At 40.7% G+C, this 144179-nt stretch overlaps 1 protein-coding gene across 2 annotated transcripts; it reads right to left on the bottom strand.

Annotated features, from left to right (window-relative positions):
• Window positions 1–39307: 39307 nt before the first annotated feature.
• Window positions 39308–136380, bottom strand: UVRAG (UV radiation resistance associated). 2 transcript variants are annotated; one of them, XM_015639120.3, is made up of 15 exons: window positions 136123–136379; window positions 121724–121841; window positions 120240–120274; window positions 118331–118492; window positions 117421–117495; window positions 112772–112857; window positions 98040–98145; window positions 96035–96161; window positions 95036–95120; window positions 94473–94560; window positions 93856–93916; window positions 91682–91847; window positions 73444–73522; window positions 54054–54145; window positions 39308–40914 (listed from the first exon to the last, which is right to left on the bottom strand). In XM_015639120.3, exons 1-15 carry the CDS (start codon window positions 136201–136203, stop codon window positions 40212–40214), a joined length of 2064 nt encoding a protein of 687 aa, XP_015494606.1. In that variant the 5' UTR covers window positions 136204–136379; the 3' UTR covers window positions 39308–40211. The 2 variants fall into 2 exon arrangements, with proteins under 2 accessions (XP_015494606.1, XP_033374074.1); XM_033518183.1 differs by lacking the exon at window positions 118331–118492 and having other exon boundaries at window positions 40100–40914; window positions 136123–136380.
• Window positions 136381–144179: the final 7799 nt, after the last annotated feature.

The following is a 144179-nucleotide window of genomic DNA, read 5'->3' as shown; positions in this document are numbered from 1 at the left end:
ATTGGAAACAGTGTAAACTTTCCTGGATGAGATTACAGCCCAGCCAGAGCATGTGACACTGAGAGATCCGCCTTTTCATCCTCCTCTGGGTTGGGTTCATTCTAACTCCTCTCCTGCTGTGCCCAGCATCCAAAGCTCATGAGAAGCACTGTAGGGATGATTTGGGAGGAGTACACAGTGCACTTCCAGCCCAAAAGCCTGCAGGAAGCTGGTGGTGTTTAGGACTCACTGCAGCAATTGTCCTTACACAGAAACAAATTTACGTCAAATAAATGTTCAGATCCTAAACTCTAAATAAGGTTTAAAGGTGAGGTGAGACCAAAAAGCATTCAGAAAAATTTACAGCAGAATAATTGTACTAAGACACATGAACAGAAGTACACACTGCTTCTGTCTCGTGGTATCTCATTTGTGTTGGGTTGTCTTGGGTGCCTGGCAAGAGGGTGCCAGGCACTGGTCCTCTGGCTGCCCTTAGAGAGTAACTGGGTGGAAAGGGATAACTCTCTGTGCTGGGTTTAGGGCTTCTGAGTCTCCAGCTGGGATTTTCTTGGCAGAAAAAAACCCACTTTGCATAAATCCTTTCCTCTTGAAAGGTAAAGACTATGTGTCTGCAGCTTAATAACTTTTCTAGGTGTGGTGTAGGCTGCAGTAGGGTCTGGACTAATTTTTGATGACAGAAACATAGAAAAACCACACATCAGCTGAGACACAACTCTCAAGAAGGAAAAAGGACTTTTCTTCCAGAGAAGGAACCCTCCAAAAGAAAATGCCACCGATGGCAAAAGTAACTGGTAAAGTTACTTTCAGTTCATGGCATGTTTCAGGGGCAAGAACAGCAGCCTGTGAGGTTACATGTGGCATCCCAAGAACTCACTGGCTCTGGAGAGGAGCCATGGGGATGCTGAGCTTCTTGAGAAGCTCCTGCTGTGCCCTCACAGAGGCACAACTGTCCTACAGTGCGTGTTGACTGTGCCTGTTTTCCTCATGCCAGTGGTAGGGAATGCCTTAGGCACACAGGAATAGGACAGAGTTCCTAAACCACATCTGCTGCTAGCATAGCAAGCACATGTTATATTCCACAAAAGAATTTTGGCCTCCCCAGCTAGAAACTGACTTTATTACCCACCCCCTGCCCTCTCCTCCTGTAGAACAATCCTGGCTCTGTTCTCCCTGTGACTGCATGAAACTTTTCACCTTCTTTTCCTGCCTCACTGACTTAGGTGAAAGGCTCAACATGTCAGCCATGCACTGGAGTTGTCATGGCTTCTTGTAAGCACTTCATATATTGTGAGGAGTGACTCCCACAAAGGCTTAGGATCCATGACACCATTTTCCAGCACTGCCTTGTTGTTCCCAATTACCTTGACATGGCTGACACAGAAAAGAAGATCCATGTCTCCCATCCAGAGACTCACCAGAAACTTTTCCCCCCTGACACCCTTGTCTGTTGTTCTCCTCACAGATGAGTTACATCTTCCCCATCCACCTGCTTTACTGAACAGCAGGAAACTCATGCCTAAGGAGGAAATATGCATGTACACTGTTCTGATGGTAAGGGCAGGCAGCAGTGTGGGATGTGGCATGAATCACAGCAGTGGCTTGCTTGGAGGAAGGGGATACCCTGGAAATGGCAGCAGATGGTGGTTATTTGGAGAAGTTTTTCTTTTCTTTTTTAGATGTCTCTGTGCCTCCTATTATAATGGGATCCAGTAATTCATCCTCAGGATGGGCTGTGTGTCTGTTGTCTCTAGAGAACCATCACAGGGTTGGGTTAGTAATCCAGCACAGGGGGATTCTGAACTTCTCCTCCTCTTGCTTTTTCCACAGATGATTTCAGGGCAGCCAATGTACATCTACCACCTGAGCTACAAGGAGAATGTCCTGGTGTGTTCCGTCTCTAAGGAAAAGTATCATTGAACCCAGTGTTTCTAATTAAATAAAGTGGTAGGATAAAAAGATTGACAAGCAGGTGAAAAATGAAAATTGAGGAGATCTTCCAGATGCCTTGCAGTGGAAAAAAAATATCTCATGTGATGGCAGATCCCCCAATCATATAAATCACATTATGGATGGTCAGCTTTAAAATGTAGCTTCAGTACCTGTGTGTCCTTCTTTCTACTGTCAGCTTTCACCCTGAAGGACATTAAAAGCTTTGCTGAACTACTTTGCATCACTACAGTGATGGTGCCTCCACCTAATAAAGGAAGCATGACACTGCCTAGCACCAAGCAGTGCAACTATCCAGGTGTCTAGAGCAAGGAGCAGAAGTGTTTCATGCCTCCTTGAAATTATGCTTTGAGAACGCAATAAGCAGCATCAAGCTGGGGGATTGCATTTTACTGGGCAGCAAAGTGAGCAATGAATGCCAATTTCTGAATTCCAACCTCATCTCTTAATGGTAGAATCATAGACTATTAAAGGGTTAGAATGAACCTTAAACACCACCTACTCCCAAACTCCCCTGCAATGGGCAGGGACACCTTCCACTAGACCACGTTACTCAAGGCCTTGTCCAACCTGCCTTTGAACAATTACAGGGTTGGGGCAGCCAGAGCTTCTCTGGGCAACCTGTGTCAGGGCATCACCACCCTCACAGTAAATAATTTCTTCCTAACATCTAATCTGAATTTCCCCTATTAGACTTTGAACCCATATCCCCCTGTCCTATCACCACAGTTCGTGATGAACATCCTGGCTTCCTTCAGATACTGGAAGGTGCTATGAGGTTGCCCCACAACCAACTTCTCCACAAAAATGGAACACAAACTTCTCCAGGCTGAACAGCCCCAATTCTCTTAGCCTGTGTCCATAGAGGAGGTGCTCCAGTCCTCTCATCAACTTTAGGACTTCCTCTGGACTTGCTCCAGAAGTTTCACGTCCCTCTCTGTGTTACAGGCAGCAGAACTGTATGCAGTACTCTAGGTAAGATCTCACAAGAGCAGAGTAGAGGGGGAGAATCACCTCCCCCGGCTGTGCTTCTTTGGATTCAGCCTTTTGGCTTTCTGGGCTGGGAGCACTCACTGCCAGCTCATAGTGAGTTTTTCATCCACCATCACCCACAAGTTCCTCCCCACAGGGTTGCTCTCTATCACTTCTCTGCCCCACCTGTATGTGTGCCTGGGACTGACATGACCCAGCTGCAGAACCTTGTGCTTGGCTTTGTTGAACTTCAGGAGGATCACACAGACCCACCTCTCCAGCCTGTCTAGGTGACTCTGGGTGCCATCCTTTCCCTCCAGTGTGTGACTGCAGCACACAGCTCAGTGTAGTCAATGAAGATGCTGAGGGTGCCTAGGTCCCACTGTCCATGTTGCCAACACAGCTGTTGAACAGTATCATTCCCTGCACCGGTGACAAGGGTCCCCATTTGTCACTGGTCTCCATGTGGACAATGAGCCATTGATGACACTTCTGCGTGAAGTCATCCAGCCAGTCTTTATTCACTGAGTGGTTCATCCATCAAATCCATCTCTCCAATTTGGAGACAAGGTTGCTGTGTTGGACAGCATAAAACATTTTGTGGAAATTCAGGCAGATGACGTCAGTTGCTCTGCACCTATCCACAAATTCTGTAGCCCCATCAGAGAAGAGCACCATTTGTCACTTTGCATGGAAAAGGTAGAAAGGTCAGGATGAGGAAGAGCTGTATGTCTTCTTCCCTTCTGTGATTCCTCCTCATAAAAAGACCATTGACCCATTTCAAGGAACAAACTACGCATGCTTAATTGCCTTTTTCCTAATTAGCATAGGAGGCAGAGAGTGGGTGGTAACTGGGTTATGACTATGTATTTGTATTCAATACTTCTGTAAATAAAAAGTATTCACTTGTACTTGGGGCCATGCCTTTAAGGCTGCTAATAAACATACACTCTGTAACCCCAAAACAGTTAAAGAGTCTTTGTCCATCTCAGTTGGATATTGGTACTAGATCATATCCATATTTTCTTAAATCAGCCCCATCCCTGGAAGTGTTCATGTCCAGGTAGGATGGGGCATGAAGCAACCTGGTCTAGTGGAAGGTGTCTTTCCCATGGGAAGGGCATGGAACTGGATGATCTTTACGAGTGCACCTTCTAACCCAAACCATTCTGTGATTCTATACTCACCTTTATCACGTCAGCATGAGATGGGACTACACACCTAGCAGAGATTACCTGGAGAGAAGGACATGAAAGAGTCATGGAAGAAATGTTGTGGAAAATGGATAAATGGATTTTACTTTGGCTTGTAAAATCCAGAGAGAGTAGAAGAGGTTTGTGGCCCTTCTAAGCCCCTCCTTTTCAAGAAGAGTCCTAGTATTTGTGCTGGGTTAAAAATCTATGGCATGGGCAAGAGAACTAAAAAACTCCAAGAATATGAAACCACCTTGTCTGCTCCCAGTAGCAATGTAAACACGAAGCCATTACAGGACATAGAACCTTTCCACTGCTCAGCTCCACCACAGATGATATTTGTTCATATTTTGGGGGGACTATATGGGAAACAGAGATTTCCAGCCTACCAAGAACTGACCTGATGAAACTGGGAAGGTGTCCAAAAACATCTCATGCCAACAGAGGAGGAAAAGGAAGGTTGGGGAGATTTTGACATGCAAAGATGACTGAGCAAGGTCTTTACACTATTTGCTGGGTTATGTAGTTTAAGGGCAGCACAACAGGTTCATGGTTTCTCCCACCTGCCTAAGGCCTGGCATCCAACTTGGCAGCAGTGGATTTAATACCTCACAAAGGATTTGAGATAAAACCATGCAGGGTTTAACAGTTAATGAGACAGTTGTTAAATGTTTCTGGAATATCAGGTAATGAGAAACATACTGAGCAACAAGTAACAGAGACTCATCTACAGCAGCTGTTCTTACAGTCAAGATTAAATGTTTTCAAGAAACAGTTTGGGCATGATCCTGAATTTCAGCATGCATTCAGATTGGGAACTGGTGATGCTCTACTCTCCAGACAGGGAACATGGATCAAAATGAGCTGGCCCAGCCTGTCATTCCTTCAGTTGAGAAGGAGGAGCAGACAGCAGATATATGTTAAGTCCTCCAGACATGCAGCCTTTGAAAACTGGCAGAGAGGCGATTCAGCAATTGAAAATCTTTGTCAGTCTCCCTTCAGATACCAAGGAACCTCCAGGTGTGTTTGGATTTACATCCTTTACCATGGAAAAGGCAAATACACTCAGTAGACTGTAAAATCCCAATTTCTCCCTTTTCATTGTTGTCAGGCCCACCAAACTTCAGCTTTGTAGCTGAAAGTGCTAAATTAAAAAGATGACATCCACAGTGGCATCTGTATCATTTACATCAACCTGTAGTCCCTGAAGTCGGATCTTCAGTCTTGCCCAAAGATAATTGCATTCAATAACCTTGTAGTCCTTTAGACTGTACAGGGCCTTTAAACAAAATTGGATCCTTTCCTTTATATTTTCTTGTTTTCCACTTAAATAAAATATATTATAATGAGTTTCTGACCTCCTCTCAGCAAGTTTCTGCAGTGATGCCCTCTTCTGATGAGCCTCTGTTGCTCAGAATCAGGAGAAATCACATTGGGTACCACCATCTTGTCAAAACATTTGGGAATGTAATCCACTACTAACCCTTAATTTCAAGAACTACCCTTTATGTTTGTTCATGAAGTTAAAAATATAATCCCAAAGCCTACCCTGCTTTTCCAACAAGCACTTCAAAATGTGCTGGATTTCATATTTTAAGTGCAGAAGAGTCCCTGGAACACCTTCATCACCAAGGGACTGTTCCAGAGCCCCATAAGTGTGCAACCCCAAAGGACTAGGAAATTTTGGAGCTATAGGACTCCGCAGCTCCTGCTTTGAAAGGCTAAAAGGAGTCTGGCAAATGAGCTGCAGAGATTCTGGCAACATGTGGACACCCAAGGAATGTAGGGACTTTTGGGGAGAAGTTTAAGAATTGGGGCACCTCTGGCCTTGGCTCCACAGCAGTTGATTTGCCCAAGATGTGAGATCCTAGAAGATGAGAACTCTTCTTCCAACCCACCAGGTGAAAAATGAAGCAGGATGAGCAAGAGACATGCCAGTTTTCCATCAATCCCTTGATGAAAACCAACTATCTCCGTGGTTCATTTAGATTTTAACTGTGGGATCTGTGGAGGTATTGTCATGGTGGAAGGTATGGATAAAACTGAGGAAAAACTCACAATTAACAATCCCCTGTAAGCAGTGGGGGAAAAAAGAGAGGTTTTAAAGGGAAATAATTAGTGTTGGATCCAACCCAAGCAATTTATTTAAAATCCCACATATCATAGGGGCCTTAATCTGAAACATGTGCAGCTTCTTTTTTTTTTCTGTTGTTTTAACCAGACTGAAGCCTACAAGACAAAGATTTGAGACACTAATAACTGTGGCTGATATCTGCCTGGATTTGTTTCAGCTCTGTCTCTTAAAGCTAACCAGGAAAATGAAAAATAATTAACAACACTCAAAGTTCTCCATGCTAAGTGTGAAGTGCCATTGTTTCCTTCACATTCCTGGTGCTGATTCTGCAGGGCCCCAACTTAACAAAGCAATCAAACACATGTAACACTGACAGCCTGATTAGCAGCTTTGGCTCCAAGGAGATCAAGGCTAGTATTTCATCCAATAAATGGTGCTGGGCCATTAGCTGACAAACTCTATGGACATCTTGAACAGGTTCTTGCCTTGTTTTTGAGCATGACCATTTGTGACCTGATCTTTTGTATGGGATTCTGTGTTTTCAAAGCTGGCCATGATAATCCAGCCCTGAAACTTTAGATGAGCTTCCCAAATAGGTTGAAGGACAATAGTGGTTGATGCAGAGAGAGTTGTGTTGTTTTCTGCGAAGTTTCTCTTTGTGTCCATACGGGTAAACAAAAAAGCACCTGGGATTCTTTCCAGACATGAGAGCTCCCTTCTCCAGATGGTTTAATTTTTAGGATGCTCCTGGCACCATTCACATCTGGACAGTTGACACCTCCCAGGACAGCTCAGAAGGCAGCACAAGTCAACAACTCCAGAAGGCAGTTTGGAAGAAGCCACTTAGTTTTGGATAGCAAAGAAGGGATGACGATGTGGACACAACCCTCCCTCGCTGTTTGGCCTCATGAGATCAGCACAGGGCACATTTAATTTACTGGTATAGACCCAGTGACTAAATCCCTCTTTTAACCTTTCTGTTACCCAGTGGTAATGTATCATGTGGCAGATACATTTATAAACTTTCATCCATCTGGAAATCATTATCTCAAAATGAAGTTTATTTGAAGAAATGGTATTAAATGATTATATGTTATTTTTGCCTTGGCTAGAAAGTAAACTGTTGCACCATTGCAACAAAGAGCCTCTCTTTGGTCCGGATTTGTTTTAATTTTTTATCTAGACTATCAGCATCAGGGTATGCCAACTAATATGGCTACTCTGCTACAGTTGTCTGGTAATTGGACATTATTTATTAGGAGTTTGACTGTTTATTTAGGTTTATTTGTTACTGTTTCTCTTCTCCATCTTCTGTTAGGGCCTGTGTATTACCCATCTAAATTGTCCCTATTTACTTTTTACTTTTTGCAGTGAAGATTTGAAACACATATTAAAGTCCAGAAAAAGAACAAGACAGCTAAAAAATATCACAGATAAGTTGCCAAAATAGTGTAAGTTGTGTACTTGGAAAAATCTGGACTAGACAGTTCTGGGGCTGATTCTTCTCCCAGTGATAATTAAGTGAGGAAAAAGCCTGAGGGAGATGTAAGGTGAAGCAATGACCTTCAACAAATACATAGGTTTGCAGACCAGAGGTTGACTTCTACAATGGTACAATCTTACTGCAGATCTCCATTGCAAAGATTGATAATTCATGATTGAACAAGAGCTTTCATTTTGAATGGAAAAATAACAATTGGGTTTAAATATGATAACTAGTGGGAAGTCTGATAATTTCCAGCATTTGTGTTCAGTTCTGTCTCTTTTCCTTACACACACTGCCACTGCAGCATGTCCTTTCCAACCCATCTGCACCACCAAATCCTTTTGTGGGGACCTCTTTTCCTCTAATCTTGACAAATGCCATCCCATCGTACTGACATCCATCCTAAGCGAGTGTACATTTGATCAAATCTCTTCCTCCCCAAACAGATCTCCTCAGTGTCCCCCATCTGTGCAACATCCAATGTGAGCTGCTTCTCCTTGCTTTTATCAGGCCTTCCCTAATGCCAGGTTTTGCATCTGCTGCCCCTTTCAGGTTTCTTAGATGTGTGCTGGATTCATCAAGGCACATGAGCAAATGAAGTTCAGGAGAGAGGGGCTGGTGGGTCCTTCCACACCCATCTTGGATTGCATCTCAGGAAGATAAAAGGAAGAGCTTTTGGGCCCATAATGAAAGGGTCAAGTGAGTGTGAGGTCCAAGACATGAAAAAGTTGTGAAGTGATTGACCTTCCAGTAGTTAGAATTAGTTTTAAACCATAATATACTTGTTTTCTGTGTACCATTTTTCTCCACTACTAATCTGGACAGTATGGTTGTTTTGTATCAGAGCTTTTATTCCCCAGATTCTGGAAGATCCAGAAATATATATTTTTTTTTCCCCTTAATGCTACAAATTTCCCTGTGGGATGGTGTCACAGAGCAGATCCACTGGTGTGCTTCCCTCTGACCTGGGACCATGTCCCTCTGCTCTGTTTGCACCATGACAGGAACAGCAGACAAACTAGAAACATGTGATTTTATATCTCATGGCCACACTTCCACATGCTCCACAGTGATTCCTTAACTCTTTAATTAAATGCCTTTAACAAGAAGGATAAATGTCAGCCCCTACATTTTGTATACTTTCAAAGTTTCCAAGTCTATCATCAGCTGATTTTTTTCTTTTTATTTCTCTTCTTAAGGGCATATATTATAAAGGAATTCCATATCCTGGCAGGTTTAGAGGAATTTATTAATTACATCCTGCTCTTTGTTTATTAATGAGATTGGGTTCTCATTTTCCCCCGTTACAATTGTGGAGGGCTTTTGTTCCCCTTTAGCCCTACCACTCTTAACATTAGCTCATAAACATTTCCTTTCTTATGCCCAGACATTTTCAGTAAAAGTTGAATTGAACAGTGGTTCATCCCAAGTAGGGAACTGACTCATTGTGTTCACCACAGCTCTCAGCAAATCAGGAATGGATAACATACCTGCTGGGCCCAAGCCCAGAACAACTTGAGAGACAGAAAAAAGAAAGTCAAGACTGGATTTCTCCAGTATATTTGCCTAACTCCTGGCAGGATGTAGGCCAGAGCTGCCCCAGAGTTTCCAGGTGTTACCTCAATAACCATAAATAATAGTCATCATTAGCAATCAGCAATTATTATTAATAGCATAGAGTAACAAGAAATAATAAAAAATAATACTAATTATTTAATAATGTGTGGGAGGTGATTTTGAAAAAGATGGGGAATTATTTCCACAAAGACACATTCTAAATGCTTCCATTTTGTAAGAATTCAAGTAACCCATTTTCCATATGGCACTGCAAATTCTTCTAATGAAAATCCCAGCAGTACATGAGAAATGAGTTCTGTGATTAAAATAAATAAATAAATAAATAAGTATTAATGGAGATGTCAGAACAGGGTCAGTGTTGTTGGGATAATGGGCACTGAAGGAGCTCTTGTGTGAATGCTGCAGATGGAAAGGGACAGCATTGCCTTGGATCAGGAGTTTCTTAGGTAATCAGTAACCACAAAAGAGCAAACCTCTCTGTCCAGAAGCCTTCAGGAGAGGCAACCAGCCACAAACTGACAATGAAGCCATTCCTCAAGACATCAGCAACTCATTCAAACATAGCATAGTCACAGAATGCTTTCAGTTAGAATGGACCTTTTAAAATTCATCTAGACCAGGTTGCTCTAAGCCCCATTCTACCTGGTCTTGAACACTTCCAGGGATGGGCCAGCCACTGCTGCTGCTCTGGGGAACCTGTCCTACAGCCTCAACATCCTCACAGCCAAGAATTTCATTCCAATATCCCATTTAACCCTGCTTTCTGTCAGTGGGAAGCCTTTCCCCTTTGTCTTGTCCCTCCAGGCCCTTGTCCAAAGTCCCTCTCCAGCTCTCCTGGAGCCCCTTTAGGCACTGGAAGGGACTCGAAGGTCTCCCTGGAGCCTTCTCCTCTCCAGGTAAACACCCTCAGCTCTCCCAGCCGGTTTCCAGAGCAGAGGGGCTCCAGCTCTTGAAGCATTTCCATGGACTCCTCCAGATTTGCTCCAAAATTCCACATCCTTCTTAGTTTTGGATCCCCAGAGCTGGACACTTATGCCCTATGTTAGCTGCCATGGGGCAACAACATCCCTTAGCTTACAATACCACATGTTCCAAAGTGCTTTGCTGTGTATCTTCATAGGGCATGAAATCACGTGTGCCCTGACTTGGGCTCACCAGTGGGGTGGGATGGAGCTGTGCTTCCCTGCAGAAGGGTACAAACACCAAACTTGATGCAACTCTCCATTCTTCTCATCAACAGGGGGGCAATTTGGAAGTCAGAGCCAGAGGTCATGATGCATCATCTGCTTTAAAGTTGGCTCTGCACCCCTACAAGAAGAGCCGAGTAAATGTAATCATGCAGGATGTTGGGATGCTAGCAGAGAGCTGCCCTAGAGTTTTGGGGTCACAGAGTGAATAAATAACAACAGAGATCTCTCTCCATTGTAGACAACAGGTGAATCTGTCATCTGCCGTTGCCAGTTTTCCCTCTTGGTTCTTCTTGTCCTTATTGCTCTCTCCACATCTTGCTCATTGTGTTTCAGGCCCAGAAAACAAGCTCCTATACCAGGTTCCTCCACTGACAGATTCAACTGGCCCAAGAAAGCTCCTTGTGCAGCCCAAAACACACCCTCAGAGCGTCACAGGAATTTGGAGACTGTCCTGGACATCAGAGGACACGCAGCTCTTCCGTCTGTTTTCTTTTCTCCCTAGTCTGCAAGATTCCTCCTTTAGACTACCTCTTTGATTTATTGCACTTTTGCACTTATGAGCACCTGGAAAGCGTTTTTGTCTCATTAATTACAACTTGGAAGTTTCAGTGTTTCCCAGAAGAAAAATAAATCATTCAGGATGGGAAGAATATCCCACAAGCCCCCTCCCTTGTCTGGGTGCCCCCTTTCTTGTCTTCTACTTTCTTTTCCCTCCTACCGTTCCCTTCCCCCTATTCCAAGAAGGAAGAGGGGTGATAAATGTGCCACACAAGGTATGAACTTCCCAAATCAGGAGCAAGGTAATCCTGTCTCTCCAAACATTGCTTTGCCAAGCACCTAAATAAGGCTCTCTGCATTTATCACATTTCCTATTGCCAGAGATGAAGACTGTGGTCCCAGAAAGAGGACAACCATCTGGAGGGGTCTAATCTCTGCAGGCATCTGTGTCCACTTCTAAAATACTTGTCCCCAGAAGTTTGAAACACTTTCAGTAGTCAGTATTCAGCTGTGTTTCCTTTAAGGCCAAATGTGACACTTCCAACCCAATGGTCTCAAGTCTCTAACCATGCAGTGTAGCTTCTCTCACTCTCCCATGTTTCCTTTTACCTTTGTAATCATCCTTCTTTCAAGGAAACAACCTGCAGTAGCACTCACTGGACTTCCTGAACAGACAACATACCCCAGATCAAGCCTTTTCCCATTTTATCAGATATTGGGAGACAGTAACTAAATGTATGTACTCTTGTTTTTTATGGTCAGTCTCATGCACCTGCTCCACTTTTCCAAGAACATCAATTGTCAGGTTGGACAGGGCTTGAAGCAACCTGGTCTAGTGGAAGGTTCCCTGCCCATGGAAGGGGGTTGAGATGAGATGAGATTTAAGGTCCCTCTTCACCCAAGCTATGCTATGATTCTATGATTCCTTGCTGAAATCCTGCTTTGTAAGTTAAACTAGTAATAACTTCTGCCAGGATAACTGCTGATCTGCACTGGGGCCATTACTCCTTTGTTTAAAGCTAATCAGCAAAGACTCAATAATTAGGGTTTTATAGTATCCTCATCACGTGGACAAGTCATTCAGATTTCCTCCAGTGATGAGCACATCATGGACAAATTAGATACACTTGGCACTAAAGGAAGCGCTTCAGAGTCTATGAAATGTTTGTCTAATCAAGATCTGTTGTAAAAAATTGATTTTATTTAAAAGATAGCCTTAGTCCCCAGATTCAAACCTGGGTTAAGGTTTTCCACAATTCATTTCTCCTCCATTCAGTACAGGAAATACAGTGAGAGAACCCCCTGTCAGTTCATTTTACCATTTATTATATAAACTTCCCCACCAGAATTTAAGTTTACATGGCCATTCAGTCTGTCATCTACCTGCCCCCAACAGATTTCTCCACTTGTTGATTTTTCAAACACTTTTGACAGGAGACTGAAGGTCTCCAAAGAGATTATGTTCCTACTTCAATATTTAAATAATGATTCAGAGAAAGGAATGGTTTGAAGTTTAACAATTTCTTCTTAATTTTTATCCTATTAGCTGATTTCTACAGGGCAGGTGATGTACATAGCAGATTGTAGTAGGCAAAATGTACAAAAAGCCCAAGGGGATTTTAAAGGGGAAACAGAAAAATATATGGACAATCTTAAAAAGAATCAATTTAACAAGCCATTGGCTTTGAGACAGAAATCCATCACAATCAGACTCTGCTTCCTGTCATTCTTTGTTCTTCTCATTTCTGTCTGGATTTGAGTCCACTCAAACCCTGCTGGGAAGGCAATTCCCTCTAGTATTTCCAGGCTGTCTAGAAATATCTGAATTAAAAAGCATCATCAATTCTTCAGGAACACACATTTTCAGATGGTTTCTAATCATGTTTTGTACACTGTAGTCTTTAGATACAGTGTGTGCATCATAACCAGGAGGCAAACCATTCAAAATGGTACTCAGACAGCACAGAGGCCAGAGCACCCAGTGCCTAACTGATGGTGACTTGAACATCACCACATGTCCTCATGGTAAGAAGAAAAAAAAAAGGAAAAAATGAACATTTTCTTCCAGACTGGAGTTTTGAATTGCTCAGGGAGATCACCAAGAGTACATGCAGTATATAATTTCTCTCAACATAGACTCTGGCAGTACATTGAATTAATTACATCACCAAGTTTCTCTCCCGTAATTTAAAGGGCCATATCCATGTCCACTAATCATCAAAGCCATGATAGTCTTCCCTTTCCAAGCTCTAATTATAATGAAACGGAATGTTAAATTGAAGTTGGGCTTTCTATTAATAAAGGAGGAATTCCCTTTGCTATGTTTTCTGACCTATAGCTAGAAACACATAAACTCTACTCTCTCTGTGCAACTCTAAAGCATTGATGTTAGTGCAATGTAAGACACTGAGGATATCACAAATATTGTGATGGTGTTGTCATGTTGAAGTTCACAGTGGACAGTTAACAAACTGACCTGCTGGGATGTATCCCCAGAATATGAGTCTGCCTATCAAAGACTAGTCTGCACATGCCAGGGGTTGTTTCTTCAAAGTGGTTCCTTCAGGGGACTGTGAGGAAGGAGAGATGGAGATGCAAGAGGGGCAGACAATCCTCTCCACAGGATGCAATGACCCATTACTGCTCACTCTAAATTAAGCAATATAAGATGGCTGATGGGCGTCTCTGGCTCAAGAGGCTCTCCATAGGAAGAAAAAAGAAGGGGGCATAGGTTGGTTTGTGTACAGGAGGAGATTTACTTGAGAGTGAAAAATTAAAATCTCCCCCCACTGGTTTTTACTAAATATGGAATTTCAGGGGCTATTCCGGTCCCCCTGCACCCACTCTTCCTTGTGCAAACACTGCCCAGTGAAGGTGGCTCTGTTTCTACAAAGAGAAGGTGAAGAGTGCAGAGGAGCCCTACTGACAATTCTATACTCATTTCAGACACAAAAGAAACACTAATTCCAGCATCTCATAAAAACAAAGACACCTGTTTTTAATGATATTTCTGTCCAAGTGTGGGGGAGCTTTATGGGGATGTGTCCCACCGAGAAATAACCAAGAGCCCCCCAAGCATTGGACATCCGCTCTTCCAACGCTACAAACCTATGGCTTTGTCCAACTTATTTTAATGTTTGTAGAAATTAAGGGAGGAAAAAAGATCCAAAAGCCCATCTGGTTGTCCCTTTTCTCCTCTCAGGGAAGTTTCCCATTTCTGGAGTTTATTTCTATTCTCTAGGACCAGACTTCTTATTTTGCCTCTCATATATCACATTCAGCCTTCCAGACACCACACAGGACACTTCTGTGCAATTCCAGAGCAGCCAGCTTTGGGAGCTACCATGAAGTTCCCATAATTCTGAAATATGGTTCAGCTAGGCCTCCTGTCTCCTGGACAGCACCAAGGAGAGCATCAAGGAGAGCACCAAGCTGCAGCAGGACCCAGCAGCTCCACCACTGCCTCTGCTTGGTCCTCCCAGAGATGACCCCTCTCCTCCCTGGGTACCATGGCATCCCTGGGGAGCAGCTGAAGCCCTACTGAAAGACTCAGCACTATTGTGTATCTTACCATTTCTAACTGGAATGAACCACCGAGCTTCTTTCTTGGATCCTAGGACCACCATGATTGCATTTCAGCAGGCATTCCAAGTAGGACCATGACCCAAGCCAGAGATTCTCAGCTAGCTCAGATAGTTTTTCTTCTCCTCTCCAGCTTGGTGCCAGGAGGGGTCCAGTCTAGAACTTTTGTTTGAGTCCTGACCAGGATTAGAGTGTGGCCCTGAAAACTCAACTTTTCAATCTTGTTTACATAATTTCTAAGCACTTTCCCAGGACAGTGACTGTAAACATAGATATGTATACATTCTTTCTGATACACAACAACATCACCCACAACTTGGAGATAAATGTCTCTTTGAGAAGGGCTGAGCTTTGGACAAGCTTAGCTTGTTGACCATCCTCAATCTTCTCCCACACCCAGCAGTAGAAGTGTGTGTCTTCGAAAAAGAAAAGCCCCAGTTCAATACACTTTTTCTTTGGGCATGGGAAGCCTGCTGGGCAATGGAAACTTGCTGGGTGGGTGGTTACCTGTGGACTGGTCCTCAGGGAGTCTTCCTCACTCCCCAGATGGTGCTCAGAGGGTCCCAGTCACCTCTCAGATAGCCCTTGCTAAAACGCAAGGGGTTCTCCTTAGGGAAGTGGCAAAACCTGAGAGTGACTTAACTCCCACAGCTGCTGCTGCAGGAGATGCTTTTTCAGGGAGCTGCTGGCAGCTGTCCCTGTTCAGAGCACCAAATGTCGTGGCTTGGTCAGTGGTCTGGGGGCTGCAACCTTCCTAGAGAAGGGTCCTAGATGGACATCCTGGAGGCACAGGTTCATCTGCAGCCACTCTGCAGTTTCAGCTCTGAGCCCTGAAAAGGGCTGCTGAGTGAATGCAGCTCTTCAGGTGATGTGGAAGGAAAGAGACAGAGCCTCCATAGAGAATCCCTTGGGAGGTTTTATTCAGCTCCTTCCTCCAAGGAGTCCCATGATGAAAAGCCAGGGAGTCAGAGGAAAGAGGCATTTATATCAGCTGAGGGCTCAGGGGCAGAGCAAAGGGGAAGAACCAATGGGGTACATAGAATCTGCACAGGGTACACAAACCATGGTCTGCAAGACATGTTTCGGGGTGGGGGTGACTCCTTTTCACCTGTCATGACTGCAAAGACTACTAGCTTGGGTTTCTTCCCCAGGGGGAGAGTGGCAAGCTAGAGCCTAAGGGCTTTCTCTGCAGGAGAGAGGGGTCACATTGTTGGCCAACCCACCAGCCTCCACAAAATCCTGTTCTCAGTATTGTTAAGTATAAAGTCTTTCTTCAAGAAACTCACATGAGATTTTTGTCCTTGCTGAGGACATTCCAGTAAGTTCAGTAAAAAAGAAGAGAGAAAAGAGCAAAAATTGTTTTGTTTCATTTCCTAGCAAATTTTCAGCATTTCACAGTTTTGGAATACATTGAAACTTCTTCAGCTACATGAAGGATACAGATGAGCCTTGCCTGAGCTCGAGCAAGGTGCATCAGGATGCCTCCCTGCAACAAACACCATAGCACAAAATAAACATAGGTCACACCTGTAGTTTGTGTTTAGAAAGCCTCTCTCATTCCAAGCACCATGTCTATGGCTGCAGCCTATTTCCATCACAGAATAACTATTACATATTGCATTGATTCAAATGTATACCCAACAAAGAAGACACAACCTCATGTTGCAGCAGGGGAGGTTTAGATTGGAAATTAGGAAAAAATTCTTCCCTCAAAGGGCTGTTCAGCCCTGGCATAGGCTGTTCAGGGCAGGGGTGGAGTCAGCATCCCTGAAAGGGTTTTAAAAGCCATGTAGATGTGGCACCTTGGGATGTGGTTTAAGTGGTGAGTTTGGCAGTGCTGAGTTAATGGTTGGACTCTTTAAGGGCTTTTCCAACCTAAATGATTCCATGATTCTATGAATCTCAGCCTCCAGTGGAAAAGCCATGCACATTAGAAGGAAGCTTATGAAACAAAATACACCATGAACCAGGAAGAAATTTTCCCAAGCCACTTTTCTCCAATACAGCAGGGAGAGACACTTCAAACTTGCAGCAGGCTGGGCTAAAAAGCAAAGGCATTCAAAGGGCAGGGAGGGCTGCCAGGGGACATGAGAGGCAGGAGCATTTATATCATCTCCAAATGTCAAGAGACCCTCTCTCTGTCCTCCTGCATTAATTAAGCATTCTCTTCCCAGACACAACCCTTCACAAGAGCACTGGCTCTCCAGTAGGTCATTGCTTTGAGTGGTAGAGTTGTTCACATCAATCAGTTCTTGCTCAAGAGTCAGGAAATGCACAGCAGAGGAGGACAACTGACAAGAAAACTTTTCAATAGTATTTGTTTTGTGGGACTCACGGTTTGCATTTGTTCCCCCTTTCCCCTCAGTGAAAATAAATGTGTTGCAATGACTCTTGGAGATATGTGGGTCTCTGGCACTTTCCTCCTGAATTCTTTGTCTGAAAGAGCCTGACCCTTCTGGGGAGGAGGTTCATGCTGATGGTGCATGTAATAGGAGGGGAACATCTGCACCAGTATGTCCTCCTTGCATGCAAGAACCACCCACAAAGTGTCTTCTCCCATCACCTTCCCCAAGAGCTGGCTCCCAAAGTCCATTTGGTGTCATGGCTCCTTGCAAGCATCCCTTCGTTGTACAGGATTTGTCTCCAGCACTCATCTTACAAACATAAACTACTCACTCCAGTCATAAAAATCAAGTCACAGAATACTTGCAGCATGATGATCTGATAACAGAAGGGTTACAAACACTCCAAAAGCCAGTGTTTAAACCCAGGCAATATTCAGGAGTAGTAATAATAAAATACCCATGACTTTCATGTAGTGGATGAAAGATGGTCAGTGCTGTGGTTATCATTTTGCCAGAGCTAAGCCTCTTCAGCTGCATGAAGTGATCTATGGTTGCAAAGCAAGGGGAGAAGCTGGGGGACAGCTGAGATACCAAGGCATCTCCAGCCATATCAGGCATTTTTTTGGACCTCAAATGAATGACAAAACTCAACAGCTTCCAACTTAGACAGGAATTTTCTCAAAAACAATGCCAAAAGATTTTTCCCCCTGACATCTAGTGGCTGCTGAAAACAGAGATAATGTGGCAGGAGAAAAAAAGCTGTGCTATAACCAAGAAGATTAATTGCAAGTGCAATAATATACAGGCCTTCTGATGAAATATTTTACAGTATATTGCCCTCAAGAGAGTGGCTCTTTTTTACTGATTTGTTTTAACCTTCACATTACACAGATATGTAATAGATGTCTTCAGAGATGCCTTGGTGTTATTTGCCTCCTGACAGCAAATAATAAATTCTTTCTCAACTATATAACATTTCCAAGGAAACCCATGATGTGACTAGAAAAATATCAAGGACTAGAAAAATATCAAGGACAATTAAGTCAAACAGGGCACTCATAGCCCTGTGGGAATGAACTTGACCTGCTCCAGGACTCAGACAGCATGAGAAGACCTGGTTCAAACTGAGTAGCAACAGCCTTAGAGGTAGTAATTATTAAAGATCTCCTAGTTAAAGATCCTCTGGGGTCTCTCTATTATTTTAATAATGGTTCAAGTCAACTTTACTGCTTTCTGAGGAGTTTGGTATCACAAAAGCGGAAGGGCTCATCTCAAGGGAATGAAGTCAGGACATCTCAGCTGGGTACAATTTTGTTCAGCGGGGAGAAAGGGGGTGTTGATCACACATCTTTGGGAGTCCAGGTAAACTTAATGTCTCTCTTGTATGCTCTATTTTTAGTCTCACTGGATGGAGGGATATCATGGACAGAGGTTCCTGGGAGGTGGATGCCAGCATGGGGCTCCTATGGTTAAAACATGGTTAAGAAGGTTCAGGCAATCTGGGGAGATTTCCAACCATCTAAACCACCAGCCCAGATGGCTTGCTTTGTCCCTGTCCTTGGTTCCTCCTCTGTAATCCACTCTAATTAATAAGGCAGCCTTTTCCCTTCATTTTGGTTTTATCAGCTTTGCTGTGTGTCATCTGTGCCTGGCGTTTTGGCCAGAGTCTGGCTGAGACCCGACTCCTTGTCACACTCAAGAGAGAGTCCACTCAGAACAGGTGAAGTGAGAGAGATGACCAGATCCTTCTAATTGCATACTAACAGACCCACAGCATCCACTGGCATCAGAGGAAAGAGGCTGACTTCCCCTGGGCCCCAGGGGCACACACCAGAGGGTGTTGGTAGAATGCCCATAATGGCTCCTCAGCTGACGCTTTCCATCCCTGCTTTGTTACAGACAGAAAATCCATCTATCCTCACTCCACTGGTGTTGCAGTGTGGAAAAATGGATATTGTTTCTGCTACTACTCTGAAAGCATCTCATGAGGAAGCCACTGGGGTAGACACAGACAGTCACTGTATCCAAAACTCACACACACCATGGATAGCTCTGTGAAGAAAGATGGAAAGGGTCTCCTGCATAGTATTCCAGAGAGGTTTATTGCAAACCCCACCAAAGGGTTCCAGTGAAAGAAAGACCAAGACTTCCTGCAGTGTCTCAGGTTAAGTATGGGGTCAGGAGCCAATAGTCTAGGGGCACAGGGGTGGCAGAGGGGCAAAGCAAAGGTCACTGAACTATAGGAAATGAGATAAATCTCCCTAGTGTGGTGTAGCACCATGGGGAAGCCTTTTTGTCTCATCCTAAGCAATCAGGCTTCCTTGAAGGCTTCCCTCCAGAAATTCCCCTAACAGGCTCAAGGGCTTCCTCCAAAGGTATTTGCAGGGTGCTGATATCAGGGTCCCACCACACCTCTGAAGGTTTCTCCACACCAGCTCACCATGAACCTGCTCTTCCCCTCCCTTGCTGTCTTCTCATCCCACCCATACAGCAAAACCCCTCTTCAAATCCTTTAATAACCATCAAAGCACCTTAATATTAGGGTCTCACCCCATCTGACCCTGACTCCACAGCCAATTTCTCTCATTGCTGTTACTCTTGGAATGATGGCACAGAAGTCCCACATTAGCCCTTTCTGCCATGGGATCGTGCAGTAAATCTTGGCAGACAAATGGCTTTTAGCCAATTGAAGCCTTGTTCTGAACATTCACCTTCTCCATTCAGCCCCTCAGGGGACCCAAACCCCACATGGAGGAAAAAATTAATTTATAAAAATCCTAGCAAGTAAGAATCACACTGGGACTTTTGGATGCAGCAGACCAGCCCATGCTACATCATGAAGATGTCAGTTGTTACAGCAGCAGGTAACATTGAGGTAACATTGTGCTGAGGTCTCACCTGAATTCATGGTGATTGCTCCTACCTGTATCTTATCACAAGCAACTTTGGAGAAAATGGACCAAAGCAAAGTCCTGGTGTCCCAGAGGAACTGTGTGCCCAAAAGGGAGGCAGCAGCATCTGCAGTCATGTGTTTTTCCTCTTATCCATAAGGTCTCTGCAGCTTCTGGGCACGAGTCTGCTGGCTCTGCTGGCTCTTTATTCACATGTTGTAGATGGCCATGGGTGAAGATAAACCTTCTGAGGAAATCATAAAGGTGATCTTGTGACTCCAGGTTTAGACTTTTTCAAGAATATTGAGCACTTGGAGCTTTTCATACCCCAAAGAGAATGACACATCTACCATGGGTGTTGCACAGCAGACACCCCTTTACCAACACCACAAACTTGAAGGGCAGCTTGCACATACCTCTGATGCCTCTTTTTTTTTTTATCTCCCTCTTTCCAAGCCCTGTGGATCTGGAACAGATCCCTGTAAAACTACTCTGCTTGGAGAGCTGTTGTCAGATCATTTTCAAAAGTTCACAACACTTTGCAAATTGTTTTTGCTGGAGGTTGTACAATAACAGTGCCATTACTCAAAAAACCCATCCAAGAATATTATGTTAGACATAGGTCAGATCTCTTCACCCACAACAATACTTGATGGAAAAGAGGAAAATTGCTCAACATAAGCTGGAGATGACAATGAAAAATTTACCCTTAATTATGTATATTTTTATGGAGAAAGGTTATCTATCCATCCATCATCACATACTAGGACAGGAAAGAGCCTGTGACTATTTAGATATAAGTACTTTGCGTGTGTAGTTTAAGACAAAAAATGCTCTTAGAGAAGTTGTCTCTACTTCCCCTCCTCCTCTCCCTGTAGATTCCCATCACAAACACCGTGCAAATATGAAGCTAGTCACATGACCTATTTTAATTATCTGTATTGGGAAGTAATGACTAGAAGTGTCTGTTTTCTCTCAAGAAACAATAAAGGGAGTCTCAAGCAATTAGTCCAGATGTAAAAAACTCCATCACAGCGGACCAATCCCATTTATACATCTTGCTTTCTCCATCTCTAAAGCAGAGATAATAAACCTGCCTTTGTCTCAAATGCAGCTGAAGATCCTTGAGGGAAAAGACAGTTGTAATATAGGGATGTTATTAATGAAAAAATCACAATAAGGTTAACAACAAAGTCAGTAATGAATTCATATAGAAAACTTGCAGTGGGATTGCAAAAAGCAATTGCAAAAAGCAATTGTAAAAGGTTGCCCTCAGTTTGGAAGATCAAAGAATCAAAGATTTGGCTTGGAAGGGACCTTTAAAGGTCACCTAGTCCAACCCCCTTGCAATGAGCAGGGACACCTTCAACTAGATCATATCTACACTCTCCCCATAGCTCAAACTGGATCCTTTAAAAAGCGTTCTTTTTCTTTCAGCAATTTTCAAATGACACATTGAGGAAGAAAGGTGTTTTTCTTCTAAGTCACCCACTCAATATTTCACAAAATTTGTGTGACCACACCCAATGCAATTACTATATTTTTCAGCATTTTGGCAAGTTAAAGGCAACAAATACTGCAATCTATACAAAAATTAGAGTATTTCTCTTTTTTAATTCCTTTTTGACAATTTTTTCCCATTTATGTTCTCCCTTGCACCTCTGCTTGGACTCCTTAGCATCAATGAAATCCCTCACAGGAGAAGAGCAGCAGAGCCACCCCTATTGTGATTGTTTCTCCTGGGGCTCTTACACACAGAACACTGCTTCACCTCATCCTGTCTAACCCATGGCAAGAATTTGGGGCCTTGAGTCTGCACCAGACCAAGGCTGCCTGTTCCTGGACCTGCAGGATATGCACAGGGGTCTAAAAGGTGGCTGAGACTAGAAAAGCTGGAACCTGAGCGTAGACATCATTTTCTGAGCCTGAGAGAGTGTTCAGCCTGTCAGTGGCTGATCTGTTCCCAAAGGAAAGTTTCTTGAGAACATTTTTCTCTCAAGAACTGATTTTTGTAAGTAGATTTTTGGTTCCCAAAACAATATTGTACAGATGTCCTGAGTGTTTTCTCTTGTTCCACCAACGGGATGAGAGAGGTGTTGTTCCCTTTACCAATCATGCTAAACCTGCATCAAAACACCTTATAAAAGGGGCTTAAAAGCCCCAAAATAAAGGCTTCTGCCTTCTTGAGATGAAAAACCTCTGGCTGCTGTGACTGAATCTATGTTCCCATTTTGTGTCTACTAGTGACACCTGAGGCCTTGAACAGCTGGAAAAAGATCCAGCCCTTGGAAAACTACCAGGTTTGTCTGCTCAGGATGGAAGGGGTAAGAAGGAACCAGGGTTTAGACATGTCCCTGCATGTGCCTCAACCTCTGGGCTGGAGCCAGAACATCTGAAAATACATGTCTGTAAGTGCTTGTGCCCTGGAATGGGGTGAGGCATCCCTTCCCATGCCCTTCCTTGAAGAACTCACCAACAAGCAGGGCACAGGCAGCCTCCATGGAACACTGGTGATTGGGATGTTCCTGAAGACATCATGAGACCCCACAAAACTCATAATTACAACAGACTCATTCTATCATTAGGGCAGGAAAACACCAGTGCTTAGACATCTGTCTGCTTTGTGTCCACACTTTGCATCAGTTCCTGCCCACTTTTAGTGTGTCAAAGTCTCTGCAAGGGGCTCTGCAAATCTGCGGCCTTGGATCGAGTGTTTTGTCACCTCTCTGGGTCAGGTCAGAATCACAGCCTGGGTCTTCAGAGGAGTTCCTAAATTTTCACAAAGTTCCACACCATTAATTTCCTCTCAATCAGTTTTTCCCTCTCTGCTGATTAGTCCTTTCTGCCTTTAATACATTTCCAGGCTCTGCAGCCTCATAAAACTTCATGGGGGAACATTTCTGCATGGTTGGTGTGGGCAGGAAATTACTGTCATTTTTCACTTCTTCAGCCCAAGAAGGTGTTTACTGGGACTGTCTTCAGAGGACATTTGCACATTGGCCCTTCCAGCACCATCCCCAGAGAGGTGTTAGCACCAGCAGCCAATGCAGAAAAGAATCCAAGCTCTTTATTTTGACTGGCCTGGAAAGGAAATCTGGGCATTTCAGCAACACAGCTTCTCCAGTCAACCCCTCATCAGCATCTCAGCAGGGCAGCAAAGGCTGGAGAAAAACTTCCTGGCATCCACCAAAGGTTAGCAGCAACTCAAATGCTTCTGTTATGGACATAACACACCCTGCCCCACTACAGGTGATTGTGAGCACCCACATTCCTGGAATACCTCAGTTATAAATTCATATTGTGATATTGGCTTTCCACAAGTATTAAGATGAATGTTATATGTCATATGCTTTTACTATGTATTTTTCTTTTTCTCCTGCTAGTTTTAAGTGTAGGTCAAGAAGAGTTTTGGACATTAGAGCTAGGTTCTGTCTGTACAAAGCCAGATAACCTCCAGGAAACAGATAATGGGGCCCAGGCTGCTATCAACACTGACTGCCTGCAGAGAAAGGAACCCCAGCCCAAATAAAAATGTGATAAAGAGAAATAAAACCTCTATGGTGCATGCTCTAAAAAGGCAGACCCGGGGTGTAGCCGTGCAAAATACTTCTTGGAAAAGTTTGAATATGCATTAAATCCCCAGAGCAGGATGGGATAAAAGGAGTGTTCCAGAGATACCAGGTGTGCTCTTGGCAGCACACCAAGGCACCCCGCCATTACTCTTTGCTTTATTTTCTGTCTCTTATTGTCTTTATTAAACCTTTTAAAATTTAACAGGAGAGTGAACTTTGCTTTTCACACCTCCATGCTTTCACATCTCTCTGATGGTGCCCCTAAGAAGGATTCTTGGGAATATCTCTGTGTGAGGAGACTTAACAGAGAGGAGCTTTGTGTCAGAGCATGAATACAAATGCAGGACTTGCAAGTGTCCACCAGCCTTTGCCTTCTTGCTTCATTTTGATTATGAGCTGGCTGGAAATGAATCTAGGTGTGCCCAAGTGGGCAAAAAGGCCGAGGGCACCCGGCCTGTACCAGCAATGGTGTGGCAGCAGGACCAGAGCAGTGACCTTTCCAGGCACTGCTGAGGTACTTCCATTGCTGGGGGGCAGTTCTAGGCCCTCCCAACAAGAAGAACACCAAGGGTTTGGAGCATGTCCAGGAAAGGGAATGGAGCTAGGGAAGAAGCTGTACCAGGAGTGCTGAGGGAGCTGCTGGGGCTCAGACTGGAGAAAGGAGGCTCACTCTCCACAAACTGACAGGAGAGTGTAGCCAGGTGGAGGTTAGCCTCTTCTCCCAGGGAACAAGGGACAGAACAAGAGAAAAGAGCCTCCAGTTGTGCCAAGAGAGATTTAGGTTGGATATTGGTAAAATTCCTTTCCTGATAAGGTTGTCAGCCCTGGAAAGGGCTGCTCAGGGCAGTGGTAGAGTCCCCATCCCTGGCTCATCCCATCCTCATCCTATGGGGACATAGGTTAATGGTGGCCTTGGTAGTTTGTTGGGGATTAGCTGGGCTCAACAATCTTAGAGGGCTTTTACAACTTCAATAATTCTACGACTCACCATTTAAGAGGAATAATGAAAAGCAAAGACCAACATGTTGGAGGAAGACCTTCCTTGCTAATAGTACATAATTTTGTGGGACTTGTGTGTGGTAAGACAGGAGTTGGAAGATGCAGTTCTTGGGAAAAGCTACATGTTGATGTGTTGAACTGCTGGGAAAAGGTCCTTCGTCATTGGCTGTACAGTAGTTCCTAATGAAACATTCCTTTGTATTTTATTCAGGAGAGCCTTCAAACTTCTACCTGATGAACTGCACCCCTTCCCTGTGGCAGAAAGTTTGCAATGCTCAGTCATTCACACAAAATGATGGGGGCAGAACCTTGTCCTTCCTTGCCTGCAGAGTTGTGATCTAAGGTTTAGATGCCCATCCTGCATGGGATTGTTCAACCCAAGATGTAAGAACTCACATGTGCCCTGGTTGAACTTGGCCAAGTTCCTGTCAGCTCATTTCTCAGGCCTGCTCAGGCCCTCCTTCTGGGTGGCAGCCTTGATCTCCAGTCCATTGGCCACTTCCCTACTATCTTGGGTTGCAATGCAAGATGTAACCAAATGTAATCTATTACCATCTCTTGAAAGCAGGTGGGGCAGTGTTCTTTATCTCCTCCATGACCCATCCCTCATAACAGGGGGATATTGAGTCACGAATTCTAAAAGAATTAAGAATTTTAGAGAAGTTAAAGCTTTTAGCTAGAGATAGACTTTGCTGGAACTAATTAGAGTTAATGATTAGGTTAGAGGCAGGATTTGAGATAATGAATCCCGGATTAAGATAACAAATTGCTTGTCGTTGAATGTCTGTTTAGCTGTGGTTTAATGAGAAATGGAGAAACTGGTAAATAGGCCCAGGAAGAACACAGACCTTACATCTGGAAGCACATTTAAAAGTCATGAAGGGAGGAAATTTGAGTTCCCCCAAGTATCATTTGTAATGTCAGCCATTGTAAGGGTAGAAAGGTCAGAGTGTGGAAGAGTGATTTTCCTTCATCTTTTACAACCACTCCTCACTAAAAACAACCAACCCCTCAATTCAGAGAACCGACCACGCAGGCGTAACGACCTCCTAAATTCATTATCATGTATTTCAATAAGATGTGGGGAATGGGAGGTGTTAGCATTATGAATATGTACTAGTATTTTGGGTATTCAAGGCTTTTGTAAATAAATAGACACTGGAATCTTTTGTGAATTCACAGTACATATTAGGGAACTACCTCATGCACTTGCCCAGTGCCAATTAAACATACATTTTATAACTTTAAACTGTTAGAGAGTCTTTTATCCATCAACAGATTGATATTGATACTAGATTAATATCGATATTTAGTAAATCAGTATCTTCTGTTAATGGGCCAGCTGTTAAAACCAGGTGGGGCAGTGTTCTTTATCTCTTCCACAACCCATCCTCCCTCCAGGGGGATCTCTTCTGTTAATGGGTCATTGAGTCTCACAGCATGGCTGATAAAATGACATCATCCCATTGTGAGATGCTCCACCCAGGGGAAGGAGCCAAGCATTCCTACCTGGATATAATCTGAGACTCAGAACACCACAGGCAGCCTTTCTCCACTGCATTCCCAGAGGAGAGACCAGACCCATCTACACCTCCACTGGACCTTCAGAGGAAAACTGCACCTTCCTACAGGATCACTGCTTCAACAGAACCACATCTGTCACTCCAGGAGGACTGCAGCCACCATTTAATTGGACTGCTACCAACACCCTGACCAACAGGGTGTCAGGTTGTATTCTGACTTTGGGGTTGTTTGTTTTGTTGGTTTTCTTTTCTCTACTGCTGCAGTTTTTTATTTTAATTTCCTTAGTAAAGAACAGTTATTCCTATTCTCCTATCTTTGCCTGAGAGCACCTTGATTTCAAGATTATAATATTTTGGAGGGAAGGGGGGATAGTTTACATTTTTATTTATTTAAAGGAAGGTTTCTGCGTGTGTCTGTGTGAAACTAAGTCACACGAGGTTCTCACTCTGGCCTGAGAGAGCATAAGAAGGAATCCAAACAGTCCTTGGAGAAGGACAACAACCTTTTCAGGTGCTGTTTAGGATCCTTGTTGTTTACTTGCAAGAAACAGTCAAGGGGTGGTGTTCCACTTGTCCAATGATACTGATGTGTAAGTTTAATGACCAATGAGAATTTTACCTCTTGGACTTTCTCGGACCTGTCTATGAATGAAGATAAGGGATAATAAAATTTGTTCTTTTGTACAATCCACGAGAGAGTGAGTGTCATACTTCTCACCTTTCCTCATATAGTGTGACAGTTATCCTCTTTAATTCCTACATTCTTCCTGTGTGCACATGTACAGTGCTAACAATAAAGAGTAAAGGCTGCAAGTGCTCCATGCACAATCTTAATGGTCTAATCATCTCTGCAGCCTGACAGATTGATATTCTAGGAGACATGAGGATTTCTGATATTTAAACAGAAAATAGGAGAACAATCCCAAGGCTGTTTCAGTGTCTGAATTCAAGGGCAGCCTCCAAAGCCTCCAGGGCAAAAACCGTCATTCGTCGAGATACTTGAAAAGGATTTCATAAAGGAACTGAAATACAGAGAACATCTTTCTCCTCAGTAATTTACTGATTCATCACTTCTTTAGTTGTCCTAATCTTCTTCCACATTTAGACTCCAAGCTCTTTGGAGCAGAGGTTACTTTTACTACGTTCATCTGTGCCAAAGTCTTCAAAAAACTAAACTGGATATAACTGTTCCGTTTGAAGAAAGACATCCTAGGATCACAGAATGATTTGGTGGAAGGGACCTTGTTGGAGTCAGAGACACAGAAAATATTCCCTTATCTGTGCTGAGAGGTTCTGACACCAAAGAGAACACTGAGTTTAGCCTAAAACCATAGAGACAGCTTCTAAAGTTAATTAAGGAAACTAGCAATGTGAGTTAGATAGAAATGTATTAAATCACTGGGTAAAAAGGTTAGAGTTTCGAGTTTTAATTATAATAATATGAGAGATAAAAGATCCTCCTCCTCTTCATCCTCCTTGTCCTCCTCATCCTCCTTCTCGTCCCCCTCCACCTCCTTGTCTTCCTCCTCCTCTTCCTCATCCTCCTTGTCCTCATCCTCCTCCTCCTTGTCTTCCTCCTTCTCCTTCTCCTCCTCCTTGTCCTCCTCCTCTTCCTCATCCTCCTTGTCCTCATCCTCCTCCTCTTCCTCCTTGTCTTCCTCCTCCCATGTCATCCTCCTTGTCCTCCTCCTCATCCCCTTCATCCTCCTCCTTTTCCTCCTCATCCTCCTCATCCTCCTCCTCATCCTCCTCTTCATCCCACTCCACCTCCTCCTCCTCATCCTCTTCAGTGTCCTCTCCCTCCTTCTCATCCTCCTTCTCATCTAGCTCCTTCTAGACACTCCTGCCACAAAAACATGAGCCTGTAGGAGAAGCAATTGTGTCATTTGTCACAAGAAAAAGCTACCAAGAGCAGCAGGCAGGAGGATACAGCAAGGAATTGTTTCTAGGTTTGGTAGTTAAGAACTCATGGCTGATTCTCCATGCAGATCCCATGCTGTAGAAGGATATGTTACCAGGTTTGTTCTTGTGCTGCTCCTGCAAGTGATAATCCTACTTTTATAACATAGTCTTCTCACAGAAGCCATACAGGATGCTACAATTCCAGTGAAAAGCAAATTACTTGGGTTTAAGATGCATAAAATTTTAAAACCACAGAGGGAGGAAGGAACAGGAACCTTTTCCCAAGTTTTTTTATTGAATTCTTTGGGCATTAAGGATACACGTGACTTGGATGAACAAAAACATGGAGCTGGAAAGGAGATCAGGAGCCAGAGTAGATCAGCCTCAGATGCTGAGACAGGACAGGACATCTCTCAGGGATGTCATCATCTGTCTACAGCCTGGAGTCTGCTGGGCTGGAGAACAGCTTTCAGGGAAAGAAGCTGGGACAACGAAGACAAACCATGTTGTGGGTGGTGGTGGCAGGAGTGGAATCAGCAGGACCAGGGAAGTGATAACTTCTCTCCATTTGACACTTGGCAAACAGGGCACTGGGACCAGTTTGGGCTCCCCAGTACCAGGTAAATGGCAAGAGGATACAGCCAAGCCACCAAGCTGGTTGGAACTGAAGCTCAGGGCACAGAGGGAGAGGCTCAGGCAAAGATTTATTACTGTCTGCAACTCTGGGATGGTGTAGAGATGAGAGAGGGACAAGCTCTCATGGGAGATGCTCAGTGATGGGAAATGAGTTAAGAATCCAAGTGAGAAGAGAAGGAAATCCAATTAGGAAACATTTTCCTCATGAAACTACTCAAACAGTGGAACAGAGTTAGGAAATCTCCACCTTTGGAGAAATTTGAAACTCTCTTGACAAAAAACCCTGGGCAACCTCAGGTTCAAAGCTGGTCCTTCCATTCTTGTTTACTCAGATTCTATCATCATAAATTATTCCCTGGCCCTGGCAAAGGCTGGACAAGAAGCTGTGGCTGCTCCATGCCTGGAAGTGCTCAAGGCCAGATTAGACAGGGCTTGAAACAATTTGTTCTAGTGGAAGGGTCTCTGCCTATGGCATGGGGATAGAATGAGATAAGCTTTAAGGTCCCTTCCAACCCAAACCATTCTATGATTCCATGTCTTTGTTCTCACACTCTCCAGTATCAGGAATTACAGTCCCTTTGGATCGTCTTCTCTAATATTCCCTACTCCTACAGTTCTGATTTTTTTTCCTAAAATACACCAACTGCACATTTTCTGTGTGGCCATGCATTTCTTCTCATCATGTGGTGGTGGATGAGTAGAAATGAGACCTTTCCTGTTCTCCTTATATCTTGTTAATACTTTATAGGAGATGCATCTCTTTTTTATAACAATACCTCTGACTCTGGCATCACCTGTGCTGGGGAACCTCTCGGCTCCTCTCCTATGCCTCAACCCCACACAGAGCTACTTCACATTTCCTGTTTGGGACACAGCAATCAATCTTTTACCTTCATCTTATTAGAAAGCCAGCTTCAAATTCCAGCCGAGATCCATTGGATGAAGAGAGCTGCATCTGTTTTTATAAGGTATCAGCTCCATCAAGGGGAGAAGCTGGAAGCGAAAGAGCTGCTGTCCATGTGCCAGATGGGCATGGACCAGTCCAAGGTCGAATTCACACCTCATCATAACAGCTTATTAATCAGCAGGTCAAGAGCTCAAGTAGTAACCCCACCATGTTGCAACCCTCATATAGCCATGGAAAGATTGAATTATTTCCACTCCTGGAGATAACTGGGATATCTGAAATCTTATCTGCCTGTGGTGTTTGTTTATCAGGGTGATCACACAGTGATTGGGTAAAGTGCTGTGCAGATTTTTCTCCTGCTCATTAGAAAGAGAGACAAGAGGAAATTGTAAGTTGCAAAAACACACTCAAGAAATGTGCTGAGCCATAGGATGTGGATTAATCTGCTACAATTTAATGAGCTCCCCTTGAGAGCAACACCAAAACCCTATTCAGGAGCTATGCAGGGCAGGCGCCTCCACCTCCAATCCCAGCAGGAAGAGGTAAGATAGGACAAGGAAGTATAAGGCACCACTGGAGTGAGCTAAAAATATAGTTACACTTTGGCTCCAAAACCATTTTGGCATAACTTGCTAACTTGAATTTTATCTGTAAACGTTTTCAGCCTGATACCACAGGGAATCCTGATTTTTTTTGAGATTTACCAACAGGAAATCCCTGAGCTGGAGGTTTTAGCTGTAATGAACTTATTGTATATTCAAGCACTGAACGTCAATTTGGATTACAATGTCAAAAATAAACACTGAGAGAATGCAGCTGGACCCTGGGGTCATTTGTCAGGAACTCCAGAGTGAAATTGGCCAGATATAGACAAGCACAGGCTTGATTTGTATTTTTCCCTCTGCAAATATAACAGCTAAGACTGAACAAACCTAGTCTATCTTGGAGATGAGCCTCCTCATCCTCTCCCCACCTCCTTTCCTACTTTGCCCAGGATTTCCTTGGCTGAGGAGGCTTCATTAGAGGCTGCCTAAAGAGTTCTGGAGTGTTCAGATGTGTTGGGAGGCTAAATTCCTCTATTAGTACACATCTAAATCACAGTAATTTGTGTAATTCTGGGAGCCTAAAGTCCCAGCTGCAATCATGATTCCCATCCTCCCAGACACAGGTGAAGACAAAACCCCACCCCTTGTGCTAAAGGTACAAAAGAATTAATCCAGAGCATGGTATGCTAGAGGAGAGGTGGACAGGGACAAGAGGGATAACACGTCTTCCTTTCCAGGCACTTTGCCACAACGCTGCAGGAATTACCTGTTCAAAGGCTGCTGACAGCTTGTGGCTGGGATTTCATCCACACTCCTGCATCAACCTGGATTTACACAGAAACAGGGAGACTGGACTGGAAAACTGGGGAACTCCATTTCTTATGCTTCATCCTAAGCACTCAGAAGTGAGAGTTGATTCCCTTCTGCCACCCATTACTCACTGCACCCACACAGCAGCACCCACAGGGTAGTAAGCAGGGCAGCAAGCACAGGCTGACATCCACAGAGGGGTAACACCATCACACAGGGGTAGGAAAAGGTATCCTAACAAGGGGAAGCTCAGAGGAAGCTGAAATCTCATGTACAAGCCATGTGCCAGATTTTAAAATAATTTCAAGCTTGATGAGAAAAATCCAATGCAAATCATAGGATATCCTGAGCTGGATGGGGCCCACAAAGATCATCAGGTCCAACCAAGGGCCTGAGAGTGTTGTCCAAATACACACCATCTCTAAATAAATGGTTTTGTTTCTATTCAGTAGGTGCTAATGTTATTATTCCTGATGTTCTCCCTAATTAATGTCACATACCCTGAGGTTTCCACCTAAATTCCTCTCACAGAGACTCTACAACATTTTATAGTTTGCTGGATGGAGAAAATACTTTGAGAAAAGGAAGGTGAAGTTTGGTTCCTCCAACCAAAGGTTGTGGGACTGAAGTATTAGAAAAAAATTAAATAAAATAATCATAAATCTTTATCCATAACTCTACCCCATAATTCTCTAACCTGTTTATGGTGAATCTGGGGTCAAGATCAGATCTTTATTTGCTTCAAGGGAGCACTGAACTTCCTCTGCCTTGCACATGCACACATGCAATCATCTGGCAGACCATGGCCACACACCCCTATGAATTACTGGTTAGGAGTGCTATTTGCAGGGCACTTGCAGCCTCTTTTCTTCCCTGCAAACACTCAGCACCATGAGGAGCTGGTCATCTCCATCCTTTGTCCATTCTTCCTTCTGGCTTCCCATCACTGGAAACAGCTTAGGCTGGAAGCATTTGCCCATGCCAAGTAATTAAGAATCATTCTTGGAGAATTCATGTTCTTCCTTCTCTGTACAAGTGACTGTTTGCGTGATTCAGATTCCAGAGCCTCTAATTTGCTCTACTTTCACTAACTACAATAGCACCAAAATTAAAGTGAGGGATATTAAGTTAAACCAAAGCCACAAATATCTCATGGTGGTTTTGTCAGGGAAGAAGGGAGTTCACAGAATCATTTAGGTCAGAAAAGATCACTTAACATGATTGACTCCAACTACTCCCCCAGCGCTGCAAAACCCACCACTTAACCTTGTTCCCAAATGCCATATCCACACAGCTTTTAAATCTCTCCTGGGATGGGGACTACTGCCCTGGGCAGCCTGTTCTGGGGCTGGACAGGCTTACAATGAAAATGATGAAATGTTTTGTTTTGGCAGGTAGAGAAGGATCAATGGTGTCTGTTTTGTTTATCTTATGCTAAAAATCACAGCTGAGGCACAGGTTTCAATCAAGATGCTTAACCAAAGAGCATGAAAAATGTTCCTCTACTCCACTGCTCCCCAGCTTGACAAACTGTTCAAGGCAGCAGCACTTTTCATTAAGGCTGGAAGCTTTGCTGCACAGAGCAGATCCACACACTCCAGCACCTGATATCTGGCTGACATCAGGGAGATTAAAGCTTCCCTCTTTAAGTTCCCAGCAAAGCTGACAACATCTTGGAATTCTCACCCAGGATAAATCCTACCCCAATTTAGCAAGCCTTCTCCATGGACAATAGGATACCAATCTGCTTTTTGTTGTCACACTATGTGTTATTGACAAAGTTATCACTATAAAAACACCGAGCCAAGCCAGCCAGGGCCCTCCACTTACTCCAGCATGAGAACATTTCCTGCTAGCTCAGGGGAAAAAGTTATTAAAGGCACACTTGGAGGCAAAGAGTGTTGCCACAGCATGCACTTCGGGACCTGTGCTTGCCTTTTATCAGTGCTCAAAGTCCAAGAAAAGTGATCTGTGAAAGGAAGTGTCCATCTGGTAGATGAGGAAGATGAAATCCAAAGGTGAGATGTTAAAACAAAGAAGTAGATGGTAAAAATGTGCAGCAGGAACATGGTTGAATGTGCTTAAACTCACCAGGGAATTAAATGAGAAGATGCTGCCATTTCAAGAGGTTTTAGCTGCCCAAGTCAATACTCTGAACAGACATAGAATCACAGAATCATTAAGGTTGGAAAAGGTCTCCATGATCATCAAGTCCAACTGTTCCCCCAGTTCTGCCAAGGCCACCACTAACCCATGTCCCCAAGTGCCACATCTACTCATTTGTTAAACCTCTTCAGGAATGGGAACTCCACAACTGTCCTGGGCAGCCTGTGCTGGGGCTGACCAACAACTTTTGGGAAAAAGTTTCCATGATATCCAATTTAAATCTCCTGTGGCACATCTTGAGGCTCTTTTCTCTTGTCTTATCACTTGTTCCCTGAGAGACCAACGCCCACACAGGATGAAGGGAGATGTGGCACACACACATGAATAGGTGGAGACCCCATATAGAATCCATAGGGCACTTGTCTTTCAAGGCCATCTGAAAAATATGTGAAGTTGGCCATCTCTTTCCGAAACATGTATTTTTTTTGTGGTTACAAATGTAAAAGAAATAGGGAATGCTTTTAGAGAATTCCAGGTAACTTTCAGCCTGCCAAGAGGGGTTTAAAGGAGGTGTTCCCAGACTGCAGAAAACCGCCATACAATTGCTTTCATCCTTCTCTTGCACAGAACTGAAGGTGTCCTACCTGAGCACACAACACAACCTGTGCTGGAGGAGGAACAGCCCATCAGCAAGGAAGAGAAGTGTTTCTGCTCTTCAGATCAAGGGTCTTGGAGGCAGCACAGTTCTGTTTCGGATCACCAGAAGAGCATTTGTGCACTGCCCCAACTGCCCATACAGCCTGTGTGGCTTTACCTTTATCTGCCTCCAGAAAGGTGATTTCTAATTCCATCACAGTGGCTGGAACATCCATCTCACCACACACAGTCCTCTGACACAATGCCCATCTCATGGCAATTACAGCCAGGTCACAAGGAGGAACTCAAAGCTCCTCTGCTAAGCTCAGCTTTAACACTCACTACTAGAATCTCATCTGTAGTGAACAGTGAAAAGAAAAACAGTGTTGTCACCAGCATTTTGGTTTTAAGGTGAAAGAACAGGAATCTGATGCTGCACAGGTGTTGCATGGCTGCAGGGAACATCTCTGCATTCTGCAAAGGACTGAGGACTTCTGCTCAGAGAATTTGTGGCTGCCTCATGCCTGGAAGTGTTCAAAGCCAGACTGGAAAGGGCTTGAAGCAACCTGGTCTAGTGGAAGGTGTCCCTGCCCCTGGCTGGGGGCTGGAACTGGATGGTCTTAAAAGTCCCTTCCAATCTAAACTATTCTGTGATTCCAATGTGTATCTGGAGCAGAGTACAACCAGCAATTCCCATGGCAGAAACTCTGACTCATCCAGAGATCTTTTAACACCAGGCATATTTGATTTCAGATCTCTCAGGGTCAGGTGTCATGCTGTGGCCAGAAGCACAGTGGCTCATGAACAGGAACCCTCAGCATCTTCCAGACAAGGCATCAAGACACAGGAGAACTTCCTAGAAAGCAATTTAGACAGTGGTGAACTTGGTTTATTAACACTCTTTTCAGCATTAGTTTTGACATCTGTGAAAGAAAAGAGAAAGTCTGTGAGATTACCCCAAAACTGAGATGTTATCAAAACCTCCAGCAGATGCTGCATCTACCTAAGGGAATTGTTTTCTCTTAGTCCCACATAGGGCACAACTGAACCCAGAAAACAGACCCACAGAAGAGTCCTCTTTCTGCTCTGAACTCATATATCCAATTAAACCAGTGAGGATGTTTTGGGTTGCAGTGAATTTTCACCATCATTGCAAATTTGCCGGGAGAAGATTAATACAGGAAAATTATTTCCAAGCCCAGGACCCATATTCTGAACAGAGATAGCCAGGTCAGATGAAACTACAGAATAAAACCCCAAACTCTGTCAAGAATTCCACACCAACAACCAAAACCAGACTCATGAAAGAAAAACCAGAAAAGCGAGGGCTAAAAAAAAGAGATAGATGGTTTTCTGCAGCAGAGCTCCATCAAGGATATCAAGGATAAGGAAATCTGTGTATGTACTCCTTTGGAGACACCCTGTAAGGAAAATGAGATTTTTTTTTTTCCCCAAAAAATGTCTTGCTTGTAGTAGCATGTGCAGATCTCAGATGAAAATAGAGGCACTTAGCATTGTCAGTATTGGCAGCAATCAACTGGCCAGCTAGGTATTGCCTTCCTGAAAGGAGAAGTTCTAAGGGACTCTTAAGTAGAACAGTCACCAAGAGGTAGTGCTGGGATTCAGACTGGGGTAGGGACAGGTAACCCAACCATCCACTGTGATGTCACCATCCAGCCACCTTCTGTATGAAGCACAAAGAGAGAAATGTCTCCCCAAGAGCAGGAGTTCCTTTGCCTGCCCTGTCCACAAGGTGCAATCTCACACCTTCATGCCTGGCAGCAGCACAGTGGCTGGGCTGGCAGGTTTTCTATGTGTACCAACTCTGCATGTTCAAGGTTTACAGCTTTTTGTGCAGCTTAACTGACCGAACTACCTTATTGCCGTATTTTAAAAATAAACACATTTTGTATGACATTTTGAGGCAGGTAGGAATGTTCTATGTTTGTACATCTATTTTGTGTAAACATAAGTATGCTATGGCAGTTCAACTTGAGTTGCCAGTTGGTTCTCATCCATGGTTTCACTTAACACCCAAGACAAGACTGTACCACCTGATCTGCAAACTCCTTTTAACAGAGACATAAGAAACTCACTACATAAGGCAGCTGGCCAGATGAACTTGTGGAAGTCCAGGCTCAGCTCACAGTTCAAGCACCATCACCAAAAGATGCTCTAAGGGCTAAAGCGGCTCTACCATGAGAAAAAACAAGAGAAATAGTATTCTTCAGCCTGGAGAAGGCTCCAGGAAGACCTTAGAACCCCTGCCAGTGCCTAAGGGGTTCCAAAAGAGCTGGAGAGGAACTTTGAACAAGGACCTGGAATTCCAGGACCAAGGTGAATGGCTTCCCACTGTCAGAGGTTGTTAGATGGAATATTAGGAAAAAAAATCCTTCCCTGTGAGGGTGCTGAGGCCCTGGCACAGGTTTCCCAGGAAAGATGGGCTTGTCCCATCCCTGGAAGTGTTCAAGACCAGGTTGGTCTGAGCAACAATGTCTAGTGGGAGGTGTCCTTCCCAGGGCAGGAGCTGGAACTAGATAATGTTGAAGGTGCCTTCTAAACCTGTTCTATGAGTCTATTAAAAGCAAAACTGAAGAGTCCTGCAGATTAAATGTTGAGGTAGTCAGTGCAATACACTCACCACTAAATTGAGCAGCAGCAGAGCTGACATTTCACAGTTATTTAGGGCAAAAAAATTTTCATACTAATTAATGAAAAATTGTAAATCAATGTTGCATTTTACCATATACAAAATAAAGTGATATTAAAATAATGAGTAACTAAAATATTTGATTATATAATGTTTTTTCCTCTGGAAAACATTTTTTCACCTGGGATTAAAAACAGCTTGCCTGCAGACTGGAGGTGCTCATGGCTGCCCAGAGATACCAGCTATGCCAGACCATTTCAGAGCAGACAGAGCACATGCAAACATTTCCACCTGAGAAAGGTCAAAATCCAGACAGCAAGGAGACATATCCTCTCTGGCCACTTGAAAGGTGACAGAATGAGGCATAGAAGAGCCCAAGGTTTATCTAGATTAAGCCCACTCTTCCAGCAGCACCTCCATTCTTATTCTTTCTACTCCTTATTCACTTTCATGCAATTGTATTTCAGTAATGCTGTTCAACATTATAAAACAGATTAAATAAAAATTCTCTCCTGTATCTTCCCACTTCAGCTCCTGGCCTGTACAGATGATGCCTTGGGTTTTTACTCTCTGCTGGCAGACAGACTGGCTAGAAGGAAAACAAAACAAAACAAAAAACAAAGAAACAAACACCCCAAAAATCTAACGATGCCTGGAGAGTCCCTGTAGCTCTTCACATTTCAGCTTCCCACCAGAGACTCATGAGTTGTGGACAGACTCCTGCAAAGACTCATGCAGCAGACTCCTGTTGAAGGTGCACATCAGCATTTTGGGCAGGCATATGTTGATTATTATCTGGGATCACAGAAGGTGCTGGATGAGTAGCAATGCTTGCCTGTTGAAGGAACACAGTATTTCCACTATCCATAAATGTCTATTAATCCAGCTTAATCACAGCCCCAGCATAGGCTGGAGCTGTTTTTCTAGCTGCAGGCCATCTTTTGGGGAGAAGCATGAAAAAGAATTGCAGTACCAGTCCTCCTGAAACAGGATTTGGAGCCATCAAGGTAGTCAGTTCTTCAGGCAAATCTTCTTGCCCAAACATTCAATATAGATTTGATGAACAATAAGCGAAGGAGTTTTGAGGCTGGGAAGGGCACTGGGGTTTAAACCAGGCTCATAAAGAAAACCAACACAAAGAAGCCACTGAGGAAGACATACAAGTTGAGAGATACAAATCAGTTTTATTTTATAAAGACAGATGAGCTTTCCTGCAATTGCCAACACAGCTTTAATGTGCCATTTACTCTGGGATATTCTGGTCTTGCTTATTTTAAATACCTGGTCAAGTAAGGATAAACCAATGCTGTTGTGCTCGCTATAAAAATATAGTGGGATCTGATCTTCCAAAACTAATATGCTCAAAAACCTTAAGGATTTCTAATGAATTAGGTTGAAATTACAGTGAAATGCTTTCTCCATTTGAAGACAGTTGTAGACTTTTAGTGGCCACAGCTGTGCAGGAACTGAAAGGCTCTTGAAAACTGAAAACACACTTGATCCATTATCTCTCCCTCAAACCTCCTGTTCATTTCTCTTCCACTGCACTATTTCCAAAGTAATTTACAGGGGGTGAATAAACATAAACACCAAAAGGAGAAAGCTATGCCATCTGTACAACCTCCTTCCTCACAGCCACAAGGAGCTGGTCAATGCTTCATCAGCCCTGTGACACTGTCCCACCTCACACCCACCTGCTACATGGAAGGTGGCAGAAGTGGAAGAGAAACACAGAAATCATTTAAGGCTAACTAAAGACACATCCATAGAAAGCCCATCTGAGCAGCTTTGTGCAACAGATGCAAAGATCAACTGTAGTGTTTGACACATTAATAATTACAGGGGTTAAACAGGAACAGTAACACAACATTGGGGAGGAGAACTAGACTTCATTTGGTTTGTGCAACCTGAGAAATAAACAACTAATTAAAAAAAAACGTCCCACTGATGCAGTACAAACCTAATTTCACATGTTGCTCAATTGCACTGAGACGCTTCATGTTCACCTATGAAACAGTGACTTCACAACTACTCTTTGGGTTGCTTTGAAAAGTCACCATCACACACAAGCTAATGCTTTTCTGTTATACAGGAATACAAGTGTGTGTACAAACAGGTCTGTGCTGCCTTGAGTGTGCACAGGGTGCAAAAGCTGACCTAAAGTTACTGAATTGCACCTGAAATTATACTGGTATCAGAAGATGGTAGAGGGCCCAGGACAGATTCTCTTATGCTCATCACTACGAAGTGCTGTTCTTTCAGGTGTTCCTTTCTTCCTCTCTAGGTCAAAGCACAACAAGAGCTTCCTACCTATTCCTTCCCAAAGATGATGGCAGTGCTTTGAGCTGCTGCAACACCTCCTTTGGGGAAGTTTTCGTGAGGGTGGAACAGAGGGACTCATTTGGAGAAGACACTCATGGATGTGTCCAACTTTGCACCTGAAGTCATGTTCAGTGTCTCAAGATCTCCAGGTGCTCCCATCTAGCACATCATCCTGGGACAAACCAAAGCCAACAAATCACTGCAGAGAGGCTTGATCCAACCACTCCACTGCAGACACAACCATTAAAAGCTAACTGAAAGAATGTGAATATAGTTTTACTACAATCATTAAGGCGTTACCTGGAAAAATGCATATTCTAGAACAGTGCTATTATGTATACTGGTTCTCACAAACACATTTTGTTTTGACAACAGAAAGCTGAGATTATACATATCTGTATTTTAAAAAAGTTAATTTCAGCTAGCCTTATGGTGAAGTTAGGAAACTAGACTAGACTAGGTTGTGGGTTCAAACGAAAACATAAACCAGGGAGAGAAAAAAAAGCCAGGCATGATGAAGTATTTTTATTCTGCTATATACTTTTATATTTCAGAGCTCACAGCTGAGCCCAGATTCTTGGGTATAGAATATAGAAAGCGAGAATGAAAGCAATGAAATCCAAACTGAAACACATACCAGGAATCACAGAGCAGGCTGCAAATTGCTTTCCCATTAGTGCAGCTGAACACATGTGGCAGTGGTAACCTACCCAACAGCAAACTGTACCTCCAGCAAACCACTGGAAGTTTCTTCCCTCAAAGTATAGATGGTTAAAAAAAAAAAAAAAAAAAAAAAAAAAAAAGGAAAAAAAAAAATCAGATGACTAATTTTAAATTTTAATTTCATTTTTAATTTTAAATTTTAAGGATGCCTCCTTTTTAAAGAGGGTGAAGCAATTCCACACATTCACTTAACTCCAAAGTGCTTCATTCCCAGTCTGGGTTTTTTTGGAAGATGTCTGAAGTATCTCAGGGCACACTGTCCCCACTGCACACCCTGGAGGGTAGCAGCTGAACCCCACTTGGGTACTGGGTTCCTTAAGTCTCTATTAATGAGATCTGTGCCCAGCCTAATCCCTGGGGATTGGTCAGGATGATATTATTACACAGAACCTTAGAGGTGATTTACTCCTCAAGGCTTCCACTGGTAGGAAAAGCAAGTATGGAGGAAAGGAGGAGTGAAAAAAAACCCAAATATCACCTCTGATTAACCAGATGCAAGGAAACTGCAAAAATCACACAGATGCTCATTCTCTGGCAAGTTCACACCACCAAGTGAAGACTCCTCAGTGCAAACTAGAACTTCAAAGGCTACAGAGCACAGCCAAAATAAAGTTGTCCAATTGTGACAAATAAATGGTATTTCTCTTAATACTGACTACATTGTTCAAGCAAACACAGTACATGTACATGGGACAATGTAAAGACATCATAAAAGTATTTTAAATTAAAGGTTTTTTTCCTTCTGAAAAGATTAAAATTAATTTAATTCTAAATAATAATTAAGAACTTAACAAACATTCATAGAAGGTGCTGATCAGCACTAGAAGTTGTTTTCAGGAAAGCCTTTAAAAATGGATTCCAATGCCCAAGAAAAGAAACCCACAAAACCTCCAACAGATCATAAATACTGGACATAAAGGGACTTAAAGTGGAATGAAAATTTACCTGGGCTGTGAATACACCATGATCTTGTGTTATTGTGCTCAAGTCCATTTGTCTAACACCATAGGAATAGCTTTATCTTTTTTTATTTTCATAATTAATATAAAGAATAAGTGCAATTTTATTTCTATTCCAGATCACTGATTTCACCTCAATGTCTGCTATTAAATCCCTGTCCGAGCTCACTTGTCCGAACTTTTACGAGGTCTGCGGAAGCTGGACATGTTCTCATTCAGTGCACAGATCCTTCGAGAGAACTCCTCAAACTCCCCTAGGACTTGTTCATCACACTCAACTGCTACAGCATGTTCCACTGGGATGGAGTTAAAGTCTTCCAGCTGATCTCCTGTGCTGAACCCTGTTGCTTCCATACCCATGATCTCCTCTGCCTGCTCCACAGTGCAGCAAAGCACGGGGTTGAGTGCAGGCTGAAACTCACAGGGCTGCTTGTTGCTCATGGTGCCAGAGCACTCACCAGGCAGAAATGCCCCATTTGTTGCACTAGAATGTCCTAAGAAAGATTCCTGCCCGTCTTGGGTATTGTTTAGGCTTCCATTTTCTCCATTTAAACTACTGCACAAGTCCTGGCCTTTCTTGGTATTTCTTTTGGAGGAGTCCATAGAGGTGTCCAAGGAAGAACATATGGGTCCGGGTTTTTTATCCAGCTCTCCAACATGGGCTGTGACAGCAACAGGCTGTGTTAAAGCAGAGCTGTAACTAGGAGAGGGAGTTTTGTACTGTAGTCTCTCATTTCCTGTGCTGGCTCGTTTTCGGAGTCCTTTATCTGGAGAAGGAAGCCCACTGGAAAAGCCAATATCCAATCTGCCAAAGCTAGAGCTCTGTCTCTTTGGAACAGGAATTGCACTGGATGTATGGTGTCGGTCACTACAAAAGAAGGAAAGAATAGGTCACACCCATCAGGCATTCTCATGAGCAATACAGATGTTTAACCAAAGGCTGAAACAATTGTTTTACCACAATTCTAGGCTCTGTTTGACCAACAACTTGTATGCCAAAGTGCTAAAGCACTATCAGGTTTAGTGCCATATCAACCACAGAAGACGCTCCAGAGGACAGCTGTACTGAAAAACAGTGAGGTTGTATAGGAACATTCACACAGCTCTGTGGTTTGGCAAGCCAATCACCCAAGAAATCCTCACATTATCCTAATTCATACTGTTAACACCATTTTATAGGACCAAACTGCACTTTATGAAATATTACTATCAACCACATATTTACGTATTTATGGCCTGTACTGGGTCATCATAAACTCTTCAAAAGTGAGTATTAATGGATGAATCCTCTATGAGCAAAGAATCCGACTTCCCTGACAGCTGCACAAAGGAGAAAAAACACACCAACTTCACCATTTGCAGAGGGTTATTCTTGCCAGATCTTCTGCTTTTCTGTGCCCGTCATTCCAAAACTTTTTGGACAAATGCCAACCTCTATTTCTTAAGGAACATGAACCAATCAAGCCTAATTTACAAGTCTAATTTACTGTTTAATACAGTTCCACAAGACACTTGCACTGTCTCAAGCTCTGTAATTTGGAAAATCCACTTTATGTCATCTTGGGTATGTTATGAGAATTTTCCTTCATCAGCTCAATACTTATCCAACTATAATCACCACCCTATATGCAAATAGTATGCTGTACATAAACATAAGCAGCCGGTTAATTTTCCTTCCAAATTAAAAAAGAGTGAAATTTCCAGCTATTATTGATGTGCTGAATATACAACTGTAGGAGTCAACCACTGTCAGTATGAAACTCCTTCATGAACTCCATTTAAAAGCAACTTCTGCTTAAGGCCTGATACATTTTGAGTTTTGTCTGGAAACAGCAGTTATGAGTAGTGCCTAGTGCAGATCCTTTTGCACGTTAATTTTCTTGTTTTGCTCCCCTTTATAAATAGAATGAAGTCGATTGCAACAAGTCCCTCTGTGAAGAATAAGAGTCTCCATGGGAGGGCAGTGAGTAGTGCTACTGCTGTTGAATTTCCATTCTCATATTACCTCCTCCCAGGCTGCCCCTAAATGCATCTGTAGGGCTTCTGTCTCTTCCACAAAACCCTAAAATCACCTTAAGGAGAAGCTGTTTTTCAGAATACACAGTTGGAGACAGTGAAATAGAGAGGTAAGGGCCACACATGAAGGCAGCAGCAAAAACATCAACTTTCTTCTTAGATTTCAACAGCTGTTTCAGACCCTTTGAAAGCAAACTCCACAAAGCCTTTACAGCTTTGTCTTTCAACCAACTCCTACACCTTCAACCACTTGTTTTCAGAATGATGTAATATAACAAACACAAGAATCTGCAGCAGGAGACTTGTGACTGTACTTGGGCAATTTGCACTGCAAATATATATTAGGGATGATCTGTTTTGGCATCCCTTCCCTCAGTTTAGTGCTTTCTGCCTTCATTCGGAAAAATAAAGGAATACTCTGTATTACTTATTTTATGAGATTCTGTTTATCTTATAGTTTAAATGACAAGTTCTAGGAATTTACTCAAATTCCAAGATATGCAAATGTTCACAAACACAGATATTCAAGAAACTTCACTAGGTAAAAGGCCACATCATCCCATTTTTATGTGAACTAATTCCTCAGGACAAGTGATAGCTGAATATACAGATCACTACCCAAATTATAGGACAATTTGCAAAGAAGTAGGTGGTACTTTTCAATGCAAGAGATGTAAGGTTTTGCTGCCTTTCCCATCCTAGATACACCCATGTTGCAGAGCTGAATTATCTCTCTCTTATTTGGGAAGGACAGTGTATAATAAGATGATTTGCATGTGTTACCAAAGAGATGTGGCATGATGCATGTCCCACCCTGAGCTACAGAAAGAAGGCCAGCCAGTGGCTCCATGCAACAGAATTTGACTTCCTTCTTCCCTCTTCATTACAGAACTGAGCCCAGAGCACAGGCTGGGACTATTCTTTTTGTTAAGAGCAGCTCAAGTCTGATTCAAGCCTGGAGGAGTACAAAAAGGAGCCTCCATGCAAGAGAGTTTTAAGTTTTAGAATGAGCTGTATATAATTTAAGTCTGGACATATCTGACAAATCAGGTGGCCATTAGCATTTAAAATAGTGACTATGCAAAGAAGTTGGGGTGGACACCATTCCCACAGGAGCTTCTTTTCAAACTCAAGGGCCACTTATTGCAGATGTGTGGATGTGGCACTTAGGGACATGGCTCAGTGGTGGCCTTGGCCTGGGGAATAGTTGGTCTTGATGACAGAGGTCTTGTCCAATCTTAGTGATTCTATGTCTGCCATCCCTTTCCAAAAGAAATGGGCCATTCCCAAAAAGTATTGTCAGTGCTATACCCTCTGCAACAATAATGATAAAAATCATTCCACTGGTTTCTATCAAGATGTAAGGAAATGGAAATATATTACTTCTAAATTGGAACTGAGGGAGACTGCAATCCACAGAAACAATTCCCACATTTGAAATAATAAAAACAAAAAATTAAAAATTTAAAGGAAAATTTTAAAAAAATATTTTAAAACCCTCACCAACCAAATCAAACCAACAAAATAAAAAAAGAACCCCAAGACTAGTTACAAAACAAGATTTACTGGAAGCATAGTTTTTTTTTCCCCTCGTGCAGAGGCGGATGGCAGACACAGAGATGTATCATGTTAGTTCTTCTTGCAACAGTTTATGTTCAGGTTCACCAAGAGACTTCCACAGCAACAGCAGGAACAGTCTCTAGCAGCTACAGAAGTTATGGTACTGGACACTTGTATCTTTCCCAGAGTAAAAGAAGAGTTTGACATCAAAGCATCAGATCTGTAACACCTCATACAGCAGTGAGGGCTTCCCATCTCCCCTTCTAGGCACAATGACTAGAAGGTTTATAGGAAATTCTGCCACTTCTCTGGGTTTTATTCAATCATCCACAGGTTAAAATAGGTATTTAGGAGACTAAAATCTAGTTCAGGAAGAATTTCAAGCTGTACCTTGTGGATTTAAGTACAGATGTGCGTTTTTCAAAATAATGACAAGACTATCTACTCTTTACACAATATTTGAGTGACAAAAACTCTTTACACAATATTTGAGTGACAAAAACTCTTGCCTGGAACATAAGCAGTCAGAATTTGGCCCAGACAAGTTACACAGTGGCCTGAATAGTCTATAGATGGATTTGGAGGAGACCCTCCTATTGAATACATCACTTTGCAGCACAAGATGCAAGACCTCACAAAAATAAGTGCCATCTCAGATGAGAAGGACATGGAGGGAAAGAAGAGCTGAAAGCAGGTTTAATCCCAGCTTCTGAAGTTGCAGAGGCATACTGTTGTGCAAAACAGGTAATTCTAGGAAAGATCAAACTCAAGGCAAAGTCTCTTTGCCATCTTGAATGAGTAATACCTCTTATCCATTGTGCTGTGTCTCAAACTTGTTCAAATTAATTTATCTTAGGCTGAACTCTTTAAAGGACAGAGACTTCAGAATGGTATAGGACTGCCTAATCAGCAAACCCCAAGTTAGGTGCAGAATAGTTGAGGTCATTTGGTTTGTTCAGCCTGGAGGAAGCTGAGGATCTCCCCACAGTTTGCAGCTTCCTCCCAAGGGGTAGCAGAGCAGCAGCTCTGATCTCTGCTCTCTGTGACCAGGAACAGGACCCAAGGAAATGTCTGGAGCTATGTTGGGGAGGTTTATGTTGGTTATCAGGAAAACATTCCTCCCTCAGAGGTGGTTGGGCACTGAACTCCCCAAGGCTGTGTCACAGCTGCAAGGCTGTCAGAGCACAAGAAGCATTTGGACAATGCTCTCAGGCACAGGGTGGAATTGTTGGGGTGCTCTGTGAGGGCCAGGAGTTGGACTTGATGATCCCTGTGAGATCCTTCAACTCAGGATATTCTGTGATTCTTCAGAAAATGTTGATCAGCTCCATTTAGGCACAGCAGCAACTCTTCTATGAAGCAGAAGAAATTTAAGTGTCCGAGTAAACCAACATGAAAACTGAGGTGTCTAGCACAAGAAAAACAGCTTTAAAAACTGTTGCAGTGGATGTACAAATTTAAATTCTCCCTCAAAGAAAATTCCTAGATTCCTTTGTAAAACTGGACCTCACAGGAAAAAAGGTGAGAAATTAGTTTGCAGGACCAGGAGAGTTTTTTAAGAGGTTGTTAAGACAAGGCTACTCAAGCTAGCATGTTAGGTATGAATGAATAATACCTCTTTAGGCCAGCAGCCAAAAAATCTTCCCTTCCTTATTAAATTGAACTGGCAGAATGATCTATACCAAGTGATCTAAACGTAGCAGCAGTAGGTTGTTCATCTCTGTCATCTACAAAGGAACTTCTCAGTTAGCAGAGTACATAAGGGCTGCCCCATAGGGCAGTAAAGCAGGAATTACCCCCATTTATTGTATAGATATTCAAATTAATGTATTAGAACAAGAAGTGCTTGCAGCCAGATTCCTTGAATGACATGCACTGAAAAGGACCTTAAGACTTTAAAAAAAATCAGGTTTTAAGCTGCTGGACAAATATGGGGACAGAACTGAGAAACTGTCCATTGTTACCAATAAATATGAATAGGATGGCTTGAGCTTCAGTTGGGAACAAATACAGGGATAACATCCTGTTGTGGTTTTAAGCACTAGCTAAAAATCACCAGAAAACTTACTCATTTCTTGCTGTGAGATATGAATTAGGAGAAGGGCAAAACAGGCTCAAAACTTAAAAGGAATAAAGAAAGTTTGTTCATAGAACTACAAGAATAAGAAACTAGAATAAAACGTCCAGAAATTTTTCCTCTTTCCTCCCCACTCAACCTTTTTCTCTGCTCAACTGACAACACAGAGACAAAACCTGTTGGTTAAAACAGTCCCAATTATACAATAGTCTTTTTATTAATCTTTGTAGAGAGAGAGAGTTTTTTTTTGTAATTTCATGGAGAGTTCTCCACAAGAAAAACAGTTTTCTTGTGGCTTTTCATGTCCATGATTAACAGCTGCCCAGAAAAAAACTCTGCCATCATGCTTTCCTCCCATTTTCACACTACTCTGAGGGGTGTTCATGGGCCATGAACTCAAGGGGTATTATTTTAAGGATGAGTTATTCAAAGGCAAAAGTTCTCTTCATCTGTCTCTGTGATCATCTCTGGGAATAGAAGTTTTCTCCTTTTCTCTCTGGGGGCCAAGGGTCTTCATCAACTCTCATTTCTCTCTCTCTGTTCCAGTATCTCATGGGATCACAACTACTCCACCATCTGCTTATCTTTATCAATGGATACCTTTGCCCAGATCTTTGACATACTTCATTCCCCCCAAATACTCTTTCATGAATTAAAGGAGTTTTTCAGAACATTATTGTCCATCTCCATGGCCTCACCAAAAGAATATTTTAGCTTAATAAAGCATCTCCTCATTCTCCTTCCATCTGAGGCTAGATTCCTTCCCTCACCGACTTTGATGGTTCATGTTTGTCTCTTTACATGTTTATCGCTCCCACTTTCTTCCTTTCTTGGAGAGGAGATTTAAGTCTGCAGGTCTCATCTGGGTACTGAAAGGGTTAAAATCTGGCCCAAGTCGTGGCAGGTACTCATGGTTTTGGATTTCAGGTGTCTCTTTCTCAGCCCAGCAGCTAGGGAAGGAAGGAGCAGACAGTTCTCAGCTTAAAGCTGTCTGTGCAGGCCATGGGGGGATGTCAGCAGCCCTGGCCCAGCCCAGCCTAGGGCAGGGGCACCCCATGGAAAGGTTTCAGCCACCCTGCTGGAATAGGACTGGGAAGGCTTCCCAGGAGAGCCACAGCAGAGCCCAGCTCCAGTCTGGGCTCGGGGAAAGCCCCTCAATCTCCATATTCCCTGCTCAGGAGCCACTGGAGTCCAGCTCAGCCCCCTCCCTGCAGGCCAGACAGGCTGCAGGGGGAGCAGGGGCCAGCCAGAGTTCTGCTACCTTTCAAAGGCAGAAACAAAGAGAGACAAAGCTCTTGGGCTTAGGTTTAAAAAGTGGTATTCACAAAGTTGACCTCACTTTTCAGTGGTGATAAACACTGTCAGTTCTCAGAAATGGCTCAAGCAGAGAAGAAACTCCCAGCAGCTTCTCTCAGAGCCCTCACTTCTGTGGGTGTTCCTCACTTTTTTCCCCTAAATGCCAATCCATCACACATCCCAAATCTGAGAATGAAGGAATGAAGTCAATAGTATGGTTTATCTGCTTATCAAATATTACCTAAGGCATCTAGATAGAAGTGAGTATGTATGAAGGGCTTTGGAGATCAGCCATTCAAGAGCTAATTGCCTCGGAGCCCAGAAAAGAAGGGTAGTAATCCTCTATTTGAGAGCCAGTTATGATCAGTGAGAAAGTCATCTTCCCTGGATGCCTCTTCCTGATCACAGGGGGACAACCTAGGCAACAAGTTCAGGCTGAGTGACAAGTGTCTACAAGGCAAACATGAGAAGATAAAAGCTCTCTATAGACTTATAAGTAGAACAATGATCATAGTCTTGCAGGCAAGTAAAACAAATTCATAAGGATTCTGGGTACATTGGGTTAAACTGTTATGTCTCCAGGTGAGAATGGAAGTTATACTGAGGTTTTAATTCAAAAGTAATATTTAGACAGAGGCATAGTGTCAGAGTCAGAGTCACAGAGAATATTCCCTTATCTGTGCTCACAGGCTCTGACTGTCAAGAGAACACTGAGTTTAACCTAAAGCCATGAAGAAAGCTTCAAGAACTAAGTTTAGAAACTGAGAATGTGTGTAAGTTAGATAGAATTATATTAAGTGACTGGATGAGAAAGTTAGAGTTTAGGGTTTAAGCTATATTAGTGAATAAGAAACAATATAGAGGATTTAGGCTGTTGTCCTTTTCTCCTTCTTCTTCCTCCTCTTCTTCTTTTCTTCTTCTTCCTCCCCTTCTTCTTTTCTTCTTCTTCCTCTTCTTTTCTTCTTCCTCTTCTTCCTATTTTCTTCTTCCTCTTCCTCTAGGGTTTTTGGGTAATATTAGGTGATTGGATGAAAGAATCTGCATTGCTGGACACAGGTGTCAGGTTATTGGGTTAATAATGAAAATAAGTTACTCGGCATTTCATTATTGGATGGGTTGATACTTAAAAGACCTTGAAGAGATACTTCTTCAGCCCTTTTGCACCTTGTTAGCCTAGTGTATAGATAGCTTCTTGTACTCTGTAAATATGTAATATAGATAAGGAAAAATAAATATCCTAAGCCCAAACATGAAAACTAGTTTCTCTCTCATCAATCTCAGTCCTGGGGAAAAGAAGTGAACCACCAGTGTCACCCCAGCACCACAGAGCACAGAAATACAAGGTTGCTATTAACACTTAAGAAAACAAGCAGCTGATGAAGGATGTCTTTTCCAACTGTGTTTCCCTTGAGGCTGTCCTGGTACCAGAATTCACAGCATTCACATCAAGGTGAAGTCCAGAGAAAGAATCCCAGAATAGAGTCCCAGAAGGGTCTGAGTGGAAAGTGATTTTCAAGACCATTGAGTTCCAATTCCCCTGCCATGGGTAGGGACATGTTCCACTAGACCAGGTTACTCCAAGCCCCATCCAACCTGGCCTTAAACACTTTCAAGAATGGGACAGCCACAGCTTCTCTGGGCAACCTGTGCCAAGCTTCCCTACCATCACAGGTAAGAGCTGCTTCTTAATTTCTAAACTAAACCCATCCTCCATCAGTTTAAAGACATTGTCCCTTGTCCTTTGAGCTTCACAGCTCATAAAATTAATAAAAAAATATACAGAAGTATATAAAAAAGGAAGTAATGTTAGAAAACTATCATCCAGTTACTCAAACTTTAGAGACTGTCAAGTCTCCACTGTCCCCAGTGAGAAGGGTTTGGCTTACAGGAGTACAGCCCTTTACTCTAAGGCACAGCCTTGAGCTTAATTGACTCAAGTTGGGCTCATTCAGCTTCCAGCAACAATCCCTTGGTTGGTCTCCTGAGACAACAGGCAAGTGTGGATGTCTGTCCAAAAAGAATGGCTTGTGACTTGTGGAGCATAAAAACTGATTTGATTAACTGTCATCAGACCTAATGACTTTTAGTCATCAGGTTAGATGACACTAGAACTGGTTATGCATACAGGTATGTACAGTTCCTGTCAGAAAGCAGGATTTCTAAATTAAAAAAACAAAACAGTGAGGAGCCTCTAGTCACCAATTTCAATGTTTCAATTGCATCCAAATCTCAAAAGCCAATTCTAACGGTCTGACTTCAGCTCTAAGTTTTTCTGGCAGCAAAATGACAAAAGTAGCTATTTTCTCTCAAAATATTATTTTTTGCTAGTTAACAAATAGTCAGTTTGAGCATTCTTAGCCCTAAGGCAGAAGACATGGACTCCCCACTGTAAACAGGTAAGATAAAGTGACTTAAGTAAGATACAAACATTTCTGAAATTATTTTCTTAGCAAACACATTTTGGTTGCAGTTTTGATAAAATGTTTCTTTGGTCAGATTCACCCGTGATTATTTAATCTCTCTGCAAGTGGCTCAGAGAAACTGTAAAGCAACACGAGGGATAAAATACCATTTACAGGCTCAAATATGTATCTCTTCCTCCCCACAAAATGTTTCCTGTGAGGAACATTACTGAATCACAGCTGGACAAAATACTAAATTTTGATTGCTTGGCCAAAAGCCAAAATCCACAGCTACAGCTCTTTGCTATGAGAATTCTTTAAAAAACCCACAAAAACCTAAACACTATTTGATCATTTTGTGTTGAAAACTATGACCTCATAGCAGTAAGAATACTAAATGAAGGTGTTTTAGCTGGTTTATAGCCATCTGAAATGCTTGAAGCTCCACAAACAGTTCAGAGCCAATATCATGTCAACTGTGCTAAAAAGCAATAATAGTTTCTCACCTTCTTAGAGATTACTGGTTAATAATGTACAATAGGAATAGGAAGGCTGCCAATATGAAGTTAAGACAAAACTGCATCTTTCGGCAGCTAAGAAATTTTGCAACACATTTTTTAAAAATGACATCTTCATAAATCAAGCCAGTAGAGTTTTCATAACTAAGAAGTTTTGAGCTCCTCTTGATTCTAGCAGTGTATTAATCAAGACATAGCCTCAAAACACAAATTTAAGCCTTGGCACTCAAGTTTTTTTGAGGAAAGCCTTTAAATGCAGATCAAAAGGGCATCTCCCTGCCTACAGATAAGCCATTCCAAAGGAGTATCTTGTATTTGCCAGCATTAGATAAGTCTACTGTCTATTCACTAAGAAAGTATCTTCTTACTGGACTGCTCAGGTTTGCAGCACATTCTTTACTTTCTGTTAATTACATATACTATCCCTCATAAGTTACAGAGTGAAAAAAAAAGAGCTGAAGAATAGGAGAGACAATGAGTCAGTCTCTTGATTTAATGCAATCATGATCTAAAGAGCCCAAACTTGTGAAAGATACATCTGAACATGCAAAAAGAAATAAAACTATGTTAAAAATGTACAGGCTACACAAAAGTGGGGATGTGAATGGCACTTATGAAAAACAGGGAAAGCAGCTTTTTAATACGGCAGAGAGGGACAGGACAAGGGGGATTGGTTTTAATCTAAAAGAGGGTAGATTTAGATTAGAGATTGGAAGACATTTTTCCCTGTGAGGGTGGTAAGGCCCTGGCACAGGTTGCCTACAGAAGCTGGGGCTGCCCCATCCCTGGAAGTGTTCAAAGGCCAGGTTGGATGGGGCTTGGAGCAACCTGGTCTAGTGGAATGTGTCCATGCCCATGGCTGAAGAGTGGAATAACATGACCTTTAAGGTCCTTTCCAATCCACACCTTTCTATGATTCAGTCTCAAATGCTAGAATAAACCACCTGCTCACAAGAAAAAGAATTTAAGACAAAATCTGTGTAGGGTCTTTTCCATCCACAAAAGCTAACCTAAAAACTGAGCTACTTTTCTGGAATCCAGTGAAATTCCAGGACTGAAAAACTGGACACAAAGAGAAGTATTCCCAAAAGGAAACAGAAAAGATTCGGGGGACAAAAGTCATCACAGCAGGATATTGGTACCAGGAGAGGCACCAATGAGAAGCATAGCACCTCTTCATGGAATGAAGATACCTGCAAGCTTGCTGCAATAAATCACACAAGCTGGGATGTGAAAATGTGTATTAATCACTTAAGTGTAATGCCTGAGAAACCAAAATAACACAAACCTCACCAGGCACAGGGAACTAGCCACTAAACCTTGATGCACACTGAACTCTGCAGACCTTCCACAGGTCCAAAGGCTAGCCCAGAGCTCCAGGCAAAACAGAGGAACTTGTAGAAGACTGAAGCAGGGACTTTAGAGCCAAATTTGCTCTGATAGATGGATGAAATAGGTCTTCTACAAAAGCCATGGAGGATTTTTTGGGTTTGTTTTTAATTTAAAATGGTAATGATTATGGTGGTAACAACTTAAATTCAGAAAAACCCAGCTACAGTGCTCAGAAAGGAAACTGAAGACCAGCAAGAGGACCAAACAAATCAGGCAGTGCAAGTGAATATGTGGATAAAAAAACCTCTTGTCTCCATGCTCTTATTCTTCAAACAAAGAATAACCTGGAAATATTTTACGGTCTACAGTTCGTGTCAGAGGGTATCAGATGACTCACAGTAACCTGAAAACAAAAAATTCCTTCAAATAGTCATTTTAACAACTAGTGGCTTTTCTGCTTGTTTCAGTGTTCATAATCAGGTATTAGCCACAGGACAGCTGACATCTGTATTCTGCCCAATTATGAAAGTCTATCCAGTTTTCCCCTCAAGACAGACTCTCTGTAAAGGCTCATTTCCATCTTTATTTATATTATTAGGAAGCACTAAGAAGCATTGTTTGAAATCCTAAAAAAAAAAAAAAAAAAAAGTTCAAAATTAACAACTATTCACACAAGTTCTGGAAGCGACAAGAAAATGAGGCATAGACATCCATGGGCAGAATAAAGGAATATGATACTCCTGAAGAATGATGCTTAATATTCCTACGGGGAAATATTATTCAACCAAAAAATAAAAGTGCTCTGCTTTGTTAAAGATTGTGCAACACCTATAGAAAACAACAGGATTGTATGGTGGCAAAACCTCCAAGGCATAACTAAAGTTTCCAGATCAGTTCTTCAGAGACAGCACATGCCAGAATGGAAGAACAGGCATCCACACTGAAAATTATTCCCATTTCACATGTTCCAGTGTCAACCCACTTCTGCTTATTTAAGACTGTAGGAGACATCCATGACCTTCACCCCTCTCCCTCTACTGATGAGCAGAGCGAAGTGCTACAGATAACACAGTCTGGCCTTTCATTTTCAGATTTTCTGAGGGGATCACACATCATCTGAGGATTTTTACACTACTGTGATGGATACCACACGAAAACTCAGTGATGTTTTCCCAATGAAGAAGGCTTTTCTTTATGCTTCTTGCTAGGGGGAAAAAATAAAAGCAGGGAGAGTCTTTTCAGCTGTGCCTGAAATTACTTAGAGAATAAAGCTAAAAAAGAGGCTGAGCTTCCTTTTTTCAGGACCTATTTACTTCCTCCTCTTGGCTGAGCTGAATTTCTATCAAGCAACACTTTTTACAGTGTTGCTCAAAGAGGAAACTTTCTAGTCCTGTATTTGTTTTCCTTAGCCAAGACTCCAAACAGCAACCTGGAAGTTGGGGGGTTCATCCTGGAAAAAGAGAAGGCTCCAGATACACCATAAAGCCCCTGTTTGTGCCTAAAGAAGCTCCAAGTGAGCTTAAGAGGGACTTTGGATGAGGGCCTAGAATGACAGGACAATAGGGAATGGCTTCCCACTGTGAGAGGGAAGGGGTAGATGGAATATTGGGACAAAATTCTTCCCTGTGAGTAGGGTGAGGCCCTGGCCTCAGGTTGCCTGGAGAAGCTGGGGCTGCCCCATCCCTGGGTGTGTTCAAGGGTTGGATGGAGCTTGCAGCAACCTATTTCTAGTGGGACATGTCCCACTGGATGACCTTTAAGGTTTTTCCAGCCCAAACCATTCTATGATTTCCTGTGACCTGTTATAGTACAATTCACACAAGTATTTTTTAACATCAAAATCAATTTTAAAAATAGGAAAATGCAGAGAGAAGAAACTGCTTTGCTCATGAGAGTAAAGAAGGCAGGAAAACAAAACTATTCTATCATTATATGATAAGATGAGAATGTAGGACAAAATAATTGCTTAAAGCAAGAGACTTGGTAAGTGCATACAATTCAAAGAGCATAAATTAAAAACACATGAATACAAACCATCTATCACCCATTGAAACACACTGGATAGTAAATTGAGCTTCACATTTAGTAAAGTTCACCTCTGTTTAAGGAGAACTGGTTAAGCCTCCTGCTCGAACAACTGCTGCAAGACAAACCTAAAATAACTTTAGCCTTAAAACATAGAAACCTGTCCAATTTGATTTTCTGTGGACAGTGGAAGATGAATCTGAATCCTGTAAAGCAAATCAGAATTACATGGGATTTCCCTGGAAGATACTATAACCTTCAATTATTTATTTATGTAGCTTCTCATTTAGCAAGAACACTGAACATGCAACAGCTATTTTCATTAGCAGCAATTACACTACACAGAGGTTGTGTTGCTTATCATTTGGATTCCTATGCAGCTCACTTGAATTTCAGTCAGGGACTATCCAGGCTATGACCTGCTCTGCTTAAGCAGTTTGATATAGAAGGTGCACCTGCTACCAAACACTAAATACAGTCTTAAGACAACAATTAATTCACCTCCTTCTAGTGAAGAACATTGTTTCTTCCAAGAGGACTCCCTTGCTACATCAACCTCTGAGAAGGGTTGTGCGCCCATCATACGGAATAACTTGAAAGCATAAGAAAACAGATAGTAGAATGTTGTGGACAGTTACATGGTCTGTATTTTGGGAGGGTCATAATCTCACCAAGCATGCTCAGCTTGTGAAGAGGAGCTGCTTGTTTAAGAAAGATCCTTACCTTCAATTTTTTGTAGCACTCACCTCTTTCTTTTAAATTACAAAAAATAAATACTTACCACCTAACCATTAGCCCAAGCTCCATGAAGTTTTTCAGGTTAGGAAGAGTTTGCCTTAGATCTGGAGTACTCAGCCCATGCTGGTATCTAAGCTACAAAAACAGGAAAAAAATTCCTAAAATTAGCACAGCTTTCTAAACCCCAAAGAATATATCATCATGGTCAGTTAAGTTACCAAGTTTTTAGAAAGTTTAGGATGATTATCCAGCAGTTCCCAGATATTTATTCTCCTTAAAGAAATGTTCCATTTACTACTTGTATTAGGAAATCCACCCAAGAACAGGGACAAAATAATCAGTCAGCCTGACTCTTAAACCTCTTTACACTTTCTCCATTTACTATCTGCAACAGGAGAGAAGGATCACAGCTTAATAAAAACAAGGCTATTATAGGAAGAGACAAAATTCCATCACAGAGCTTTATATTCATGAATTACAAATATTTATTTCTGTGTACTTGTCAGTCTGTGTGTATCAGTGTATACTGCAATCAGTAATGGAATTATTATAGTAACATCAATGAGTAAAAATACATATTGTCACACAACTGATCAATATCTGTGCTCCTTACACAGTTTATATCAGCGTTTAAACTCCTGTTATTAGTATCATAATTAAACCCAGCACTCAAATCAGATGTTACTTAGCTAAGGGAAAGGCTTTAAACACTGGCATACTTTAACCTGAATATTGACTCTGACAAGTTGTTCTTACATTGTTCACATGAGATAATTGTCACTGCTGAGAATTATAAACTCCATGTTTAACAAGTCACCAAATTAAAAATACCCTCTGAAGAAAAGAGCACATGGAAGGGAAAAAGTCTGTCTTTCAAGTTTGAATCTCAAAATATCAGGGAAACTTTGCAAAGAAATTAATCCCTTGTGGTTAAAATATGAAAAAAAAACCCAACAACCTACATTCTAGTATTTCTAAAGCTACTGGAAAGATGCACTACCAATTTAATAAGCAGTTCTCAGCATATGTTAACACACTCTAGAAGTCTCTGCTGGACTCCAATGACTCCACATATGACTCCAATGAGGCACACACAATAAGTATGTTCATTCAGTGCTGATAGAGCTACTTGCTGAAACATGGAACAGTCCCAAAGTTAAATTTCTTTTGTTTGGAATCACACACCTGTTTCCATAATTCCTGACAGTAAGATACAGAAAAGTATCTTAAGTTTCAAAACATTTTGACTTCTCCCAATCAATCAGTTTTTCAGAGAAAAATACTCCTGAAATTGGGAATGATTTTTATGCTTGTCTGAGCTTCAGAAAGAAAAATTACTTTGGAAGAATATAACCCTTGGTACTGCACTGTACAACACCAGCCATTTATTACAGTTTATTATTTCCATATGGACAAAGCCAAATCATATGGTGGGCTTGGGTACATATTTTCTGCCACAATGACAGAACCTGGATTAAGACAACCATACAATATAAATTACAAAACTATCACCACATTCTCCTGATGGGATTAGACTGGATTTGATTAACAGGGGAACTAGCCTAGAGCAAAAGAAATAAAGAAATAAAAACCCACCAACCTCAAAAACTTTATAAACCCACCAAACTCAAAAACCTCTAGAAAAAGTTATTATTTAACTTCATAATAATGAAGTTAAACAAGCAACACTGCCTTGTGTCTGCATTAAAACAAGCTGCTGCTGAAGTATTTACAAACCCAGAAACTGCTGAAAAACTCATCTGCCTTCTAGGGACAGGAAAAAACATACAAAAATGAGCTGATGAACTGGGTTTTAGTCTGGATACAAAACTACCTCTCCATTAATACAGCAAAGGTTAACTCCTGCTTCACACAATTCTGTAGTAGTTTCACATATCCTCACAAAGAAATCTCTGCTTTGCTGCATCATGCAGGCCACTACAGGTACAACACCAAGCAAATAGAACATGGAGGGGGAGGGAGCTTAAAAACAACTGTTTTTACTTAAAAGATCAAAACTGCTCTTCCTCTTCTCCTTAATCTCTGACAATGTAAAAAAAAAAAAAAAATATTAGTAAGGACTGGGTTTTTTTCCCCCCAATCCGTAAGACATTTCTCACACACCTTCCCTTAAGTTAATTTTTTTTAACACCCAACACTACACATACAGGGCTAGTTACTCCACCTCGTCCAATAAATAATAAGGCACTGAACAACAGTGATAAGGACTGAATCCAGAGGACGTCATGATGATAACACTAAAGGCTGCTGGAACACCTCTGCTCTGAAGACAGGCTGGGAGAGCTAGGGGTGTTCAGCCTGGAGAAGAGAAGGCTTTAGAGAGACCTCAGAGCCTCTTCTAGGGCCTAAAGGGGCTCCAAGCGCTGGAGAGGGACTTTGGACAAGGGCCTGGAGGGACAGAAGAAAGGAGAATGGATTCAAAGTAACAGAGGACAGGGTTAGATGGAATATTGGGAAGAAATTCTTGGCTGTGAGGGTGGTGAGGCCCTGGCACAGGTTGCCCAGAGGAGCTGTGGCTGCCCCAGACTTGGAAGTGTTCAAGGCCAGGTAGGATGGGGCTTGGAGCAACCTGATCTAGAGGAGGTTTCCCTGCCCATGGCAGGGGGGTGGAACTGGATGATCTTTAAGGTCTGTTCCAGTCCAAACCATTTGATGATTCCCTGTGACCTGTTACAGTAGGATTCACACAGGTACTTTTTAACACCAAAATCAATTGCAAAAAGAGAAAAATGTAGGGGGAAGCTGCTTTGCTCTTAAGATTAAGAAGGCAGGAAAACGAGAGCAGACAGAGATAACCATGTGCTGTCTTGATTCTCCTAAGAAACAGCTCAAATTTCAATTGTTGCTATGAAAGGTCACCCATCTCCACACTTGTGGGAAATAGAAAAGGTAGAAAACTCTCAGACACTGTGTGAAAGCAGATTTCAGAATAGAAGAATGCAAGAATACAGACATACAAGGACAGGAAATAATAAGGCTGTGTTTTTGAACTATGTAGAGATAGGCCTTAGAAAATATGGCAAGCAAGATAATAGAAAAATGTAAGTTTAATAAAAAAGCTTTATCCATTGTTTCAAGCTATGGCAAGCAGGCATTGTTAGAGGCAATTGTTGTAGTTTTAATGATTAGCTTTAGCAAACGCTTGTAAGCTTTTAACATTACACTACTGGCTAGAATCCTACCCCAGTGTCTGATGATGTGTTAGCCATCACCAACCAGAGCTAATTTGCAACCTGACTCACCTTGGTAAAACAGTTTACATCACAAACATACCAGACACCAGCACTAATGTCAATGTGATTTAGCCAAGTGATTGGAATTTAATGTCACCTATGGGTGCCCTCACAGGAATTAACTGTACCACAGTGTGTCTGCAAAGTAAATCTATGATTAATATTACAGGTCCTGAAGGGAAGACAGCTGTTGTTTGTCCTTTTGTTGTGCAGAAACCCATCACAGTATGGGGGAGAGATGTCCTGTCCCAGTAGAAAACCAGATTAGAAGTGAGGCTTTGACAGAGACCATGTCGATGCCTGCCATTCTGAAACCATCGTAGAAAACCAATAATCCTCTCTGGATTGATCAGTAGCCTTTACAAGATAAAAAATAAGTATCCTTAAAAAATTAGTACAAGAGCAATTACAAAAAAATCACATCATGACCACAAATAGCACCTGGAATTCACCAGTGCTCATCATCCACAAGAAAACTTCTGACTCCTGAAGATTACTTCACAACTTAAAGAAGATCAATGAAGTTATCAAAAACACAGGACCTCTACAACCCAGACTTCCCTCTCTGTCAATGATTCCAAGAGACTAGCCCCTTGTTATCATTGATTTAAAAGACTGTTTTTTCAACATTCTACTGCACCCAAAAGATGCACCAAAGTTTGACTTTTCAGTTCCAGCTAACAATAAAGGTGAACCATTACAAAAATACCTATTTTGTTGCACAACCTCTATTTCCAGCTCAAAGGAAGCACCCATGATCCATAATTCTACTACAAATTGTCTACACTACACAGACAATTTGCTCATTGTGGCACCAACACAGACAGAAATAGAACAAACTTGTAACACTGTTGTTACCAAAGTAAAAAATACTGCACCAGAAATTTCTGCCTTAAAAAAACAAAAAAGAAATCCCACCCTAAAAATATCTGAGATGAAGGATGACAGAACAAACAATTAAACTACAGAAAATACAACTCTGAACCAGTGTCAATACCTTACAAGATTTACAACTTTAGCTTTTAGGAAAAATTAATTAGGTCAGGCCTATTTTAAGAATTGCCAATGATAAGCTTGCCCCATTCTTTGACTTACTGAGAAGAGACTGCAACATCAAATCTCTCAGAACTTTAACACCTGACTCACAGACAGATCTTAAAAAAAAAATTGAAGAAGCCTTCCAGAAAAGACAAGCCCATATTGTTCTCCAAAAAAGCCCTTCTTTCTAACAATACTAAAAAGTACAGGGGAAAAAAAAAAAGTAACTTTATGGCCTCATCTTCCAACAGGACTCTTCTGAAAAAGATCCTTTTTTAAAAATAGAGTAGGTTTTTCTTCCTTACAAGTCACTAAAAACAATTTTTGCAACAATAGAAATGACAGCACAAATCAAAGCTAGTAATCAAAGTAATCAAAGCCAGAACAAAACTGCTAACCTTAACAAGACAAGACTTTGCAATTATTTACCTGTGAAAGAAGTTTACCTTGATTAGGCATTACAAAATTCAGATGATTTACAAAATACATTGTAAAATTTTCAAGTCCTTGTTCTATTCATTATCCAATCCATAAATTCTTGCAAGTAAAATTTAGTTTTAAAGAAAAATGTATGCTAAATGAAGAACCTTTAAGTGCTATAACTCTCTTCACTGATAGACCTGAGAAAACCACAAATCAATAGTAGTATAGCTAAACCAAACAACTAAAACACAAGAATTAGATATTCAAACAGTAAAAGATTCCCCTCAAATTACCAAACTGGCCCTGGTAGTCAGGGCCTTTCAGCTTTTTTCAGAACCTTTTAATTTAATTACAAATTTATGTAGACAATGTAATTTAAAAAATAGAAGGATTGGTTTTAAAAAATGTTGGCAATAATACCCTATATTGTTGGCTTTCATGTCTTCACACTATTTTGCAACACAGAACTAACCAATATTTTGTCTCTCACATTCAGGCTCATTCTTTGCTTCCAAGATTTCTAGCAGAAAGAAATGAAAGGGCAGACAAACTGACAATAATTGTTTCAAACACCCTGCCAAACATATTTGAACAAGCAAAACTAAGTCATGCCTTTTTTCTCCACAATGCACAAGCACTTGTGCGAATGTTTCATGTTTCTAAAAGTCAAGTAAAAGCTATCATTAGTACTTGCCCCGATTGTCAGCTTGTACAAACTCCTGCCCCTTCAAGAACTGTCAACCCACGAGGCTTACAAAGCCTGCAATTATAGCAAACAGATATCACTGAGTACCCTTCCTTTAAGAAATTTTAAAATATCCATGTGTCAGTGGACACCTCCTCAGACACAGTCTTTGCCTCTGTCCACACAGGAGAAACAGCCAATGGCCCTGCATACACAGCCCAAAAATTAACCACATTTTTAATGGACTGAGGTGCTTGCCACACTTCTAGTATTCCCTACTCTCCCGCAAGTCAGACAATTATTATTGTAAAGGTATGTGTATAAAGGACACTTCACACCCTGAAACACATTCTAGACCAATAGAAGCAGGGAGTAGAGTGACACCACAGACGAGGCTGAGCAAAGCTTTATATGTTTTTAATTTTTTTAATAGCTCTTTTGCAGAACCTGATCTACCAAGTTTTTGGCATTTTTCAACTAATACACAGACAAAATTGAAAAAAAATACCAGTTTTGATTAGAAACCCTGAGACAGAACAAACTGAAACTCCTTTTTGACTAATAACCTAGGGCAAAAGGTATGCTTGTGTTTCCCCAGGTGCAGGACCTGAAGTGGATTCCAGCAAAGAATGTCAAACCATACCACACACAAGAATGCACAGAATTTCAAGAGCAGAGAAGCAAGTACACAGACATGAGCCAAACAGAGAGACTGTGGGTTACATCTGATGTTCCTTGTTCATCTGTGGAACCCACAAACCTTGACTTTCATGTCAATGGAAAAAGTGTGGAAATTGTTGGTTTCCTAGAGCTCTTTTGATAAAATCTTGGTATCCATTATGTTACTTAATGAAAGAGGGGTGTATCCCCCCACCAAATTTGTAAAGGTAAAATTACTCCTTTTTTTTTTTTTTTTTGTTACAGTTGGCTAACCCCCAAACAAATTTAGAAGTTGAAATACATGAAGAAGTCTTTTGCCAAAAAATAGCTCATGAGAAGTATAGATTGCTATAGTAGTGCTTGCTAGATTTGCTTGCTGCATGCGTTGTGGATTTGCCTGTGGGACAACCAAAAACAAATGTTTGTGTTGCCTTGGCCAAGGCTGCAGGCTCGGACACCATATGCCTGTCTAATTCAAACCCAGAAAAGCCTTTTTTGACCTGTCTAGTCAGTGTGCCAGTAAAATATTGGCCAAGCGAGGCTGCCAACAGGAGCAATCCCATGACTGATTGGGACATTTGGACCAAATAACTTCCCAAAGCAGTATCCAAACCCCAAGAACTGGAAATCCTTTGTTCTTTAACAGATTTCTGCCTTACGTTTTCAGCTAGTAATTGGCAAGAAAGTGATCCTCCAAAGTACAATGTTACTCCCCATTACCTTGCACACAGGAATTTGAGTTTTTGGTGTAATTATTCTGACAGGATGAGCTTTCCAGGGTTGATCAATATCCACAACTATCAACAAGATATTAGTCCATTTATGGAAATAGGTCTTGACAAGGCATGCCATCACACCTTGAAGGTGGTCCATGTAGCATTGGAATGCTCACTGTGATAGCACCTAGTGCTACAGCAGTCATTAAGAAAAAACACAGGGGGAAAAATTTGCCTATCCATATAAAGAAAATTGTAAGAACAATTTTAGACCCTGAAACACTGCAAAAAGGGTTTCAGCAAGTTTGCTTTTAGCCCAACTTACTTCAGCCATGGCATTGAAACAATTAGATCAACTCAAGTGCTTGCTAAGTAAAAAAACCAATGCCACATCCATTGCAATCAGTGATATGCTGACAGGCATCAACAGTGTTAGAAATGCCACCCTACAAAATAGAACTAATTTTCTCTTACTAGCACAAGGAAATGGTTGTGAAAAATTTGAAGGATTATGTTGTATCAATTTGTCTGACCACTCCAAGTCCATCCATAAAAGCATACAAAAGCTGAAAGATTTAACATCTCAAATCAAAAAATATGATAGATCATGGTTAAATGATTTATTTGAGGAATAGAGCTTTGCAACTTAGTTAAGAGAGCTTTGCAAGAGAGATTATATGTATTAATTGTTTTAGTAGTGATAGTAGTAGTAGTGCCTAGTGCACTTCAGTGGGTGCAATGGATGATGGACAGATCCATCAAAAAAGCCTTTGCAGTCCAAGAAGAAAATGTAAGAAATAAAATTAGAGAAAATTCTCAAAATCTTACAAAGAGATCACAGGATCTTTAGAGTTGTCTACTGATCCCAAGGTAGTGTACACAAATGTGGACATAGATAAAGGCTTTGATTCAAGGCCTTAGAACAGACAAGACTTAACAAATCAAGAAATAGCACTTACTACCAGATTTAACTTACATCCTTAAAATCAACCAGATCTTTTGCAACATTAAAACTACTACTGTAGTTTAAAGTAAAAACATTTAAAACAAGTGCCTTTAAAAAAAAAAAAAAATATTAAGTGATAAACTTTCAACTCTGTTAATCTAACCTTGTGTAAAAAACTTGTAACGCTGTTTTACTAGATGAGAAAAAATGTGCTGTAATAGAACTATGTAATGCAAAGTAATTAATAATTGACAAAGCTAATAAGAGGATTTCTTTGTGACTGTACCATGAGGGGGAACTGTGGGAAATAGGAAAGGATGAAAACTCTCAGAAGCTGTGTAAAAGCAGATTTCAGAATAGAAGAGTGCAAGAACACAGATATGCAAGGACAGGAAATAATAAGGCTGTGTTTTTGAGCTGTGTAGCGATAGGCCTTAGAAAACATGGTAAGCAAGATAATAGAAAAATGTAAGTTTAATAATAAAGCTTTATCTGTTGTTTTTAAGCTATGACAAGCAGGCATTGTTAGAGGCAAGGTATACATGTAGTTTTAATGATCAGCTTTAGCAAACACTTGTAAGCTTTTATCATTATGCTATTGGCTAGAAAGTTTTTAAACTTTCTTGGTTGTAACCAAGCAAGTTTAGCTGTTATGACACAAGCTTTCAACATCTTTCCTGTCTCACCTTGTATTGATGAGGCTGACACTGAATAAAAAGCTCAAAGAGTGCCTACCTGCAGTCACATCCCATTAGTAATGAAATTAAAGATCCAACAGACTTCCCATGCAATAATTTTCAAAAGTAGCATTTTATACAAAACTTTAAAGATTAGTTAGTTTCTTCAGGACATTACAGACCCAACCATCCAAAGAAAACATGTCTGTTTTAATTGAAGAGGTGTCCCAAGATTTGTGTTCACATAGAATACCATGTATTCTCCACAGGACTTTGAGTAAATCATAAATGATGTTCCAGTGATAAAATATTAATTCTGATTTCCATACCAATATTTAGCTCCTATGCACAGCTTTCTTTTCCCAAGTGCTGCTCTCATATTAGTTACTAGCAACACTTACTCCATAGAAACAAGATATAGGAGATGAGATGCATCATATTTTATGAATAGTTCAAGGCAGAAGAACTTGAATTATCTGTATGGAGAAATCTGAAGAAATAGGATAATACATTTACTTTAAGGCCAACTTCTCTACAGATGACCAGCCAATCATACCAGTGGGTATTTTCTATTATACCTATATATTCTAACATCATAGAAAACCATAAATGTTAAAATAAGCTGCATTTAAAACAGTGGTTCTCAGAGCGAAAGGTAGATTTATTCTTAAAAAACTTCTATTAGCTTTCTAAGAAAGTGTTTAAAGACTGAATTTCCTTAAAAGACTAATACTAGCAAAATCACACCATTAGCTGAAGGTGAGGCAGAACAAACTGATGTTAAATTGTAACAAAGTAGTTATTTTATATTTTATATGAAACAAAATAATTATTTTACACTCTTTAGAATGAGAAAAAATAATATTCATCTGCTCCAGTTTCTATCTGTATTTCCTTCTCTTCAATGGTCTGAACTTACACTGGAAGGTGTCTGTCCCCAGCAGTGAACCAGCTCCAATCTGAACACCTCAACTCTACTGCCAACCAAACAGCTTCCAAGGTTTTATTTCATCAACTGGACTGTTAGACCTAAAAATCATGACCTAAAATCATGTTAGGCAATACAAAAGCTTACTGCCTTCCTAAAGGTAACACATTCCACAGCAAAATGTCCATTCATCAAATCTACCAGTAGAGATACATCATTTGTTAAATAACTAAAATACAAACCTGCAAAGGTTCAGTTACTTTCCTATAAAGTCCACAAGAAGTACTAGGACTACTGAAGTCTTTCATTTAAGTTGGCTTAAAAAGAAGCCATTTAGTTATCTTTCTACTTCTAGGCAATTACAGTTTGTATCCAAGATCAAAATTAGGGTATTTGCCACTCTGGGCCTGCTCTTAAGAAAAATAATGATATCCTGCATTTATGTGCAAAGAACAACCATCCACTTCCTAGCCTAATTCTTTCAGCAGTATTTAAATACTAATGGTATGCAGCCTTATACATTTACTTCCAGCCAGAAACCATGGAGTATGTGGACTCAAATGTTTTTTTGGGGGGTGAATGCAGAATGACTCCAATTCTAAACTCATCTGTTCATAATTTCTCATATTGTTTCCCCAGCCATATTCATCTTATTCTAAGCCATGTAGAAGCAGTCTAACAGCCAGAATATTTTATTAAAGTTCAAAACAGCAGGCACTTTAGTATATATTGTGCATAATATTCAAGTCTATGCCAAAATCTGCTGTATTTTGGACTTCCCTTAGTCCCCACTGCAGGCAACTAGTTCTTGATGTTGTAGCAGCACCTGTACCTACACAATAGGTGGACCCAACCCACTATTACACTATGCAAAGATCTTAAAATATTAAGACAGTTAAAAGAAATTTTGAATTATTTTCAGATATATGAGGAGTTTCTCTTGATAGCATCAATAATTTCAAAAGAACATCTGCTTCACAAATGTGAAAACCTAGAGTAAAAATAGAAGTAAATTTTTTTTTTTATCGAATTTGCAGAGCTGGTCACAAGCCAAACATTTACATAAGGTTTTCAGAGAATGTCAAAGACTAGGACAGAAATATTAAGTTTTAGAAGTTTAAATAAAATGACATAGTTAATTGTTTTACAAGCTCATGGGTGACTTTTCAGGGTATTATGGAGCACTGGCAGAGATTCAGATGACTAAGCACTGCAATAATGAAAATGAGAAGTGTTGTTATAATGCCTGTTGCTACATAAACAACTATGGGGGATCAGTGAAATAGTGCCTGCTGCTATATAAATAGTTGTGTGTATTTATACCTTTTGGGGGCAATTATAAAGCTTTAGACTATTGAACTCTTCACATGTTGCTTGCCTTTGTTTTATTGAATCTGGCCAGTTGTTCTAGCTCTGAACACCTACGTGGGTTTACTGAAAAACCCTTTAACAACAACATTAGTGAAACATGTTGTGGTATCAATAGCTCTTTAGATAATGCACCTCCAAACTAAGCATCTAAAAATAATTTTCATTCTTCATACTTAAAAAGACTATCAGTAAGCATCAATTACAGTTTCAAATTAAACATAACAAAAAGGTTTTAAAAACTTTTTTTAAGATTCTTGGGGAAGTAGGAGCTAAAAAAAAATAACCACTATGATTATAAGTCCTCAAGTCTTGAAGTCCTCAATCTTGCTTTCAGAAGGAGCAAATAGAGGACTGCCACAGTAGTGACAGCCCACATCCAAGCAAGGGGAAGTGCTCAAATAAAACAGCTATTTCAATAGATATTATGACTTCATATGCCTGTGTTTGTCTCCCAGAGTTACAGCTGAAAAGCAGATGTTTACTTTGTAACTCATTCAAGAGTATTAAATTAACAAGACAGCAAGTTACATCCATATCCTTGAAGATCTGTGTCCTTCATTAATCCATTGAGCGTTCGCTTTCAAGTTCCTCAAGCAGACTCAGCGTGCCTAAAGCCTTCACTAAAACCATCATAAAAGACTCCCATCACAATTTTGATTTAACAAATAAGACACACAAACAGCGATCACAGCAGTAAGAGGAGATAACTGTGTTTTATGCTGTACCTTTGAAGGATACTTACAGTCATTTTTAAAGCATGCTTAGTTTAAACTATCCTAATTTGTCCCACATTTACAAGGAAGATGCCGATATCAGTAAGATAATTTCCTGTTATCAAAAAATCCTAGAATGGTTTGGGTTGGAAAGGACTTTTCAGCTCATCAGTTCTAACCCCCGCTGCCATGGGCCTAGATACCTTCCACAGACCAGATTGCTCCAAGACCTGTCCAGCCTGGCCTTGAACACTTCCAGGCTTGGGGCAGCCATAGCTTCTGTGGGCAACCTGTGCCAGGGCCTCACCACTCTCAGAGACAAGAATTTCTGCCCAATATCCCATCTAAGCCTGGGAAGCCATTCCCCCTTCTCCTGTCATTCCAGTCCCTCTCCTGGAGTCCCTTTAGGCGCTGGAAAGGGCTTTAAGGTCCCCCTGGAGGATTTTCTTCTCCAGGCTGAACCCCCAGCTCTCCTAGGCTGTCTCCAGAGCAAAGGGACCAGCCCTTGGAGCACCTCCATGGCCTCCACTGGATTCACTCTAACAGGTCCATGTCCTTCTGATGTTGAGGGCCCCTCACTCTCTCACTTTGACCTGTAACAGTGATAACTAACACTGGCGATGCTACACAGTCCCTGGATCAAGACAGCCTCTAGTACAGTTCAGAAACATTCATCTCTACATTAGAGCAAAACATCCTCACAGAGCTCTGGCTGATTCAGTTCTCATAAACTGCATCAAACTGAGACGGAAACCTTTTCTTGCCTGGTTCTTCCTGCCCCAAGAACAGCCTATCTACTTTCCTCTCCTCTCAGCCTGGATAACTTTAATTCACTTTTATCTGAAAGGCAGGGGAAACTCATGCATGAAATCTACATACCGGAATGATTCAGAAGTGAGCAGGGAAACTATATTCTCATCTGAGGATAACAGGCATACTTCCCTTTTATCTTCTTTGATTTGTCTGAATTCTTTGATAGAATTCAGTTGCTTCTTCCTCTCGTATTCACCAAAATGCAATCAGAGAAGTCTGATCTTTATTCAAAGACAGCAGCAGCCTCAATTCTAAATACACAGCAACTTATATTATTCTGCCAAACATTTACGAAGCAGTGTTCTGATTTTTAAAACTGCAGCAATATTTAATACTGGATTTTGAGTTCACAGCAATAGTGTTTATTGGAGAGAGACCTCAAGAAAATAAGAAAATAGGAGTATGTGTTTGAGTACATGTAGAGCACACTGTAGAAATAAACATTTAGATGAGCCAAAAAGTTATGTTTTCTCAAGAACTCCCTCACTGATATTTATGAAGCCCTTCTTGAGGGTAAACATAACACCCCTCCAGAGAGGTCTCCAACATTAGCCTTCATGGTTTCAGTCTGGTGTCCCAGTAAGAGGAACCATTGTCAAAGACAGGCTGGGAGAAATAGCCACTTTGGTAAGTAAAGTATTCCTGTAAAACTTTGCAGGACTGGGCTTGTTACAAAACCCAACATATATAGGCCCCCATTCTCATAAAGGCTCATATGCCACAACTGTTTCATAAAAGAACATTAAAAAAGGCAATTTAGAAGACAGAGCCTCCAAAAAGCTCCCCCTACTCCCCAGTGAAGCACTCAAATAACTAAAACCATGTTTACTGCAGTCTTGCTGCATTTATAGCTTGATAAGATGAAACTATATAGCATAACCTTTACAGGTTCAGGTCAGAGAAAGGTTCAGTATCACTAATTGATGTTTACTGGATTATAGGAAATGGGCACACTTATTTCCTATTACTTCATTCATCCTGAGCTTTTGTATTAAAAATCTCTCTTTGTGCATTAGACAAGCAACTCACCCAGAAAGCAGCATTCCCAGGAAAGCAGCATTGGCTGCTCAGCTTCTCAAGCAGGTTACACACAGCACATTAACGCCACCTGCCACCATGTGGACACAATGGCCATGGACATCAGAGGAAGGCTAGACATCTGTTACTTCTCTGGATCTGTACTCTATTGATGAGAAAAGGAACCTTGGGGGAGCTGACCAGAGTGATTTTTTTATTTTTTTTTTCATATCAAATAGCAAAGTTCATGCGTTGCTAATGACTGTCAGATGACAGCAGAACTATTCTTTGGCCAGGGCTGAGCAAGTCATGCCAATGTAAGAGTATCACTCTAACACAACTCAATAGTGGTCTGACAAAACAAATGAGGATGAGAAAGAAAGCCTTCCCTGTGAAACGATCCTGACCACAGCATTCAGGCTGAACAGAAGAAAAAATAACCTTAACTCATACAATGTAACAAATTCCACAGGTTTCACTAAACCTGGAAGTGATGCTTGGAAAGTGATGCTCTGTCTGACACCATATGCAGAGACCCCCACTAACAAACACCAGCAATGAACTTTTTACACGGACAGACTGGGATAGGAAAAGGGGAAGAGATTTAAACTAAAAGAGGGCAGATTTAGATTAGATACTAGAAAGAAATTCTTTACTCAGAAGGTGATGAGGTCCTGGGACAGGTTGCCCACAGAAGCTGGGGCTGCCCTATCCCTGGAAGTGTTGAAGGCCAGGTTGTAAGGGCTTGGAGCAACCTGGTCTAGGGTTGGTCTAGGGAAGGTGCTGGTCTAGGGAAGGTGCTGGTCTAGGGAAGGTGTCCCAGCCCATGAACAAGATGGTTTTGAAGTTCCCTTCCAACCCAAACTGTTGTATCATTCTATGAACTAAGACTAGATGCATTCACTACTTGGGTTGGCTGTAGGAAAACAGAGGTATAAAATGGTCCAAATTTGACACCTGGTTTTGCAAAAAAGGTGCAAAAAGCACCTTTTTTTCAAAACCCAGTAATTTAGAAAAGGACAGAACACCACCATTCTTGAGGCCATGTCCAATAAAGTCAGATGGAGATAGTCACCATGGTCACAGCAAAAGAATAAAAGGAGTCTCATAACAGTCATACAGCTGCCCTCTGGTTCTGTGGTAAAGCTGAGATAAGACCAAAAATAAGAAACCCAGAAGATCAAGAGGTAAATTAATTTGATGTCCTTCAGTGGCTGACTTAAATAGCAAATCATTTGACACTTAGAGTGTAAATAACTTGACTGGACTGCCCTATGCAAGAAAATAGCTGCAGTAAATTCCCTTCTTACTGGCTTTACAGCTCCACTGAAATTATGTCCTCTACAAGCAGTCTTGCAACTGGACAAGGAGTAATGCCTGTTGAGTATCATACCAGAGACAACCACTGGAATACCTAAAGAAATTGGAACTTTGATGAACAAGATGGATGTGCTCTCCTCAGTGGCTATACATCATAATGCATGCATTAGCCATAATGACCCATACAGGACAGAAATAATTTAATACAGAATCACAGAATTGTTTGGATTGGAAGCAACCTTCAAGCACATCTCATCCCAACCCCCTGCCATGGGCAAGGACACCTTCCACTAGACCAGGCTGCTCCAAGCTCCATCCAACCCGGCCTTGGACACCTCCAGGGATGGGGCAGCCACAGCTGCTCTGAGCAACCTGTGCCAGGGCCTCACCACCCTCATCTTTTTCTGGATATACAATTTTGGGTGAGTTATTCTTCCACAGAACACTGGGTGTGCTCACTACAGACTCACCTCAAGGAGGATGGTCACCAAATTAAGACCAACTCATCATGTGCAATGAAGAATCTATACAGAAGTCAGCCCAAAGCAATTAAGGCTCTGGGAATAAAGGCAAGTAAGAAGAGCTCAGTTCCACAAGGTCCATGTCTGTGTCCCAGCAGAACTGGATGCCACCCACATTGTATGTTCAGAACAAAAAGAACACTGAGAGATGACATTTTGACTCTGTTCTGTGTTGACTTATCACCCCCAAAAAACCTCACCATGCTTCAGGGATTTCCTAATATTCATCCACCATAATAAGAGGTTTTCATGGTGTAATCTCAATAACTCTGGTGTGAATACCAGGACAAGAGTTCACTTCTTTCTCCCACTAAAGGCTCAGCTTCCTCAGATACTCTATATATATCCCTGACTTAGGACCTACAGAATTTGGGGCCAGTACCTGCTGAATGCTCTCCCACTGTCTAATACTTTGGAGGGCTGTGTAATTCACTTCCGTTTTTAGCAACTCTATTGTACTTCACCTTTGACAATGATAGTGAGTTTTTTTGGTAGGTATTATTAGACATAAGTGATGGATTTCTCTTTGAAAAAAAACCCCACATTTCTATGCTAGTGAGAGTCAAATAGCTGAAATCTTAACTGGAAATGTATAGCCTTAGATAATGTCATCCAACTCAAAAAGCTCCTCTGTGAACTTTGTGAAGCATTCAGTTTTAAAAACAGAAACAATTTGTGCTCACATACAGATGGAAGTTATTATGAACTCTTGGAATTAACACACATTGTTGCAGCTTTGGAATGTAACAGCAAAGCAAGTTTCTCCAAAAAATACTATACCAAGCCAGCACTAAGCTGCTTCTAATTCCAGCTGAATTCTCCTGAGTGCAAGATGTGGTTTCTAGTGTTATTATCCTGCTGTTTTACAAAACTGTACCACTTTATCTCTAGAAGAATTTTTTTTGTTAGTAATTTTATTTAATATCAAGCCCATCTCATTTCTTCCACATTCACATTTCTCCTTGCTGCCAGAATTTCAGGTAATTGTGAAAGGAAAAAAAAAAATAAATCTGTGAAACCAGAGAAGCTTATACAAATAATTTTAAAATATTTAAGTTGATAGAGTTTTTCTGGGCTCTTTGTCACAGTGTTCCAAGCTTGCATGAATGATTCAAGTGAGGTGATAGAGACCCAGGGTCTTGTTTTCATGCTGCAGTGAAGTCACCAGTATTCTTCCCAGGTACCTCCAACCTTCCCACAGCACAAACAGGGAATTAAGCAACTGATTTAGATTTCCTGACAAAGAGTACCGATTCTCTGAATTAAGGCAAACACCTTTGGGTAATGTTCTGGAGATAAGGGAGAGGCAGCTGCTCACTCTCTGTCCAAACTTAATTTTTCACACATTCACAAGAACTAAGCATATCTGGATACTTCTCTGAAAGCAGCCATAAGGTCTGCTAAAAGCTACGTCAATTCAACAGTTTCAGTATCCCAAGGAACACACAAAGGATTCAGACAATCTTGGGTTTTTAGGTCAAGCCAGCCCCAGAGCACAGAGGTTTTGTGATGCATTTCTGCACATTATCTATCTGCTCTGCTTTCACAATGGAATTTCCCCTTGGCAGAATTATAAAAACCAGCAATATTTGACCAAGGACATCAAAACAAAGGTGACTACAACAGTTCATGTGGACATCAGCGACACTTTCATGATTAAATAAGTAGTAGATGCACACCCAGAAATTCCGATTTACTTTTATTGCATTTTAATATCCAACAGCATACAATCTCAAGTATTAATGAACCCCTATTGTATCAACCACTTTAAAGTTTGCCCACTGTCTAGCTTGCACCAGCACCAATGACCCCAAGTAGAGTTAGAAACTCTTTTTATAGCAATACATACTTAAAACCTTCACTTACTTTAGTAAAGTTTAATAAACACACCCCAGTGATTTCAGAAACCAACTGCAAGGAATTGGAAGGCGACAGGGTGAGTGATCAAGTGTTCAGCTACCCAGACTCTTTCAGAAACAGGACAAGAAAATCAGAATGAGAGATTTCAGTAGGTCCAAGAGTGGTAACAACTCAAAGGTGACAAGCCAAAGAGATAAATGGGAAAACATGTGAAGTGGTGACAGTTCCTATAAAAAATACTACAGGCACAAGTGTCAAGTAACCCAAAGTACATAAACAGGAAAGACAACCACCCTGGGCTCAACTAAAAACTCATCATTTGGATGAAAAAAATGTCAGAGCTTTTTGCTTTCATCACAACACTGAATGAAGCTCTAGAATAAGGTAAAAAACCAGGAAGGGCTGAAAGGCAAAGCAAGCAGCATCATGACTCACAAGTTACAGAATTAACTCGTGTAAGCAGAATGAACAAGGAAGCAGAGATTAAGGAAAGTATTGATTTGATAGTAATGAAGAGAGGGATCTATCACAGCATTTGGGGGAAAGACTAATCCCTTTGTCTCATTGATCTTCCCTCTGGAGGTCAAGTGTGAACATCTGTCTGCCATCACTAATACCACCAACAAGGAGGTACACTCTAAGATACATTAACAGCCTGGCTAAGTGAATTTACAAGATTAGTAGGACTTGATTAACTTTGTCTTAAGATATTTTAGCCTTTAAGTAATTTCAAAGGTTGTTGTCCAAAATACACTAAGCATGGGCAAGTCTGGAAAATGATAAATGCAATCCAAACTTAAAAAAACAACAAAGACAGACTCGGAAACTTTACTTCAGTTTGGGGTAAGGAATGTCAGAGAAGTGATGGAAGAGAAAACTGGAAAGACAAAACAAGACTATCAGAAACTATGCATAAAAAGGGTAGATTTTTCAGGAATTTTGCAAGGCTAATGTAATTTGAAACAGGCTAGAAACAGAAATGTTCAATTTCTGTTGGAATTTAAATCTCATGGCATTTTCTGGTAGAATATGCTCACAACCATGGTGGGTTAATGGGATATTGATGAAGTACAAGTGAATACACAGAAAGTACTCTGGGTGCAATAAAGAATGGTTCACGGCTACAACTGAAGTGGTAGCAAAATGGAGCTCTACAAACCCCAGTTCTATCCAATATTTTAATTAGATAATCTGGATAGGGTATAAGCTCAGATGGATCCAGAATAAAGCTGAGACTGAGTTCTCAACCTCTGATGTTATGCCACCAAAGCAGAAACATGATTAACAATAAAAAAAGTTCATCTTTAAGAATACATTCAAGGTACAGCATATAAAATGTGAATTAAACAAGTCACCTGCACAAATTCAGAATGGACTGCTTTCATGCTGTGCTGAAGATACCTGGGGCTGTTGGCAGCACAGAATAATAGTAAGATTTACTCTGCTAGGCTTTTAAGAGTGCATATCTATTAGAACCCAATGAACTGGAAATAAAAGGACAAGACTTGGGAAGCATTTCTCCCATCCTACTCAATGTTTTGAAAGCAACAGCTGCTCACTGTATCCAGCTTTGGGCATTGCATTTCAAGAAAAATGTGGTTTCTGATGGAGAATTTGAGACAAGAGAAGTGTTGAAAAGTGGTTTTTCAATGCATAAAAGTTTGCAAAGAGGAAGAGACTTAAATGGGTCAGATTATTATAATACATAAACAGAGGCAAGACTTTGGATTCAGTGTCAGAAATTACATGTCTTTAGTGGCCAATGGAGTCAAGCATTGGAACTAAGCAGTACTTATATCACAGGCTTTTCTTCACAGAACATCACCAGGGACAGCATAAGAGCAGCTGACCCTGCTCTAGGACTACATACCAGCTGAAACAGCCAGGCCTCTTTCAGACCAGCTTTCTGAACATTCTCTCAATTCCATACCAAATGTGTTAGCTGCAGGTATTACTGTCATCTCAAATACAAGTTTGCAAAGTCTCTTGCATTTTTCAGAGTAAAGAATGTTTTTTAATATACATTAAAAACAAGGAAGTAAGGTTGATTAGAGGATTTTATAAATAAAAGTCACACATTTGCAATACTTCATGTTTTCCACGTATTGTGTATTCTTATAAGGGTAGAATACTATTTGAAGTAGTACAGCAAAATCAAAGACACAGGAGCAAGAATTACACAAATAGATCTTCAAATATGACAGAATAAAAACACAGATTATTTACAGTTTTCAAAACAGTATGAAGTTTATAGACTCATAGAATGTACTATTTGAGAAGTTTCATTATTATCCAGCAAGTTCTTCTCTAAGCACCACAGAAGCAAATCTCAAGCACAAAGCTGTAAGGTAAGTGAAAATTATCTTTTCAAGGACATTTTCCTTATTTCAAGGTTTTCACCACAGAGAGCAGCATCACAAGACAATACATGCACACTCAGCAGAAAAGAAATATAAATAACAGCAATTAAAAATAATCTCAAGTTACCAACCTGTGCTATATTTTTGTTGAGAAGATAAACTCCGTATTCAAACTGAAGCTTCTCCCCTCCTTTTGCATATAAAGGAAATCTGATGAGGAAAAAAAAAGGGGGGGGGGAAGTATTTAAGGTGAAATTATTCAGATGCTTATGTAAATTTCTAAAAGCCCCAGATTTCTTTTCTGAGAAGGTAAAGATTTAAAAAGCTTCCCTTGCTGACTTCTCCCAGGAACCTGTCAATAGGATGTATTTAGGAACCCTCTGCAGCTCAAGTCAACTAGAATTTAAAAACTGATGTCACAGCTCAGCTATGGAATTCCGTTTTTTAGAGTGTTTCAGGTTTTTAAAAAACACTTGATGATTCTCCCAGAGCTGCAACATCCCTCTCACCAATCAAAGTGTAACTTCAGAAGCATACAGCACAATTCCAGATCCCATGTTTTCCCTCTGCATCCAGCCAGTCACACTTGTTTAGTTCATTTACAACAGAAATAATCTTTAAAAAAAGGTGTTCTCTTTTGATCATTATCCTGTGATTGACAGAGCACAAAGAGCCCTTCACACAAAGAAATATGTAATGCAGGCTCACTTACCAGAATAACATTCAGAATAGAAACTGATCTCCTTCAACAAATTTCACACACACTCGAGTCACAGTACCATAGGTCACTACAGCCCTTGTAAACATTTTATTACTGGTCTTTATTTTTCCTGCATAATAAATATTGATCACCGTTTTAAGTACTCAGATTTAACAAATATCTTATAAGAACATAGCTTGGCACTGCTGTGTGAGACAAGAGAACTAAAACATTAGTCCCTTAAATATTGAAACTCCTTGACAGTTTCTGCATTAAAGAATATAATTTTATACATCTGCTTAAAGAACCTCTGCTTAAGTGAAGCAGTTCTCAAACAACTTTAACAGCCGTACACTGTACTTTTAAGGATTGTCTTTCGACTCCTCCTTAGCACCAGAGGTTATGAGGTCATCATGATAAATTCAGCAATCTTAGTACAAACTAAAATTTATTTTTATGGGAACTACAGCATGAATCAAGCTTTTGCCTTTTCACCAACCATATCATGCAGCTCCTAATCAAGATGCTGAATCAATTATCCACATAAGCCCCACACTACAGCAGAAACCAAAGCCTCTCTCAAAAAACAAATACACGAGATCAATATCTAGTAGAAAAAACACACATTCTGGAGAGGTGATTAGGCAAAGTGAATTTTATCATCCATCAGCCCCACAGTAGAGTACATTTGTAATTTTAAGAATTATACAGTGCCATTAAAGCTGAAGTTTAACAGGTCATGATCACAACAGATCAAATATTGAGATGTCAGCTTCAGGTTTTATGCTACTTTCAAACTTACTAGGTCTCTTTAAGTCAAGGAACATAAAAATCTCTGTGAATAGTATATATCTAGCTCACCTTGCTTAATAGATCTACAAATCATACTAGTTCCCCATGCAAGAAAATGAAACTTTTCCAAATGAACACATGCTACAAAAATTCCACAACATATTATTCGAAGTGTAAAATGCAAAGCAAGAGGAATTCAGTTCAGTATCTCCAATTACACTACCCAAAACAGAGCAAGGGTTAGATTTAAAGGATAACTTTACAATTAACAGTCTAAAACTAACCAATTTTTTTTACAGTAAAAGCACCATTAAGAACACAAACCATATTTCCCTAGAAGGTAGCATTTCATGAAGTCACTGGTAATGGAAACCATGTATTCTATTATTAGATACAGAGCTCTTTGATCCATGTATAGAAAGGGGGTAAAAACTGGTTTATGGTGCTTGCTGAAATCTCCCACACAGATTCTTTTAAAAGGGAAAATCAGGCTTTTCTGCTTATCATGCTGATCATGCTTCTTTGCCAATATTCACATTTCTATCCTCTAACTTCCACTAATTAATCTTGAAAGGCTTTAAACCACATACATTCTCAGGTCAGCTTTCACAACATAATCACTTAAACAAGTCTTGAAAACTGTAAGTGGATGTCTCTGCATATACACATGTATGACTCAAGAGAAAAATATTACTAAGTTTTATGCCTCTCTCTTTGTGTTTTATCTTGTTTTCCCATTAAGGCTGTTCACAAGCAATAAACTCAAGGGAGAGGAACCCAAACATTTTACATAGTGCTTCAGTAAGTATGATTGAACCCAACTCGCTGCCTCCCTCTGTGAAATTCTTCTTGCCTGCTCCACAGAAAAGCATTGACGGTAAGCCTAATGTCTCCCTTTGGCATGCTGTAAAAAACTGAGTCTGCTGTGTAAGGATTTAGTTATAAATAAATACTTTTGAGAAACGCTATTTTAGTGTTTTTATAATCACAAAACACATAATAAAATTCAAAATAGCATTCACCTACCTATTCTACCCCAAAGTGTACCTTCCTTCTTTCCATTCTTGCTGATATATTTGGGGGAAAAAAAAATTACTAAGCTCCTTTAAAGCAGAACACAGATACTTATTCTCAGTTAAAAAATTCAACTGAGTGTGATATGTTTAGTAGAAAGATTCAAAAACCACAAGCTGCAGGTACCCTTCCTATAATCAACAGAAAACATTATCTGAGAGAAGTTATCAAGTGCTGGAAATTTGTTCTCAGTCCAGAACATTGTTCAGTAGTCGAGCTCTGGTCCTCTTCAGAGTAGTACTTATACACTCTAGGAAACCATGCATCTGCCATGTGAACAGTTAGGAATTATGAACAAAACAGCTTTTTCTCAGTGAGGATCAACATGTGTCTTTGTAAAAATCTGTTGTCATTTACATACAGCTATGGATATAGTACTTCAATAGCATGTAGACTACTTAAAATAAAGGGCTAACACACCCTGAGTTTACAGTAGATGAACTATTTCTGTATATAAAGACACAGGAAATACAGCAATAGTAGTTTTAACAGTGACTTCTAAAGATCCTAGTTTAGAGAACATTAACCTGATGCAAGAAAAAACCTACCATGTTTAGTAACTTGTAACAGTTTTACCCCATTTGGAGCTGTTTCTGCATATGGTGCTTCCACTGCTTTCAAGACATGTCAGCAATGGTACAAACCTATGCTGAGGAAAAGCACAAGAACCACGACTGATTAAGGGAATAATCAGCCAGCAAGCATGTGTAAAGGTGGCTTTAGATCTATGAGAATTGTGCCAAGCATGCCAAAATTAAACCCTCACTCTGAATTCAGAAGGTGGAGAACTCTGGACAAGAGTGATCCAAACTGCACACCAGACTGATTTGAACTAGATGGTCAATACGTGCTTTGAAGGTCTAAGATAATATAAAGAAGATTCTTGATCTTAAAAGCTTATTTGTTTTGGGAGTCTCATGTTTTGCTTATTTAATCCTATAGGACTTTGACAAACACTAAGCTTTTACTAATTTTTTTTGAGTCATGTTCTGTTTTATAGGGCTTGCTGGGATACAAGTCAGATGGCCAGTGTTACCCAGCTGCATCATAATGCATATCTATAATAAATATAATATCTATAATAAACAACAAAACATATACATGATGTTTTTAGGCACATAGCTCATATCCCCTTCCATGGCATGTCAATTTGGACAAAACTTGTCTTTTTCTATGGCGATGCCACAATGACTGAACAGTTTCTCCCCTAGTGAACCAACACTGTTATGTTCAAGACCCAAGCATTCCCAGCCCTACAATAAGAGGTTTTGTCTGTCATTTCTCACAGGTGACCAAAAAATAAAATAAAACCCAAAATAATAGAAGCAGATAAAATACACTTTTAATCATCTGTGAAGAACTTCATTTTAGCAGAGCTTAGACTAGAGATGACAATTCATCTCTTATGCCCTATTATTCTATCATACCCTAACCTTAACCCTCTCATCCTCACCCACTTGACCTCTCTCCCATCTCTTCTCCTTGGAGGGTTCCCAAGAATAAGGCCCTCCTTGTGGGAATTCCAAGCACAGAAAGCTCTCAAAATTTTACAAATGTAAGCATAGATATAGACATGGACACAGGGCTTGATTTGAGGCCTTGGAGAAAGCTTTCAGATTTAGAATCACAAGTAAGAATGTGAGTTTAAACAGAATATTAAGTTAGGTTGTAAGAAGTTTAAAGGTTTTAAAGTTAAGATATAGAAGTAATTATAAAAGTATATAAAATTATAAAAATAATAAGTTTAAGGTATAACAAGTAGTTTTGTGTGTCATTATATGATGGGTTAAGAATGTCCGCGCTGCAGCAAAGACATATAAAACAAAATAATTAGCTATTGGTGTGAAAGTAGAAACATTCTTTTGTGGCATTAGTTTACTGGTTAAATAATCTTTAAAAGATGTTGTAACTTGTAGTCTTGTGACCGCTGACTAAGAACATCTGGTGAGTAAGGTGAAGATGCACTCACTCACTCTTTCATGAGACTGTAGAAGAAGAACAATAAATCATGCTTTAAAACGTCTCCCAGTGGTCCTCGCAAAATCCTGATACCTCCTCTCTACCTGCAATCTTAATTTCAGCAAGTCATTATCCATCACTTTATTTTGATCCATTCCCTATTAATTCCTGCCACACTTCCTAAGCAGACATCAGCTACTGGATAAAGAACACTTCAGTTTAAAACTTGCTTTTCTACCAAAAGCACCTAATATTTAAATATTTAAAGCTATGGAAGACCTGCTGATATACAATGAGTAAGAAAACAAGTGTGAGCAGGTCAAGGTTCAACAGAGTTGTGAAAAAGAAAAAGTGAGGCAGAGGTTATGTACTTGGTTCACAGTGACCCCAACAGGGAAAAGTAACAAAGTCAGGCTTTCACATAAACCCAGGGCTGAAAATCTACCTATAATTTACACTAAAACTACAAAACCAGCACACTACCATCAACAATGGAATTAAGTTTTGAGTTCAAGGACCTGACAACACTTCACAAATGCTAAGTTTTCAAATAGTTAGTTTGAAAATTTGCATCAAAAAATATTCTGGTAGGTATCAAGCTTAAAGGTACACCATCAACAGGACTCTCAGGGAGCTGTTACTTCGTTTATCTAATTATACTTTATTTAACATGGCATTTAATCAAATAGAACACTTTGTAGGCATAAGAAATACACATACTCTAAGAAACTTAAAAGCAAAGTATAATATCTCATTACAGTAAATCACATCAAGATTACAAAGACTAGACAGGATACTAAATCATCCACTCTGGTTTAAAAGTCTTTCTATTAAAAAAGATAAACCAAATATATGTGTTTCCAGTCAATATGAAAAATCAGTGGTGGCTGGTTGTCAGCATTTCCACTCCAGTCAGCTTATGCAGATGCAAACAGCTGAACAGAAATCTCAGTGTCAAACCAAGGCAAATTCCAACTTTTAGTTCAAGAAAGATTCCTGAATATGTCTAAACACATTAGTGGTCTGGTGGCAGTACAGGAGCAGCAGATAGGATTTCAGTTGAACACTTTTGCCATTTGTGCTTGTCTAGGGCCCAGAAGGAATTTCTGGTAGAAGTCAGCTCTCTAATTCTATGGGATCCCTGCAGGATCCTCTGATCCAGAGGTCTCCATGAGACCACAAGACACCGCTCTGTGTTGCTGTTCATCCAGATGTAAGGAGATCATCCTGTAAACATAAAGCTACAGGCTCAAGGAGCCTAATATATCACCTCTAAGGCAAGTTCAAACCACCCTGTACACTCAGCTATTGTAACACTTTCCTCTAAATAAACTTCATCCTTCCTAGGGGTAGGAAGGTTGTTAAAGTCACCTTCCATTGTTAATTTAAGTATTTTCCATGATTCAGGATGTAATGAAGAAGACTTTGCTTGTGTGCTGCTGAAAGTAAAACCAAGAAATTTGAGGGGCAGATAGAGAAAAAGCCTCTTGCAAGGACTTTTCATTTTCACATTTACAGTTTGAGGTGTGATGCTTGCAGTTCATCTCCATAATCTATTCTGGTGAGTTTTTTTACTTTATAGGGAATATTATTGACTTCTCAACAAAATTAAGGGTTGCAATCCATCTCTTACTGACTTTTAAAACCCCATGGCTTTGGTAAGAGCACAGGCAACAACTAGCTAACATAGTATCTTTAACCAAAACTGCTAATACTGATATATTCAAAAACCAGAAAACTGACTACTGAAAAAGATATATTTTAAAGTTGCCCACAGAAGCTGATTCTGGAAAATCAGAGGCATGTTTCAAAGGTAGAATTATGATTAGACTACTTGTGGTGTTTTAAGCATTAGACCATTCTTACAACTCAAATAAATTGTCCTAAGTATTCTACTCTAACCACTAAAAACTCATCACTGTCCTACTTTTTCCAGGTGACCCTCAACAAGTACTTATCAGCAATCAGGATCTCATTTAATTTTGTATCTTCAGCTCATCTTTAGATGTTTTACATAGTCATTTTAGTGCTTGATGAACACTCAAGTGAATCACTACAAGATTCCTGCCTCAGGCATATGGTAAATGTCAGGAAAAGTTGAAAGAATCCTTATTCCACACATTTATTTCAGACCTCAAGTATCTCTTACAAATTCAAGTCCAAAACATTTACTGTTGTGTTCTAAGATTTATGAACTCTGCATCCAGAAATATCACATATGTACCAACATACTGATGACCCACTTTTATTGCCTATAACCACCTGCCTTTAATACAAACTATTTTTAAAGCTCATGAAATTGTTTAATTTTTAACTGTTTTCACCTGCATCTACTTGGGAATACACTATATATTTTAAATGTTTTCAGAATCCGTTCAGGTCTCTGCCATATCCCAAATTATATTCAAGTATCAAAGTTTAAACTGTACTTCAGAAAGCTCTTAAGGGAAGAAGTAAGTGAAAAACTGGTTTTCACACATCACATCCAACTGTCTTGCACAGGTTGGAGTGTGGTGCAATTTAAATATCATATTACATCTCATTTGGCAAATTGAAGTGAAATTCCAAATCCAGTTTGGAATCATTTTACATAGCCTTAACTTTCCAAGTGATTCAGAATTTTAAGGACCAGTAATATTTGCACCTTTATAATCTAAATTAGGACACTTATTCTTTAAGAACACTTAATTATCACAGAACGGTTTGTGTTGGAAGGGACCTTAAAACCCATCTTGTTTCAAACTCCTGCCATGGGCAGGGACACTTCCCACTAGACCAGGTTCCTCCAAGCCCTATTCTACCTGTCCCTGCACATTTCCAGGGATGGGGCAGCCACTGCTTCTCTGGGCAACCTCTGCCAGGGTCTCCCCACCCTCACTGGGAAGAATTTCTTCCCAATATTCCATCTAATTCCACCATCTAGCAGTGGGAATCTATCCTCCCTTGTTCTGTTACTCCAGGCCCCTACCTAAAATCCCTCTGTAGCTCTCTTGGAGCACCTTTATGCACTGGAAAGAGCTCTCAGAACTCCTTGGAGCCTTCTGTTCTTTAGCCTGCCTCCAGAGCAGAAAGGCTCCAGCCCTTGGAGCACCTCTGTGGCCTCCTCTGGATTCACTCCAGCAGCTCCACATCCTTCTGATATTAGACCCCAGAACTGGAGGCAGCTCTGCAGGTGGGGGCTCACCAGAGCAAGACAGAGGAGCAGAATTCCCCCTCCATTGCTGCCCATGCTGTGGGAACAGCCCAGCACATGGAGGTGGGGGGGCCTTCTGGGTGTTGGCACATATGGCCAGGTTATGCCCAGTCTCTCATCAACTCCTTTTCCCAAGCTGTCCTTCTCCATACTCCATCCATCCATACTCTACCATACTCCATCCATACTCTACCATACTCCATCCATACTCTACCCAGCTTGAACGTGTACCTGGGATTGCTACAATCCCAGTGCAGCATCTTGCACTTGGCCTAGTTGAACTTCATGAGGCTGGCACAGGCCCATCTCTTCAGCCTCTCCAGGTCCCTCTGCATGCCATCCCTTCCCTCTAGCACCACACAGCTTGGTGTCACTGGCAAACTCCACCTCACTGCCCACGTCATTGACTTAGAAGTTAAACAGTGCTGATCACAATTCCCAATCATGAGAACACCAATTGTCACTGCTGTCCATTTTGGACATTAAGACACTACCCAATAGTTTAAGGGCAGATTGGAATCTTAATCCAAAGATTAAATGAAGCTGACACCACCACATTTTCACATCATCGTATCTACACTATCTTTGATACTTCCTGCCCAACTGTGTCAAATTTGTCAGAGAACAAATTCAACCTGGCTTATTCTTTCACTTCTCATTTTTAAGGACAGTAAGCAGAATGACCGCAGGGAGGTGGCTGCAGCTGAAACCCAGTTATTCATACAGATAAAGAACTGATGTAAATTCTGTGATTGCAAGTCATTCATATTGTACTAACAGAGTCATCTACCAGATCTGGGGGAACAACTGTATCTCACACAACACTACTAAAAATGGGTCAGTTAAGAAAAAAAATACTTTCAAGCTTTAGACCATGGATAGGACACTCTATACAAGGATAGGACTAAATAGCACAATCCAGATAAGATAATGGCCTGAAATAGTCACAAGTTCTTGTTTGATATGGCTGAAGTATGAAGAGTGTACAAGAAAAGGTTTAAATATTTACTTATGTTTGAGTTATTTCAGCCTCACCCCTTTTTGGGGTCTGCAAGAGGAGCAGGCAGGGTAGGAAAGAACTAGTGTTTTCCCTCCAACCTAACCACATCCTGTTTGCTCACTATAAAGGAATGTCATAGCCAAAGGAGGAAACTTGTGTTATTTAAAAGTCCTGGGGCTTCTCTGAACCCAAAGAAATTAAACTCTGAAAGCCTTTTAAGTAAGAAGGACCACCACTCTCCAGACAGCTCTCTTGAAATCACAATTCCCCAAGACAATTCAAATCAAATACTAGGACAAATAAGCTACTCAAGAGCTACAAGCACCAAAATGTCCAGCATTCCTAACATCTTAGCACTTCACCTGAAGATCAAGGCACAAGAAGCTTTGGCTGCGCAGCTTTAAAACCTGTTTCCTTCTCAGATAAGCAGCACCACAGGTCTATCAGCTTCAGAGCAAGGACTGCAGAGATCTTCTGCAGAAGACCCAAAATTAAATGAAAAGATAGAATAAAGGATGACAAGCATGTATTTTGCTTGCAATTACAGATTAAGACATAATGAGTTACAAGTCACAAGCAAATTAAGACTGGATTACTACATGGTTTTGAGTTCCTATTTAACAGAAAAAACTACACCTGTAAAACAAATTTGTTGACAAAAACATAGAGTGCCGTGAGGAAAAAGCATATCCCTATTCAAGCTTTATACAATACATAAATAATTTATTTATTGGGAAAAGAAAACATTAGTTTAACTTTATGAAATGTATTTTCAAAATGCTTTTCTGAACAGTTCAGATGATGATAATCAAAAGCAGAAGCATCTTTCTGTGTTAAGTGTAACTGCTGTGATCTTGCTCTTGGGGAACAGCTTCATTATGTACAGACCATAGAGAGAAAATAAAAGCAAACATCCAGATTATGAAAGTCAGGCAGATCCTGACAAGACAGTCACCATTTTGTACAGGAGGGTATCATTCTATTGCTTCAGCAAATAATTTCAAACACCTCAAAGTCACAGCAAAGAATCCACAGAGCCAGTGACACTGACGACTTTTTCTAAACTGGGCATTTCTATGACATATTTCAGCTTGGATTCAAGGCTTGCACCATGGAAGCCATGATGGATGTCACAACACATGGACTATCAGTGAGGACAGAGCACACAACCTCACTATCAGGACTTTAAATCTCACTGCCACTAAAGGATCATTTTTAACTAGAAGACACTTTATACAGGTCAAGTCCTGGCTTATTTTAAAAAATGAAGTAATGTTTTGGAATAAAAAAATCTCAACAGGAGTACAGTGTTCCAATGGGAGTAAATTAAGACTAGTATGTCTTCACAGAAACATTTCTCAGCTGATCTCAGATGTGTGGGGTCAGTGGTCTCATCTACTGAGTAAACAAAATCTGCTTTCTCATACTGGCCAGGAGCATGTAAAAACTTCTAGTTCCCAGAAAGTGTTAACAGTATCTAAATATCCAAATTCATTAAACAACACCTGATCTAATACTTTATCTATACACAGCAGTATCTGCTGACTCAATGAAGGAAAAATCGTTATTTTGCTAATCAAGAATCAAATACACCACGATTCTAGCTAAATACCCTCAAAAAATTGTAGAACATAAAAATATAGTTCAAGATAAGTTCATGGCAAAAAGCATTCTTTGAGCAATACAGCTGAATCCTTAACACACACTCAGTCTACCCCAAAGAATCAATTTTTCTTTGATAGCTATTAGATTTCTCAAGCAACCATCTCCCTCCATCTAAGTTTGCCAAGGTTTCTTCCCAAAGCTGCCATTTCATTACCTCAGCCAAAGTATCAAATATGATTAAAGACTTCTCAAATGAGTTGGAAAAATCTTAACGTCAGTGAAAAGTTATTCTTCACATGCTTGTATTCTAATTTTTCAGACTTTGTTTGCAAGTGATTTCTCTGTTACCAGGCACAGAACAATAACAACTTCAGCTGTGTTGTACCAGGTCTACTGCAGCTGAAATCCCGTTCTTCCAAATTGAATTAAGGTCACAATAAGGAGGATCACTTACAGAATATACTCATTCAACAAGAGGATTGCAAATGCTCCAAAATTATCCAGTCCAGCTCAGCAACACTTAGCTCCACTTACCTGCAAATCCAGCTTGCCACACTTAAAAGAAATTAAAGATATACATCAAGAAAGAAAATTTGGAATAATTTTTGGAGCAGAACTGGCAAGGAATCCCATATGTATGCTTTATTCACAGGCCTGAAAATAAATTTTTTACATCAGAACTTCCACTGTCAGTAACTCACTTTTCATGGTTTAACACTGTGTGAACCACACACAAGTTTTCCTGAGCAGTGCAAACGAGTAGGTCTAAAATACAACACCAACGTACCAAAATAATTCCTTGAGTATGCACAGATTCAAAATATGTCCAAAATAATTCCTTGAGTATGTGCAGATTCAAAATCAGTCCTGCCTGATTTACTTCATCTTCTCCACTTTTCTGAAATCTGGTTTCCTAAACTAATGAAAAGAACCCCAAACTGCAGTAATCCAATCTGCTGGGGTTGGAGTTCAAGGTTCAGTCAACAAACTGTGGAGATACACCAACATTCTCCACAGCAAAGGTGCTGCAGACCTTGTACATCAACTTTAGTTTTATTAAGATAAACTTACTCAATACTTTGCATCCTTAAGGAACCCAGAACCACTCTGAAGACCCAAGAAGGGCATCTCTGGTTCATGCTTGATACACTCATCAGTTGCAACAAGTCTGCATCATCCCAGTGGAGGGTGACCTGTTTTTTTTTATTTATACATCTGCCCTTCCCACAAGGGCTACAACAATGAAATCAAACTGGCCTTTAAAGTATCAGCACCTAGAGAAATCAAACATCAAGACAAAAACTGACTAATCACTGGAATCTTCTGGCATGCTTGAGGTTCTCAATAATGATCAAGCTGAGCTGCAGAAAAAGACAAATTTGAGGTATAGCTCCACATCAGAGAAATAGTTTCCAGGAAATTACTTCAGGAACAAACCTATCCCTTCTAGCTGAATTATTCCATAGCTGTATTTTGATCCTGTTTTCTGTGAGGACCCAGTGTTACAATAGACAGATGTTTCCTATTTTAATGACAAAAAACAGGCATTTAGACAGGACAAGTAACCCATGGTAGCATCCTTAATTTCACTTCACCTTACACTATTTCATACAACTTTTGGTTCTTGAGGTACATCAAAGTTATAAAACAACTGCAAAGATGTCAGATGCCTCAATGTACATGCCCAAGACATGCACAGTAGCTGTTTGAATCCTTTGACCTTTGCTGCCTGTGTTTGTCAGGCAGAGTGAAAGAAAAAAAATAGTCTTTCTATAAATTACAAAATGCCAAGGAAACCTTTATATTTGTTTACTCAGTTAGTTAGACCTGTTATCTCAGACCAACTAATGCCAAATATTCCTGAAAAAATATGTACCAGACTAGATCAGGTTTCTTCCATTACTGTCTGGGTCCTGTTTATCTTAAATTTCATATATATTTTTGGCATTTATAACATTGAATACCAACAAGTTCAATATTTAAACATATGACAAGAAATAAAAAAATAACCTTTCTGGAGATCAGACTACCCTGCAATGCCTAGCTATGCTTGGAAATGACAATGTTCTTGCTACCTTTTAAGCAGAAAATCTTTTTAGGCATTGATGCCATTTTCTACACCTTCAATTTTTCCCCAATCTGAAATATGACACTGGCCACTTTCTTACTACTGCTCCTATTAGTCTTCCCTTAACACACTTTGGTAGGAAGAAGGTGTAGCTAGCATCCATGAGATTTGTGTGCACTATTTGATTTCTCTGTACTATTATTACAGAGAAATAATGTTAGTAAAACTATTTCTTGAAATGGTTTCCAGTTCCAAATTACCTAGCAGGGAAGCAAGAGTTCTTGAAAATCTTGAAGATACAGTAGGAGTGATAGTGCAAAAATTCAACATAAATAATTCACCTGAATGTGCATTTCACTTGCCCAGATATACAAAGCATACCAGAAAGATGACTGAACTTTAAAAACCTTATTTTAGTTCTTAGAGGAATATATATATATATATATATATATCTCCAAGCTATTTATATTCAAAAATACTATGACATGAGCAGGAACACCAACACACAGAAGGTCAAAACATATGTCTCACTCCAGCCACAACAATCCTTATTTTGTCCTAAACTGACAGTTATTCTTTATTAAATATCTGAAAGACTAGCTATCTAGTCAGACTATCTAACTGCTAGAAGACTAATAGAAGCATTAAATACAGGGCTTGAGAGACACAGTATCAGAATATATTGTTGGGGGTTAGGTGTCCTTCCTTTTGTTTCTTCTCACCTATAGAATTTTTTGCACGTTAGTTTTGGGGAAAAACTGATTGCTGGTACTTAGTGGGTGCGGGGGCAGCTGGGGGCTGGCTGGTTTCTTTGGCTTGAGAGCGAGACACTCGCTGGGAGCTGCTGTGGCCGAGAGAAGGGAATTTGCCATCACTCAGACGGAGCTGCTGCTGCTGCTTCTTTCTTCTTCATCTCTGGGCCTCACACCCCCTGTCCTGTCGGGACGTGTGGCAGTGCCAGCCTGGAGCTGCTGATCCACCTCGTCCCCCAGCCCAGGATCTCAGCTCATCCCTGCTGTTCCAGCTGAGTGTTCCTCAGAGCCCTGCAGGAGCACCGGGACTGACTGCCCGAGGGGTTTGTGAAGCAAAGCCTCTCCTCCATCAATTCCTGTCTCGGCCGAGAAGGCTGTCACGGGGTCCCTGCTTCTGTTTTGTTGTTAATGCTGTAGTTATTGTTGTTTGTGTGCCTTGTTATACACACTGGTAATGAACTGTTATTCCTAAACCCAGATCTCTGCCTGAGAGCCCCTTGATTTCAAAATTATAATAACTCGGAGGCAGGAGGGTCTACATTTTCATTCCAAGGAAGGCTCCTGCCCTCCCTAGCAGACATCTGTCTTCTAAACCAAGACATGTATCAGAAGTAGTTTCATCTCAGCATTCTCACTCTGTTGTCGAGCATGTGATGAAGTGTTAGGTTTCAGTTCCACCAAAACACCGCCAAAGAATAGGTGATTTACTCTGCGAGCAAGTTTGTTCATCACTGGAGAGAGGATCCTGTTTCTGCCTAAGTAGCTTTAATTTGGGAGTTACATATCCTTGGACTCACAGAATCATTAAGGTTCTTAGATTTCAAGAACATCCCAAATCCAGCTACATGCCCAACACTGCCAAGGCCACCACTAACCCATGTTCAAGTGCCACATCCACATTGCTTTTAAATCCCTCCAGGGATGTTGACTCTACCACTGTACCAGACCAGACCAGGGCTGGACAACATTTTCAGGGAAGTAATGTTTCCTAATATCCAACCTAAAACTTCTCTGGCACAATTTGAGGCTGTTTCATCCTGTCACTTGTTATCTGGGAATAGAAAGCCCCCACCTGGCTCCACCCTCCTATGGAAGTGTAGAAAGTGAAAAGGCCTCCTTTTCTCCAGCCTTAGTTCTGCCAAGTCCTTCAGTCTCTCCTGGTGCTCCAGACCCTTCCCCATCTCCATCCCCTTCTCTGGGCACACTCCAGCTCTTCAATGTCTGTCTTGCTGAGAGAGGCCCAGGAGTGGAGGTGCCTCACCAGTGCCCAGCACAGGGGGACAGTCACTGCCCTGGGCCTGATGCCACACCATTACTGTTACAGACCAGATGCTATTGGCCTCTTGATCACCTGGGCACACCTAGGTTCATGTTCAGCCACTGTCAATCAGCACCCCCAGGGCCCTTCCCAGCTTTCCAGCCACTTTGCCTCAAGCCTGCAGTGTTCCATGGGGCTGTGGTGACCCAAGGGTACAATACAACCCTTGGCCTTGCTGAACCTCATACAACTGGCCTTGTCCCATCAATGCAGCCTGTCCAGATCTTTCTGCAGAGTTTCCCTGCCCCCTCCAGCAGGTCAACACTCCTGCCAAACACAGTGTCCTCTGCAAATTGACTCAAAGCTCACTCATTGCTCTGAACTTCTGAGGATTCTTTCTTCCTACATATTGCATGCAAAAAAACCCTGTAAATTCTCAAGGTCCTCATAGAAGTGACCTGGATCATGCAAGTAAACCAATCTGAAGCAGATGAAACATTTCCCAAAAGTTACTTACATTCTGAAAGCTCTCAAGATATTTAAGCAGCTCAACAGGAGGACTTAAAAAAGTTGGTAAAGAAACTTGAAAGTGTAGTAACATCTTTATCCAGTGTAACTTTAAAAACAAACATCTGGAGTTATGAATTTACTCTTGAGAGAAAACCTCAGCTATTTCCCCCAGTGAACAATTTTTAGAAACTCCTCATAAAGATCTCAGAGAAACCCTGTGTCTTGGTTTAAAGGATAGGTGTCTGCCAAGGAAGGCAAGAACCTTCCAGGGATGGAAAATATGAACCCGCTTCCTCCAAATTATTGTAACTTTGAAATTTTGGGGCTTTCAGGCAAAGATATGGGAAAAGGAATAACAGGGGTTTACTAATATATATATTTATAACAAGACAACAACAACAGTGGCAGCAACAATAAACAAAATCAGAAACCCAAGAACAGCCTTCTCTTGGCTGTCAAGCACTTTCCCCTTCAGTGTAGTTATGGCCACAGCTGTCAGGGGTGCTGCTGGCTCCCAGCTGGGCAGGGATGGGGGCACTGTGATCTGAGCTCAGCAGCCTCTCTCCACAGGGTCAGTGGCACCTCAGCTGGTGGGAGAGAGAAGGGGCTCCCTCTGCAAACTCATGGAGGGCAGCTGGCCTCAGGGCCACTCTGGATGGCGAAAAAGACTGTAGCAGGAACCTTGGGGCAGCAGGCTGGAACAGCAGAAGCAGACCCAGCGTGGTAAAACAAGTGCAGCAAAAACTCCAAATGAGTGACATGAGCCATGGGGGTTGGACACCGTTTGTGGAGTTGAGGTGTAGCAAAAAAGCCCAAAGCACCAGCAGAAAACAATAGGGCAGGGCAGCAGCAGCCAGGCTTTCACAAGCAGCCAGAAGACACTCCCACTGGAGAGAGGTCAAGCTGCCCTTTGCAATGAGGCTGGATGTTGAAAAGATCCCAGTTCAACAGCTGCTCCTACGAGCAGAGGCTCACCCACGGAAATGAGAAACAGTGAAAGACAAAAAAACTCCACAGCAGCACTGAATCCCCTGGGGCAGCAGCAGTTTGGCACTAAAACCACAACTGTCTCCACTCTGATATCAAGAGAGTGAGCTGAGCCCAGTCCCTGGCCCTCAGCCAATTCTCCAAGTATCTCTACATTTGCCAAGAGAAAACCTCCCAGCTAAGAAAGAGAAGCAAACTGTGCCCCCTTCTCCATCCTGGCCACATCTTTTATCTCTCTTAAGTATTTACCATCTCTTAAGTCATTCCCATCTCTGAGACAACAAATGGGAGAAAAGTTTCCTGAGAAAGAAAAGAAAAAAGGAAAAATCCTAACCTCCAACACCCTACAATGAAGGAAAAAAAAAAAAAAAAAAGCCAAGCATGTAAGTATAAGCCAGTCAATAATGAGGACATTGTGTTATAGTAAAAATCAAATATAGGGATTATATCACTACAATTACTCAACAATATATGTTGGAGTTTGAAAAGCTGATAAAGAACGGGTAACTGAAATAAAGAAATCTAATAATGCATGTTAACTGCTGTGCTCAACACAACTAGGAGCAAAGGAGAAACATGATGTATTAGTTTAGAAAGAAAAGTGCAATTTAAGATATTTGACATAAGACCTTGGAGATGGTAGGACTGTTTCTGCAATAGGCGGGAAGAGATCTCCAGCAGGAGCTGATTCTGAAAAAATCTTGCAGAACACAGGTAAATAGCCAAACAGGTATTCATATACTTAGTTAAACTCTCTCCTTTTCAAAAATCTGTTGTGAAATCAAGTATTAAGTCACAAGAGTTTGGAAGGCTGTAGCATGAAGGACTAAACCTTTCAATCTGTAGGAGAGAACAGGAAACTGGATTAATCTTTACAGACCCAGATACAGGGAGCTCTACTACTCAGAAATTTGTTTTTGAGACAAAAATGTTCTAGTTTGCAACCTTTCTCAAAGTGATGTACAAGAAGGAGTATACTCATCTGCTTCAAGAATTACACTGAAGCAAAACAGGTCAATGCTCTATTAAGGTACCCAGAAAGTGTGTTCAGATAAGTTGTTAAAATGGTATCAAAATTACTTTTCAAAACATAATTATAGAGTTGTGTTCTATGGTGGCAAAACAGAAAGACCTCAGCAAGTTTAAATCTTAAGGCAAATTAACTTGCCTGTCCTGCCAAAAGGCACTAACCTTTAAAGAGAAATCAGACACTTTCAAGCATCCCAATCCTGTCAGCTAGGCACAATAAAACCCATCTGTCTTTATTTGGATTATGAGGAATTAGTGTTAAAAAGCTGCAATACTCTGACTCCCTATTTCCAAATAGAAGAATTTGGCTTTTTACAGCTTCCTGTCAGTAGAGTCAGTTACTTTCCTCAAGTTAATTTCCCCTCAGTCATTTCCTTTGCTCTTTTTTTGAAGTCTTGTGGAAAAATGAAGTTATTGATGCCACAAGCCTGACTGTAGCCATCCATACACACACACAAGGTTGCAGAATCCCTGAGCTGTAAGAGACTTCAAGTTCATCTCATTCCAACCCCTGCCAGGGCAAGGAAACCTTCAACTAGACCATGTTGCTCTAAGCCCCATCCAACCTGGTTTTGAACACTTCCAGGGCTGGGTAGTCCATCAACTCTCTGGGAAAACTTTGCCAGTGCCCAGAAACTGAACAGAGCAGTTGGCCTCCCACAAATGCTGACATTCCCACCAAGTGTTGGATTCCTGGCAGTTCAGTGGTTTCAGGCTACAAAGGGAACCTTACCCAGTAATTGCCACTAATTTTGTGTTACAGCACACAGGTGCAAAGACAGTGGGAAAATAAGCAAAGTTCCAAAACACAGAAGATGACATTCAGAGGGTGATTTTAGAGACAGCAAGACAATTTCCTAGAAGGAGAACAATAACAGTGTAGCTACATGTTCAAAGACAATGATAACAGAAGAAACGAAAAGCTCTACATTGAATATTCGAAATATTTACAGTAGGTGGCAGGTTACTGTGCTTTTTCAATTGATTAAAAAACTCTGTGTTAAAAGAAAGCTATTTGTTTTCTCCCATTCATCAACCACTATTCAGGCACTGGCAGCAGCTCCTCTGTGAAACTATACTTGCTATCAGCAGTTTATTCCCACAGCCAAGAGCAAAACATAAAAGGCAAGTTTCCAAATAGAAACTCCTGAAATTCTAAAACTCATGAAACACTAAGAAACACTATTTAAATTTTTCTAGCATTAGTGGATACCAAATCAAAGCCATATATGTGCCAACAGACCCAAAATAACAAAGCTGAGTTACTCTATTGCATCCCAAAATTCCAATAAGAGAAACACAACGGCTATTCCGTGGCTACTGAAAGCAGTAACAAGTAGCTTCAAATTCCTATCACCTCAGACTATCCAAAACTGTTTAAGATCAGTTTTTTTTGGTGTTGTTTTGAAGAAAGTAGATCAGTGTATTTACAATATACTCACTCTCGCTCTTTCTCCGTCAGCTTGTCATTTATATTATCTTTGATTGTAGACCGGGAGCCCTTGTGAATTATGGGATACCTGAGTGGCACTTGTAAGAAGAAGGATATCATGGAAACCAGGTGAGCAGTATAGCCCAGGGCAACAGCGATGCTTCCATCATCTTTTGCTGTCAATGACAAAAGGATTCTATTATTAATTGTATCCATTGAATCCTAGTATTCATCTTTATTGCTCAGAGAACAACAATTAATGTAACTCTCAGAACTCAGGGACAGAAGGAGGCCTGGAGTAATTTTGGAGAGTTTTACAAGTGTTTGCACTTCACTGTGTTGTGTTTGCCTCTTGTGACAAGGCACAGAAAATGGGTGATGGCTTGTTCTCCTGCAAATTTAACTTTCAAAGCTACACTGCCAGGATGGGGGAGGGTAAAGAAAAGATGAGAAAAATAAAACAAAATTCCCAAGACAAAACTCAAGTATGAAGCTTTCTGCATTTCTCTAGATGGAGTTGACACATGAGAGTGGGATAGGGAAAGCTGCATTCCTCCTCAACTTTATTCATGAGTGAGATCAGCTGGGAGAGACACTAACCCCAAGCTACAAACTCTGTTCTTTGCCAATAGCTGGAAAAACTTAGATTGACTTTAAAACTTAGTTGTAAAGTATCATTTTCAATTTGACATTTAAGGTTTTAGCATTAAAGCTTCACCTGCCAGGAACAGATCTTGCAATTGAAACTACATATTTTAGCCATATAAAGGCTTTTCCTTTCTCTTTTCACTATTTTTAATTTTTTTCAAGGGATACAGACAGCACTAGCAATAGTCATCCCTTCTGGTGCATCCATGAAACTAGCTGAACAGAGGACCTTCAAGAAAGCTTATAATGATATTCAATGACCATAATGAGCTCTACCAGAGCCTGTCATGATATATGTATTTAAGTTACACCCCTGTTTAAATAGATTTTGTAAAAAATGTTGAAAATTTGCAGCAAAACTGGCTTTTTAGGGAATTTTTTTCATCCTTCAGATGCCTAGTTTTTTTTTAAATAGTATCTACTGAGTCTGAGTTAAGATCCATGCCAGACAGCTGGGTTTCAAATTTAACTGCCTATTTCACTAAACTGAATGCTTAGTACTTCCTCCTTACAATACAATACTTGTAGAGACTTGGATAAAGAATTAGTAATTCTTTTGCAATGAATTAATACCAGGAAACTGAAAATTGGCCAGAAGATGGCACACCACTGATTTCTCAAGAGTCAGCAAACTGAGTTCATCCTCACATTTAATGCAACCATGGAAACAAAGCAACAGACTGATAAATTTGGTCCTACTGACAAACTAATTTGTTCTAAAGATTATTCCTCCAATATTCTAGTATCCAATATACACATTATTAGTACAAGCTAATTACTATGAGGTGGCTTTAAAGAGATGGAGGTTTTTGCTCAAGAAACCAGAGTGAATAAGTACTGGGGACAAGAAACCCTCAAGGGGATTTTAATGAATTGCCAGTTCACGTCAAACATTTGTAGATGAATGCATGCCGTTACCGTACAACTGTTATACAGGCAGGCAAATATGATATATTTGCTTCTGAAATAGGATGAGGCCTGACAGTTGAAGTAGAAGGTCACTTATAAAGTACTCCATACTGTTAGAGAGATTCAAAACACTTTTTTGCAAGGTATTTATTTGACAAGTTCACCAGCTACTACAGCAAATCAAATGGGGATTCATGCCTGTTGCCCCACGAAGATTTATGGACTAAAAGTAGCCCAAACAGAATTTTAAGCCAGACACAAATATTTTCCAGATTCACTGAGTTTGGAAGGTACCTCTGGGAATGGCACAGCCCTCAACCCCAGGTCAGAGCAGGTTGTCCCTAGTATGGTGTCCAGCTGGGTTCTGGGCATCCACAAGGATGCAGACTTCTCTGCCTTTCTAGGTAACCTGTTCTGGTGTTTCAATATGCAGTCTTAGAACACAGAGGTGCCTTGCTAAGAGTCAAAAGAAACCACCTTTGTTTAGCTAGGAAATGCCAACAAATAATTCTTAATTTTGACCAGATCTTTTTGGTCAAAAATTGGACCCCAAGCTATTGTTTATTAATTTTACAAAGTTTAGAAGCAGTCTTAACTGTAACAACTACATTAGGAATATGCAGCTACCTTGAAAGTCTTCAGAATTAGGAAGCTTGACTCCACAAACAAAGTAATCCTTTTGGTTATTCTGTAAATTTAAAATCAACAGTGGGAAGTGAGCATGGAACAATAACACCCAGAACACCAAAACCTTCATTAAACGTGACAACAAACATAACAAACAATAAAATCAAAATCAAAAAAACTAAATATTCAACTAAACTTACAGTGACTGACATTATTTTAATCTGCATCTCACACAGTTCGAAAAAATAAAACACTTTTTTAAAGAGTGAAGAGCTTTATATTAATTCATATATGAATATATGAAGCTCAACACTTCAACATATGTTTCTGTGCACTCAGCTAGCCTACTGTCAGGGTTAATTTATGTAATTGTACACAAAATGGAAATCACCCATTAAACTATAGCTATTCTATTTTCATAGAGGGCACTGTGTAAGAGGCACTGGCACAAGTTCCATCCCTCTAAAGTTTGCAATCTAAAGACCAAATGTAAGAAAAAGCTGAAATAAACAGAATGAGCAAAGAGCAGATTCTGTCACAAGTAAAGCACAATATTTGCTTGCAGTATAGGAAGTCCATTTCACATTGAGCAGGTTGTCAGGATGATGAAAACATACCAAATCAATAGGGTAGATGTAGGATAGCTCTGACAGCAACTGCTTGCATCGAATAGTCTGCTGGGCATTTGTCTTCAAAAACTGTTCTCTTTGGGGAAAGAGATTCCAAAACCATTATTTTCTTCAAAAGCTCCAAATAAAGGTACCAAGCTGTCACATCCCTTTTGCAGCTTTCCAGTTATCACCTCCTATCCTCCAAAAAGTTAGGTAAATCCACCCAAAAAAATAATACGGCATTTAAAAGCTAATTTTTGTTTTCAGGCATACCATACATTATAGACATATTTTGACTGCCAGAATCAGGTATTACAAAGCTGTGTTACACTAAAGCACATCTAGAAGTCCTATCAGAGTCTACACATACAACCAAGCCTCTGTTTTCTTCTCTTCTAGACTTGTACTGGTAATCATTAATTTAGATATCTATGAATTGTAGCAGGGATGTCTTAACAGAAGTTTTAGGACAACATGAAGAAGAATTTGATGCCAGAAGTCCCATTTTCAATAGCCTACTCTCAAGCTTGTCTTTTTTTCAGTTACAGAATAAACATAGGTCCTTTTACCTCTTAGCAGTGCATTCCTTTTTTAATTCATGCAGAGATTCATTATGCTCTTCAAGTTTCTGATATTCAGTTCCAAATGCATTTTCTAAAGAACATAAGGAATCAGGGAAAAAAAAACAGTATGAAGTATTTTCTTAATTATCCAAAGTTTTAGAAGTAGATACTGACAAAATGTTGGCAATAATCCTCCACTTATTCTTACCCTCCCATTTTCCATATTATGCTCCCAAACTAGAGAATGCCAGCACAGGAGGAACACTTGTTTTCATGCACCACACACCATTCACCAGCCAAATACAACCCATCAGATTTCATCCTTCTTTAATACCTATTCCTCTCACAACCACACAGTGCAGTAATCCAGTTATCAGGTCTCAATATCAGCATAGCCAGAATAAAGTACATGGTAAAAACCATCCTATTTAGCAGTGACTAATACTTTAGACTCAACTAAGTATTGAAACAAAAAATCCTGCAACAAGATCAAACATGTGCCTGGTTTGGTCTTGGTGAGCTCCAAAGAGGCAGTGATACAGCATTTCACTACAGAAGACTTGCCCAGTAAAGGTTGATACCAAGATGGCTGAGCATTTTATCTGTCACTTTCATATCAAAATATTAGGAGAGATTTTTGTCTTCTAATGCTTAAAACTGAATCCAAATCACAGGTACAGCAACTTCCCTCATGATATTAAGAAGTCTCTTTATCATGGCAATGTTTACTGTACTATACTGCAGCTCTTCTGATGTTCTCATAAAATGTCAAACACAGATTTAAGATTGCTTTGGAGACGTGTCATAATAAGAAGTTATTTAGAGACAAGATACCAGAAACTGCTTTCTAAAACTCAGTATAACATAGAGAGTGAAGAAATTACACCTAGCTGCAAATTTCAGATAAAGAAAAAACACAAGCACATTACAACCAGGCAATGAAAATAGAAAAGAAACCAGCATTTTCATTCTGGTCAGAAACTAGGCTAAGGTTTCTACATTTACCTCTATCAAGCAAAGTACTTTTTTGCTTATGCAACAAGGCTACTTCTTGACCAAGAGCCTTCTTCTGCCGCTCCAGTTCATTACGTAGCACCAGGATCTTCAACTGTAAACATTCGCTCTCCTTTTTCTACGAGAAGAAATACAGATTTTTTTTTAAAAAAAGCTTCTCTGCACAAAAGCAGTTTCATAAAAAGGTGATAGGAGGGAATGAAAAAACAGGACAAGACTAGCACCTGCCTAAGAACTGAGTTCACAGATTACCAGAGGAAACAGATTCTCAAAGACTCTAATCATTTTGCTGCTTTGGAAGGAAAGCAACACAGTTGTGTGCCACAGTGCTTGCTCCTCCTGTGGGTTGTATCACCTCTCTTGAGCCCAGACCAAAAATTAAGAACAGTGCTTCATCAGGACATAAAAACTGACAGCACAGCACTAGCAGCAGGATGAGCATTCACTCCCTGGAAAAGGGCTCACCAGCAAGAGGGAAGGTGAGCAGTAAGAAGCTTATACAAAGTTTTTGGTTTTTTCCCCCAGGAACTGGAAAAAGGCTGGAGATGTTCAAGCTGCACTATTAGATTCAATTCCCAGCTTCAGGACAATGAGAGTAAGAGGATACAAAGAAAAGGTTGAGAGTTCAGTCTAGACAACAGAAAAGGTTCCCAGGAGACCTGAGCACCCCAGTGGTCCAAGACAGCTGGAGAAGGAGTTTGGACAAGGGCCTGAAATGACAGAACAAGGGGAAATAGCTTCCACTGCCAGAGGGCAGGGTTAGATGGGATATTGGGAACAAAATTCTTTGCTGTGAGGGCGAGTGAGGAGGCCCTGGCACAGGGTGCCCACAGAAACTGTGGCTGCCCCATGCCTGGAAGTGTTCAAGGCCAGGTTGAACAGGGCTTGGAGCAGACTAGTTTAATGGAAGGTATGCCTGTGTATGGCAGGAGGGTTGGAACTGGATGAGCTTTAAGGTCCCCTCCAACCAAAAACATACTAGGATTGTATGATATAGCTTTGCTCTCATATATTTAAAAATGAAAAGCCTTTGCAAGGAGGGATGAGCACATCCATAACTGAAAAGATTATGGTTAAACAGTCAAGATACCAGGAGAAGGTAAAGAAGCCCTGGGCTTGAATGACTCACAAGAGATTTCATATTGTCCCTTACGGAAGGTGACTTCTTCACCTCTTCATCTACTGTGTAACCCCTGTAATTACAGCCAGTAAACAAGCTCCCCAGTTTGTCAAATCCTTGAGCCAGTTTGACACTTTTGGAACTTAGCTGAGTACTCTCAACTCAGAATCTGCTTCACAGCAATAAATTAACTTCACACTGCAAATGTGCCCTTTACAAGGCACCAGACACATACCAGTACCAACATAATGAAGTCCATGGAAGTACTAAAGAACCACAAACCACTCCTGTTCTGTCAACTCATCTTTAAACCAAGATCAGCTTTCCTGGGCAGAAAGCAGAAGTTAATGTCAACAGACTTCTCTGGGGAGGGGAGGAGAGCAGGCAAAACTAACTGTCAAAAGCTGTTGTAAGATCTAATGCAATTTCTGTTCAAAATGACTGTGTTGCTTGAGTGGCAGCATTTGCATGAATTCTGTTTATCCAAAAGGAATCAGGGTGCAAAGAGATACACCCAGTAGACTCACCTCACCCTAAATCCACCACAGGTTTCTGTCATGTTTCATATAAATCATTAGAAGTTTGTTTTTCCTAAAATAATTCTTTCATACACTGTGCAATGTTTATGTTTTGATAGCATGATTGTACAAAATAAAGGTAAAAATAGGATAAGCAATTTATCAGTCCAGCTGAGCAACACACACAACTCATACTGATGATATTACACAGCTCACAGATGAGTTCCCATTTAAAAAGACAGGTGTAAATAAAGATTTCAAGTTCAAGTGTTAAAAATAAAAACCAAGCTTACGGTCAAGATATCAGCCAGATGCTTCAGCAAGCCCATAAAATAAAGTTTGAATAAATCAAACATACCAGTTCATTCCTTGTAGATGTACATCTCAGCTTTTCTTCAATCTCCCTTCCTATTTTCTGAACAGTTACCTGAGTCTGTTTAATTGCACACTGAGCTCTGTGGAGCCTGCAAGGAGAAAGTTACAGCTGTGATAAAGGTTCCCCACATGTGCAAACACCTCAAAACCAGCAGCAGGAATGCAAACTCAGACTGTCAGCTTCTACTTCAAAATATCAAATGAGGAAGCATAAGGAAGGCAGCGTTAGACGGGATAGTGGAATTAAATTCCTCCCCTGTGGTGAGGAATTTCTCACCCTGAGGGTGGTGAGGCCCTGGCACAAGTTGCCCAGAGAAGCTGTGGCTGCCCCATCCTTGGCAGTGTTCAAGGCCAGGTTGGACAGGACTTGGAGTAACCTGATCTAATGCAAAGTGCCCCTGCCCATGGCAGAGGGTTGGAACTGGATGAGCTTTAAGGTCCCACAACCCCAAACCATTCTGTGATAACTTGCATAGTTTATGAAGAAAACCACAAAGTCTTTAAACTCATCAAGTATCAAAATCTCTTCTTAATTTTTTTCAATTCAACAGATGCTGCTTATGCTGAAGGAGAGAGAGCAGGTTATTATGGGTATTGCATTTAAGTTAAGTCACCATTAACATGAAGATAGATACACACAAGCATTGTTAACACAGGCCAGCTTTAGAAAAAGTGCAAGTATCCTTTAGCTAACACAGTTACCCAGCCAAGAACATGAAACATTCTTCAGCATTTCCCACTATGCTACAGGCCTTTCTGTGGCAAAAACATAGGCTTCTTAACTGAATCACATTTGAAAACATTAAAAGGTTATGATGATGTGTTACTTTGATTGTCAGCCCTGGCTTCAGGGTGAAGAGAGAAAAATAATTATTTGCCATACTTATTGGAAAAAAAAATCAGAGAAAAACGATGGCAAAAACAGGTCTATGAGAGACATTAACCTCTTTCTTAAAATTAACATGGAGTAGAAATGATTGTATTCATTAGAAAAAGAGAGGAGTGGAATGGAAACAAACAATGCTAGTAATATTAATAAACAAGGTCTTGCGATTTAGGACTTTTACATGTCACAGTTCTAAATGAATACACTTAATTCATCAGATGCCTTTAGCTCCTTCACACTTTTCCTTCTCCTAAACACCAGTAATAGCATAATTAAAACAAGAATATAAATAATTTCTTTGGTTTCTCTTGAGTTTTCCAAACTGCTCATAGCACCAGCAGCCACAGAGCTGGTCAAGAGCAGCTGTACTCCATCCTGTATTAAGAAACTCTGCTGGCTGCTGAGGGGGTGAAAGGGGGTTAAGACTACTGAGACCAAAAGTCCTCCATCACCCAAGGGCTTGGTCTAACATGCTTCATGAAGAACTGAGGCCTCCTGGAAACTCTGATCCTACTGGGAACTACTTCTTAGACCTCCCACCTCTGTGAACGCATCCTGAAGCTGCTGACTACGGAACATGCAGTTACACAGGTCAAAGCCAAGGTTTGCTGACCATCCTGAACATCACTCAGAGCTCTGCTGTCATCTCATCCAGCAGGAGATAAGTTTTCTACTTCCACACTTGCCAACTTGTCTCTTTCCAAAAGTCTGGAATGTTTTCCTTCTACATATAAGAAAGCTAAAACTTTTAGGTCAAGTTTACTGAGTGACATTTCCCCTTTTTATGTAGTTTAACACTGGAAGAACATTCTTGATTTCATCTTTAGGTGATCATGAGACAGTCTTACAGTGCTCTACTCATTGAAAGTATTTACGGAATGGAAAAATTGTTAGAAAGGTCATTTGCCATGTGAGTTTCTCACAGTGATTTGATCAATACTCATTAACAACATACAAATTGTGTAGTATGTAAATTCTCCTACCCATGCCCAAAGGGTAAGGAATAAACATCTACAGAGACTGACTTCTCAAAACAATACATACAGTGGAATACTTGTTCAGCTGGGTGAATCAGTATCTAAATATATATTCCTGACATATAAAAACTGCTATACAAAATAATTCAGCAATAAAATCTGGTTTTAATAAGGAATTGATTTCTTTTTAAGCCAAGCATCATCCACTCATTCCTTGCACAGTTAAACTTCGCTGCATTGATGCCAAAGAGGGCCATTTACACTTCAAGACAGAAAAATTACTGATATCGGTTGACTCAATCCCAGTACATCCACTATTGTTCTAAGAACTTTAAAATGTTAACATGACCAAATCCAAAGTTAAATCTACCAAGATTAGGGACTTTATGTCACAAACACAGCAACTATCAACAGAAATTCTTTTCTCAGCCAAGAAAATGTCCCCACGTAGAAATCTTTGGTCATCCAACAAGACAAATACAAATTAAGCTGTAAGAATGCCAACAGGGAAATTTTGTCTATCACTTCTGCACAAGCAGACTTTGGTGGAAGCAATTACGATTACGCCAATGGAGATCAGCAAGCTGAGGCCATAAATCTGGATTAAAACACATACAGAATAAACAGAGAGAAACTTCAACTCTAACTGACCACATCTTGTTTCCATTTCAAGGCTAAATGCAGGTCCAATGCTACAGCTTAGTCAGCACAAGCTGTACTTTGAGCACAATCCTGCTTGGTTTAATAACCAATACCAGGTTATTAAACAATAGCATAAGCCAACTGATTACATCCCCTATATGCCATTAGCCAACATGGGATTCTTCCTATATTGACCAAGACTTCATTTTTTAATCTATTTTATTAAAATTAGCACTTCCACAGCACTTTAAAAGCTAATTGAGGGCTTGAAGAGGCCACTGGCCTGCTACCAATTTTCCTCCAGCAATTGGGAAAGACAAGCCAGTTACAGCAGAAACTCCAGCCTTTTTAAAGGGATAAGTTTAGCCAACAGTGTTGTCATCCAGTGTCTGCAGCAGCTCACAGCCATTGTCAGCCAGAAGCAGAGCAACTGGAACATGAAGTGTGACAAATTTACTGCTGTTGCTTGGGGCCCTGGGAGATGTTGTGCAATTGTCCAACATCAGATCAGTTCCATGCTGTAGCCTGGGAAAGAATCAGAAAGCAAAGCAGACATTAAAATTCCTGAGCATCCTGACTGACTGGAGGTGGAGATCCACAAGGCTGCTGTTCTACTTCCATCCCCATAGCACCTGCTTTCTGAGATGGGGAGATTAGAAAGACACAAAACGCTTTCTCTTCCTTGGACAGTTTAGAAAACAGTTGGATACATTAAAAGTGCAATCCATGTATTGTAAGCTAAGACTAACAAAAGCTGTATCCCTACTTGGTCTACAAAGGACCATCACATAAAATTTCAGCATCTCTCCTCTACTTTCTAGATCCCAAGTTCTTCAAATACAGGCAATTTATATAATTTCCTCAAGGCTTTTCAAGTCTTACATCAAAATGCTTTCCGCAACAACCACTGCCCCCTCCCCCCTGCAAAAGAGGGCCCACTACCCACTTTCTACTTTGGCTGTAAGATTTGAAACCAATCTGGGTACCAGCTTGGATGGGGACAGGGGAAAAAATAGTTACCAAGTTTTGGACTTCTTCATTATTACTAGACTTCCTTGACATAATGTTCTTGTCTTGTTTGCAAGATCAATCAGCTTTCCTTACTTCCCAGGACTGAACAGTGCAGTTTTTTTAAACTTTGGAATGTGCTGTAACAACACATTCACTCTCTTTAAGCCTGCAGTAAGTTGGAAGGTTCAGCTGGAGCACTTTCCTTTATAACACACTGCAGTATCCTAGTCTCTCTTGATCATGCATAAATCCAGTGACTTACTAGTTTGTATAGCAAGTTCATTTCTGGCAGCAGAAAAAAAACTGAAAGCTGGAAGTGTAGTGAGAGTTGTGCCTATTAAGTGCCTTGATTTGAAAGGCAGGGATCTGTCAAGGAAGGCAGGAACCTCCCTTGGAATGGAAAAATTATCTCCTTCCCTCCAAATTATTATAACCTGGAAATTACAGGACTTTCAGGTATGGAAAAAGGAATAACAGTTCTTTACTAGTACGTATGTGTACAACAAGGCAAACAAACAGCAACCATGTCAGCAACAGCAAACAAAACCAGGAACCCAGTAAAATCAGCCTTCTCTTGGCTGTCAGGCACTTTCCCCTTTGGTGTAGTTACAGTCACAGCTGGAAGGGGCACTGCTGGCTCCCAGCCAGGCAGGGCAGGTGTGACGATTCCCCCAAAATTGCAAGGGGTGCTGTGGTGCCAGGTCAGTTGCATCTACTTCCCATGGCAATCCCTGGTGGGCTGGATGTCAAAAATAGGCTACAGCAGGAACCTTGGAGCAGCAGCTGGATGGCAGAGGCAGGCACACCCCCTGAGATGGCAAACAAAATGTAATAGAAAACTCCACAGCCTTAGCAGAAGCCACAGAGGCTGGCTGCATGCTGCAGCCAGGGAGATACCCTCCAGGAATACGGAAGGGGTCAGGTTCCCAGGCTTTCCCCTGGGGCACCCAAATAGATTGTGAGGGTCCTTTTTCCAGTCAGATCAGGTGTTAATAAGGGCCCAATCCAATAGTTTCTCTAATGAGCACAGGCTCACCCACAGCAGAAAATGCAGTGCGAGGACAAAAGGTCCGCAGTGGCAGCAAATCCTCCAGGCAGTGACTGCAGACCAACAGGTCCTTCCTCTGAAGGGAGAGTCCAAGAGGAGCTTAGCCCTGCACTGCCCTGTCAAAATCTGGCAGTATCTCTGCCCTTCCCAAGAGAAAGCCCCTCATCTACCACAGTGCAGCCAGCTGCACTCCTCCCCATCCCCCTTAGTGACATTTTTTGTCTCTTTTAAGTACTGGTCATTATTGTCTCTTAGCAACAAATGGGACAAAATACTATGAGAGAAAGAAACAAAAGGAAAAATCCTAACCCCCAACATTAAGACATATGTTTACATTTACATTAAAGAGTCTCACCTTATCAGTCAGTTGATACATGATTTTGCAGTTCTATCATCCACTCCCAATATCTGTTTTCTATCGGACAAATCTGGATTTTTCATATACAAAACTTTAAGCCATAAATACATCAATTAGTTATAGCAGTCACATACTACAGCTCCTTCTCACAAGAGAAATAAATGCCTCTGGTCATATTTGCCAGAACAACCTTAGTTTACAGCATGACTAAATTTAAACTGAGAATTACAACATCGGATTTAGAAACTAGAATGGAACACTCCTGGCAATAAGTGACAAGTCCTAGAAGTAAAGTACCCAAAACTATTATCAAAGAAAAAAATAATTAAAGACTTTCCTATTAAATTCAGAAACTAGAATACACACTACTTTATGTCAGTCCACAAATTTAGATTCTGGAGAGCACCAGACAGCTATAAGATTTTTTTTCATAACCCCTTAAAACCATCATTTTGTTATAAATACCTATTATAATACTGTCTTTGTGCAAGTATTAAGATGAATGTTATATATATAATTTTAGAATGGCTTTGCTGTGTGGATGTAGTTTTTTTTTTTTCCTCTCTCCTGATACTAGCAAAAATTTAGGCATAAGTGTAATAGTTGATATAGTATGTTTGAACTGCCCACAAGTTAGGATAACCCCCAGTGAACAGGTGATGGCTGCTATCAACACTCATGCCTGTGGAAAGAATGAGCCAAAGCCCAAATTAAAAGATAAGAAAAGAATTAAAACCACAAGGCAAGAAATGGCCACGCTCTAAAAAGGCGGATCCAAGGAGTGGCCATGCAAGACAGTTCCTGGAAGATGTAAACTAGTTAATGGAAAAGTCTGAGTATGTATAAAGTCTATGAATGTGCACCAAGGTGATGCAAAAGAAATGGTATATAAAGGGTGTTCCCAAAACACCAGGTATGCTCATGGCAGAGCACCAAGAACCTGGCTGTTATTCTTTGCCTTATTATCTGTGTCTCTTATTGTCTTTATTAAACCTTTTAAATTTTACCAGGACAGTGAACCTCGTTTTTCACAATTTGCTACATGTGCTTTTCCACAACAAAAAATTCCTAATTTATAATCATATACTCCCTTTTCAATTTCTTCAGAAACTTATATCTACAATTTGTCAAAAGCAGATGTAGGGCAAGAAAATACAGTAGGGAGTAAGAAAATAATACAATTCAAGTCTGGCTTAATCATTTGTGACATCAAACCTCTACAACAGTCAATGCTGTAAGAAACTAACACAAGATAGTGCTGTTGCAGCACAGATAACTTTCTATCATTCTTTCAAACACTTCTACACATGTAAATCACTTGCATATAATCCTTATGCTTACATTGGAGAGTCTACATTTAAGCCTTACACATTTAAGACTCAAATTAAGCTTTAATATAATCAAGTTCACGTGAATATGTGGACTGCAAGAGTGAATGCTTTGAGCTATCTGGAAACAAAGAAAAGGAAAAAACATGTCTGTCAAATGGTCAGCAGGGCAGGTTCCAGCCTCCAGTTTGAGGAATATTTAAGAAAGCTAGCTAGGGTACAGATCACCTTCAATACTCACAGGGCATGAATGGAAGAGGAGACCCTTAAGGTGAAACACATTTTTTTTGAGAAATGAAGCAACAAAATGTGAGATGTCTCAAGTTCTCTTATTCCAATTCACACATTTAACACCAGTTAAATGGGTGTGTTATAGACAACAATATAATATCAGCTTGTGCATTGATATATTAACTTTTTGTTTCACAAGTATTTTAATATAGAACAATTTATACCTTTAACTACTTCTGGATGGTATAATCCATCAGTTTCCATATATACTGTAGAGTTTATGTGAATAGTAATGTAATAAATATGTTGTGCTGTAGGCATTAGCAAGCTGTTAAAAATAGAGACTAAAAATACCTCTATGTAACCAACTTGAAGAATGGTGCAAAACCACTAATTTTTCTTACATTTGTGAACTGATGCATAAGCATCCAGAGTGTGAAATAACAGGATAGGAACATGGGAAGACCTTAGCTATAGAATATACTGCAGGCAGGTCAGAGGTTAAAAATCAAACAAGAAGAGAACCTGGAATATCAAGAGTACCCAAGGAAGTTTGAATAATAAAATACATGAATATGCATGAGCCTCAGGAACGATACAGTATAAAGACAAACTGTTTCCAATCTATGGGGTGTTCTTTGGCTGTTTGCCAGGAACACCCCAGTGCTGGACTTTTTGTCTCTTATTTTATTCCCTATTAAACTTTTTTTAAATCCCGAAGAGTTACGCTGGTTTTCACAGATGGATTTATGGGTTTATATTTTTTAATTCAAAAAACAAATGTGGCAAATTACAAAGGAAGTTTCTTTTTGTTCTTTCACAATTTGTGATTACAGAAACCTTGCTGCCAGGGCACACAGCATCATATTCAAGCCACTGTATTTAGTAAAAAAGGTAAATTAGATGCAAATTAAATTTCTAAAGTGCATAAACATGTCAAGATGATTGCAGCCAGATGAAAAGTAACACCAGTAGAATTCAACAGCCTTTTCCTAACAAATCTTCATAGAAGTTTCAGTTCTCACTCTGAGACAATGAGCAAGCCTAAGACTGGGGTTCACTGAACAACTGAAAAGGAAGCAGATTGAATGTGTTCCAGGCACCACCCAAAAAGAAACCACTTGCTCTACACTTGATTGTGTTCTTCCACTCAAGACCACACAGCTGATTAAGTGCTTGTGACAGCAGAGCGCAGGATTATGCAATGGAAGGAGGTAGAACACTAGCCAATATTCAGGTGACTCGTGTTTCAAAGCTGCACTTTCCTCCTGGAAACCAGCCCCAAATTCAAATCTGAGTTTTCTTCCCAGGAGAAGCAGAACTCTCCAGCTATACTAGTGAAAACTCCTACCTAACAGGATGGTCATAAGACTCTCAGGAGTGTTCTGCAGCTTCTTGGATATCCACGCATTCCCTATCCTGCCCTACTTTAATGAGCAAATCCATTAGAGCATTTTCCCCCCAACAAGATCTTTAATCCATTTTATTTGTTCTCAGTCAAAATCCTGCCTTGATTTTCCCAGTGTGGTTGGATAGTTCTGAGAATTTTAGAGACATGATTGTGTTCACCAAAATCTTTGCCCAGGAAAGCAACTCACAGCACCATTCTCATGGCCATATCTAGGACAAAGGTGTAACAAAATAAACAATCCTGATGTTCACAAAATCCTCCTTCTTAAAAACTTTCAGGTATCCTCAGGTAATTACTTAGATCCTCTTTTGGTGACACTTGGCTATTTAGATTAAAGATAAGGAAGACATTTTTTACAATAAGGACGATGAAACACTGGTACAGGTTGTTCAAGGTGATAGTAGGTGCCCCATCCCGGGAAGTGTTCAGGGCTAGGCTGGATGGGGCTTGGAGCAACGTGGTCTGCCATGGCAGGAAGGTGGAACTGTATTGCAAAGACAAAGTACATTGGGCCTGATTAGCTTAAGAAATTTGATAACCAGGATGCCTTGTCAAGAACAAACAGAGCTTTGAAGATTGCAAGAGGATTGGATCAGACTGGCTACAGGGAAGAAGACTGAATCAAGTAGATGTTGCAAAAATGTGTAAGTTTAATTGTATGATGTTTAACCCAAGCATTGTAGTAAACATTACTAGCCTTCCTAGCATGGTATATAAGCATATGTAGCCCAGAGTAAACTCAGATTCTGATTAGCACTCAGGTGTCCCATCTCTCTCCATCGCCAACAGAATTGGATCATTTTTAAAGGTCCCTCTGAACCCAAACTGTTCTAAGTTTCTACAACATGCTGGTTTTCATGCAATTCATAGAGCCAAAAAGGAGCAGGACTTGGTTCTGACTTCTCACTGTTGCTTCACTGATACCATCTTTTACACACTGTCACAAATAAAGAGGCAGAATAAAGCTACTTTTTAAGCCCTGCACAGTTTTGTGTAATTCCTCTCTAAAGTCCTTTGAAACCAAAGAGCCAAGCAATATATCTTTGACCAAGAGCTAGCAATATATCTATGCTAAAAATGTGCCACTGCAGGGGTAGCTTATTGCATATAGCATATTAGGAAAATTGAAGATCAGAGTAGCAGCAGACTACTAACCCAGCAGTTCATAAACATGTCTTCCTCTTACACTTCATGGAGTGTTTCAACTTGCTGTGACCCATGCCACTCTCTGATACAGATTTTGGCAATAGGCAGGCTTGTAAATCTAGTGTTCTAATAATTGAATAGCCTCAGTTCCAATAGAGCTCAGCACTATAGAGGTAAAATGCCTGGGAAGAGATTTGTCTACAAGTCTGATGTCACCGATAAAAATCCCTAAGGAACCTCTCAAAATATAAATAAAAATCAGATCCCAGTTTTCATCTCCACTGCTGCTTCTCAGGAAGCCACCACAGCACAATTCCAACTCACAAATTTTTCAGGCCAAGAAGGAGGACACTTGTTAAACTGTTCATCCATTTCAGTACTGCTTAATTAAGTACACAGAGACACTCTAGAGGTCCTATTCCAGTTCCTATTTATTCATCCTGGCCTTAGGCTGCCTGGATTTGCCTGTCCAAAGCTAAGGGAGGATATCTGCCTGGTCTTTGCTGCCTCTTGGGTAAAAAGTGCCATGTCTTCCAGGTGTAAATTCTTCCTGTTTAGAAACATCAAACCTGGCCATCATAAAAACCCACCTGACACTATCACTAGCAAAGGGATGTTTTAGCAGAGGAACTTTGTGATTTAAGAGCAGGTAAGAGGAATCCTACAGTGTATTTCACATTTTAGATGGCATATTTCTTCATCTACTGGGAGAGGATGACAGCAGCAGCAGTAGCAACATTGAAGTCCAAAAGTCTGCAATGTGATTGCCGAGATACTCTCAGAAAAAGCTAGAGCAAACCACTGCAAGAGTATCAGGGTATCAGGTTATTTTTTAGTGATCACCTTTCCTGACCCATTCACTTTCTACACAAGGATGGTGACTGTTCCACCACATAAACATCTGTAACTGATATGTTTAGAGATATTTTGGTCACAGCTGAGTTGGGACCCCTCTGTGACAAAAGGACATGCAAAGGAAAAAGCCAGAAACTGTAGACTTGTCAGTGCATATTTAAAAATTTAACTAGATCTTTTCTGTCTGTCCTTATCTCTATGCAGCTACCAGCATACCACAAGGAATAGAATAGCAAAAAGCAACTCATTTCCATGTAGTCCCATCTACTGCCTGGCTCCATTGGGTTCACTTCTTTCATGAAGATGAAGATCGAAACAGAGGAACTTCAGGGAAGTTCAAAAGGCAGTACAGCTTTGCATGGCTTAGATCTGGATTTATTAAATGCTGTGCAACTCTCTTAAGTCAGATAGCCAGTGATGAGAGCATGTCTTCTTCCTGCTTAACCTTCTTTTTACCCCACTAAATAACTGGTAGCCTTAAGTTTGGAACTGCTACTTAAATCAACTATACAATAGCAAAGTCTGGCTGACCTCCTATCAGGCAAGACACTGACATTGTCCAAGATGGACCAGTTTACAGAAAACAAGTCAATGTACCTGAGATACACCTTAGAACTGAGCAGCTCAAGCCCATGAAGCCCTTGTGCCACTCTACTGTTCACTACTCAGAGCTTAAGAAAAACAGTTTCACTTTCAGCATTATTTCCATGTGTTACAAATAGCTGCACAAAGGCAGTTACTACATTTGGCATATGCAATGCCAGTGACTCTGCAGACTTGAAGAAATTGTGCTGAGGAGCTAAGAAAAAGTTTTTCAGCTCCATGGCAGCCTACATTGACCATATATTTTGTCTTCATTTCTAGTTTCAAAGATAAAGTTCTGTTTGTTCAATAAAACTGTTAATAAAGATGGGAGATTTTATACAAAAACAAAATAGCTGTTTAAAACCATCTTTCCTAAAATAAGCAGAGCTAAAAAAAAGCTGATTTTATATCATGACAACATATTTTAGCCTTGGTCATTAGAAGGTGATTTTATGAATATCTCAGTTTCAGATCACAGACAAACACTACCAACATTTATATTCTTAAATAGTGTCTCTTCAGTGATGAGACATGCACTCTTTTTTAAATGAACAGTTATATTACAGATGGTAAACACTGAAGCAAAGCCTTTCACTTGAAGCATACCCCGCCCCATGAGAGATTAATACCCAGAAGTATTATTCAAATCAAATTCTGCCAGATTAGACACTAATAATATTAAGCAGCTGCCTAAAGCTAGTCTTTTTGCCCATCCCAGCACTCAAATTATGCCAATGTCAGATTTTGTTGTTGGTTTTGGTTTTGTTGAAAAAAACCCACTTTTTTAAGCAAAAACACAAGCAAATTGTTTTCAATTTGCACTAACTAATTGGCTGGCTAAATACCACAAACATAAAGCCATAGAGACAGCAGTTCTGAATGGAGTAACAAAAATTACAGGAAGAAAAACTTCAAAGGGGCAGATTTTCACTAGTTCTTTTTGTCTCCAGGCAGAATATGGGAGGATTTCAGGCATTCACATACTTAGAGGCACAAGCCAATTGCTAAGTGTCACAACAACGCAAAAAGCTGTTGCAGAATACACTGTATTAATTTTTGTATTTAGAAATTAAGTAAAATTTTATTACATAGCATTTTAAGCCCTTTCTTTAGTGATATCTCATCTTCTCAACACCGCTTAATACTAAATATCCATTTTTCAAAGCTCTAAGAAAAGAAAGGCTAGAAAACCAAGAGAGTACTAAATATAAACCTATTCCCATTAGTGCTGCAAACGTGCTGAGAACTTCATTACTAAGACTTGTCCAGAACATGACCTCAGATGAATCTGGCCCATCCCAAGTGCTGTGTGAAAGGTGCTACTGTATAACCTATTACTACCAGCAACATAATGTTTATCAAGTCATTAAATTATCTCTTTTTCAGGAAATATGACAAGGGACAAAAACATCAAAATTTGAGCTTCCCAGCTGATGTGGAGAATTTTTGTTAGTTAGCCCTTTTAAAGCAAATGGCTAGAAGAACATTTGTAACTTCCATATGGTGCAAACAACTTAACAAGCAGCACCATGTTTGCCTGAGGATCTTGTCCCTGTCCTAGAACAAGAAGGGTCATGAGCTGCAGAGGTGCTGAAACATTCTTTGTGTAAAAAAAAGTTGCCTGAACATTTAACTCTTTCCTCCTGCTTAATTAACCTGTAAAGCATGTAACTCAGCATCTGAACACACAAGCACTACTTTAATCCAACGCACAAAAGATTTTCTATTGTTAACACACTCTGTCATTTCCAATTAATTTCATTAATCAGCATAATTTGAGCCAAGCATACACTTTTCATTAAGATCTATTCACAAGCTTCATAAATTTTAGCTATTCGCTTCTGAGGAAAAAACTACATCACTTCATCCCTCAAAAGCAGTTTTGAAACACAGATCAACCACAGAAGCTCTCACTGTGGAGTCAAGAGTTAGGGGATGAGCTAGAACCAGTTCTCTCCATTTTGGCTATCAGTGGCTTTGCCACATCTGGCAGCACAAGTACCACCACAACAACTGGGACTCAGATCCCACTGTCACCAGGATTTGCTTCCTTTTGTACAAGTTTAAATAAAGCCAGTAAAAGCTGTTCTTCATATTTACATTTATTGTGAAAACATTAGGAAACTGCATGTACAGCTTCCTAATTGTGTGTGACACAGACAGGTATCATTAGGAAATCTTCAAAAGATGGGATTTATGTGATGAAAATCTTTATGGTGTGGACACTTCAGTACTCTCTTTACAGCCAATGGACAGAAGAAGGAAGACAACAACTCATTTCCTCCCAAAATACATCCTGTCTAATGAATCTCAAATTATTCCCATCTCTCTCTCCTGTTCAAAGAACAACACACTCATATGAACAATCGTTGGTATGGGCTCATTATTCAAGCATGGACTCCTGGAGGAGGTGGCAAAACAAGCTGCATAGTAGAAGAAAAAAGACACCTGACAAAAAGGGACTAGACATTATTTTAAAGCAAACACCATCACCAGGCTTTTCAGCTTGATATCAAAGGTAAGTAGCACTATAGAAAATGCACCTGTAAAAAACCATAATTTATGTGAGAGGGAATAGAACAGATTCTAAATTACACAAAGGACTCTGCCTTAGTTCCTGATAACCTTTCCTAACTACAATGCAATCAGACAAAAATGACATCTAGGTAGAGTCACAAATTACAGCTTCTACCTTCTGCTGGAACAAAACAACGTAATGTAAACCCCTTGACACGTATGCAGAATCCACTAAAATACATTCAGCAACAGGCCTGATTCTCAAGTCTGGAAAACACTATTCCTTTTCAGAAAAAAATTACAAAGGAGGATATCTCAGCTCAGAGACAGAATTTAACACAAACCAAACCAAACAGCATACCTAGGCACTGTGAGAGACTGAGCCTGAACTTTCACATCCTCAAAACTGAGAGAAGCTCCAGCAGTCAGGATTTAAAACACACTGTTAAGGACTCAACAAAGTGAACTTTATCACAGCTGACATCTTAATTTCTTGTCAGCTTGAGGAAAAGCAGTCAGGCATGTTCAGAAGAAGGATTACCAATCAATTACACAGGACTGGACAGGGATCCAGCTAGTCAAGTTCATGGCCATAGAGACTCTTGTTTTCTGGAACATACCTCATACTACATAGATGTGCATACAAAATGTGAAAAACCCTCATCAATGAAGTAATCAGGATACACTGCACATATTTTCCTTCTCTGTTTAACAAAGACTTAATGTTAGGTAGTACAAGTTCTCTTCTAAGGGACTGTGCCAGAATGTAATCAGAACTTCCTAGCACTCCCCCTGATTGTTTCCCACTAAAGGCACGGAAAAAAAACATTTAGAAAGCAGCCATCAGTTTAAATATGCTTTACAGATTCAAGAAACAGAACATTCAAATTTTAAGAGTACTTAAATAAAGACATCTGAATAGGCAACATAAGCTGACTTTTCCCCTCTTTAGACAAGCAACACTGACACCTACTGTCAACACTGTCAAATGGTTTTAACTTGTACAACTAATTAAAAAAGTCAAATGTATTTTTACATAGACTTCTGAAAGCATATTAAATATTTCCTACTCAAGGGTTTCCTTCATATCACATCTTCTGCATTTACTGAAGAACTGAAGTTATTATCCTGTCTTGTAAAATGCCATTTAAATAGATTCCTCAAAACCAACTTATTGACAGTGGTGGACCACAACTATACTTTTTCATAACTAATGTTTTTGAATTACTGTAATTAAAGCAGATCTGAAAAAGGACATTTTGTTTAACTTAATACTAGAACTTCATGGTTTTTAGCACCACAGACACTTAAGTAGCCACTCAAAAGCAAAAAAACACTGTACCTTTCTTATACCACATCTGTGTTGGAGTAACTAGGTCCTGACTGTGTTCTCGCCTAGTTAAACAAATTTTACTGCTGTTGAGAACAGAGTAGAGGCTTTCCACAGAAACTTTCCAACAAAGAAGCTCCATGATTTTGGCATTCACAAGGCATGTCCATGGGCCAGCTCCACAGTCAGTCCTAGTTCAGACTACTCAAGCATTTACACATCAGAAGCCCAAAGACCACCATGGAACTACAGGAGTATCAGCACAACCTTGCTATCTCCTTTGCACAACTCCTTTGAATGCTGGAGTTTTTTCAATATTTGGAAGGATTCCTCCCACACAGACACTACAGAAGTTACAGGAGCTACACAAAATATTATTGAAAACCTTACCTAAGCAAAGAGAAGACATCGTAAGAGTTACGAACACAGTTCTGATCCACCTGGAGAAGAATGTTCTTCAGGGTACCTGAGTGATCCTTGAGGAAAAAAAGAATATTATTTTTAAAATAAAGAAAATCCAAAAGAGCATGCACTTTTAGTAGAATAAATGATCTTGCATTTAATGTATTTTTAATATATCTTTACACATGTTTTATCTATGGTAGGTAGGAACAGTTTAAGGTGGCAATAACTTATTATTATTTTATATATATTAATGTATTATATTATACACTTACCTATAAAGGTATAAAAGTTTACCTATCAGTTTTTCTGTGTTCTAGACACATAGTATATTTTCTTGAACTATATAATCTGTAACTGCCCAAATCTTATGCACAGAAACACTGAAAAGTACAACTGACAACACTGCCATTCTTCAGCTTCAGTCAGACTTGAGAACACTGAGAGCCACGTGCCAGAGAATTACATGAACATGAGATAAAGCTCTATCCTTTATCCATGCTGTAATACACTAAAAAAATCAAAGAAATCTTAGTTTTGAGTGAAGTGAACAAGTTTCTGGAAGTTACAAAGTAAGAATAATGTAAGGTTGTTCTTTCAAGAGACCAAAGTGTCGATTCTGCACAACAGGTATCAGAACAGTAACAGACAAACAGCAACTCCTCATGCTGCAAATGTCAGATATTGAGCTTTTCTGTATCAGACACAGTTACACAAATTCCTAGAAAAGTCACAAACTCAGAAGTGTTGCTTTACACAATAAATTTTAAGCAAGTCAAGCCACCTGGCAGCACTGTCAGAAAGATTATGGATTGCAGGAAACAAGGCATTTACTTTAGTGTATGAAGCAGCCCCATCCTGTGATCAGCCAGCTTTCCAACAGAGATTCTGAGTACCACAATCCCTTCCTAAAGATTCTTTCCTGTCCCAATGGGAGTTTGTCTCCATATAGAAGGTGTTGAAATTCAGAGTAAAACATCAACATCTCCTGACACAAGTGTGTTAACCACAGGCCACACAGCAGACATTCCTTTCCACCAAAAATATGGTTCCACCTAAACAATCCTGAGATCTACACACTATGTAGCACATCACATTGCTGTAGAGGCACCATCCCAGCTCCTCATTTCTGCACCCAAGACACTGCATGCTAAATGCTGAAATCCAGACATCTGTCCATAAAAAAATACCAAACTAACATCATCTTAATGTCTGAAAGAACTAGGATGGTGGAAAACTGAAAATGCACAAGGTACCAGCATCACCATACCCAATCCCTGGAAGTGTTCAAGGCCCCATTGGATGTGGCCTGGAGCAACCTCATCTAGTGGAAGATGTCCCTGCCCATGGCATGGGAGTAGAACTGGATGAGCTCTAAGGTCCCTTCCAACCCAAATCGTTCTAGGATTTTATAGCATGAAGTTGATGGTGTTTCAACAAGCACTCCCTTCAGAAAGCAAAGTGCTACATTTCTCAGAGAACAAGAGGACTGACATGGACTAACTGGTTTCAGGAGTGAAAGAATTTGGAGCAGCAACCTATTTCAGCATTTTCTTTTTCCCCCATACTACAGTTCTGAAAGGAATTTTCCAAACAGTCAGGCACCAAATGGTATGTGCAAACTGTTCTACCCTAAGGAAATCTACAGAACATGTAAAGGTTTGAGACTTAGCTATTAAGATGTTCACCCTTTGAAACAGGAGTGTGTCTTTTTCTCTGCCTCATTTACTAGATATAGACACATATACTTGTATACACACAGAAAGGCTTTACTTGTGCAAAGTGGCCAGGATCTAACTGCTAAAAAATACTTAATATGTATATGTGGAGAAGACTCTACCTACATTGATGGAGACACAGACTGAAAAAATAGAGAGATGCAGCTTTCCAAAGATGAGGATCTTTCCTTCTTGATCTTGAAAATGAAGCTATAATTCAGCATCCCTGAAAAATACAACTTATGTTTCTCTTCTCCATGCCTCTGACAACTTTTGAACTATGAAGAGCTGTATTGGCTAGTTCTGCTTTTACTCCTTTAAGGAGAAATCAGAAAGCTAGTCATTAACTAGAAGCTACACTTCCTTCCCTCAATGCACTTTCTAAAAAGGTATCTCTGCAAGAACAAGAGTGAGTTTTATCAGTTGGAAGCAGCAAGCATAAAACAGTTGAAAGGCAATGTGTAAGTCAGGAAGGGATTGAGTAAACCACGACGAGAAGCCTGGCTTTAGGAAAGCTAGTATAGCATCTAGAATTTATTATGTTGAACCTCGGTAAATACTGGTTTTACACACAAGCATGAAGGCTCAGACAAAACCCAACATTCAGAAAGCTGCTCAACGTTCAGGAATACTTTAAATCCAGGTTAACAGTTTCAAAAGAAATCCCTGAAGCACATATCTATCTTATTTAAACATTAGTCCAGCTCATGCTACTACAAATAAAGGCTGAGTGTATGATCAGTAGAGAGGGTGAAACAGAGAGGAGCAAGTGCTTCAGTGGTCCAGTGCCAGAAGGGAAACAGGGAAATACACTGGACATGGTCCTTATGAGATCAGCAGAATGCTGCTGAAACCTTCCAGTAAAAATACTTCTACAAAATAACAATAAACTTGTTCAAGTCCAGAAGTTGGAGATACAATTATCTGAAAGTCAAATGTGATCAAGAACAAAGCAGCTATACTGGCAGCACACTTTTGAATTTACACTGAGAAGAAAAGCTGTAAACACTAGAAGAGCTGCTGTCAGACATCTGTAGTAAAGAAAGACTACCCTTCAGAGCTCAGAAAGCACCCACACAGGTTTTTGAAACATTTGAAAGCCAACCTTTTTCCTTGCCATGAGCTAGGTGTCCACAGCAGTAAAAAACCTGCAACCTGAGTAAGAACGTGAATCCAAGAGACCAGTCAAATTGCTGCTGGACAGAAGAGGTAGAAGATAGGTAAAGCTCCTAATACCTTTATACTGTCAAGGATACAGAACTTAAGTTTTATGGCATCTCTAGAAAAAAAAGTGAAGAATCAGTGGCAATAACAATAAAGAGGCTCTGGCTATGGTTCTTTAACTCAGGTAAGACAATTACTATACTACAATTGTCTGGGACACTTAGCATTTCCCCACCAGTAATGCTACAAGAGTTTCCTATTTTGCTCCTCTACATGACAGGCTAGGACTGTATTTGCTACCAAGATACAGAATGAGGAACCTGCAGGGTGAGAGACCTCACCTGCAGTGATGCCTCCAGCTCAGCGATCTCCAACATCAGAAGGACATGGAGCTACTGGAGCAAGTCTAAGGAGGCCACAAAATGGCTCCTAGGGCTGGAGCCCCTCTGCTCTGGAGACAGGCTGAGAGATCTGGGGGTGTACAGTGTACAGCCAGACAGGCTGGGAGAGCTGGGGGAGAAGAGAAGACTCCAGGGAGACCTTAGATCCCCTACCAGTGTCTAAAGGAGCTGCAAGAGAGCTGGAGATGGGCTTTGGACAAGGGCCTGGAAAGACAGAATGATCCCAGTGGGTCCTTTCCAACTCAGGGTATTCTGTGACTCTGTGACAAGGGGGAATGATTTCACACTGAGAGTGTGGGTTATATTAGGTACTTCAAAGAAATTCCTCCCTGTGAGGGTGTTGAGGCCCTGGCAGAGGCTGCCCACAGAAGTGTGGCCACTCCATCCTGGAAGTGTTCTAGGTCAGGTTGGATGCAGCTTGGAGCAATCAGGGAGGTGTCCCTGCTCATGGCAGGGGGCTGGAACAATATGGTCTTGAAGATCCTCTGCAACCCAAACAATTCTATGATATAATTCTATAAACAAAACCAAGAAGTACCTTTAAACCTTATGAGCTAGGGAACAAGCCCTGACAACAATCAGAAAAAGAAGATAATGTTCCCATCTTCAAATTCAGGCCCAGGCTGTCAATACTGAAATTTTGAAAAACTACAATTGCATCCTGCTTCAGGAAAATTGGATGTAGAAACTGCAGCTGTGTGTCAAGGAGTCATTCCCTCTCCAACTTCCAGGGACTCCTTAACACGACCTATCCATACCCACAGTACTGCCACCAACAATTTGAGATTAAAAAACCTGTCAGATGCACTATTTTATAACAAGTAAGTTTAAACCTTTTCATCATCAATGAGGCAATAACCAGAGACAATATTAGCTGGACAGGCACAAATACTACAATGAATCCTTAGGGAAAAAAAAATCCATGGGGTAAAACAGGTGCAGCATAAGCAAATAAATAGCTTCCCCTTAAAGGAAATCTAGGCTTCAGACTGATAACCAAAACTTAGTGGGTTTATATTTGCCATGAAAATGAGTCTTAACAACCACATCACTTTCAATATGTCCTATGTTTGAATGAAATGTCTGCCTCAAAGAATACAGTCAAAGCTTATTTGCTGTAACCAGAGGTTTTTGGACCCTAAATGCTACACTTTAAATATATTCAAAATATCACAGATATCTATGCAACCAAGGCAAGATATTAGTTCACATCTGTCATGTCAAAAAACTATTCCTTCTCAAAACAAAGCATTTTAACATTCCAAGCATCCAAATGTGAAAAATCAGTTTCACAGGCTGAATTTCAGTTTGACACCAGTACCAACAAGACAGAACAAATACAAGACACCCTTACCTTCTGCTCAAATGAAGCTCCATAATAACCATCATTGAGACCAAAAATAATCTCATTTGGGTTTCTTGCATGGATCTGTAGGGAAGGAAGAAAACAAATCAATTTATTGCCAGTTTACTGCAAATTTTCTCACCAAATGAGCAAAAATTGCTCCAAAAGTCTAAAGCAGGTTTTTATCACTTGTAATTCTAGAAGTACATAAAACCTCACAGAAAACTCTTTCAATAATGGAAAACCTGTTTTCTTCACAGCTTTACTGTCACTATGTTCAGCCATTCTACTTTGGAATCAGGAACACTAGACAAAGGATCTTTCCTGTTATCGCATTTCTGGGTGACAAGAATAAATAAGAGAGCTGGAAACTATACAAAGGTAAGACTCAAGAGTTCAGTCTGGAGAATAGAAAGCTCCAGAGAGACCTAAGAGTGCCTGCCAGTGCCTCAAGGAGCTCCAAGAGAGCTGGAGACAGACTTTGAACGGGGGGAATGAATTCACACTGCCAGAGGGCAGGGTTAGATGGCATATTGGGAAGAAACTCTTGGCTGTGAGAGTGGTGAGGTCCTGGCACAGTGTGCTAGTTTTGCAGAGGCTGCCCACAGAGGCTGCCACATGTCTGGAAGTGGGCCATGATGGGTGGGGCTTGGAGCAACCTGGTCTAGTGGAAGGTGTGTCCCCTCCCACCCATGGTAGGGGGTGGATCAGGATGATATTTAAGGTCTCTTCCAACCCCAACCACTATATGATTTTATGATTTAAAGCTCTGATGTAAACTAACATGAATATCTGTAACCAAACTTTAAAATATGATCTTCAAACACACTCATTTCCTTTCTTAGCATTCTTTGTATTAATTCATCCAGATGTTTTGTTTCCTGAAGAAAAACGTTGTGAAAAATTATTCTCACATTACCTGCTGGCCCAAGTATTTTAACCCATCTAGATTGACCTTCCATTCAATCAAAAGCTGAAAGTGCTCCTTCTTGCCACCCCAGATCCTCACAACAAAACAAGAGACAGAGGTATCAAGACGATCAGGCATTATTCCAAAGTCCAGACTCCTCCATGTTGGATTCTAAGTATTCAAAGGATAAACACAATTTAAACAAGCTGAAACTAGTCCATAAATTGACAATTCAGAAAGTAGCAAAGCACACCTCAAAGATTTCTTAAAAATCTTAAGAATGAGGAACAACAGTCATTTCAAACTCTGCTGTTTCCTTACCCTGTTTGCTAGACAGAATTCTTCAGTTAAAAGGTACATGCTCTAAAATACTTCAGAAACTGTGAATGGGTTTTGCTTCCTTCCTTTACAAGACTTCAAAGAATTTACTTCAGAAATTACTAATTCAGTTTAACCAAATCAGTAACTTTAAAAATGGAAGTAATATTCCTTTCACAGTTACAATTCAGTTTCTGAAAACCAGAATATAGCTTGTATTCCCAAAGTTAAATGCTGATCTAGTCCCCAATAATTAAATTTGCAGAACTTGCTGACATATTTGCTCACATTCCTCTCCTCGACTGATGCTTAATCCTCAAATGCTGTCACATCTTTACTCCACAAGATCAAACTTACACCTGGAGCTTTTCAGAAGCATCACATATTAAGCTGAACTGCAAATTCCACCAGAACTCAGATTTACAAACACAACGTGTTCCAAAAATTTTCACTCATCCCTAACAACATCTAAAGAACTGACCCAAGCTGTAACAAAACTAAGTCAATCCAACATTACTAGTGCCAAGAGACAACAGGGTATCGAAAAGCAGAAATGGGAAAGTGCTTTTTTTAATATTTATTTCTCTCCCTCCTCTGCTAAACACAGAAACAGCATCTCCTCCAAAACAAAAGGTAAGAACCCATCACCCCATGAAAGAACTTGCCTTCTCTTGTACTGCTTAAGCAGCTTGGAAAAGGCCTAGCATCCCTGAACTGGGATGAGTCTATCTGAAATAGGATGCCTCTGAAAAGAAGGGAGAGGCAAAGTTACCCAGTAAGTATTACAGAATAAATGCTTTAATCAGGTCTTATTAACAAGAAGGAATATTTCATAGCTATTGAGGAACAAGAATACCAGGTCATTAAAATACCCATAGATTATATACAGGATGCCCTCATGACATATTTTATTTAGATTTTCATCTTTCCATCTCTTAGGTACTGTGGTTAGTTTCCCTTTTTGTTTTTCCTTTTCCTGATTTAGAATAGACAGAGCTAAAAATCCTAACAACTTAAGAGAGAAACTGGAGAAGTTAGGAGCCTTGAGTATGCAGACAGCTTTTCCATCATTCAGGAGGGTTTCAAAACAGTTACCTAGGGTGCTATAAATGGAGCAATTCTACCTTGTTAATGCAGGCATTAAAAAGTCTTCAGCAGGTTTTCAAACTCCCTTAGCTAACATTTGCAACATCCTACTCCTAGCCTATTATCACCCTTCCTCATTTGTAATAAACTGTTCAGTTCTGGCCCCTTCATCTAAGCTGAAAAATTCGGAAAATCTAACATGTTTTCAAACTTCAGTTTCCTACAGCTATCAGCTCTTCAAAGAATATACATATATATCTGGAAGATACACATTCCTTGCTCTTTTCCCATGCAATACAAAGATGTTAATAGAAATCAGCATTTCTACTGCTCAGTAGCTCCCTATTCTAACCCTAATGAAAAGAATCTGAAAAGGAGGAGAACACAATGCTCCTAATAGAACTGAACAGTGAAAAGACACATTGAACAGTTATGGTATTTAGCAGAGAAATCAATATACTGCACTATATAAACAGTTTTTAAAACAAAATTTTTCCACATTGAAGTAACTTACCAGAGAATTCTTGACCACCTCACTCTTATAAAATTCTAAAGAAAAATAAGTAAAAAAGCACCTTTAGATTAGCTTAAACACTGATACAAATCTTAGTATTTAAACAGAGAAAAAAAAAACAATCAAGAAAGACAAATGTTAGTGGACCCAGTTTACTAGCAATCAATTGATAAGAGACTTCAAAATGCAGCCATGCTTTTGACTAAAATCACTCCTTCACACTGACTTACTACAAGTCATTATTTAAATTTAGTATTTCATCTTTATACCCATGATAATCCTCAAGGTTTACTGAGGCTTTGATTTCTGAGGATAGAACATGGCACAATACTTAACAGTATTTGGATAACATTTGCAAAAATGACTGGTTTGCCACACAACATCTTCCTGGGACACAGCAGCTTGCATAAATTAATTACAGCACTTTCCAGAGGAGTGATGCTGACCTGTTCTAGGTACTCAGAGAGGGAACAGCCAAGTTACCTGATAGACATGCCAACAATCCTGTATTTAAATGAGAATAAGCAACTTCTGGTGCACAAACCTTGGCTTTCCCAGTCAAAGTAAGAGCTTAGAAGACTTCAGATATGCAGGAATAGAGGCGGGAATACAGATTTAGCACAATATCTCAGCCCACTGGAGACCAAGGATAAAGCTTTGATGAAGTGCAAAACAGTCCCTAACACCTAACACTTCAGAAACAGTCATCAGTGACAGGTTTAACCAACAACCACAACGAAGTCCAGGCAGCAAGTTCACATTTTCTATTCTTATCCTTCTAAAACACAAATCTTGGTAAAAAAAGCAAGGCAAGATGCCAGATCTGTCACTGTGTCAGATGAAAATAAAAACTGGAGATGAATTTTGATTTTCTCTTAATCACACCAAAATAAGCATAAAACATATTTTTAATGACATCTCTCCACAATGAAGAACTATATACTGTAGTGGGAAAGAAAAGCAAGAAAGAGAGGAGATCTAATGCTTGAACACAGTTATCTATACTATAACAGATGCCTAGATGCTTCATGTCATTGGCTGACAATTCCATTTTTTGAAAACTTTGATAACAATATGTACTGATACAGGCTCTGTAAAACATCTGGTATACACCAAGTGGGACACTCTTCCCCACAAAGAACAACTAAAGCTCCAAAAGCTTGAACTTTTATGTGCCCTTGGAAGTTCCCCTTTTCTTACATCATCACTCAGGGAAGAGCAATGACAAAAATAGGCTGATTTAGGAGACTACAAAAACCTGTCATCTGTTTTGTTTCCTTGGCTGCTAACACTGAAAATTTTCATGAAACTGAGGAAACTGGAGAGCTCTTTTCCAGTGTTAGCAAAAGTGACATAACTAATGGCAGCAAGTTGTCAAGAAAAAAAAAAAAAAAAAAANAAAAAAAAAAAAAAAAAAAAAGAGAATTCATATCATAACAATTCAAACATAACTAGCAAAGGGGTTGACAGCAAGCCTGGTTTACCTTTATAGATCCTGGCATTATCACACAAGTGAAGAGTGAAGTATGTATCCAAGAGGCGATAACCATTCTTATTAATAATGTTACGTGCAGCAATATTCCGAAGATGACGAAGCCGGCGCTAAAAATAAGAAAAAGAAAATTCGAAGAAGTATCTTAGATTGAAAATTAACCCTTTCTCTTTTTTCAAAGCATTTTAATGATTCCAAAAGCATTGTTGTGAAAAAAAAAAAATAAAATTCCCACCAAACACTCAATTTTCTCTGTCAGACAACAATTGTAAACAGCCAAGATTTTAGCAAAGCCTGGGGACAAGCAACAAGCACCTACAAGCTTGGATTAAGCAACACTGATACTCAAGAAGCTATTCTTATTCATGTCATGTATGCCATTGTTATCCCACATGACTAAATCACCCCAAGTCTTTGAGCAGTTTAAAGCAAATATGTGACACTATCAGCTTCAAACACAGCAGCACCATCACCCAGATGTTTTGCATCATCACACTGGAAACACTTTTCAGCCAAAGCTATTTTCAACAAGCATTAATGGACAAAGAGCTCAAACAAACCACCACCTAATCCAGAGCCATAAAGAACTGGCTGAACAAAGCTTCCTAATTTCACAGTAAACCTGGAAACTGCTCTAACAACCTTAAATAAAAGTAAAATACATCAGGAAGACATATCAAGACTTTCAAGGATAATAAAGGGCACAATTAAATTTCACAGTGAGTTACCATCTACTCTGATGAGAGTCCTTTTCTCTTGGAATGAATACAGTAGGATATGCCATAAATATTTTGTTTAAGTGATTTCATCCAACTCCAACAGCACTGCTTAGCTGTTGTTTCTACTGTAGCTTCTAAGACCCATGCTTCAAACAGTCTCCTATGAATGCAGTGCTCAGCGAACTGCCACTTCAAATACATAAAGTTCTCACCAAATCCTTCAGTGTCATATTTTCCCAATCAATCTCTCAACTCACCAGTGTCTCACCAATACCATGGAGATGTTGACAAATGACTCCACATCCTTTGTGGACCACCACAATCCACCAACAAGCCTCAACAACTGGTTTAGTGCATACTTTTACCTCAGAGTTCATCTTACACCATTTTTTCTCAAAAGCATCTTGATTTTTAAGGCTGAATCCACTTTAAAAGCTGACTGATCAAGAGCACATTTTAAAAGCTTTTGAAACTGAAAGACAATTTTCCTGTTTGTAGCTTGTCTTAAAAGGCTTTTAACAAGAGTTGAAAAGTCACCATCTATTTTAGAATCATAGTATAACACTTTCTATCACTTAACACCACTCCAGTGATAAATTAGTTTTCATTCATGGAAAAGTATGAGGAATACTAAATTTCTGTTCATGTGATAGCCTAAAAGTCATTGATGGATTTATTCCATTCAAAGTCTATTTATGACTTAGACTAAAAACAGAGCCTGACATAGGATGCCTAGGTACATCTAGTATAAACATCAACTACAAAATTAAAAACAAAAAATTTCAACCAACAATGTTCTGTTGGACTACATGGTCTTATTTTCTTAGAAAATGGTATCAAAAATGTCAACAGAAATATTAAGCCTCACTTAAAAGAAGCCACATGGACCTTTAATATTTTTTCATATCTAATCTCAAAGCTGCATAGCTTTGCTGGCTGTTTTTATGTGCAACTGAAACACTACTTAAGAAACAGCTTTGAATATGCATTTTGCTACCTATAAAAATGATTCAAGAATTTTATGTGCCACCTCCTTTTATTAACTTCAGTAGCACAGAAATCAATCAACTACCATGCTCATTCCCTTCATTTTTGCTAACTTTTTGTTTCCTTTCATCCCTTAACAGGGATGAGCAGCCCACATTGCACCTTAACAAAGAGAGCAACTTTCTCCAGGTCTCTTTAGGATTACAAACCAATTTGCATGCCTGTTTTAAGTAGCATGTTTCATTGATTAGCTCTCAAGCAAAGTCAAACAAGTTTCTTAGCATTCACAGTAAACAATGCAGTCAATGAGGTTTAAAAAAAAAAAAAAGCTGTCCTGTGTCCTAACCTACACCTTGCACCTCTGAACAAGATGTGAGTCCTTATCTCCATGATTTTTGACCTCCTTGCACCCTTCAGGATCTGGAAGTTAAAGTCTCACTTCCAAACCTGTTGGAAGAGGATCATTAAATCTGGGGCTATGAGACCACAACAGAGTTCAGAACTCAGTGTACAACAGGTAATGAATGTTTATTTGAATCTCCAGCTCAGTCAGTACTGTCCTCCTATCCATTTAGCCTGGCTGATAGGGAACAAATTTCCAAATACGTAGACAATTTTATCATTCACATTCTTTAGTGTGAGGTATTGATGAGAGACTTGCATCCTGAAAATAAATCTTCCCATTTGCCCACTATATTTGCTGATATTATACTGAATTATTCAAATTTCTTCAGAACTCTACAGAGGCAACAGTCAGAGTTAATTAACCTCTCCCGATGAAAGATCGTAAGGTTCAACCAGAGGACTATCACCTACAAAGACATAGCCAAAGATAACTGAAATAGGTTCTAGAATTCCTCATCAAGGGCTTTGTTTTGTGACAAAGCAAATATTATTTTGAGGAAAGTTTTAAATCTCTAGTGTTACCTTCTATGCACTTCATATCATTTTGTGCTGGAGACATTGGAAGACACAAACAAAAGCAACACTGTGTTGTAGCTCAGCTAACACTGGCATCAAATACTGCCAGCACCCAGCACTGCATCACCCTTTCTTATTCGTTCCACCAGAAATAAGCACTTGTGAGGCTGCTCACAGAATTGTATCTGGGAACCAGTCTGGATGGAAACTAACCACCTCTCCTTTTCCTAGGTTAGTTTCACCAGCTCAGTTCTTCAATATGGTTCACCACATGTCTGGACAAGCAGACCAAGGAGGGGACAGGACAGCAGGAAGAGGCCAGTGGCAGAGAACTGTGGGAATGAAACCACCAGCTTGAAGTGTACATGGAGCAACAGAGCCTGGTACTGCCACAAGCCAAGGGGAAGGCAGTTCACAATGAGATACCAGAGCATTTCAAACTGCAAAACCAATTCTTTTTAGAGAATAAACCAGTACACTCTATGTTGAATACAGTGGCTGCAAATAATAGACAAGTCTTTGCTTTCCTCCTCCCTCTGGGTCAAGTGCTAAAAAAGGTCCCTTTTCTTTAGTGACAATTTTCAGCTATTTTGCTCTTTCTAAAAAAGTGGCAAGAAATATTCATCATGAAGAAGGAGTCCCCCAGGATAAAATGCTCTGCAGCCACAACAGTCATTCCAAAAAGCCCATCTTAAAAATCAAAGGGCTAAAAAACAACCCAAATGTCTCATGAATCACTTAACTTCAAAAAGGCCAGTGCAAGCCTGATGTGCAAGATGATAGTGTAGGACCTGCTTTCACAAAAAAAACCAGCTGCAAAATATTCAATGAATATAGCTAATTTTCATTGCCATCTCCTCCAAGTGTTTACACGTTACCAGCAATACAAGACTGAAGACCTCAGACAGCCATCTACAGCAGGTATCTTACTAAGATATACTACAGCAAAAAGTTATTTTTGCAGAACTAATACCATGGAAAGGGTTATTTAACCTTTCCAAGAGCTCTCAAACCAGCACACACAGCTTTAACAGTGGCATATCTGGATCAGCGATTAGCACGGTAGTACAACAAGTCTAACAGCTCATTCTCAGGGGTTTGTGACACAAGTCCTAGACCTTTGCAATTCCCAAGAAAGCAAATAGAGCAGTGAAATTACACTGCAGGCCTGGTTATCCTTTGCTTTGATTGCCATTCTAAGCTGTGTTTGATTAAAAGCAACCACTATATAGCAACTACGCTTTGACTCACATCAAAGATACTGTGCTTCCTTCTATGTTGAAGATAAATGACTACGAACTGGGAGAAGAGAGCTCCTAATTTTCCATTAGGAGAAATCCTGAGTAGCTTGTCTTTTAAAAGCACTGCTGCATTAAAGATAGCACAGGTTATAAGCAGACAGATATCCCAAAGATAAATACAAAGTCTAATCAGGAAAGCTGCAGGAGATCTGAAGAGCAGAACCTACCATCAGGTTTCATCCCTCATGTCTGCAGAGGTAGAAAAGCAGCTTCCTGGAATTCTACAACAGCATCTTAACAGAGCTGCTGTGGAGTGCAGCAAGACCATCCCTGCTCAGCAACCACCAGCTTCATTCAAAACTCAGAGAAGCACTCAGCTTTCATCAATCTGAGGAACTATTTGCAGTTCTGTAATATATCCAGTGTTCCCATTTAATGACCTTCTGGGAACCCCTCCAGATTTACCACAGGCCATAAATAAATCAGATTACTCCAGAATCAAGTATTTTCATCATCAACCTTGTTAAGACAGCTTTTTCATCAGATGATTCCAGACCGTCTACCAGGTCTTTTGTGGTCTCAAGGAGTGAAAGTGTCTGGTCCCTTCATGCTTTAGTTCCCTCAACACTAAGATGCCATAATCTTTCACTACCTCTGCCTAGAATGTCACCTTCAGCATCCCGATGCATGCTCTGATCCTGCACAATGTGCTCTGTGCAGTCTTATGGTAAGGGTCAGCAAATTGAACCAAGGTAAAGCTGCCAAAACCACAAGTTACTAAGACTAACTAACTGTGTGAGTAAGGGCAACATCTAGGTAAATTACTCCAATTCAGCTCCCTACAGCAACACAGATATGCCCACCACAAGAGGACAGAGCAAGCAGACTTCAACACTTAAGTTTCTTTACAGCTTAAGCTGATCCAGATGCCACTCTTTGCTTACCTCCAGGTCTGAGAAACCAAAATGATAAAGATATTCACTGTTTTTTTGTCTAATAATCCGGTATAATTAATAAAAATTACAGCAGGGAGATAAGAAAAGGAAGTAAGACAAATGAGAGAGAAGTGCACTGGTTAACACAAGGTCTGGACTGTTCATGGCAGGAGAACGGGACTATCTACAACAGCCTCAAGTATCCATGAAATTTCATAAGTATTTGTTCAAGGTTATATAATGGGTAGAAAAAAGCATGCATGGGGAGTTCTGACTCCTCTTCCATCTTAACCACTTCATTATTCCCTTACAAAAATCTAAAGATCCTGGGAAAAAACAAAAATAATGTCAGTATATCCAAGGTGGATGAGAACACAGCCAAACACCATTTTCTATTTCTGGTACTCAGCCATCACACTGACTCTAGCTCTGGCTCCAGGTATCAATTCTGAAGCTCAGGTCACAAATATGGGCAACAGCAAAGCCCATTCTTACCACATGGAGCCTATCATGCTATCAGCAGCTGAACTGATCTAATGGCTCACAGCTGGGAAAAGGGGGAGGTCTGTCTTCTCTTTGTCCCACATCTGCCTTCTCTATAGCACTGGCACTTTTAGCAAAGCCATTCATGAATTCTACTCTTAGCAAGCCCTTGACGTGTTAAATAAATTTGCAAAGGTGTCAAGGAAGTATCTGAACTTAAGCAAGGTAGGCAGTTTGGTTTCTTCCAGGAAGAACCATCCAAGATGCCATCAAACAGCCCCCTCTGTGAATGGAGGGTTTGACTGAAAACTTGGAGATGTTATTAAGTAACAGTGGGCCCAATGCACCCATGGCCATAAGCAAGTTTCACAAATTCTGTCAGGTAGATTATTTACAAACTTTGTAAATAGTAATACATTTTCCAGAATGAAGCTTAAATTCAATTGCCCAGGAAGAAAGTTTTATACATCTGTGACTGAATTTGAAAAAGGCTGCCCCACCTACCCATTCCTGATGACCTTCCATACAACTCATGTAACCAGAAACTTACTTTTGCCTGAAATGTAAATACAATGCTAAAAGCAGCATTAAGAAGGCTGGGAAATCATCTTGTACAAGCAAAGTAGAAGTTTACATAAATTACTTAGCCCAAATTCACAAAAATTATGTCGCCAGTCAAAGTTCTCTCAGACACCTGATGAGCTGAAAAGCAATTACTCTATTTCCAGAACAAAGAACTTTCAACACTGGCTAAAATTTCAGCAGCAGATCTCATTCCTTAGCCTTTAATGGAGTAACTTACTTAAACAGTTTTTAATCAAGACACACCAAGACAGTTTTCATCTCTGGGCACCATCACTATTTTCAGACTGGTGGCCTCCTCACAATTCTGTCAGGGAAGTAAATTCCTTGAATTCTGATCAGGATCAGCTCTGACCTCTGTATAAGATGGCACATGCTCTGTTTTTATCTGGCTTTCACGTGACTTTCGTAGCTTGGTTCCTTGATTTATGACCCACAGAAGCTCTGGAAGAATTTAAGCAAAATCCTTCAAACTATTTTAGCATTAAAGCAGGAGGCAAAGATTAGTTAGCAACACAAATGTTACTACAGCAAATCCAGTGTTCTTGAACTAAATGGACCTGAGCTTGCAATGCCAGCTATTTAGATGTCTAGATATTTGTCAGAATTAAGTCATATTAAAACAGAGAGCCCTGTGTACTTTGTAGCTCATAGCAGACAGGTTGAGGTGGGTAATTTTTTTCTTAAAAAGCATAAAACCTCCTGCCCTGAAACAAAAAAAAAAAAAGTTATCAAAATATGATCTACATTTAGCCAACATGAGCATTGTTTTTTACCACAGCACTGTTCTACATCTCCATATTGCACCTTTCAACTTAATCAGATTTTCACTATTTGCTTTCACCTCTCCACGCTGGTTTGAATATTAAGAAACAATCACATTATCCCATCTCTTGCAAGTCAAATGGTAGACAAGAATTCATGCTTAATGTTAAATGAGTTTTCAAGCTGCCTCATTTTCCAATTTAATACCCTTTTTTTTTTTTTTGAAGAAGAGCATATCTCACAGGTTTGGGTCAATTCTGCTGCAAAACACAAAGCTTTTAATATTCCATAAATGTACATGGGAAGTTCAGGCACTACACAGATGTATGGTTACTTAAAACCATACAAAGGGCAAGAAAATGCTCATACTCCAATTTACACACTTGCTAGGAAGATTTATGAAATTCACAATTTAGCAGTTTTCCACAGTTCAGAGTCAAGAGAATCAAACGGGCTTTCAGATCTACTTCTGATGAAAAGCAGAAGCATTTGATATGCAATTTTGTGGGACACACCATAAAGAATTTTTAGTTCTATTTTAATATCTTCCAGTACAAACCTGAAGACATCTAGGCCCTCAAAACTACATAGCCATAATTAGTTCAGTGAATCACTTGTTGTTCTTCTCATAACTGTGCCTCCTTCCTATCTCCATTTCCTCATGTCAAGTGATCAACAGCCATCCAGGAACTCCTTTCCCATTTTAAGATTCAGCTACTTTCTTGAAGTGCCTTAAAAAAACATTTATACTAGGAATCAGAACTGAGGACAACACCAGTTCAAAGATGCACTGCAGGAACACAACTGCACTTTTTTTCCTGTTAAGGTACAACATGCTCACATACATAACATACCTCACATTCCTGAAGATCTTATGCAAGGAACCAGATACATTGAACCTGTGCTGAGTGATTTACCTAGACTAAATGACCACAAGAAAAGTCAAAGCCTAAATGACCACAAGAAAAATCAAAGCCATTTCATCAACACAGGCTCAAAGTTTTCCAAGATGCACGATTGCAAATTTTAGTTTATAGTTCCTTAAATCAAAGTGCCTCCTTTCCTTTACACTTCTGGGCAGCTGAAAGGCTTTTGAAAGTTTCCCTTAATAAGGTAAACAGCTATGAAGCTTTCACGTGAACACATCAAGGGTGAATACAGGTTTCTAAGAATCCATACCCCATGCCATGGCTACTCCTGCTTCTGCAGTGAGAGCTTCACTAGCAATAGTCAGCAAACAGAAGATGTTCAAAAAACATCAAGTCTGCCCTAAATCACACAAGGACAAAGTGAAACAGGAAGAATAAAGAATATCCCAATACTTGGCATGGCCCATGCAGAAATAAAATTCTTTTCCAGCTATCTGAATGCAAAATAGCCCTTTGCAAGGTGAGTATGGAGTTAAAGAATGCAACATCTGAAGTCAATGTTAGGTATACCAAAATATGTTAGTCTATGGCATGATCTGCTTCTTTAATATTAATTAAAGCAACAGTAGTATCAGAAGATAATTAAAACTTAGATAACTACATTATTACTGAAAAAAACTTAAGACTATGTATTACTCTTGAAAGCCAGCTGTGTGCTTTGGTCCATCTTCCCCTGTACCCTCTCCTACTAGCTACCCTGTAAACTCCTTCCTCACTAAGTAATTGCATTCACACTGAGAAGCAACTCAGAACTCAACCTCTACCCCCATGAAATGATGTAAACAGCTGGTAACTGTTCAGCTGGCACAAGAAATCTTCTCTTTGTACCCCATAATAATAGTAGAAAATCTACACCACTTAGAGTCCAAAATGAATGAAAGAACTAAGACTAAAACTGATATAAGCTCATGACTTCCACATGACTCACTAATCTTCTGCATCTTTATCCTTTTTTTTCACATCCAGAATTTGTGCTAATTTCTGCAGAAAGACTGTAAAAGCCTGTTATTTAAAACATATTGTAGGGGCAGGTACAGTAGACACATTCAGTCTTGGGACACAAACATGATAGCTGGTTAGGGATGGCAAAACAAGACTCAATACACAGAATTAACTTAAACATAATGTTTAGCAGGAAGGGCTCAAAAATCCAGGGTCTTGGGCAAATTAAGTCCTTTCTGTGTATTCTTTCAACAGCTGTGTTTGGTTGTGGTCACTATAACATCAAGAGTGACAAATCCAGCAAGCTGGCAAATATCACGGCTCCGAAGAGTAAGAACTGCCAGCACACCCTAAAAAAATTGCTCTACACTATGGTTAAGAAAATCTTACAAATATTGCCCACTGGCCAGACAAAGCTCTTCCTGCTAGGTATTTACATAAGATTCAAATAATAGGAAACTAGACAGTCTTTCCATATTTAACCAAAACCTTTTAGAAGGGGTAGTTAGACACTGAAAAGGGAAGATGTTAATTCTTTCTCTGAGTTTGCCTAAGTATTTAGTCTCAAGATGAAAGACTGAAACTGTAGCTACTTCTTTGACACATTAACATGTGCTTTTTTGACACAGCATGGGAACTAACCCACCGGATAGAAAAGAGAACATCAGAGTGCAAGTCCCACCTCATTAATAACACACTGCAGCAGTTGAGAGAAGTCCCTTAAGCCTCTAAGCATGACCTTGGGGAAGGGAGCACTAGTCCACATTAGCTGTGGGAATAACCTGGGAATATCAAGATGATACTCAGAAGAAAGCACCCAAAAAGTAAGCAGAGCCTTACATTATCACTTAAGGATGCTCTAGGTTCCACCGGCAAACAGTATATGATGATTAATAACTTGAAACATATTAATGTTTATCTTGTTGCTGGATGTTAAATCAAGGACAATTAAGTCACTTTCCCTTCAAAAATGAGACTTCAGTCTTTAGCTAGTAAGTTGCTCAATTAAGAGCATTCCACAACCCACTACAAATATCCCAAATAAAGCATGAAAACCAATTTAGTATGGCTTTTGGAAATAACAGTCTCTCTGACTTATCAACAGATCATTTGGTCTGCAAAACACACCTACATCCCTTACAGAATACTGGTAGTACGCTGCAGACTAAAAATTCAAGTCCCAGGTTAACAGCCAGCCTTTTAGGCTAAAATTACAACTTCCCAGCAACTTTAACAATTATTCCTCCTAATTTGACTCTAACAAACACTAGACATAGAAACAGCTGGGTATGGTTATAACTGAGTAAAATGAGCAGGTCACAACTCACATTGTGGTGTTTCACTGGAGCAGCACTTCCCTCCCACTCAACATTTAAAGACAGAGTGTGTCAAAGAGAAGTCAAAACAATATTCTAATACTAGACTTCCCATCCACTATTTTGATTCCTCCATGTTTTGTAGGAAAGGGGAAGTAAAATACTTAAGAATCAGTCTTTTTTTTATTTTTTCAGTTAACTCAGCAGAATATGTAACAAGAGGAATATGAAACTATTGTTTAAAAGGATACTATTTGATTTATTATTATATTTTATACTGTTTAGTTGAAAGTCTCATTCACGTGCAGCCCTGGGCCCATACAGTAACATTCTTCACTTCTCCTACACAAGACCCCTCAAACACATTTGCCAGCACTTTGAACCATCCCTTTCTGCCATGTTGCCCAAAATGTTGCATGATACACATCTTCAGCGTACACATGAATGATACACATCTTTAAAGAAAGAAATCAGGTTCAATCTGGAACTGGACCTGGCAGGGGACACAAAAGAAGAGCTTCTCCACATATGCTGCCTAGAAAAAGAAAGTCAAAGAAGGTATTACCCCTTGATAAGTAACACTGGAAAACAGGTAACAACTGATGAGAAGGCTGAGGTACTCAACAACTTTTTTGCCTCAGTCTTCAATGACAGCCTCTCTTCCTGCTCCACTTGAATGGATGGACAGCAGAATGGGGACTGGGGGAACAAAGGTCCTCACACTGTAAGATAGGGTTCATGACCACCTGAGGAACCTGAATGTGCACAAGTCTATGGGACCCGATGACATGCATCACAGTCTTGAGGGAACTGGCTAATTTAGCTGCCAAGCCACTCCCCATGATAATGGAAAAGTCATGGCAGTTGGGTGAAGTCCCAGGAGAAGGGGATATAAGGGGATATAAGCATAGTACCTATCTTAAAAAAGGCCAGAAAGGAGGACCCTGGAAGCTACCACCTTGTCAGCCTCACCTCTGTGCCTGGGAAGATCACAGAACAGATCCTCTGAGAAGCTTTACTAAGGCACATGGAAGGGAGGTGATCTGACAGCCAGCATGGCTTCACCAAAGTCAAGTCTGGCCTGACCAACCCAATGGCCTTCTATGATGGGGTGACTACAAGAGTGGACAAGGGAAGAGTAACAGATGTCATTTATCTGGACTTCTCTAAAGGCTTTGACATGGTCCAGCTCTCCAAACTGGAGAGATGGATTTGATGAGTGGACTGTTAAATGGATAAAAAATTGATTGGATGGTCAAATCCTAAGGGTAGAGATGGAGATGCTCCCAGAGTTAAACTAGTATGGAAGCCACAGGAGTCAATATGCAGTATGCTGAGCACTGCTCTTTTACTCTTAGAAGTGCACAAAATTCCACCTGGACCTTTAGGAATCCCAGCTAACGTTAATGGAGGCTACAGAGTGTCCTTGAGAAGTTTCATTAATGGTTGCTCTGTTTTGCTCTACCCTAAACATACACTTCTGACACCTGTAGCCGAAACCTCATTGCTGCTCCTCTCCACAGAAACTTTCACTATCTGTCAAGAGATGTTTGTGAACTGAAAGATATAGAAAACACTGGGTCACCTGCTCTGACACTATTCATGGCTGTGCACACTGGCACAATTTACCCTGTCCCTCCTTACCATCACATCCATACTCAGCAGATACATCTCCCTTCCTCACATACACCCTCCCAGGCACTGGTTCTGGAGTCCATGACTATGTGCTCTCCTGTCACTAGACAACCACATGTGAAATCTGTTTTGGCCAGCAATTAGCACAGTAGCATTCAACAGATCATTTGACTGTGGCATGACTGCCTGTCTACATTCAAGCTTCATTTTTCTGTCCAGTCCCTTCCATTGAGGATATATAAGAATCTAAAAGGTTTGGATTCCCCAACCTCCCCACTGCATTAAACTGCTTATAATGACAGGATTTAACAGTTTATTTTGAGCATTCAGAAATCCTTAAGTTACCATGACACTCCCAGTTTTCTTACGTTGAGCAATTGGGAAGAGATAATACTAAAGGATCTGTGCTCCTAAAGTGCAATTATTTCACATTTTCAGTTCTGTTGTGCTCACTCTTACAGCAAAAGAGAACAACATCCTGACACAATTACTAAGGGATTCAAATGGGAATTTTATGTTTAATCAGATGCATTTCTTCACAGTTGTATGCTCTATTTCTCTTCCTTAAAATACAGACTACAACAGCAAAAAGCATTCTATGCCCCACACACCCCACCACACAAAAAAGTCAAAGAAGAGGTCAGTCAGTTTTGACTTGTGATCACAATAGCAAAATGTTTTGGACTTAACTTTTCAGTCCTGCAAAAGTGTCAGTACCAGGAATGTTGTTTTCTAATCAGTGTGAATGTTACTGGAATAATTAAAACTAGTAAACCCAAATTACATCACCAGTACTTACGCCCCTAAAAAGTTGCTTCAGTCATACAAAACCAGCACAGTCATTAAAAGCACTCACCTTGAATTCACAGTTGAGAATTTGTCTTTAGTGAGATTTATAGCCATGACTCAGACCATTCTGCTCTCGATCCTTATATTCAAAAAAATGTAGCACTGGCTGTTCTAGAGAAAACTGCCTACTGAAATAAATCACCAAGTTGATTTCTGTGCTGGCACGTAGCAAACAATTATCTTGCCATACACAGCACCACATAGCTTGGATCAGCCAGACAATGGCATTACAGAGGTGGTACTGGGAATTACTTTTCCATAATTCTGTAGTAAAACAGCTCCAGTGTGCTGACCCCCTTCAAGGTATCTTGCACTTCAGTAACAGACTTTTGAGCTCAGATAACTCAGAGAAAGAGAGTGATTTGCTATCAGTGTGTTCAGCTGAGCCTCTCAATTTGATTCTAAGTACGGACACAGTACATAGATCCCTCAGCACATGCTCCTTGTGTCAGCAGAGCACACAGCAGAACAATACCTCAGTCTCTATCACAGCCTTAGATTTGCTACAATTAACACACAAGCATCCTCAATAAATATTTACTGAACTGGAACATCCTATAATTGATGACTCAATTTCTGCTCCTAGGAACTCCTATAAAAGTTTCTGCTCTTAGGACAAAAAGCCTGTGTTTTGGTCTCACTTTCACAAACAAAGCCCAATGACTAATATCTCAGGCCTCTCCCTGCAGCATTCACTTGGTCCTTGCAGAAGCCTGAGAAAGAAGAAAACCAAAAATTCAGCAAGGAGAAGGCTACACTTGATCTCATGGACAATCCACTGTTTCCTGTTCATACAGAGCAGTGTTCATGTTTATGTTTATTAGCATAGAACAGACCCACATTTCAGAATCAGTATTTGCTTACAAATTAGGGTCGGGTGGCCAACAGCCACCTCTATTCCCTGCCTTTGCCCCTAAGTGGATGTCTCCTAGAACACGTTTAACAAAAAAGCAGTTATAGATCCACTTCATGTTAACATTTGTTGATTTTTTTCTCTAGGTACTCTTTATATTCCCACCTGTAGCTCAAGTAACACAGATAATAACATCAACTGCACCAAGTCAATGAGCCAAAACAACACTCACATCTTACAGTATTTCTAAAGAAAACCAACATTTTGCTAACTATTCCCACTTTCACCACTCCTGCTCCAGCTGCTGTACAATCAGTCACCACATGCATGAGGGGAAAGGGCACAGAGTCAGTTTGATAGGGATTGCTAAATGCTCAGCCAGAACCTAGTCTTCCTCGCTTAAAATTAATGCTCTCCAAAGTTAAAACGTGTGACAAATGCCCAGTAAACCAAAAGCCAACTATAAGCAAACAGGAAAAAGAGAGGTGAAGTAAGGATGCAAGGGGGAGAGAACATTTCACCACTTTTCAGAATACACTTCATGTTATATCCACACTTGTGCCCCACCCCACCAAGAGGAGAGGGCACCCCAGCTGCACTGGCCTCACGAAGTGCCCAAGTTTAACACCGATTTTAAGGGTGTTATTCCTGCTGCAACTCCCACCTTTAGTCTGCTCCAGATCCTTTGTAGACACAGAAGTGGTTTCCTGGGAGAGGGAACACCACCTGAGTCCCCCGGGAGAGAGGCACAGAGTCGCTAGCCCCATGCTTCCTCTGCCCCTCCTACCAGCCAAAAGATGCTTAAATTCACCCTTGCCTCAGGGACTCCCATCATCTTGAGGACTCTACCTCAGGTACCCCCAGACCGCGGGGAAGCCCCACTGACACCTTATGGAGTACCTGTGCACACCTTTACCTCAGGGCACACCTTTACCTCAGGGCACCCCACACCTCAGGGCACCCCACACCTCAGGGAGCACCCCCATTCACCCGAGGGAGCAACCCCTGCACACCTCAGGGAGCTCCCCTCGGTTCCGGAAACATCTCCGTTCACCCCAGAACAGCCCACAATTCAGTGAGCACGCCCCTGTGTACACCTCAGCGTGTCCCACACCTAAAAGAGCACTCCTCACCTCACAACACCCTACACTTCGGGGGACACCCCCAATTCACCCTCAGGACACCCTCCTCCGCCTCAGCCCCCACCGAGAGCCGTCCCGAGGCCCCGCCGTACCTGCTGCGAAGGCAGCTCCACATGCAGGGCGCGGGCGGCGGAGCCGGGCGGTAATGCGGCGGAACCGGCAGCCGAGGTCATCCTCACGCAGGGTCCCCGCTCCACTTCCCCGAGGCTGCCGGGCGCGCAGGGGTTAATGGCGGCAGCAACGCCGAGCCGGCCGCCCGCTACGGAGCCATATTACCGCAGTGCCAGGCGGCGAGTGAAGCGCCACCTCCCGCAGGCCCATTGGTCCTGGCGCCGCAGGGGCGGGAGCCCAGCCGAGTTCTCGAGTTACGACTGGCTTAATCTGACGCAAATCAACTCCCCGCTCCGCCGGCCCTGTCAAACCGCTGGAACGCACGCCGGCGTCATTCCGAGGGCGCGCTTCCGGAAGGCGGGACAGCGCCCAAACGCTGGCGGTGATTGGAGGAGACCGAGTTTGATTGACAGCACGCCGTCCGTCACGTGTGCGGGAGCTGTTGTCATCACGTGGTGGGACGGAAAATAGTTCAGCGGAGGGGACGGGGGGGCGGTCGCCATGGCACCCGCAGGGCCTGCGAGGCTGGACCCGCCTCTGGATCGGCAGTGGCGTCATCCTCACCACCCCTTCACATCACTCCGACCTGCCCCACATCATACCCACCTGCCCCATGTAACACCTGCCCCGCAACAGGCCGGCCTGCCGCCCGTCACATCCATCTATGTCGTGTCAATATAAAAAAGACCTTAGGCTACTGCAGAGGGTCCAAAGGAGGCCCATGAGGATGGCGAAGGGTCTGGAGAGCCTTGTAAGGAGCAACTGAGGTCACTTCTTTTGTTCAGCCCGGAGGAGAGACTAAAAAATGAGAGTAGACCTCTTTGAGGTCTTCAGTATTCTCGGGAGGAGAAGCAGAGGGACATGTACAAATCTCTTAACTTTCCTGACCAACGACAGGACCTGAAGAAATGGCCTGAAGCTGAGGTGGGGAAGCTTTAAGTTGGATATCAGGAAAAGGTTCTTCATCCAGAGAGTGGCTGAGCACTGGAACAGGATCCCCAGGAAAGCGGTCACAGCACCAAGTCTGACAGAGCTCAAGAAGCACTGGGACAATGCTCTCAGACACATGGTGGGGTTGTTGTGGTGTCCTGCACAGGGCCAGGGATAGGATTTGAAGATCCTGATGAGTGTCTTCCAACTCAGCTTATTCCATGATTCTACGAACCTTCTGCACATCACATCTACTTGTGTCACATCACCCAACCTTCTCCACAGCACATCCACCTGCCCCATGTCACCCCAAGCTGTCTCATATCACCCCAAACTGTCCAACAACAGACCTGCCTGCCCCACATCGTGCCAACTAACCCAATATCAGACAAACCCATCCCACATCACATAGACACATCCCATTCCATGCCAAGCTATCCCACATCAGGCCAACTCATGCCACATCATACCAACCATGATGCCTACACACACCAAAACCCAATGCAACCATCTCCTCAGCACCTACCTCCATCTCATCCCACCCAGGCAACATCCATCCTGAGCTGAGGGCAGACCATGCCCACCTGGAACAGCACCATCCCCACATATCTCAGAGCACCAGTCCTGCCCTGGTACCCCACCATGGCCATCCATCCCAACACCACTCTGCAGCACCTGCCTGGCGTAGGTGGTCATACTTGAGATGCTCATCCTCTTGGCACTGCCAGGAACCATTAGGGACTGGGCCAAAATGCCTGTCCCTGCACTGCTGGGAACACCAGTCCTGCTATCCCTTCAGAAACACTGGGAATGCCTGTCCCTAGTGTGTGCCACAGCACTGAAAATGCCTGTTCTCACTGGGCTGGACACCTCTGAAGGGGTTGAGTGTTCTGTACAGTGCTGGAAAACCCTGTCCTGTGCTCCTCCTCTCCTCCAGTCCTCAGCACTATGCATCTCCCACACCATGGAGACCATCGTGCTGGAAGCCCAGTAAGGCTTCATTCACCTGCAGTACTCCTGGGTTTGTAATATCCATGCTGTGGTGAGGTGTTGTAATAGAGTTGTCTTTAGCACTTATTTTGGTCTAGGGTATTAAAAAGTGAACTTGTTAAAAAGAGGAAGTAAAATGAAAATTGGAATGGAAAGTCAAGTTTTCTGGGGTTTGATGGTCATCCTTGTGGGATGAAGTCATCATCTTCCATCCTGGTCCTTCCTTTGCAGTTGCTCACCATGGTCTGCTTTTCTCCAAAATGCTTCCTACTTGAAATGGAGATGCTAAACTTTTCCTCTGGGTGATGCCCTGGTGTATCCCATAGTAACACATCTACATGGACATTTTTTCCCAAATTGTTTGATTCTGCATGTAGGCATCAAATAAATTTGATACCTCGAGCTTAAGTTTTGGACATTGTTGAGCCTGGTATTCTGTGTGAGATGTGGATGTTGCTGTCTCTGATCAGAAAATAATTAAAAATAGTGGCCTTTTTTGGAAGATCTGGGAACAAGTGTATCTCCATTTTTTCCTTCTGATGGAATAAAAAACCCAGCTTTCTGTTTCACTATTTTCTATAGCCAGTGTACTATTTTCAAGCACCTAGACTCCTGAGACATGCTGAGATCAGGAAGTTCAAACATAGTAATTTTGGACCTGTTGTATCAGTTTGATTAACCTCCTGGTTTCTGGTTGATTACAAGACATACTCTCCTTCCTTCTGAGCACCCCATATTCACTTTGGATGATTGAAACTTGATTTTGATGATGAAATCAGGGCTGTTTCTTTGTTCAAGGTGTGAAAAATGCATTCAGAATGACAAAATTATCTAAATAACAAGAAATTTTGAGAATGCTTTCTGCCTTTGAGACTCTTGTTATGTTTCCTCCAAGGAGCAAAACTAATTCTAGCTTAGACTTTGATATAAAATCAGAGAAGATCATAGCTGTAAAAATAGTTTTTCCTGAGATAAATCACTAAAAACAATTTGTGGAAGCAGTGTGAAGATGCCACTGCTTGTTTGCCCAAAATATAAAAAACCCCAAAACATCCTTTAAAAAGAAAATAAGTCCATCCTCAGATGAAACATGTTTCTGTGACTGATTTTCCCCCACTTGTTCACCTTCTCCTTCTATTAAAAGGATGTTATCAACATTATTCTCATCTTAAATCCAAAACACATGCACTGCTACCATCTACTAAGAAGAAAATTAACTCTGGGCATCCCAGAGAAGACCAGGACGCTAATTTACATAGATTTGCTGAATTTAAAGTCCATACATCATTACTATAGCAGAATTTTCCCACTTTTCTTCATTTCCACAGGAACACACTGTGATAATAAAGTAGTGATGTTTAGAAAATTCAAGTGATTTACTTACCATAGCAGTTCACCTGCCATGTGTCTGGAGATTGCATTTACTGCTTTATGTAGACTGAGAGCTCTAACCCACAATTCAGGGACTAAAAAGTAAAATATTGCCCAGAGAAAAATTCAAATATGATCCCAAAACCCATGTGGATTTATTAGTGATTTTGTAGCAGTGTAACTCATACAGCTGAAAAGAAGTCCTGGCAGATTTCCAGTTCATGCTAGCTCAAGCTTTGGCCTCATTCTAAATTTCAGATTTATTGTTGGGTTTTTTTATGTCAGCATGAAAAAGAACCGTTTCCAAGGACATTATACCATGAGAAGTTTGTAGGGATAAGGTTTCAGATTTACATCTGATTTTCATGAGTTTTGAGAGGATTAGTACCTGCCTTGTATAGTTCCCCACAATGACCATTCAACATGATGGCAGCCTTTTAATAACACAGATCATTCCTGAATTGCAGTGCTTAGTTCATTAATTAGGATTGTTGGATTATTTTAAGCAGAGTATTTGCAAGCTTCAGCTGAGGATTGGCTTTTTTTGTCCCTAATTATGAGCAGACACTGGAGGCAGTAATGTTGGAGGAGTACTGCTCAACTCACCCATGTATATGGCATTACACAGAACCCTGTGTAATTTACAGATACCCTAGGAAACTGTCATTTGAATTTTTTAACCACCTCAAAAGGCTGTCATTATCTGTCTGCATAATTTTAAAAATCACAGTATAACCTTTAGTATGTCCCCATGGGTGTTCCTTCAGTGTGTTATCATAAAAGATAAAGTTCCTGTGGCTGCATCAAATACAGTAGACACCACTCAGCTTGGGCAGATCCCACATCCATGACTTCCCCAGTCTACCCAACCTGAGTGGCGTGTCTACTGCACAGAGGGAAGGGATGGCATGGGGAGGGATATGGACAGGCTGGAGAAGTGGGTCTGTGTGAACCTTGTGAAGTTCAGCCAGACCAAGTCCAAGGTCCTGCACATGGGTCAGGGCAATCCCAACCACAAACACAGGCTGGGCAAAGAATGAATGGAGAGCAGCTCTGGGGAGAGTAATTTGAGAGTGTTAATGGATGACAAGGTCAACAGGATTGACCATGTACACTGAGAGCCCAAAGGCCTCTGTGTGCTGGGCTGATCCCACAGCAAGAGCAGTAGGGGAGGGAGGATTCTGCCCCTCTATCCTGCTCAGGTGAGACCCCACCTGCAGAGCTGCCTCCAGCTCTGGGGTCCAACATCAGAAGGATGTGGAGCTACTGGAGCAAGTTCAGAGGAGGCCACTGAGATGCTTTAAGGGCTGGAGCATCTCTGCTCTGGAGACAGGCTGAGAGAGCTGGGAGTGTACAGTCTGGAGAAAAGAAGGCTCCAGGGACACCTTAGACCCCCTGCCAGTGCCTAAGGGAGCTGTAAGAGAGCTGGAGATAGGCTTTGGACAAGGGCCTGGAATGACAATGATCCTAGTGGGTCCTTTCCAACTCAGAATATTCTGTGACTGAGTCTGTGGCAAGGGGGAATGACCTCAGAAAGCAGGGTTAAATTGGATAGTTCAAAGAAATTTTTCCCCGTGAGAGTGGTGAGGCCCTGGCACAGGTTGCCCAGAGAAGTTGTGGCTGCTCCATCCCTCAAAGTGTTCAAGGCCAGGTTGGATGGGGCTTAGAGCTACCTGGTCTAGTCAAAAGTGTCTTTGCACATGGCAGGGCACTGGAACAAGATGAGCTTTAAGGTCCCTTTCAATCTAAGCCAATCTGTGATTCAGTGATCTTCAGTTTTCTTCAGGTGAATTCAAGTCAAAGACATCACCAGATTACTGACCCTGTCTTATGTTTATGTGTTGTCTGAACTCACATTGGCAGCTCCTCACTTTGACATTGTGGAATACCAGAAGCCATTTCTTCTGGGCATTTTTTTTTTAAAGAAAAGCCAGAAAATAATTAAAATTACTATTAATAAAATTCCAAAACTAATTTTAACAAAATCTGGTAAAGACTCTTGCAGAATGAAGTGCATTTCTGAAAAGCCTCTGGAGAAAGCTGGATGAAATGCCAATGAGGAATTGTCAGAAATTACATTTGAATATTTAATTGCCATTTCTGGAAGCACTACTTTATCAGTGGTCTTTTTGCACTGAAGTTGCGATGTGTCCTTCAAAATTACATGTGGTGGAGAGATACCACCTGCAAGTTATTACAGATACTATTAAATAGACTTTTGGAAGTCTTTGGGAACTTTTCTTTTGGAAGAACCTTTGGGAAGGGGAGAAATTACCTTGTGGCTAACACTAATTCCTACTTCTGCACAGATCAGGTCAAATATGCTTCTTACTGGGGTATGAGATCATTGCAAAATCACTCCAATGAGACAACATACTTCACTGATGGGTAGGATTCCAAATGCAGAGCAAAGTACCTGAAGTTTGTGATCTGTTTAAAGAGAAAAAAGGGCAAATTCTGCACTGAATCTGTATTAAATAGTGCAATTTACAGCCACAGATGAAGGGTTAAAAGAGTTTGTTTAGCTTTGCTTTGGGAGAGATCAGTATCAAGCAATAGCAACTAGAACAAGAGACAGGTTTTGTGGGCATTGAACTTGGCACCTGTTTGTGTCCAAGGTATTTCTTAGATATACTTAGACCCTATACTTCTAGTGTAGTTGAATATGTTTTCTCCCTTCACAGAGGTGATTTTGAACTGCTGTGAGACACTTACAGATACCTAAGGTGTTTTGGTCATCCCTAGGCAATGTATCAGAAGCTGACAGTGAAAAGCACAGTAAAGGTCAGATCTTTTCAATGTGGTTTTAAATTAATAGTAAGTCTTTAATGCAATAAACTCCAAGGGGGGCTGTATTCATTTCCAGCTGGCCATTGGTTGCAGTTTATCATCACCATCAGCTGCATAAATGTGAGGGTATTAAAACTGATTCAATTAATTTATCATAAGTTTCCTGAGTCCCATTATAGATAAACCCCACCTCAGAGAGAGACACTTCATTGTGTTTTTGACATACCATCAAGCTGTTTAGGTCACGTTATGTGCACAGAGGAGATCCACTTTCAGTAGAAGACATTTTCAAGTCAGCTTATAACCATTAGATAATTTCCATGGTGCTTTGGAGGGCAAATGATGCTTAGAATATCTGTTACTCTCCTGGTGCTTAGAAGGGCTATTATTTATGTGCAAAAAACTTCTCAGACTCAAACATATTTTAAATATATATTGTGAATGAGATATGGAAAGTAGTGAAAGGACAAAAGCACAAGTATGACAAGGAGCATCTGAGGGAGCTGGGGAGGGGCTCAACCTGGAGAAAAGGAGGCTTTGGTGGGCCCTTCTCCCTCTCTAAAACTCCCTTTACAGGAGGGTGGAGCCAGGGGGAAGTCAGGCTCTTCTCCCAGGGAACAAGGGACAGGACAAGAGGAAATGGCCTCAGGTTGTGTGGGAGAAGGTTTAGATTAGATATTGAGAAATTTTTTTCATGGAAATGGTTGTCCAGCCCTGGAACAGTTTGTGTTGTTGGACTGGGTAGTGCTGGGGGAACAGTTGGGTGTTGCTAGAGGACATGAAATAGAAGCATGGGTCCAAGTCACAACAGACGAGGTTTCAATCCCAAGGAGGCAAAAACCTTTATTTCGGGGTTTTCAACCCCTTTGGTAAGGTGTTCTGATATAGGTTAACATGATTGGTGAAAGGAACAACACCTCTCTCATCCCATTGGTAGGATAAGAGAAAAAAAAACACTCAGACATCTGCACAACATTGTTTTGAGAACCAAAACCTATTTTCAGAAAACAGTCCTTGAGAGAGAAAGGTTTCCCAAAAGACTTTCCCTTGGGAAACAGATCAGCCACTGACAGGCTGAAACTCTCTCAGGCCCAGAAAATCATGTCCACAGTTGGGCTCAATGGTCTCAGAGGCTTTTGAACCTAAATGATTCTGTAATTCTTTGCAAGTAAATATATTTTAAATGAGAAGGCAATTAAACAAAGAACAGCACACAGGATCCATCACACCCACCCACCTCAAAGTGGTTGCTACTGGGGACTACATTAAAAGCCCATGTAAGTCAACCAGCATATGCTTTCTGATTTTAGTGGGTAGATCAAGGCCAAAGGTAGCAGTTCACAACTGAATAAACACTGGGACTGAAGGCTCTGCAAGGACTGTCTTCCAAACAAGATGCAAAACTCCTAAGCTCCCACAAAAGTACAGGCATGAAATAACTCCTGGTACATTACCAGAAGTCCCTGAAGGAAACTTATTTCTGAATTCTGCTTGAAATAAAGTCCAATCCTTTACTGCACCTGCATTTTCATCTTGCAGAGGTGGTAATGTGATTTTATCACTTAATTTGAGATGTCATGGCCAGGTGGTTGCATTCCATCTATGGGAAAAGTAAATCCTGCTTTGGAATATTTATAGAGACCTTTAAAGCCCTTTGAATGATAAGTTTCTGCAGGATGATCCATTGATGAAAGCTAAATATACATATGTGGATACTAAATGCAAAAAGCAGGCAGGGAACACAGAGCCTGTGTGAAACTAAGTCACACAGACATCTCAGTCTGGCCTGAGAAAGCATGAGAAAGAATCTAAACAGTCCTTGGTAAAGGACAACAATCTGCAGGTAGTGTTTAGTCAAGGGGTGGTGTTCCACTTATGGTGATGTGTACCTTTAATGACCAATGAGAGTTTTACCTCTCAGACCTTCTCAAACGTGTATAAAAGAAGATTAAGAATA

Source organism: Parus major, chromosome 1 (assembly GCF_001522545.3).
Source record: "Parus major isolate Abel chromosome 1, Parus_major1.1, whole genome shotgun sequence".
Classification (NCBI taxonomy): Eukaryota; Metazoa; Chordata; class Aves; order Passeriformes; family Paridae; genus Parus; species Parus major.
This window is presented reverse-complemented; position numbering and strand designations above follow the sequence as displayed.

What these genes read in the sequence shown, in the direction of transcription:
- UVRAG (XM_015639120.3), bottom strand. Translation starts at nt 136,203, where the DNA reads ATGACCTCGGCTGCCGGTTCCGCCGCATTACCGCCCGGCTCCGCCGCC. An exon ending in TAATGCCAGGATCTATAAAG is followed by an intron (nt 120,275 to 121,723) that starts GTAAACCAGGCT and finishes ATTTTTCTTTAG; the next exon opens with AATTTTATAAGAGTGAGGTG. An exon ending in TAAAATACTTGGGCCAGCAG is followed by an intron (nt 117,496 to 118,330) that starts GTAATGTGAGAA and finishes CCTTCCCTACAG; the next exon opens with ATCCATGCAAGAAACCCAAA.